The sequence below is a fragment of the Scardinius erythrophthalmus genome (genome assembly GCF_964197995.2).
Source record: "Scardinius erythrophthalmus genome assembly, chromosome: 8".
NCBI lineage: Eukaryota > Metazoa > Chordata > Actinopteri > Cypriniformes > Leuciscidae > Scardinius > Scardinius erythrophthalmus.
This window is the reverse complement of record NC_138228.1, coordinates 40,154,817-40,291,110: the sequence shown is the minus strand read 5'-3', so window position 1 is coordinate 40,291,110 and position 136,294 is coordinate 40,154,817. Positions and strand designations below refer to the sequence as shown.

The following is a 136,294-nucleotide window of genomic DNA, read 5'->3' as shown; positions in this document are numbered from 1 at the left end:
TAATACGCATTAGTTTGATCGAAGTATTGTGTGCATGAACATGCTGGTTTCACCAGCTAGACAAGCACTAACAAGCATAAACCAGCCTGGACCAGCATGGAATCCATGCTGTTTAATGCTGGATTTTTCAGCAAGTTACAAAACTGGCTTTCCTAAACGGCTATCTTCAGTACGAAAGGGCAAGATCCAGAATATTCTGTTGCCAGAGATTCTGTTTTCATGGAATACTGACAAGACTCAGCAATGGACAAAAATCTGCCAAAGAAAATAAAACTTACAAATAAAAGTTCCCTGCTTTGGGCCTCTTGTTTGTTCTAACATCAGTCACCAATCCAAACAGATCATAGGTCCTGCCAATCAGAAGGCACTATGGGGCGGACAGCCAATGGTATGTGACAGTCGTTGAAGAGGCAACAACACAGCTGCACTTCACACCCCGTCCTCAAATTCCAGATCTGAGCATTGCTAGGATACCACAGCAAGAACCCTCACAGACCCAGACAACTAATACATAAATACCCAGCTAACATATATATAAATATGTTCTAAGAATGTTTTTCTAGCGTTCCCATTAAGTAAAAAAAAAAAAAGAAAAAAGAACCGTAGATGTTTAAAACGTCCAGTTTTAAAAAAAAATTAATCCTTTTTCTTGGTTATGCAAACATTAAGAGAACGTACCATTTTGCAAACATTATAGGTCCCAAGCTCTGACGGCCGCTGAGTCTGGTCTACCGGCGACGCCAGGCATCATGGGCTACGCCAGAGTCCTCACCCATCATGCCTGCCACCAGATCCTTCTCGGGGCGGATGAGACTAGTATCCAGTGTGGTGGATCCACCACTGGTTGTCGGCGCGTGCAGCCAGCATCCCAAGACCTACGCTCTCAAGCCCGACGACCTCTACACTCTCAAGCCCACCGGCCTCATCGCCCTCAAGCCTGCCAATCTCAGCACTGTCTGACCCGGAGGTTGATCCATTGTCCACAGTGCTCTCTGTGACAGCAACAATCATTTTGTGTGTTTGGGCTGCACACACCTTTACGGGTTCCCCCGAGGCGGCAACATATGGGGAGACCGCTTCTGAACTCTCTGTATCCCCTGACGGCTCTACTATGGCCACAGAGGCTGACACTGAACTCCCTGCCTGCCCTGTTATGACCATGGTGATCTTCCTAGTAATCTCTGCCTGCCCCATTATGGCAACGGAGGCCATTACTGATTTCCCAGCCTGTTTCGTCTCAGCCAGAGTGGCTGTTCCAAGTTCTCCTGTCGCATCTGCTACACTGTGGTGGTCTCCAGTTCCACCTGATCTTCCCTGGTGGACTTCTGCTCCGCCATGGTGGTCACCAGCCCTGTCTGCCCTGCTGTGGTGGTCTTCTGCTCCGCCATGGGGATCATCAGTCCTGTCTACTCTGTTGAGGTGGTCTTCTGCTCCGCTGTGGGAATCTTCAGTCCCGTCTGCACTGCTGTGGGGGTCATCTCCTCCGTCATGGGGATCTTTAGTCCCATCTGCTCTGCTATGGTGGTAATCTTTCAGATGTGGTGGTCACTACCAGCGATCCCTGGCTGCCCACTCGGCCTGCTCCTGCTTGTTATCTTAAGCTTGTTTGCCCCTGTGTATATATAGCCATTTTGTTTAACTTGTTCTCTGTCAGCTGTTGAATGTGATGGCCCCTTTTTTACGTTTGCTTTTGTTCCTTGTTCTCCGTGTTGCTTATTGTTTGTAAACTTGTTTCTTTATTAAAAAACCCTGCACTTAGATACATGCCTCAGCCTGTTTTCTCTAGACATTACAGGTACATTTACACAACAGAGAGTACTCAAAACAGAAAAGTTTTTCCTGCGTTTTTTACAAATAAATATGACTACATTGTCAAAATGACCCCCGTTACACAGATCTGCGAAAACAATTAAAAATGCTGTTATGAATGCCACAGCAGTAGTTGGCAATGTCACTTTGTAAAGAAACACTACGTGCCTATAGATTGAACATGTAATAGGCATGCACATTACTTCACCGTTTTCACAAAATTTGAGTTTCTGTAGTTTACACAGAACTATTGGTTTTAAATCTTGCACTTTGAAACCCATTTTCAAAAGTTTATTTTCAGTCCCCCAAAACGATGTTGTCATGTAAATGAATGGCCAAAATGCATATGTTTTAAGTTAAAAATGGTATAGCGTAAATGGCCACTAAGACGTTTAAGGGAAAAACGTTCCAAGAATGTTTTTGTGCTAATGTTTTGAGAATATTAGTAAATTCCAGAATTGAAAGAACAGAGGCATCTTTGAAAGAACATTCTGTTAACATTACTGGAACTTTTTTCCCCCATAATGTAAAAAAAAGAACCTTGCCAGAACGTTATTCCAAAGTTCTGAGAACATGCCCTTTTGGCTGAGTACAATCCCAATGACTTTACCTGGGCTAGCAGGCTCTAGTCTGCCAGCCTCGACTCAAAGCTGAGAAAATACATAATGCAATTCTTGCAATTAAAGACAATTTAATTGAGTTTTATGGTGCGACAGTAAAATATGTGACAAGAATGATTTTTGACATCAATGAAACATTGACAGCCAATCAGAAATCAATTGACCTTAAAAAGCTTGAGCATCATGTGTTTTTGTGCGGGCACTAAAATATAGTTATTGTTATAGTTATCTATCTTTATGGTTATTGGTCTTTGTTTGAATAGGCCTTTAATGTTTGAGTTGGTTTTATAAGTCTGTAATGAATGATCTATCAAATTGCGGTAAAAGCAAACACTAAAAAAAAGCAAAAGCAAAAACTATCATTAAAGCACAAACACATAACACCTTAATTTGTATCCAGATATCTCTGTGTGTTGGACACAAAGCAGGTCACTGGGTCTGGTCTCTTAAGCAATCACCCAGTTACAATTAATCTCCAGGTTACGGCTCAGCAATCTCAGGAATGCAGTGTTTAAAAACACGCTTCAATTCACACATGCATGCACTAGAAGGAAACGCAAAGTGCCTTCACACATGGTTGTTCAAACTGATGACGCATAACCGATATTTAAAAGTTGACTCATGACTTTTTTAACCCTGTAAAACCTGACATATAAAAGAATAAGTAAATAAATAATATTAATAAAAATGTTGAAGAAAAGTGGAACGGATTATTAAACAAAGTGATTTTTTTTTTTTATGTGCATGTGTTTTTTGAGTATAACACTTGATACGGCTTTTATGGCTTACATGGTATGTATGATATAACCTAGTGAAGTTCATACTCACTTCATACAAAAGATCACTTTAATTTTATTCAGAGCCCCAAACTAAGCAGACAAATGCAAATAGGTGCAGTTGCTGATATTTATATGGCCAAAAAGTAAGATTATGATAGCTTGTATTGTAAATCAGTCAGATCTTTATAACAATCAGACTACTTAAAATGCATATAAATATCAGTTTTCACTCTTTATCTCACAATAATATGTCTTAGTAAGATTATATTAAAATGCTTAGTTTTACGATCAAAGCTGAGTAGTTTTTTATTGTGGAGAGCAAAACAAATGCAATGCAATACAATGATTACTAAGAGCTGTACAAAATAAATGTTCCTCAAAAGCCTAATGTATATTTGATACTCACATTTTAACATGATTTTTCTAAAAAGAAAAAAAGAAAAAGGGTAATCAAGTAAGTTTCTTCAGTCTGGTAAGTGTGCATCTTGAAATAGTACAAACAGCTAAGTTTAATAGTACAATGAAAAAAAAAATGTAGTAGTGCAGAAGTTGTAACTTAGCACCACTTTACGTCACAACTACTAAGTTGCAACTTACACAAAGATTGTGCAACCGGCCCCTAAAAAACACCCACAAGTCACAACACCCTAAATGCCACCTAACATCTCTCCAGCAAGTTAGTAACCACTCAGCAAAGCCAAAGGAAGAACACAATTAACTCTGAGAATGTAGAAAGGCAGAGCATGTTACGTTAAGGACCATGGATTGCTTGGGAGTTTGACCTTTATAAAGATCACTAACTAAATGTAACCAGTCTTTTCGTTGGGGGAGAGAGATTGAACGAGTCTAACATTGAGTCTTTTGTATTTCTGCCCTCCTCCTCCTCTACTGCGTGATCACAGCCCCCAAATGAAGACTCTCAGGCTACCAAGAGTAGATAGAAGTACATCCTTATGACCATCCCTATACCTTTTTGCTTGGTCTCTTTCCATCCCGCCCTTCTCTCCACAGTCACACACACCAGTCTGTTCATAACAAGGTTTGTGTATGCTGTCCCAGACAGGGTGGGAGTGGGTTTCCCTCCAGGCTCACAGTCAAAGAGAGGCTTTGTGTGGCAGGGATGAGGGTGGGAGCAAAGTGCCCATTCATACATTCCTTCACCATCACAATCAAAACAATGCAGCCCGCCAAATAGACGTCCTTGAAATTACACCCCTCAAGGTCAGATATTTGGAGCAGAACTGTAGCCGAGGTCGTCCAAACTGTTAATGTTGCACCCAATAAATCCATAAAACATCTTACCTTTGGGGATTTAAGACAAGTTGGAGGTTATTCTACCTTTTATTCTAACTCATATGTTACCCAAAATCAAAAGGAAAAACAAAAAATTGTATTTTGCATAAAGAAAAATATAATAAAGTTTTAGGACCATTTCTTTTCTTTTTTTAAACACACAAGCATAAATTAAAGGCAATACAACATGTACTACATTGAAATGATGTAAAAACAAATTACAATAACTGGCTCACAGTCCTGTAATGAGAATGAGTTGAATTAGGATAATGAAAATAATGTCACAAAAAAAAAAAAAAAAAAAGTATCCTAAATGGGTGTTCTAATCAGGATTTTTGGAGCCAATCACCGATCACTGAAAGTCACGTAGTGACGTGAGCTGAGCTAAGCTGAGGGAAAATAAGCCATTACAGTTCAGCGCCCCACTTCTTTCATTCTGGTCGTTGTATTATCAATTCTCATTGTCAAGTGCAGCTTTCCAGGAGCAGGGAATTTTCTTCCTCTCAAGCATTGACGATTTTTGCACTGGATTGAATTCAGACTGGATTTCCTCATTACAATTCTTGGCGAGTTCTCACACGGTGCAACTTGCTTCACAGTTCTATCCAGGGGTTGTTGCCCATGTTTGTTTAGATATTGTGGCATCTGACCATAATTCGTAGTTGCTCATTTTGTACTTCACGGCTACGTGCTGTTGAATTACGAGCCATTCGGTGGCTGATTGTGTGTTTCTTCCCACCATGATGGCATGATCACTCGTTTTGGACCTGTTTTCATCATGACTTAACGGTAAGTTTGTTTATGGTGTTAATGTATACAGTTACCTCACGGTTCTATCCGGAGGTGTGTCACAGCGCTGTTGACTAGTTTTTTGAGGTAGTTTTGTGTTCTTTGTTGCTGTTTGCATTGTATTTTGCCTTTGCTATGCTAGACTGTCCTAGCCGTGGGAGTTTGTTGAATTATTTGAATTGGAGACTGAATTCTCTATTTTCTCTGTTCCTCACAGTTCATCCAGAGGTACAAGGATTTATTGTAATTTTGCTAATCACTCCTCGTAGTTGTATCCAGAGGTTTTCTAAGAATTACAGTTAAAAATGACTAATCACTCCAATTCTACTCTCTTTCCACTGAATTGCAAGCTCTATCCTCCTAATGAGCTTCTTCCTGACGATGAGCATGATCTCTGCCCATCAAGCCTGGGTGTTCAGCATCTGAAGGAAGCACGCACTTTGCGGCAGAGAGCTCAAAAGAGCTGTGCCTCAGCAGCTGCTAGTTCTCCTCAGGCTAAGAAGAAATCTAGTTTTAGTGGTAGTCATTTGGCTGAGCAACTGTTGTCAAAGAAAGTTGCTTGCCTTTCTTATGGCGGAGATGAAACATCTCTTACGAAATCTCCCAACCAGCAGACCCAGTTCCTACTGCTGCTGTGGCTTCCACTAATGATGCTCACTCACATAGTCTAGTGAAGATCCTACCTTTTCACCTTATACTCCTCATGGCCCCCACCTAGGTGTCCAGGTCTGCATGTGCTTCCGACACAAATTTCCAGGATCATCTTCCCACTGAATATTCTGAGCAAAAGAACAAGCCAGTGGGATCTACAGTGGCTGGTGGTTCTGGTGAGGGTTCACTTCATTCTATGGGACTGTTCAACCCCTGGTGGATTACACATTGGAATTCCTTCGGATTTTGAGTGCCCTCAAAGGACCAGATATGGCCAAAAGGCATTCCAAAAATGCTCACACTCTGGCTTTAATGGCAGAACCTACATTTATTGGAGTGCAGATTGTACCTGAAGTCGATCAGCTGGTTGCTGCACTGGTGATGTTACCAGACGAAGCACTGCAGGGGAACATCCAATGCCCTAGTTCTCAGTGTGGTCGCACAGATTCCTTTCTGAAAAAAGTGTAAGAGTCAGCTGCCTATATCACTGAGAACACTGTATGCCAACTCATTTTGGCTGCTTCCAACTATTTGGAGTCTGTAGAGGTGGATCCCTCTTTCCCATGGTTTTTGCAGACAGCCTTACTGGCTATGGGGCAAGTGACACAAGAACTGGGCTCTCTCACGGCAACACACTTGATTGCTCCCCGACAGGTATGATTACGGGCCAGATAGCGGGAGGATTGTAAAAGACCTTGAGAGATCTACTCATCATTACGGACATCTTTTTGGTCACAATGTATTTGAAGTGTTAGAAAGACACATGAAGCTGAATGCGACCACTCAGCAGCTAACACAGGTGCAGTGTACCAACCCTCTACAATGCAAGTAAATCACTAGAATACGCGACCAAATTTCCCACTAGGCGACTGAAAGATGTCTTTAATTACCCAATGGCTAGACAATTTTCCAATTTCACTCACCTGTGATTGAGTTAGATGCAAAGAATAAGTTTTGCGCAGATATAATTTCAATGCCTGCTCAGTCCACTTTACGCACCGTCGCTTAGCCAAGAGCACCCTCTGTCGCTTTCTCTCACATAAACTCAACGTGAAACTCAACGTGAGAGAGATAGGCTACACATGCCGTGTAAAGATAATTTATGCACTAGATCTAAATGGTCTTTTTTACTTATTGGACTGTGGATGCAGTTAGATGCAAAAAAAAGTGGAAATTCCAGTCTGAGCAGAAAAAACTTGTTATATTTCCAAGCGCAAAGAGAATTAAAGAGTCCAGTTCCATGCAGACAGAAGACAGTGAATGTGCCGACAAACCCCAGCCAAGCATGTCAAATATGGTGGAAAAGATTGTGCATTCTGAATCAAAAAGTGTCATGGAAAGCGAAAGTTCCAGACTCAGTGGCTGTCGGACTTTGATTAGCTTTCGTATGATGAGAAGGAAGATGGGATGATAAGCAAATACTGCAGTACAAAACCTAGCTTCGCAAGTAAAACATACTTTGTATCAGGGTCGCGCAGTTTCAAACGTTAAAATCTCACAGCGCACTCAAACAGCAAACGAGATGCAGCTTGCCATAATAGTGTGATGGCTTGAAGCAAAGACCCTGAGGAATCTGCGATCGCAAAAGGGTTTCAAACTCAAAATAAAAATAACAGTGCAGAGAGAGGTGAGTTTTCTGTGAAAATGAATACAGCATATTATATCGCAAAGGAAGAATTGAGTTTCACACAGATAAAGCCACTAATTCTGCTACAGAAAAAAACAGGCCTGGACATTTCCCCAATGTATGATAATGATGTCTGTTGGGCTGAAATTGCTGCAGATTTACAGGATATAAAGACAAATAAAGAGTCCAACTAAATATCTTTTCTATCACAGAAGAATCTGTTGGATCAGATCAATCATAACTGATATCTATGTAAGGTATATCCATGATGGGTAGGGCTGTCACTTTACGTTTGAAAATCGATTGCACAATCGATCGGACCAACCAACACAAGTTTCGAAAACGAAAATAGGGAATCTATTTTAACGGTCTTTTCTCGGAACGCGTCCATCATGATACGCCCGCTGCGAACGCGCGTCACACAGCAACTCTGACAAACACACATTATACTTCTGTATACTGTTTCTATTTTTAATACAAAAATGTGAATTCTGCCGGTATTCAGACAGTCTCATGCATACAGATACAGATTCGGGCTACGGTCAACAATCGCCTACGTAGGAAAACATTTGTTTGACATTTCTAACCGTAAACACAGGCATGTTGAAGACTGCAGTAATGTTTTTCATTGATGTTATGGCAGTCCACTCTGGTTATTGCTTTTCGAGAATGTTGCACTCCTGTTTGTCATTGTGCACGAAACTTCACGCCAATAAATCAACAGGAATATTGCTGACTTGTGCGCGTCTCAAGCGCCCTCTTTACGTTCGTCCTAATGCCTGTTAGTTGTCCGTGGATTTGCCCATATTTGGCGTTTAAAATGGAAACGTCTTTAGACATGGAAAATCGATTTTACAGTCGATTCAATGAACACTTATGTCTCAAAAATCAAACAGGATTTTTTCACAAAAGTGACAGCCCTAATGATGGGTTGCCAGTATATCATCTTGTCTCTGTCACAGAACTGTCACATGCTCATGCTGATTGTGTGACTGACTGCATTCAATCCTTAATGTCAAGATTTGGATTAGACAACTGGAAGCCAAAGCTTGTTGGATTCTGTGCTGATGGTGCAAATGTGAACATGGGCCAAACCACTGGTGTTGTTGCAAAACTGAGAGTGAACAATCCGAAACTGATAGACATCACTGTATAGCTCGCTCACAGGCTGGAGCTGGGACTTATTGAGGTTTTGAAAGAGGTGAGTTTAGCGAGATGTGTAAATGATACCTTGCACTTGATTTGGAAAACCTATCATTTCAGCCCAAAGAGCAACAGATAACTTAAGATAGTGTGTGAAGAACTTGAATCTATGTTCTACAAACCAAAGCCAGTGAAAGGAACAGGTTGGGTGCCTCATATAGACAGGGCACTGAAGGTCTTCCTGAAAGGAGAAGATGATCTTGTGAGCCAAGCTGGGCAGTATGCAGCTGTTGCCATTCACATGGAGAATTTGGCCCAAACCAGTCACAATGCTGACATTGCTGTTGGAGGAGAAAAGGTTGTCAAAACCATGACGGATCTGCAGTTTGTTGCATTTTGGAATTTCCTAACTGATGTGCTGGAGAAGATAGCAACATTAAGTCAGACACTACAGAAGGCAGACCTCATCCTACCAAGTGCTGTTGCTGCAGTTGAGAGCTGCTTGACCGGTCTTGACTACATGAAAACCTACCTGGAAACTTTCATCATACAGTGTCTGGAAAAGCAAACTCCTGGTGCGCATACCACAACTTTTCAGGGAATTGACTTGAGAGGAGAAAGAGAAAGTCTCATGGACAATCTGTGACAACAGATGGAGCATGTATGTTCAGCCTGTGAGTAACACCTTCATGCTAAATTTGATAACCTGCTTGGAGTTAACAAAGATTAAAATGCACAAGCTGTGATGCCAGCATTTGCAGTGTTCAACCATGACAAGTGGCCTGATGACAGAAAACAACTTGAACTATTAAACGGCAAAAAGAAGCTGAAGGTCTTCACTGAGAGAAGCTTGTTCAATCTGGATGCCAACTTGAAGAAATCCCTGGGGAATAAAGATGCTTGAAAGGGCAAGTGTCTAATGATCTTCATGGTAAGTCCCACCTGGACCTGTACCAGACATTGCTGCTGAAGCAACCCTACAGGGAGGAGATGCAAAACATTCTTCATATTGTTCAGATTCTTTTTGTTCTGCAAATCAGCTCTACCAACTGCAAAAGAGCCTTCAGTGCCCAAAATAATATAAAATCAGAAGTCTGCAGAGATTACTTCCTCTGCGCTCCACGCCTTTCAGACCATATCATTACAACAGAAGGCCCAGAGCTTCAGCAGTATGATTCATCATCAGCTGTGGAGAAGTGGCTGAAGTCAAGTGGCAAGAGAAAGCCATTTACTAAGAAATGGTAGATTAAATCCATATGCAACCATAAAGAATAATTCAGACAGATAAAGTACATTTTGTTGAATTTTTTGGGGTAACACTTTAGATAAGGGTCCAATTCTCACTGTTAACTAACTATTAACAATGACTTTCAAGCTGCACTTGATGTTGTGACTTTTATTTTGATGGTGCGGAAGACCTTTATTTTGATGGCGCTCAGAACGCCAGAGGAATGAGCACACATCGCTCACATTCTCCGTGTTCATGAGTTTACGATCTATCTAACAGTCCTGTCTAATACGTTAGTAGATAGAAACGGTTACATAGAAAGTAGACAGTAATGAAAAGTTCTTAACGTATGCCATGTCGTGTGGTTGATGTCGCTAGCTGAGCAGAAATACATAGGCTAATCATGTTTAGCTTGGTCCCCTCAAAGTTGCATTGGATTTTCTCCTCAGCGTTAAGTTTAAGAGGCTCATCTATCACTGTTTTCCACGTTCGTTAGTGGTGGAATGGATCACAAAATTCACAGTTCGGATCATTTACGGTTTTTGAGCCACGGATCGAATCATTTTTCGGATCAGCAAAAAAAATAAAAAAATAAATAAATAATACAATAAAAAATAATATATATATACATACACACACTCACCTAAAGGATTATTAGGAACACCATACTAATACTGTGTTTGACCCCCTTTCGCCTTCAGAACTGCCCTTAATTCTACGTGGCATTGATTCAACAAGGTGCTGAAAGCATTCTTTAGAAATGTTGGCCCATATTGATAGGATAGCATCTTGCAGTTGATGGAGATTTGTGGGATGCACATCCAGGGCACGAAGCTCCCGTTCCACCACATCCCAAAGATGCTCTCTTGGGTTGAGATCTAGTGACTATGGGGGCCATTTTAGTACAGTGAACTCATTGTCATGTTCAAGAAACCAATTTGAAATGATTCGAGCTTTGTGACATGGTGCATTATCCTGCTGGAAGTAGCCATCAGAGGATGGGTATATGGTGGTCATAAAGGACATGGTCAGAAACAATGCTCAGGTAGGCCGTGGCATTTAAACGATGCCCAATTGGCACTAAGGGGCCTAAAGTGTGCCAAGAAAACATCCCCCACACCATTACACCACCACCACCAGCCTGCACAGTGGTAATGATGGATCCATGTTCTCATTCTGTTTACGCCAAATTCTGACTCTACCATCTGAATGTCTCAACAGAAAACAGTCTTCAACTGTCCAATTTTGGTGAGCTTGTGCAAATTGTAGCCTCTTTTTCCTATTTGTAGTGGAGATGAGTGGTACCCGGTGGGGTCTTCTGCTGTTGTAGCCCATCCGCCTCAAGGTTGTGCGTGTTGTGGCTTCACAAATGCTTTGCTACATACCTCGGTTGTAACGAGTGGTTATTTCAGTCAAAGTTGCTCTTCTATCACCTTGAATCAGTCGGCCCATTCTCCTCTGACCTCTAGCATCAACAAGGCATTTTCGCCCACAGGACTGCCGCTGTTACGCCCTATGGCTCAAAGGGACGCAACAAAGACGGGGACACACGCAGAAGTGCCAAAAAATATACGAAATTTATTAACAAAAGAGAACTATACAGAAAAAGAATGAAGTAACATGAGACTGTCAGGAATCAGTGGTGTAAAGTTAAGTGAATGCATGAAGTGTAATGGGCTGTAGTAATGTTGGATGCGAAACGTAAACAGAAAGCAAACAAAACAGAGTCCGAAATGCAGCCGCGCCCCTCCCGCAGTCATCTGTCATAAGGTCCTTTTTAAAGGAAGAGACCGGAAAACAGCAGCAGGTGTCCACAATAAGAACGCCCACCGATAACTCCTTTGGAAGGCGGCACAGGGATGACGCGCATGAGCCGTCACACCCCACCCCTTAAGACAGGGGTCTATCAAGAAACCCTGTAATACACAAAAAAAATTAGCAACAATATCAGTGCACTTTAATTACCCAGAGGAGCACGCGACAGGGCATCAGCAACAACATTTTCAGATCCTCTGACATGTCGAATATCCAGGGAGTAAGCCTGTAAAAACAGAGACCAACGAATAAGCCTTTGATTCGGACAATGGAATGAATTCAGGAACGTCAACGGGTTGTGATCCGTAAAGACCACAACGGGTTGACCCAAACCAACGTAGACCTCAAAATGTTGCAACGCCCAAATCAGAGCCAGAGCTTCCTTTTCCACTACGGAATAATTCAACTGATAGGAATTAAACTTGCGAGAAAAGAAACTGACAGGGTGGATCACACCTTCCTCATCGCCCTGTTGAAGGACAGCCCCTGCACCCACTTGGCTTGCATCCACCTGTAACGAAAAAGGCCTCTCAAAACAAGGAGCAGCCAGAACAGTGGAAGAACACAATAAAGACTTAACATTGTCAAAAGCCAATGCACAATTCGACGACCAAACAAATTTTGCCTTAGCCTTTAAAAGATCAGTGAGTGATGCGACAACGGAAGAAAAATTGCGGCAAAAGGAACGATAATATCCTACTAATCCTAAAAAGCGCATCAGCTCTTTTTTTGTAGTAGGAATAGGATAGTCACAAATAGCCTGAACTTTAGCACTTAAGGGCCGTACCTCCCCGCTACCCACAACTTTGCCAAGATAAGTTATAGTAGCCTGAGCAAAGCTACACTTTGCAAGATTCACTGTCAACTTGGCAGCTGACAAACGCCGTAAGACAGCGCCCAAGCGTTCTAAGTGTGAATCCCAACTGTCGCTAAACACTACAAGGTCATCTAAATACACCGCACACCCTTCAAGGCCCGAAACTACACGATTCATCAGCCGTTGAAAGGTGGCAGGTGCATTTCGTAACCCAAAGCTCATAACACGGTATGAGTAGAGGCCTGATGGAATAACAAATGAGGAAATTTCCTGAGCTCTTTGACTCAAAGGCACCTGCCAATATCCTCTCAGCAGGTCAAGCTTTGTTACAAATTTAGCAGAACCAACTTGATCAATACAATCATCCACTCGTGGGAGTGGGAAACAATCCGGCCTTGTCACACTATTAAGTTTACGAAAGTCGGTGCAAAATCTTACCGCACCATCAGACTTTGCAACCAACAAGCAAGGCGATGCCCAGTCTGAACTCGAAGGAACTGCTATATCATTTTCCAGCATATATTTGATTTCTGCTTCCATTAGCTTTCGTTTCTCTGGTGACACTCGATAATAACGTTGTTTTATAGGTGATGCGTTACCCACATCAATGTCGTGTTCAGCCCAGTCAGTACGCGTTGGCGTGTCCCCAAACAATTCTGGAAAACTCTGTAACAAAGAAATCAAATCTACAGACTGTAACGGTGACAAGTGAACTAGAGTAGCATCAAGTTTTTCCAAAGATTCAGTATTGTTTAATCGCCCATGTAAAACACTATCATCAGGTTCATAACCCTCTTTCTCCCCTGAACAAAAGTTTGAAACCTCAGACGTCGCAAGTAGAACTGAATGAACGGATCCACCATTATTTGACTTAAAACTCTCATAGTACGGTTTTAACAGATTTACATGATATAAGTGAGTAGACTTCCTCCGATGTGGAGTTGCCACTATGTAATTTTCATCGCTCAGTCTACGCTTCACCACAAACGGGCCCTCAAATTTCGCTTCAAAAGGAGAAGACGGCAATAGACGTGACACAAGGACCTGATCTCCTGGCTCAAAAACACGGCGTTCAGTTTTACGATCATACAACAGTTTCATCTTATGCTGTTGCTTTTCCAGCTTAACACTGGCTAACTCTCTTGCTTGTATCAGCCTCTGACGAAATCCATCGACATATGCAAGCAAATTTTTGGGTGAATCTGAACTTTTAACAGGATTTTGCAGTACTGCCAAAAGCCCCCGAACTTTATGACCGAAAACTAAGTCGTTAGGACTAAATCCAGTGCTTTCTTGTACAACTTCACGTGCAGCTAACAATAACCAGGGCAACCCCTCCTCCCAATCTCCATCCAACTGTACACAATAAGCACGAAGGAGAGATTTCAAAGTCTGATGAAATCTCTCCAACGATCCCTGGCTTTGTGGATGAAATGCACTAGCATGATTATGCTTAATTTTTAGCTGTTTTAATACTTGTTGGAAAAGATGGGACGTAAGGTTAGTACCCTGATCACTCTGAATAATTTTAGGAATGCCAAAAATTGACATAAACTGTGACAAAGCCTTTACAATTGAACGTGACGTAATTGTGCGCAAGGGATAGGCAGAAGGAAAGCGTGTAGCCAAGCACATAACGGTAAACAAATACTTGCTTCCTGACTTCGAACATGGTAGAGGACCCACGCAATCCACAACAACATGTTCGAAGGGTTCACAGTTCGCTGGAATCGGATTTAATGGAACCGGTTTTAAGACCTGATTCGGCTTACCAGTAAGTTGACAAGTGTGACACTTTTTAACATAAGCAGAAATATCCCGCTTCAGTCGTGGCCCAAAAAAATAGCGTAGAACCCGATTATAGGTTTTCTTAACCCCAAGGTGACCAGATTTTTCATGAGCAACTTCTAAAACCATAGAGCGAAACTTTGTTGGAACAACTATTTGGACAATAGGATCACCGACAAAATCCTGGCCATGAGGACACCATTTCCTCAGCAAGAGTCCATCCTGAATGAAGTACGCTCTGGCCACATCAGCTGCGTCACTGTCAGAAAGAGCAAGAGTGAATAATTCAGACAATGAAGAATCTGAATGTTGCTCCTTACTCCATTCATCTGTAGAGAACGGAAAAGACAAATCAGACAAGTCAGGTATAGGAAGAGAAATATTTGCCCTTGACACTTGTTTGGTTTCATCGGTCAGGACACACTGAGCATTTTTGACCATAGCCCGAGTTGCAATAGCTACAGGATCTCCCTTTAAAACTTCTTGAGTAACCTCACTCCCAGACAAAACCATAGGAGATGGCGGTACACTAGGCCAGACCTGACCCCCTGCCAATTTGTTACCCAAAATAAGGTGAACCCCCTCAATTGGTAACACAGGGCGCAGTCCTACCGCAACCTCACCAGTCACCAAATCAGAGCTAAGTTTCACCTTATGTAAAGGCACTGATAATGTATTTAATCCCATTCCCCGGACTAACATGCTCTCACCAGTTTCAGATTGCGAGGAAAATGGCAAAGTGGACTCTAAAATGAATGAATCCACAGCTCCAGTGTCCCGCAGGATTTTAATGGGAACTTCCATGGATCCATCCAACAAAGACACTCGCCCTTCTGTAATGAAAGGAGCAAAACTAGACAAGCAATTATTAGAAAGTTTAATATCAGTGTCACCATCACATAAGTGAACAGAATTGGCCATTGCCGCAGGTTTAAATTTACCCGTCTCAACTCGTTTATTTTTACTTTTAAGTATCAAACAATCTGCTTTCCAGTGTCCTTTTCCCCGACAGTAGTTACAAGTTTTGGATTGATCAAATTTGCTTGAAAATGTGTGACCAGACTGTGAAGTGGTATTTGTAAAATGAGCTAAACCCGCTTCCTCCAGGGAGCCGCGCCCCTCCCGTGTCTGCCAAACAGCAGCCGAACTCGACTTATGAGTAAGCACATAGTTATCAGCCAATGATGCCGCTTCTTCAGGAGACTGAAATTTGTGTTCATTAACATACGTTGCAACTTGCTCTGGAACAGAGTTTTTAAACTGTTCAATTATAATCAACTCAAGCAAACCCTCAAATGTTTTAACATCAAGCGATGAACACCAACGCGTAACCTGTCGTCTTAACTCCCGTACAAACTCCAAATGGGTCCGGCCTGGAATCATCTTACACGATCTAAATCGCTGTCGATAAGTTTCAGGCACACACTCATAAACTTTCAACACCGCTGCCTTAACAGTATCATAGTCCTTACACTCATCAATAGTTAAAGCAGAAAAAGCTAATTGTGCCTTACCAACTAACACGCACTGCAACAACAATACACAGTTTGTGTTGGACCAACCTTGCATCTCAGCGACACGTTCAAAAAGAGAAAAAAACACATCTGGATCATGTTCATTGAATTTAGGAACAAGTTTTAAATTTTGATGCAATGGAAAACTTCCAGAAGCACCAAACTCCAGTGAACTATCAGTATTCTCCTTACTTTCCTGTAAAAGTTTGAGCTTTAAATAGTCCAGCTCCATTTTCGCCTTCTCTAACTCAAGTTTACCTTGTTCAGAACGTTGTTTAATTTTCTCATGATCTATTTGCAACAACAACAACTCTTTTTGTTGGTCAAAAGTTAAAACGGACTGTGAAGCAGGTACGTTTTGTGCTTGTACGTCCTGAATTTGCTCCATTGTAGACGACAAAATTCCTTTACTCACCAATTTATTTTCCAACTCAATCTTAATAGTACTTTCTTTAAGTCTCTTGTCACTAATTGTAATTTCATAAAACTCAGCAATTCTTAAAAGCTGCTCTTTCGTGCATTTATCTAATGATTCACGTGAAGGTGATTTAGCAAACTTTTCTACATCCGCCATAAACGCATCACAGAACGCAAGCAACTAATTGTGCAAACAAACACTCAGAATTTCCCCCCTATCTACCTTTCCAAACAATCTAACTTACTAGACCCTAATCTTCATGTAGTTACAGGCGGGGGGAAATTAAGCACACGAACCCAATGGGTGCAATTGCAACTAGTTAAACTAGCGACAAATCACAACACCACGGAAGTGCTCCCGAGACAACCGCTACTACCCGCTTTCACCACAGCACTACAAAAACAACAAAACCGACATGTCTCAAAGGAAACAAGTCGCTTAGCCTAACCGGGAAAAACTCCAAGTAAAAAACAATTTTGCACAACAGTTACTTACCCGTCTGTGACTTCGAACGGCGATCGAATCATTGCGAACTGCACAAATCACTGTCAGGTGGTCCCCAACACAAAACTAAATTGCGCCGTGACGTCAAATTATTCAAATAGGGTTTCCCTCAAAACGTCAGGAGCAAACAACCGTCTCAAACTATGTTTAAACGAATAACCGAAACCAAAAACAAAAACTCGACGAAACAAATGAGTTTATCAAATATTTCCATCATTCGCAAACTATCAAACAAAAAAGGACGAGCCCCCATTTGTTACGCCCTATGGCTCAAAGGGACGCAACAAAGACGGGGACACACGCAGAAGTGCCAAAAAATATACGAAATTTATTAACAAAAGAGAACTATACAGAAAAAGAATGAAGTAACATGAGACTGTCAGGAATCAGTGGTGTAAAGTTAAGTGAATGCATGAAGTGTAATGGGCTGTAGTAATGTTGGATGCGAAACGTAAACAGAAAGCAAACAAAACAGAGTCCGAAATGCAGCCGCGCCCCTCCCGCAGTCATCTGTCATAAGGTCCTTTTTAAAGGAAGAGACCGGAAAACAGCAGCAGGTGTCCACAATAAGAACGCCCACCGATAACTCCTTTGGAAGGCGGCACAGGGATGACGCGCATGAGCCGTCACAGCCGCATACTGGATATTTTTCCCTTTTCACACCATTCTTTGTAAACCCTAGAAATGGTTGTGTGTGAAAATCCCAGTAACTGAGCAGATTGTGAAATACTCAGACCAGCCCGTCTGGCACCAACAACCATGCCACGCTCGAAATAGCTTAAATCACCTTTCTTTCCCATTCTGACATTCTGTTTGGAGTTCAGGAGATTGTCTTGACCAGGACCACACCCCTAAATGCATTGAAGCAACTGCCATGTGATTGGTTGATTAGATAATTGCATTAATGAGAAATTGAACAGGTGTTCTTAATAATCCTTTAGGTGAGTGTGTGTATATATATATATATTAGGGCTGAACGATATATCGTTATCGTATCTATATCGAGATATGAACTTTCAAGATATTACTATCGAAAAAAGCAACGATATCGACGATATAGATTTCCCCTCTCCGCGCTCGCCCTGCATACAACTCTGGCAGTCACAACAAACATCAGTTTTACAAGTGCCCTTGAATGCACTGTCGGTACACGATCGGTTCAACCTACACGATCCGTTTCACGCATGCGCGTAATTACGTACGTTAAATAACAAACGGGTTCTTATGGACGTATTTTGTTATTCTGTGCCGTGATGAAGACAGAAATATTATATCGGTGCCTGTAACAGTTTTATACACTGCTGTCACGTTATTTGAGCTGTTTCTGGATGAAGGCAGACTTATGGACATATTTTGACAGTGAGTCGTGTTGACACGAGTTCAGGGAAAACTTCCTAATGTCAAGTTTAAAATGAATAAGAGCTTAAGGTGCGTGACAAAAACACACGCGCACTTCAGTTAGTGCGATTAAAGTGTTTACATGGCCGCATGCTGCGATTAAAAACGGCGTACGCCGCCTGTTTTACTACAATTATAGTTTATGCAATTATGAGCTTAATCACATTATTAAGTATTGTGTTTACATGAGGTAAACTGGTAAAGTATAATCGCAATATTGCTAAAATCCCATTATACGCATGCGTAGAACGGATCGTGCAGGTGAAACGGATCGTGTACCGACATGCACCGCTAAAGCCAGCGCGCGCACACTACCAGGGACGTGGGAACTATATTGTGAGAGGGGGGGCGGCGTTTCCATGGTGACGCGTCGTTGCTTGTCACGTGACACACCGCAGCAGCAACAGCGCTGAATGAATGATGATCTGCTTTTATGTCATTTTTCCTTTTTTATTCAGAATATTCACAAATGTGTTAGCTATGGCATGACATATCTGATATTCCGATTGTCAAATACATGCAAATGGAAGTATATTGTTGTTTAAACACCTTTATAACGATCGCGTTAGTTGAGCTGTATGCGCGATGGGCGCCGCCGTGTTAGTTTGTGCCGCAGACGCAGTTCAGAGAATCGGATCTGTTGGATTTACAACCTCTATGTTTACAACACGTGAATTCATCCACTTCTCCCGAAATACTTAAAAGTAAGTGGCTGGTGAACTGGGAATAGAATAGAGTAAACATTGAAGTTACTTACACAATGTGTATCTGATATGAATAAAACGTGTCGAATTATAATGGAAAGGATTATTATTACCTCTTCCATAGACATCAGTGTGTATTTTACAAACTCTAATGTATTGTTTTTTTAGTACTTACGTAGTCATATCGTATTGTATCGATATCGAGATATCTGGCATGAAAATCGAGATATGAAATTTTGTCCATATCGTTCAGCCCTAATATATATATATATATATATATATATATATATATATATATATATATATATATATATATATATATATATATATATATATATATATATATATATATAATTATTATTTTTTGTTTTTGCTGATCTGAAAAAATGATCTGATCTATGACTCAAAAACCGTAAATCATCCAAGCTGTGAATTTTAATATTAATATTTAATATTCATTTAATATATACCCTCTTAACGCTTTCGCCTCTTCTTCTGCGTTTAAAATTGTTTAAATGTGTTTGAATGTCCAAATTATAAACTTCCACTCTATGATCATGGTTTCATTTAGCAGTTAATCCGCGAATCACATGCGTGCCGAACCGTGTTTACATGCACACCAATACGCTGATAACTCACAAAAATCTGCTTATTGAAATTTGTCCCTTTGTCCCGGTTTACATGCATGTGAGGGACCAAACCAGTCAAGGGCACAGAATGCAGAATTTCCAAACAAACCCCCAGTCCTTGCAGTAGCACGGCTCTATTTCCTCGCTCCGAAGCATCTGTTTGCACAATAAATGATTGATTCAAGTCAGGATTATGCAACACAGAATCCTCACCCAGGGCAGTCTGGATGTCTTGAAAAGCCATCTTTGCTTTCTCAGACCACTGAAGTCGGTTGGGGCATCTTGAGCCCACCATATCCGTCAAGGTTGCTGCTCTGCCAGAGAAATTGGGGATAAAGCGTTTGTAAAAGCTTGCCATACAAAGGAATGATCTTAACTCTTTTCGTGGTTGAGGTATAGGACACTGTTGAATGACCTGGACCTTCTTTACTTGGGGTCTGACCATCCCTTTACCAATGACGTAGTCCAGATAATTCAACTTCAGTTCCGGCCACAGCCCATTTCAGTGGATTGATGGTGAGGCCAGCTTGTTGAAGTCACTGTAGAACTTCTTGAAGATGTTGTAGGTGCTGTTCCCACATGTCACTGTAGATAACAATGTCATCTAATTAGGCGGCAGTAAAAGACAAACCATGCAATATCTGGTCCATGAGCCTCTGAAAAGTGGCTGGAGCCCCATGAAGGCCAAAAGGAAGTACCCTAAAATGAACCAACAGTTTACTTTCATTACTGGGCAGCTTCACCAGTACCTTCTGACCCGGTTAAAAACTGCGCTCACGAGCAGACTGATCATACCAGGTTTTCTGGCGTATTTGCCAGTAGATGTTTGTGGCACCTCTCTATAGGACGAACAGAAGGTAGGGAAGCAATAGGTCCCAGTCTTTACCTGAGTCACAGACAAACTTGCAAAGCATTTGTTTAAGGGTCTGGTTGAATCTTTCGGTACGCCCATCTATCTGGGGGTGGTAAGGAGTTGTTCTTAGACTCTTGATGCCCAGCCGTTTGTAAACCTGTTTCACCAGGGTAGGCATTAAGTTAGTTCCTTGATCTGTCAAGATCTCACACGGAAACCCAACTCTGGAGAACAATTGCACAAGACAAGTCGCCACATACTTTGCTTTGATGGACTTCAGAGGAAACACTTCTGGTTACCTTGTAGTGTAGTCTGTTATAACAAGCATAAATCTGTTACCTGTGCGACTTCTTTCAAAAGGTCCGACAACATCCATTCCCAGTCTTTCAAAGGGAGTGCCTGTGATTGGAAGAGTTTGGAGACGAACCCGACACGGGCCACATGCAGAGACTTTTTGACATTCTGGACAACTTCTACAATACTGTGTTACCTCTGCCTTCAAGCCAGGCCAATGAAAGTGTCTTCTAATCCTAGCGAGGGTTTTACATTTCCCCAGGTGGCCAGCCCAGGGAATTGAATGGCCCAGGACAAGAATAACTTTTCAGACACACTGTGGCACCACCAGCTATCCCCTGTTGAAGAAGATATCTTTCTTTTGTGACGTCACATTCTCTACATCCTCTGGCTTTGCCCTTTCCAGGTAAGGGACAAGACTAGCATCCTCCTGCTGTAACTGAGCAATGTTAGTAGGCAGCTTAAAGTTTGGGGAAAAATCTGAGAATGAGTCACCTGGCATGTTAGAAGGATTAGGCTATATTACATTTTTTCCAACCTTTTCTGTTGATGGGTTTTCCAGGTTTTTTTTCCTGGGTTTTCCACAACGAATGGATTTCTTGTCACAAGGATTAATCAAGGCAGGTGAAACAAACTGTCTATGCACCAAAGTCTGGTCGCTGCCAGTGTCAACTAGAGCATGGCCTTCTTTACCGTTTACTTCTACAGAGGTCATGTTTTTTTATTTAGTTTAGTTTGCTTAGTTGGTTTGATTACTGTTAAAGGAACACTCCACCGTTTTTTCATATTAAACTATGTTATTCCCTTAACTAAGAAGAGTTGATAAATACCTCTCTCGTCTCAGTGCGTGCAATCAATCGCTCTGGCGCGCAGCGACACTTTGATAGCACTTAGCTTAGCCCAGTTCGTTCATTAGGAACCAAACAGAGATGAAGTTAGAAGCGACCAAACACCTCCACGTTTTCCCTATTTAAATACAGTTACACGAGTAGTTACACGACCAAGTATGGTGACACAAAATAAAACGTGGCGCTTTTCTAAGCGGGTAGCTTGGGAGCACTTCGACTTGGCGCAGTAATATCATCACTCCTGAAAATTCCTCTTCCTCTCCCCCTCTCACTTCTGTCATTAGAATCAACGTGACTTTTTACAGCGCCGAGTACTATACTAAAAAAATACTAAAAAAAAAAAAATAAAAAAAAATAATACTATGGAACAATTTTAGGTTTGAAACCTTTAAATACATTTTATAAATATCAGTAGTTTTAAAGCTGTTGACATAATTGGAAAACTTTTGTCCAGCAATTTGTATATTCTCACATGTCAGGGTGATACAATTGCAAACGTGGATCTTTTATTATGAATTGACAAGGTAATAAGGTTTGTAAATCTCACTCAAACACTGGTGAAAACTGCTAATTTCAAAAATGGGTAGGCTGGTACAGGTGGTACATATACATATGCTTTAATTATTTACATGCTTGAAGGCTACGTGTGTCTTAAAGCAGCTCCGTTCAAAGTAAATGCTGCTCCACATGAACTGTTCTCATTTACATGCGTGGACCCAGCGATCAATTTTGCGTTTAATAGCCGTCCAGACAGCCCTGACGTCTAGGCTAAAACAAGGCAAAATTTGGGCTGTCAGTTAAAATTTAATAGACGGCTAAACCATAGCCCAAGAATAGACTAGTCATCAATTAGATAAAGAAATGAAATGAGTGAAGAAATGAAACCAAACACCTTGTAATCACTGTTTAGTTTGCTTACATGATGGAATATCATACATCTCACAAGTTATTTTGGCACAAACGACATGCAACCAAATTCAAGGTTATTTTGGCTGTAAGTGGATTACTCATAGCCGGACTATATCTGGTCTAAAGTTAACCTAGACGGTGAAATGACAGCTATTGCTTACTGCAGTGCGTTAAACTCCATCTCTGTGAGTTTGGGTTGCTTATAATGTTCATCTGGGAACGCAATGTGTGCCATTTCATCAGATTTGTAAGGTGTATCATTTATAAACCTGTGCCAACACAGGAGAAAACATCAATATCTTTCTAAATATGCAAACTGTTGTTCATTGTGATTTCAAAATAAAAGTTTAAACCCTCGCGAGTTTGCATGTTTTGATGTCCATACATTGCCACATATTCTTGTTCAAGAAATTGTAGCGGCTGTAGCATTTCTATCATAAAGATTAAGTAAACAGTTTAATTAAATGTTGTTTGGCCAATATTAAACAAAGATTGAATCTGCTGTAAAGTGTACCAACACTAGGCCGTTAGTGTCCTCTGCAGGCATCTGTTATAATGCATAATGTAGCCTACATAAGATGATTATGCATATTTTGTATTTTAAAAGTGTTGTTCTATAAACATGATTACTTGCTTTTGATACTTTATTTGAACCAAATATTATTGCCTCATTGTTATTAAAGAAATTTTAAAGGCTTAAGTCTATTTTTAATACCACAAAAAAATACCCAATTACAGCCCTAATTTCTCATTTCCATGCAAACATGAACAGGCACGTGTTGATTTTTTGAGTTTCTCCCTTTCACACATTTTTGTTGCAAAGTGGGTCACACACACTGGCATAAGAGCAATGTTTGCATTCACATTATCTCATTATGCAAATGCTGCAGAAAAGTGTAAGGAAGACATTCGCTGATCTACACAGGAACTCCACAAAAAAGGAGAACATTATAATTTGCTAAATATGCTCATGAAGGCATCAGCATTAACAGCTAGCACAGATTTTGCATTATTTATGGCCTTCAGAACTGCAGCTGCTGTGAACGAGTTTATGACTCACACAGCAACTCATATACTGCACATGAAGTAGATAAAACTCATACACATGATTTGCAATGGCCTTTCTCTCATTCCTTCACACACATCCATAGAGCACTACCATGGCTAAACAGACCATTTCTAACAGATATGGGAAAATGTGGAATTCTGAGCAAACACACACAATGCTACAGTACATGTACGACTCAAGATTCCCTATAGCTTCATAACCTCTGCAGTTACTGATGTCTGTAATTGAGAGGAAAGAGTGCAGCACATATTTACATATTCATCTACAGTAAATTCAGCATGGGCGGTGCCAGGATAGTATTTTGGTAATCGGTATATCAAACTTCTTTACCCCTAAGCGAAGAATGAAAAAGAACTTCGGAGTGAAAATATTGGGACCTTTAAGCAGTTTTACAAGCCTGAACAAAACACATCAGCTCTGTCTAGAGTAGGGTTGCAAAGGGGTGGAAAGTTTCCAGTAAATTTCCATGGGAAGTTAAGCTGGGGAATTTTGGAAATATTCATTACCACGGCAACCGCTTGCGCGTCCACTCTGAAAGTAACTGTACACATAAGAGACGGATAGATATATTATTTAAGGTTATTTCTATTCGTTAGAATATTGATATATGAACTTGTTGTCAAGTAAGCCCCGTTGTGAGCATGTGCGTCTCTCTAAACTTTCAGTGTGCTGCACTGCTCTAGTTGACTTCTGCGCCTTCCCCCCCGAAAATATCACGTTAATTTTGAAAACGTAATTCCTTTTGTGGATCCTCTTGGTCATTCTTCATGTTTCTTTGACAAATATCAGTGTCTCAGTCTCACGCACGCTGCACGTAAGTTAACCACGCCTACTTATTTACATGTCGCGGTATACACAGAATAAAACAATCTGTTACGGTTGACATTTTCTTCTGCGGTAACGATATACCGTCATACCGCCCAGCCCTACTTATGTGGTAAATAAAGTTATGCTAGCTTATTTAGCATCTAACTTATCAGCTTGCTATCTACTAGATGAATACATTTGTATGTGATATTTGCAATTTAAACATTTAATAAATATATTTCCCCATAATATCATCACAACGTACTTCACTTTGTTTAGTCCACAGGCTCAAATGTGTGCCTTCAATAGTCTTGTGCTTTGGGCTTCTGTACATGTGATGGAGGCATGCACAGTGCCAGTAGGGGGTGTGGTCTCAATAGCCATGCAGTAAGCAGTGTGCTATGTGCATGTGATTGAGGAATGGCATGGATATTCAAGTGTATTTGAATGGCATCTGTTTGTTTTAGTCAAGATTATGCTAAAACATACTTTCCTCAACTATATTTAAGTTCCCTATGAAGAGCCAACCCTCAACTTTGAAAATTCCCAGTTTATTCCCGTTTATTCCCACAAATTCCTGTTAATTCCATTAAATTCCCATTAATTCCCATGGAAAGTTTCCATCTTTGAAAATTCCCAGAATTTTGCAACCCTAGTCTAGAGTCATCACTAAAAATTCAAAGGGCCAACAACTACTTATATTTTAGGTGGGCCCCCTCAATGTAGGCTGTAGTGGACCTTATTGGGCCCCCCTCATCAGAAGACCCATGTGTTTTGGCCGTTCATTTACACGACAACAGCGTTTTGGGAGCCTGAAAACGCAAACTTATGAAAACGGGATTCAAAGTGCAAGTTTTTGAAAACTATACCGTTTTCATCCTTGTGTAAACTACAAAAACGTGAATTTGTGAAAACGGTGACATCATGCGCATGCGTATTAGGTGTTCAGTCTATAGGCTCGTTGTGTTTCTTTACAAAGTGACATCACCAACTACAACGTTGCCGTCTGTACGCTAAGTCCACCATTGTTGTGTAAACGAACCCTAAGAGTGAATACCCTAAATTATTAGTTTCAATGGAATACTTGTTTCTGATAGGTCCAATCGCACAATCCAGTGGTCAGATACTATGTCCTAATATTCCCCATCGACCATGGCAATGCTATATATCAGTCTAATGATATCTCATTTCACATGCATGACTTTTCCCCCTAAACAACTCAGTCCTGCGTTCAACTGTAAAGAATAGGTCAAACTCAATGGATTCAGTTCAGAGTTCAGAAAAATCTTGGATGGATCCAATCGCTACCAACACTATACTAAGGTTAAGGTTAGGACTTAATATTTGTTTCTGCATTTGGGGAGCAAAAGTTTTATACAAAAGAAACTGCCGCCATCTTGCATCTCTCAGTTATCGATTCTAGTGAATATTACTTCAGCATTTATTCAGTATTAATATGTAATATTGTAACATTTTTAATAATAGTGTATGTTGTACTGGACCACTTTTTAAGATAAACAGTTAAGTTTATAATTTCTATTTAAATCCATATTTAGTGGTGAGTAGCCACATAATAAGCTTATTTATCATTCTGGGTGAACAATGCAAAATCACGTAGGTTAAAATAGCCATAGAAGCATTTTATGTCTCATGCCTAAAACATAAATGCCAACAGCCTTGTGATGGCTATTTTTGAACTGTCTCCTGGTAATGTTTGGTCTCTATCGCTTAAAGACTTTGAAATAAATGTATAAACTGTATTAAAGATTCTTACATACTGTAGGTTTTGTGGGAGCAACTACAGTGAAGAGAGACAGAAATGGTATCAAAACATGTAAATAAGTTAAGACACATATCTCTGTCAATGTGAAGAGACAACCTTTTAATTACATTAAAGGGGTCATGAACTGAGAATTCCAATTTTCCTTGATCTTTAGACAGTTAAGAGTTCGTATACTATAAAAATACAAAACTTTTCAAAACTCAAAACTTCCTTGTTATTCCAAAAACTGCTTTTATTGAAACCAAGGCCAGAAAACAACAGGATCTCAAAAGTGGAGACTTGTGACGTCACAGGGCAGCGAAAGACCGCCTTTGCAGAAGAATATCAACGCCTCCGTCTACATCACCGCGTCTTTGGCTCCGCCCACTGGAGCATTAGTGAATAGTGACATGAGAACGAGAAAAGATCGACACACAATACCATCGCCTTCCGAACGATCCTAATGCTAGGAAAGTGTTTGTTTGTTTTTTCAACAATGTGAATGTCTCAGCAGTGCATCATTTGTTAGTAGGGGCGTTGCAACCCGTTCTCATCCTAGGGCGTCATATACTGACGCTTTTGACATTTCGTCTTCATCGAACGCACATGGCACCCTTTAGCGTCAATATGAGACGCAGATAGAAATGGGCCAGAAGGCGCCTCCTAGCGGTCTAACCCTAACCCTACACTAGACCTAAACCTACCCATAACCGAACAAAGCTCTGTGCGTCTCATATTGACGCTAAAGGGTGCCATGTGCGTTCGATGTAGACGGAATGTCAAAAGCGTCAATATATGACGCCCAAGGATGAGAATACGTTGGGTGTAACGATACACTTATGTCAAGATTCAATACATACCACGATACTGAACTCACAATACGATATTATTGCGATATCCCAAGACATTGAAAGAAGACTTTTTTTTTTTTTTTTTACTGTTGATTAAAATGCTTTACATTGTCATTGGGGATGTAAATGAACACCAGAATAAAAGTCTACATGATTTTGAAAATACACTGTTACTAATTAGACATTAGGCCACTTTTTACTGGTAACATAAGACATTTGGCATTATCAGGACCCACAAATATTCCCCCATTGCATTATTGTACATTGTTGTACATTATATTCAACATTATATATATAGTAGTTTAATGTAGTACTGACACTAAAACTCTGAGAACTTGAATTTTTTCCTCACACAGAAATTTTATTATGGGTGAATTATACACAATACATATTGTCACTATCCACGATACATACTATTGCATTTTTGTATTGCGATATATTGTGACATGATATATTGTTACACACCTATTTGTTTGTATTCGGTAGCCTACATTTCACTGTGGTTTATTTGGTCAATTTCGTGCCAGTGGATTCTCTGGAAAATGCATTTTTCCAATGTCCCCAGGCTTGCGTATAGGGATGTCCCGATCCGATCCACGGCATCGGTATTGTGCCGATACTGGCCCAAAATGCTAGATCGGATATCGGAGGGGAGAAAAAAAATGTATCCGATACCTATGATCCGATACCCATTAGGGGTGGAACGGTAGGTATTCGCACTGAACGTTCGTTCGGTGCATGGATTTACACAGAGAATACATGGTATAAAAATAAATAAATCTCGCGTGCACATTAATTAATGTAATACGGAACTAACGTTACTGTTAGATACGCGCATATGCGGGTTCTTTAGGGACATCTAATCTGTAGCCCGCCTTAGCTCTGAACGTGCGTCTACATCGCTTCAAACGCTCACTTTATCATTATACGCGCGCGGCGCGTCCTATTCGCTTTGGACGCGCGAATGGATTCAAACTGTTCAAGCATCGAACTAGACGCGATAGACGCAAATTTGACGCTCTATTCGCATTTGGTTTGAACGCAGCAAAATGAACAGGCTGCGATGTCAAGATTGCAATGCTGGAATGTGTGTGTGTGTGTGTGTCAGAGAGAGAGGCACGGGCGCGATCGAACTGTAGAAACACAAAAACATACTCCGTCATTTTCATACAGGAGTCGGACATCATTAAAACTGCAAAAAGTGTTTAGCCTACTTATATTTGTGTAAAACACAACATTGTGCTTTTGTCAGACTGTAAACTCTTGTCAAACTGTAACTGTCACCCAACCAAAATCTCTCTCACACACACACACACACACACACACACACACACACACACACACACACACACACACACACACACACACACACACACACACACACACTCGCTGTTTAAAAGCAAAAATGATCTCATCTTTTGGACATTCATCATTGCATTGGTTTTCATTTCTTGTCCTAAAACAGAGCACTCATCTGTTTATTTTTAAGTTACACATTCTACATTGAATAAAAAAGAAAATCAAATGTGTTTTTAAAAGTAGTATTATTTTAAACAGAAATAAATTATTTATAATTCAGATGAGAATAAAGTTAAAGTTAATTAAAATTTTAAGGAAACAAATATATTGATCTGAAATATAGCAAATTAATTTTAGTTAATTCATTCAGGTTACCAAACATATCTCAAGGTCTTTTGAATAAAGGCTGGCAGTCTTTCATTATCAGCTGTTGTTGTGGACTAGCCTATATACTGGAGAAGTATTTGTTCTCCATTTGAGTGAGATGTTTTTATGTGGCTAATTGAGCAAAGTGCTTCCATTATATTTTATTATTATTAGTATTAGTTCAAGCACAAAATAAAAATATCGGATTGATATCGGTATCGGCAAATAGCCAAAGCTGCGGCATCGGTATCGGTATCGGAAGTGAAAAAGTGGTATCGGGACATCCCTACTTGCGTATCCCATTTTCATGATAAATACAGTACTTAGGCCTACTATACATGATATTTTTCCAAAATAAATTACATTGTTGGGCATATCAGTAATGATTCTCTCTCTCTATATATAGTTTTTATTTTTTTATTATTACATTTATTTTAACAATTATAATAAAGGTTTTTAGTGTGATCCTCCAGTTAATGTTCACTCTGTTATTTTTGACTGCGTTCCCTTCAAATGAAAGTTGGAAAAGTTAAATGGCATCATATCATAAAAAAACCATCTGATCACCTCTTTGGAGGGCAAGTGAGCGAGATCCTCTATTATTTTAACTGTCTATTTTTGACAGATTTTACCTTTCAAATTTGATGTGGTTAACCTCAATACATTAAGGAAAAAAAAAAGTTATATTTAATAGAAAAATCATAAAAAAAAATAAAAAAATAAAAATACAATTTCAAAACCCATGCAATTCTTTTTTTTGATAAACCTATGTTAGCTTATTTTTTCTCAGACATGCTGCAGTGGCTGATTTTAGGTCTGAATGTCCACTCTGTTAGTGTCCATCCTGTTGAATCAGAAGACCTAACAGAGTTGAAGAAGTTCTTCTTTGTTAATGTTTTACATATGGCTTCCAATCAAAATCCAGTTCAAACAAAAGTAATATCTGGTTGTATGTGAGAGATAGGAAATCATCCATCCATCAATTTTATATGTCCACCCTGTTTCTATTTTGTCCACCCTGTTGGGCAATTTGTTTGTTTTTTTACAATAATGTCATGAAAAAAAGCAATAAATAAATACTAATACTAGTCTAATACTTCAGTGACAATGAAAATGTATTGTATGTAGTACTTTTACTTTTTATATATAAAAAAAAGATCATAATATATTTCCTGATAATTTATTAACTGTTATGTTTATAAAGGGACAAGAACTGTCTAAGAAAATGTACACAATGCCCATAAATTAGAATCATAGCTACGTATTTTAAACATTTTAAACTTTTGTTCTTAACAGGGTGGACATTTTTTATCTATCATTCATTAAATTTATTTAATAAATGGTTCACCCGAGCTTGACCAATATTATTTTTCAAATGTTTTACATCACCCATGATTACATTTTTTTTTTTTTTTTTTAATGAGTTTGATTTTCTAAATTGTATATTGTCCAAAATGCACCGAATACCAATGACCCCGTTAGGCTACATATCTCAGCCACTTTAGACATCAACATGTGCACCGCCAAATGTAACGTTAGTGTTAAAGCTATAATAGGCTTATAATCCATATCTGCCAAACAAACAACTTTACTTTGCTGAAATACAGCCTAGTAAGTTAGTACATTGTGATCATTTGCACGTGACTGTGTATTCATAGTGAACGCGACCACCGCAGTTAAACAGACCAACTTTGAACACATCGATATACATTAATTCATTGTATCTTATCTGTGGATTCACTGAAAATAATTTGTAATTAAATCTGTATTGCTAACATAAGGATGCTGTGTTTCTCGCACACCCCTGATCAACTTTTACAGGGGAAAAGCTGATGTCAAAACACATTTCCTCAAGCATCATATGAGCAAAAGCAGGCTCTCAAAATACACTCACTCACCCCTTTTCCGTCCACCAATCCGTGTCTTTGCAGCTGATATGAAACCAAAAATGTGAAATGTTGGATTTCTGAATAATCCAATGCGAGATGCTCGCTGTTTCTACCAACTTCTCCCACAGGACGCAGTTTTATTTCCAGTCATTTGAGAGCTGTAGGTGGCTGTTTCGCCGCCGTGTGGTCAGAGCTGGTGTTACATTTAGCAACAGGTGCATTTCTGACCCCCTGGGGGGCCACAATGGGTGCTAGGGGTCCCAGAGCCGTTAAATAGGACGTTTTTCAACTTCATGTATAATTAAAGAAAATAAATAAATCATATTTGTACTTATATGAATAAATAATAAATTAATACACTATATATATATATATATATATATATATATATATATATATATATATATATATATATGTATATATATATATATATATATATATAGTGTATTTTGATATATTGTATATATATATATATATATATATATATATATATATATAGTGTATATATATATATAGTGTATTTAGTGTATATATATATATATATAAACAAATAAAAAAGTTTGTATAAAAAAATGTAAAAATTTATTTATATAAAAAATAAGTAACTACGTACATAAAAATAACATACATTTGATAAAAATAAATAAGTAAAACATGATTAAATAAATGCAAATAGTAAACTAAAAATGTAAAGTAAAAAGCACAGTAAATGTAAAAATGAATGTATAAATAAATGAATAAATAAATAAATAAATAAATGAATAAATAAATAAATAAATAAATACCTTTCATTAAAATAAATGAAATAAAATATATCTGAAACAAATGCAATGATGTAATGTAATAGAAAATAAATATTTTACAGATTTTTCACACTATTATCTGTATAGGCCTACGTGAAAATATATCTGTATTTAAATTTTAGGATGGGGGTCCGTCGCATAGGAATGATTATTATAGGGGGTCTATGGCATCTGAAACATTGAAACCCCTGCTGTAGGGTTGGCTACTTTGCCACATTCACTCATGAAACTGGTCATTTGTGACCCAAAATTTCACAATTGTTAGTGTTTGCTAACAACTTCTTGAGCACAGAAATCAAAAGATTTGTGGCGCCCTCATGTGACCAACCTCCCAACAGTCACTTTTAGTTGACGTAATTGATATTTGGCATTAACTTGTAGGCTATTTTATTTTTTAATACTTTTTATGTGTCAGTTTACACCTGCTTAATAGAATATTTAAACACAAACTTTGATTGTACTTGGTCCCAAATATCTAGGTTCAGGACTTACGCTAGCAAGAAACTGTAGGTTATTATATAATACAATATTCATCTTGTGTGGGGGACGTTGTTGGTTGTTTGTTTGGTTAATATACACACACTTGTTTTGTAACTACACTTGCATTGCAACAAGGCTTTGAAAGTATTGTCTACTGCAAAGCATCCTTCTAGAATAGACATTCCGGCGCACGTCACTTTGTAAGCGCTGTGACGCTCGAGACCCTGACGTGTTTAAAGCCAGACAAGCAACCTTGTGATCTGGACCCCTTGAATGGAAACCCCATGCTGGACAGGTCTGCAGCACAGATGTCTGCTTTTAATCGTTGAAGGACAAAATTACATTCCCTGACCGGGAACCGAACCCGGGCCGCGGCGGTGAGAGCGCCGAATCCTAACCACTAGACCACCAGGGAAGGTCTTGCAGCACGAGCGCCTCCACTGGACCCGAATTATTGTTCAGTAGTGTTCAGTAACTGCCCTCCAAACTTTAAACTCGGCATGAAATGTTACAATAAAAAAACATAACAGCGTTCAGTTAGCATACTCCCACTGTTGTATATAAATGACGGGATTGCTCACTGTAGTCTAAACATAGCCAGTAAAAGAGTCTAAACTGCCAGCATGAAATGTTCGAGCGGCCATATTGGTGTTTCCAAACAAACGCAAGAGGGCATCACTGACTTACCGCAAAAACCTTGACATGAATCACCCGATTTGCAGCGGATCAGTGGGACAGGATTGCTTTATTTGATGTAAATGAATCATTTCGAATTTTTATTTTTTTTCGAGCAGGATAAGCGATATACGTGAATCGTTAAGACAATAATATCCTCCAGAGACCCAGATTTATTTATTTATTTAGTTTTTTTCTTTCTTCATGTCATCGCATTTTAGAGCATAAGAAACAAATGGTAAAAAAAGCATTTTTGAAAAATGCTATTTTATTCATTTGTTATGCTATGTCCTCTATAGTGGACACCAGGACTCAGTTGTAAAAAAAAAAAAAAAAAAAATGACATGAAAATATATGTATAGGCAAAAACAAAGGGATTTTTTATTTTTATTTTTTTAAACACCAATCAATTTTGGGGTTTCAGGATTTTTTTAACCAAAATTTGTATAAAGATGATTCTCAACTATGTTATGAAAGATATAACAGAATGAACTGATACACCATTTTACTTTATGCAATATGTGGGTAAAATGGCCATAAATTAATATTCCCATTCAATGCAATGCATCTGTACACTGTATCTAATTTGCACATTAATGTTAATTAATGTTCTTGGAGCAACATTTAATGAAAAAAGAAGTGTAATAATTGGAGTAATAATTAGAAACATTTTAATAATATCTAATATTTCATAGGAATATTGATATTTTTTTTTTTCCATATTCACTTGTGTCTCCCAAAATGCCTGGCAAACATGACTTAAGTCCTGATGTCTTATGACATGTATGAAATCAACGTCCTGTTCTGAAATCAACTACAGTGGACAAAGTCTATTCCTGCAGTCCCAGGAGGATAATGCACACTGGTAACTGAACTTAGACAAAAATAGTTTTGAATATACAATAAATATCACAACACATAGTCCCTATTATTATATTGCACTATTGAAAGCGACAGTATAAATGCTTGGAAATAAAGCTTCGCGTCTTTAAAATCGATACGCAGTCAATGTTATTTCTCTGAATAAGTTATGAAGCTTGCGTATTATTTCCTGATGTCTTTTTGCAGACCAACATCAATGTTGGGGAAAGTTACTTTTAAAAGTAATGTTATTCCCTAAAAAAGTAACTAATCGAGATACTTTGAAAGTAATGCATTACGCTACTTTTTCTTACCTGGGCTGAGCTTGCTTGTTTTTTGATAATAACAATAAAAAAAAGGTCCTTTCACACCAAAAGTACAATTGATAAGCCTCAAGCTGAAGGAAATTCACACCTGTACATTAGAGAACGCAGCACAAACAAACCTTTCAGCTGTGCTGCCATTCTGGAATAGGATGCGGGTAAAGAAAGCTCAACACTTATTTCAGCAATAAAAACAAAATAAGTTGTTTTTCTAAAGTCATTTTTGCTTATTACTTTATGGTTTAATTGGATCATCGAAGGTCAGCAGCAAACTTAAGACATTGGTTAATAAATTTATTTGTTGTTCAACATTTACTTATTGCAGGTTTGCGTAATATTTGATTTTGCATTTCACCGTTTTAATTCATTTTGAGGAATAGTGAATCTGTTGTTGTGCAAGTGAGATGAGTAAGTGCATGCTCACATTTAGTCTAGAACTACAATAAGCATCATGTTTACACAGGGCACACAACGCCTCTACACCTCACCAATGGGGACATGCCAGCTGTCAGAATAGATGGGAAAAGAAAGTAACTTAAGTTACTCATTTGAAAAAGTAACTCATATTTTGTTGTAAATTTAAAAGTGAATTACTTGTACATACTCCAACACTCAAGCAACCCACATGGAAACAGATATTCATAGCTCAAGTACAGTCAATGAATTACATTCCTGCCATTTCTATAACCGGCTGAATGGAAATACTTCATGAGGGTCTCTGTTCTTACACTCAAATACCGGTCAGCCACTTATTGTGTTTTTTGTCGATTTTAGTAGTTTATTTTTTTTTTAAATGTATTGTATTTTATAAGGCAAATAAACTTGCATTTGATCCTTGACAATGTTGGACTCATTAAGCAACACAAACTACAGCTTGGTCAGTAAAAGGACAGGCTGAGTCAAACAATTACTTTATTTATGTTCAGGTAAAAACATGAACCTGATGCAGTAAATTATTGCAGATCTTAGAAACCAGCACATGAACAATGAGGACAGGAGAGCGCACAGCAGCGCCTCCTCCTGGCCACAGACTGCAGTGCACACCACGGTTTGTTCCAAGCCAGCAGTGCAAAAATAAACTACAGCAAGAGGAAAAAAAGAAACAATAGAAAATAAAAAAAAAGCAGACAATCCCACCTCAAACCGGGTGTGAAACCTGCATATAAACTTTATTTTATTTAATGAACTTTTTTTTTTTCTTTTTTTCTTTTTGAAATGCAATCTGGCCATGAAACCATAAAATAAGACCAGCCAATTCTTTTAAATGAATTTCTTGTGCTCAGCTACATTATGGGATTAAAGCCCGGCTTCATCAGCCAAGCAACTTCAGCAGGCCCATCATTAAAGACCTCAAGTTCCCAGAAGTCCAGCAGAGGCACACTACTATAACCATATAGGAGTCTATTTACCCAACTCAATGGATACATCTTTTCAACATGGAGCTGACACTATGTGAAATGTCGGCCAGAAAACAATTTCAACTTGGGTTAAAAAAAAACAAAAACAAAAAAAAAACAATAATAATAATAATAATTATAATAATAATAATAATATTATAAAGATACTACACTTCCAACACTACCCGCATTCAACCAACTGGAACTCTTTTACACGTTCAAAAACCCTTTCAAATAAAAAGGAGGGGGAAAGTAACACAAGAGGAAAAAGAGAAATAAATGAAATGGAACCAAAATGCAACAAGACTCCGGGGGTATAGTACAGAACAGAGGGGAAACTGGGCAGGAGAGCACACAGCTATTCTATCAAATGTGTCGAATAAGCAAAATCTGCAAATGTTTGTCTGTACAAATGATCTTTGGAGCTATAGGAACCCTCGGCGGCTTGATGAATGCCCCCTCCCCAACAGGAACACACAGTGAAGATGTCATTCACCAGTAGAGAAAAAAAAAACATCCCTTTATTCTTGATACATCAGACAGCAATGCAAGATTTAAAATGTCACCCAGGTTTTTCTCCTCTTTTTTTCAGATTGAACATCTCTCAACTACTGATATATTTTAATAATCTGCTCTGAAGTGTTTTATTTTTTTAAACATTTCTTTAAAAAATGTTTTTCTTTTCTTTTTTTGAAATCTGATGAGTCGCGTAACACCCTTTCCTCCTGTTTAGGAGTCAAAAGGAAGTCTCTTGTGTTCTATTGTTTAGTTTCTGCAAGCTGCTTTTCTTTAAACAAGTAGGCTGTACATATTTTGCCTCAATGTGGGTGTTTAAAAAAAAAAAGAAATGAAAAAGGGGGAAATGAAATAGGAAGAGCAACTCTAAAGGAAGAAGTCACGATTTGTGTGGTTCTGCAGTGAGTTGATTGAAGGCCATTTTGAGTGTGAGGGTGCAGGAGGTGAGATCAAGACAGATGGAAAGACTGCTGGCCCTCGCGCGCAGCAATCAACAGTTTCTCGCGCATGATCTCGATGCTGGAGTAATCCGGCAGTTTCAGGTAGTTCACACACGTCATCACCGACGGGAGGAAGTCGTCTGGGTTCTCCGTCGACTCGAACGTCTTCCGAACGATGGTGAGGGGAGGGTTCAAACTCCGGAATCCTGAAAGGAAGCAAAGACAGAGGCCGCGTTACCTGGGAACATCTCTCTGAAAGCTGATCCTCCGCTGTTGAGACCACAAAAATCACACCAAACCCCAATGATTGAAACTGTTGCGCACCTCCGACAGGAAGTCTGGGGCTCCCTGTGACAAACTGCAGGAAAAGTCTCTGCTGCTCCGCATCAAAACTGCTCAGCACCTCAAACAGGAACCGCACTGCACGGCTACAGACAAACACAACAAAAGTTCTGTCGTTCATACAGCCAGGGATGTTAATTACAGTTTGTCTGATTATAATGCAAGTTGTGATTACGCATCTACTGGTTTTGTTATTAAGGCTGAAATACACTAACCCCCGGTTTAAGCCTGGTCTCAGACTAAACTGTCAGTGCCTTTGTTTTGTCTCAAGATTCACACCAGTAATGTTAAAAATCTGAATAGATTTTACAACAATGCATCACACACTTAGTAAATGGTAACAGAGGAAAAACTGACACTCGTGCATGACTGAGGATGGCTACAGGCTAGAAGATGCATGACAAGTAAATACAAAACGTGTTCTAAAACCGACTCAAAATATGAAACACTGGATTCTGAAGCTAGAGAGAATCAAAGTCTTTGTCTATCACACTGTGTGATTTCCTGCTGAATTTGTCAGCTCTGACTGGCTCAGACTATGCAACTAGCGGCGTCTCCTCCAGACTGTAAATCTGGGCGAAAGTATTGCAGTCTTTAGTATGAGCATGCCGGTGTGATTATATACCTGTCGTGTGTGTAGCCGTGGTCTGGTCTGCAGCACTCCATTAGTGTCTTCACATCCCAGGACTCTGACTTACTGCCACATAACAACTGATCCAGCTGTAAAGGGAGAGCACACACAAGAAATAAAGCGATGCCCACTGCTATGACTGGAACACTTTTGAAACCTTACAGCTGCCAAGATTAATTTACAAAAGTGTTGTTGATAACATTATATCTAGAACCGTTCCCGTTTCATACGTCTGTCGAGCACACGAATGCAATGACCTCACCATTGCAACATGATTTCTGCACTCTTCCAAATGCTTTCATTATAACTAACACAGCACAAGCATGATGTAAATAAGAGATTTGTGCAGAGTAGACAGCGTTGATTATAATGTGAGTTTTGGTGAGAGCTTGCGCTGCTGAAGTGATCGACACCTCCGGCGATTATAAAGGGAGCATTCTTTGATTGCTTTCTGTATATAATTTAATTTAATCTATTTAAATAACAAGGGATGCACCGATATTGCGATTGTGTACTCATAGTCACCGTTGGTATAATGATACCAACAACTGATACCACGCAGCATGTGTGCAGTGTTTGTGTCCAGACAAAGAAACACTGACGACAGAGTATAATGGGGTGGGAAAGAAGGCTTTCTATGAAGTAAATGATCTAATTAGTGGAATATTAAACAACATAGTAACACGAGCGCACATCCCTTTTTCACAGACATAAGTGGAAAGTTTGTAATTCGGTCGAATGTCAATGGCAAAGAAACTATAACGATAACTGACGGTAGAGAGAGAGAGATAACTTATGTTGAATGCTCTTGATTGCTGATCGTTTACTCAGCACAGGTGACATTTAGATTAAAACTAAATCATACATGCAAGTAAAACATGAACTGTTAACGTGATTTATGTATAGCGAGTGGTTCCCTACATTATTACAGGACATTCCCAGGTCAAGGATTTTCATGAACCGAAGTGCACGCCCTGAAACCCGCATCTCAGTGTTTGCTGCTGTCTCAGACAGAGCACGAATACTGAACTGATTTCTCTTTCAGAGACAAAATAACAAAATTAAGTAAAAATGCCCATCTTGGTGAAATTTACATTAATTAGGCTAGTAGTTTTTATATAATCAAAATTGGAAAAGATAATTATGATATTTCACTGGTATCTAAACATTTGAACCGCTGACCCAATCCTCAGCACTGAGCCCTGCTGGAGCTGCTCTAAATATGCGCTATTCTAGTAAATGAAAGATGATAAAATAGAATGAAATTAACAGAAACTCAGGCTTAATTAAGCATGAAAATAACTGAAGGAAATATAGATTTGCTAAACAAATTAAGCCAACTAATATGATTCATTTTCTTTTGGTTTCTCTACCCAATATTTAAAAAAATTTGAAATGCAATGAAAATACAAGTATCAGTATCGGCAAGTACCAAAGTTGAAAGTATCGGTATCGGACTTGTTCTGGAAAAAGTGGTATTGGTGCTTCCCTATAAATACCAAATGTTTTCTATGTTATTAACAAGAACAGTGTGAAGTTTTGTGTAACCATTTCGTCACTGGCTTGATTTACTTGATTGTAAATGATTTTGGTGACAAATAATGTCTGACTGCACAAGAATCCTTCACAGCAAAACAATCACAGATTAGACATTAGAATCATCATGCTTTCTTAAATATTGCTGCATTACTGTTCGGTCAATATCTAGGTCATTTTGGCAGCTTGGTTTCCTTTGTTTTTGGTTTAAGAGGACATTTTGATGTTTAGACGTTTTAATGTTTTAAATAGTACCTCTTTATATGTCAAAAGATCAGGGAAAATTTTATTTCTCAATTCATGACCCTTTTAAAATAGGTAGGTTAGCACCTTTAGTGCTTGTCTCTTAAAGTGAACTATTGAATGAATAGAAGTGAAAGCACTGACCTCTTCAGGATAAAAGTACTGCAGGTGCTGCAGAGGAAAGACAGACTCAAATCCTTCCCTAAACGACTCAAACTGCCGGGAGACGCCCTCATTGAGAGTCCAGTAGACCACCAACTACAGACAGGTGGAGCAAGAGGCAATGAAGTTAGAGTGGTTCATTCAGACTACACCAATGATGTGACGTGTCATGTTATTCGGTCCCCTACTCTGAGGTATTCCTCCAGGTTGTGAATGGTGACTGGCACGTCTTTGCCCCCTTTTTTCAACTCTATGTTAGGGAATCCAGGCAGAGTGAAGTCCAGCCCCAGATCTTCCACCGAGCAGCCGTTCATGTTGAGACTCTCCAAGGCCTGCTGCAGGGTCTCCCGCGTCTAACAAATACAGACAGATACAATAAACAAAGAACATTGCAGATGTCCGTTAGTTTTTAGAAATGTCATTTGTATGCGTCATCACTGAAGTGTGCGTTTCATGTCTTTGAATGGTTGTGTTTATGTAGAGGTTAGGGGTCAGAGCTCACATGTGATCGGTCCTGCTCTATTCTCTTCTTCTGGCGGATGATGTCCTCCAAGTGCTGGATGGATTTGGCGACACCAGGATCAATGTTAACAAGGTCATGAGAGCTGATGGAGGACTCGTGCCTCAGCATCCACTTATAGAATGGCAAACCTAGAGGCAAGTCCAACTGGAGACAAAAAAAACAAACAAAAAAAACACATCAATTAACAAAATTATACAATATAATATAATATATATAGTATAATTTGTTGTGTCTGGGGTAAAACCAACAAAATTAAATAGTTCATACAGACAGTTGCCACGTTCACACTTTGATTCTGTAAAACTGCCTAAAAGAGCGTTCTGTGTGAATGAGGCGTGTCATAATTTACTAAAACTTTAAAAAATAACAATTTTCATTACGTTATAAACGGAACCTGATATAAAATTATAAATATATTTTATTCCTGCATTTTGTTCTTGTTTTCATTGTTTAACTTGATGAACTAAAACTGAAAACTTTTTGTGCATTTTGGCAGGGCAAGTAGAAGTCTGAACCAGTCTGAATAGGCCAATAGACAAAATTGAGTCCCGATATATTGAATAGCACAGGTAAATGCGGCATTTATTTGAATGGGTTTATGTGAAGATTGTTTTAAATTCACTTAAATTAATAGTTATATATTTTTTTAAAGCCTAAATGTTCAAATTAATAGCTTTTAATTATACTGTAATGTTGAATGCCTGTAATTAATGGCTAAAATTTAGAAGAAATCAATTTCATAGAGACATCAGTAGTAGTATTGGTATCGGTGATACTGGCCTTATTTAAAAAAAAAAAGATGCCATTAAACAAACATTTAAAATATAGGCTACTGTATGTTGTTTCTACATTAATTTGGAGATTAAATGTGAAATAATTACAATTTAAAATATTAAAAACTTTAATGTTGGGTGTGATTAATTACAGAATTTTTTTTTTTAATCAATTGAAAACACTACTAATAAAAATAATATCTCAATTATACTAAAACAAAACTGGCGTTCTGGCCCTGGTGTGCATTCAAGCCAGAAAATTTGTTCCCAGCATCAAGATCTAGTAACGTATCTTTCACACAGAGATTCTGGAAAACGTTCACAATTAGAGTAAACATACCAATCTGAAGTCCATGATCGCTTTAGCCATGAGTTTCCCAAGAAAACGAAACTTCATTTTGATCTTGGCGATGTGAGCTGGTTTGGTAGTTCGTCCAAACGGTACAGCAAACAAACCCCTGGAACTGAACATATACTTGGTACCCTCCTGACTCCCTGCTCCAAGACAGAGTGTGTGTGAGTGTGTATGTGAGAGAGAGAGAGAGAGAGAGAGAGAGAGAGAGAGAGAGAGAGAGAGAGAGAGAGGGAGAGAGAGGGAGAGAGAGAGAGAGAGAGAGAGAGAGAGAGAGAGAGAGAGAGAGAGAGAGAGAGAGAGAGAGAGAGAGTGAGAGTGAGAGTGAGAGTGAGAGAGAGAGAGAGAGAGAGAGAGAGAGAGAGAGAGAGGGGCAGGACAAACAGAGAAAAAACAAACTTAGTGAACAGCAGTAAAATGATATTTGCATTACACTGGAAACAGGGCTCAAATTTATTTTGACAAATATATGACAGTTACCTTTAGGGTTGGAGAGAGAGACTTCCTCTCCTCTCCAAAGACCCAAATCAGCCCTCTGCAACTCCTGAGACACCAGAGCATAGAACTCTTGCGTAGGACCGAGACCTGTTCCCACCTGAGAGACAGAGAGAAGACAGACATAACAGATCAAACAACACTGACAGAAAAGTGGACTCCATGTAGAAACGGACACACTTGTTTTTATAAATCGACTGTTGGCTCTGTTATTTTACAAGCACACTCATGGGTCTGGGTCTTTCAGTAGAGGCAATTATATATAAATGTGATTTGGATTGGTTATGCAAAATCAGATGTGGGTGTTTTTTGTGTGGTTCAGACTAAAACTAAACTAATTACACAAGAACTAAACTGATCACAATAAAACTAGTCAGATATACACATATACATATATATATTTGTATTTGAATTGACAGTGCAAACAAAACCTTTGGGACATGAGACTGATGAATGTTTTAGGGTAGAAACATACACAAGTACATGAGCACAACTGCTGCTAGCTCCACAGGTTTGGTTTGATTTCACAGAAGAATTCTGCATTCTAAATGTATTGGAATGATTTTGATGACAGGTCAGGTACACTGCATTCTGACTGGGTGCCAAAGCGGTATTTGCATAATAATCAGTTTTCGCTTTCGTGTACTACTGTCATGGCAGAGTAGTAGCATGAACAGAACCTTGCTGAACAAGTTAAACTATCAGCTTGTTTATAGCAAGCTACCAGAATAACAACACATCCGCAGAATTTAAAGGCCCTCTTGGCACTAATGTTTGTTACTGTAATACATAGTTCCCACAGGCCAATTAATGTCACGTGACCTCCCCGGAGACGCCATCTTTGAGGGCAAAAGCTGCAGTGTTTACAATGTTTTACCATACTGTCTATGAGTTTTACAAGCAAATTTCGAATATTTCTTTCCATTTATAATGTTACGAAAATCATGAAGAGACAAAACGACAGAGATTATAAAGAGACTCTATTAACACAAGACAGAGAGAGGTACAATGCGAAAATTTCAGTCATAAATGGTGTGGATCCGTATGCGCTAACAAAGGAAGCATTGAGCACTGATTATGCAGCTTTGCCTCAGATACAGTATTATCATGTGTGCCATTATCTGGTATTGGCTAGGAGTTTTAATAAATGTGAGCAATTCCGAGCCTGGAAATATGTGCATGAATATGAATATACACGTATGAAAATAAATAAAACTCGCGTGCAAATTAATTAATGTAATGCGGAACTACTTTATATGCGGGTTCTTTAGGGACATAATCTGAGATTGCCGTGCTGGAATGTGTGTGTGTGAGTGTGTGTGTGTGTGAGAGTGAGAGAGTCGCGGGCGCGATCGAACAGTGGAAACAATGTTGTTTTTGTATGTTTTTAATATCTCGTCATTTTGTTCATACAGGACATAATTCAAACTGCAAAGTGTTAACTTATATTTGTGTAAACTCGCAATAAAAAACAACAAATTCGTGTTTTGAGGGAGTTTCTTTCCTGTTTATCCTCGCCAGCCATAACCTCCGTCGTTGTTCTGACAAAAGCTTAGTCTTCTCACATTCATGAAGTCTAATGACGGGTATACTGTAAAATCCAAATTTAACTGAACCTCCGACACGATTTAAACATCCATTGACCCAGCAGGAGATCACCATTTTCACTTTTTAATCACGAAATTAACTCGCTTCAGCTTCTTCTACTATTGTTCTGCCCACAGAAATGGCGCCGGGTCGGCAAATGCTAAAAAACTAAATTTAACTGAACCTCCGGCACGATTGGAACATCCATTAACCCAGCAGGAGATGACCATTTTTACTTTTTAATCACAAAATTTCCGTTTCAGCTTCTTCTTCTCATGTTCTGCATTGTAAGAATGTTGTGTTCTGCCCTCAGAAATGGCGCCGGGTCGGCAAATGCCCGTATGTTGTGACGTCATGTGGGAACTATGTATAGAGTAATGTAAGAACACACAGAATGTATGTGTACAAACAATATGTATGAAATGGACTGGCCAAGAATTAGTGTCTGTATTTTTAGAAATGATGTTTCTAGCCTAATCGTCAGTCATGCATACCTCATTCTCATACTGAATTTCCAGCATGGCTCTGGAACTCCCGAGATCTTGCATTACTGACTCCGCTTGCTTCAGGAGCTCATCACGGTTTATCGTTCTCTACACAAACAAAACAAAAGAGAAAGAGAAAGTTAGATACTAGTTTGTGAAAACACTACAGCTATGGAACATTTGGAACAATTACAGCATGAAATGCTTAAACAGGAATTTTAAGGCAACCTTCTTCCTGTCAAGGCGTGGAGCGACACGGCTGTCTTGTGAGTCAGACTGGTTAATCTCGGGGTTGGTGTCAAGCAGACGTTGCATGGCACGATCACGGTCAAACGCAGTCACGTAGAAGAGCATCTGCCGTGTGTCAAATGGGAAGAAGAACGGACTAGAGGAGAGAAGATTAGAAGTGTTAACGGTACAGAACAAGAGACTCTGAAAAAAATTAAAAAATAAAGAATTTGCAGTACCATGTCTTGCCGAGCTCAGTGAGCCAGGTCGGGATGTTTCCTGTCATGATGACTAGTGGATCCTGCAACTGTCTGTTGGCCTTTGCGGTCAGTTTACTGTTAATAAATTCACCAGTGGAAATGATCTCCTTACATGCAGCATTCTGGGACAAAGAGAGATAAAAGTATAAGAAGGTAAAACAGTAAACTGATTTTTTTTTAAATATATTTTTTAAGATATTGTAATGCACCTGATGTAATCAATGTAATTACAGCAATTAAACTACTGTAATAATGATTTTATCAAAAGTACTCAATTACAATAAATAATTAAAAATAACAACTGCAATAAATAAAAATAAATGCAATATTTAATTATATCTAAAATAAAAATATATCTAAATAAATAATTTATGAAATGTTATAATGCAAAAAAAGAGATCATAATGGGCAAAAACAAGCTTTATTTTTTTATGCAAAACAATTTTTTTGTAATATATGAGAATCACACTGCTAGAGTGTGTATTGTTACTGTAACTCTGTGCTTTAGTTGTTATGAAGTGTTCTCAAACACCGAGGTACTCACGTTGTACAGGAAGAACCAGTATCTACTGATGGAGTGCAAGACCCTCAGCAGCAGAATCACCTCCATGGAAGGGTCATCAAAAGTGATGCCCTCTGGAGGACCACAAATGAGGTATGACTCTAATGCGTTTGTCACACTAGGACACACACCCTCTGAAAACACACAAAAACTCCATAGTCTGAATAAAGACAAATTCCTGTGCAGTTCCATATTAAATTCCAGCACATTTTGTCGTTTGTAGGTTATTGGTAAACTTCACACATTCTTCCTACCATGCCACAGTTCGTCTTGTTTTTTGGCATTTCGAGGGGAGGTTTTAGTGGGAGCCGTTTGTGCACGACCCCTCTTCCCTCCAACAGCGTCTTTACAGCCCTCCTCATCCTCTCTTACTGGCTTATACCTGTAATATCCACATACACACACACAGATATACATATTTACATACACTTTGAATACAAGAAAGGGCAAAAACAGGGTAACAGACATACCGTTTTTATGGAATTGGCCCAATAAATTACTCAATGTGTAATTTGCGAGAGAATGGCATTCAAATTGTGTACCATATAGTGTGTGTTTTGGTCCAGATGCCAGCACGTCCCAGAGGGTTTGCTTCATCATCTGTGCTCTCTCTCTCCTCCTCGGCCTGTAAGCTGAACTGCCTGACGGCCTGATAAACAGTCATGTTGTATGGCAGCAGGTGCTCTCCTATGTAGAACTGTAGCCTGTGACGTACACTCCCAGAATTCAAGAACTGGGCAGCCTTTGGAAAACAGTTCACAATATTAATTTGGAGAAAGAGAACACTTCACTAGTCTTCTAGGACACTTTCAGTAGTGTACACTATGGCCAAGTTCAAAATGGAATACTATAAGAAAACTATACAGAATAGCCTGCACAATGTTACTTTTTTCTCCAATTTAAAAATAGTAAATGAAAATTGTGTGGAAAAATATTTTCCATGCTCTGCAAAAATGTGCAATTTACAACAAATTTAGTAGGCCATATGATTATTATATACAAAATAACTGCATACTATACTCAGCACACAGACTACAAGGAAGAAATTCATGGAAGAAGAAAAAACTTCCGCACCAAAGATTCATCAATCTCATCATCGGAACCATCATCATCACTGTCTTCATCCTCCTCCCTGATCCTTCCATACCCTGCGGAGACAGCAAAAACCAAACATTTTATCTGAGAACTCAGAAACCAGAGAACTGAGAACATCATGTTCACATTCTTGTGTTTATACCTCTAACCACGAGGTATCTCTCGATGGCCTGTACCAGAGCCAAGGGGTCAATTTTGACCGGCCCACCCTTCCACTGCTTGACATTGGTGCAGTCTGGGTGTCTCTGCAGCTGGCACTTCAGCTGATGGGTGTTAAAGAACTTAAGGGCTTGTGAACCCCTGCAAACACAAAAGAATAACAATTAGCATGAGATAAAAAGATATATATATGAAGAGTTCAGATGCAAAAGCCTCTAAGTGCCATCTGAAATTTTCTTCTAGAATAATTTTTATCAAGCTTGTATATTTAAGTTCAGCAATTTCACGTAAATGGCAATGAAAATTACCTATTAAATGTCAATTAAGTGAAATTACTGCACTTAAATATACAAGTGCTGTCAAAGTTAGCTCAAAATCATATTAACGGCACTAATTTTTTTAATGCGTGATTAACACAGCGCGTATTTTCTGTTTGACCCGTGGCCCAACCCCTAGTTGGAGAAATAGAGATACACAGTGTTGCCAACTTAGCGACACTGCAGACCCCTTTAGCGATTTTTCCCTTCAAAAAAGCGCCCAAACCTTATTTAGTTTCTGAGAATCTACCGGTTTCTCTCTCTCTCTCGGCGTCTCGCGCTGCAGAGAGGAGCAGCGCTTTAATTCAGTTAAACAGATATTATGTTGCTTCTCTAATTTTACATGCAAGTGTAGCCGAAATCACGGCACAGATATTGTCTTTATCTTATGTGTATTTGATTTCATCAGACGACGGCTCGATTATCAGTGTTTTTGTGCAGATTAACATCTTGGAAGTGAGAGCTGGTTATGTCTTAATGGGTCGCATTTCAGTCACCATTTCATATTCATTCCGTTGTTTGACAACAGAAACAGTAAAATATACCAATGAAAACAGTTTTATTGAGGATTTAGCTTCATCAAAATGGGCACAGAGAGACACAAACTAATGTAATAATAATTAATAAATGTACATTTTGCATTTTCAGAAGAGCTGAGTAAATTGCTCAGTGCAAAGAAAGAGAAGTAATGGGAACCTGGTATTTCTTTGTTCTTTCTACATGTGTCTAATAGACATGAACAAGTTCTTTGAAAAACATCTATGACCTTTGAAACATGTCTCGTCTTCATGCTCTACGTTGACTATGGTTTCAATAATAAACATACATTTGCATAAAGCATAAAGCAAGTAAATAAGGTTTGTTATAAGGTTATATATATTTATTTATTTATTTTAAAAAAGTGTACCATTTTAATCTTTTTAAATCAACAGTTTTAAAGCAACTGTTTTTTGCACAAAAGCCAAACTCATTTTTTTGTTACAAATAATTAATTGTATCTGGATTTATTTACAGCAACAAGAACATCAGAGAAGATAAGTCAGGGGCATTACCTGCTTCCATTACCATTCCCACTGGGAAAATCATGCACTTTAACAGGAAACTGTTCCATCTGACTAAGGCAGTTGTTCATCTTGTGCACCAGAGATAGCAGTGGGCCATTCTCTGTTGGGTCCAAACGCCCCAGAGGTTCCTGCCCTGGTATCTGAATCACATAAACAATAAGTCACACTGATTACACCAGTGACAACTATAAAAATAAAACTTTAGCCCAATTAATGTGTCAAATACATTCAGCGCTCAAAGAAAAGTAACACCTTAGCACTGTTAAAAAACCTAGTTGCCTTGCTGTCTCTCCTTATATAATTTTCATTCATACTGAAACAGCCAATGTGTAAATGCATTCAATATTTCTGTAAGCACCATGTGTGTAAATAAATTGTGTCAGCAATGCTTTTTTATGGTAAGCTGTGCCAGCTAGTAGTAATAGCATTGATGGTTTTTGGAGGAAAGGAAGGGAAATCAGCAATGTGAAAGACAGGAAGCTGTATTTGTCTTTTCAAGTGTAACCATCACAGCAGTTGTCAGAGCCTTTAGGGTTGGAGAGACAGACTTCCTCTCCAAAGACCCAAATCAGCCCTCTGCAACTCCTGAGACACTAGACTAGAGCATAGAACTCTTGCGTAGGACTGTCCTATCCAATAAAGACAAAAAAACAAACAAAAAACACACAGCAGTTGGCAGTCTGACTAACCGGGCAGCCGAAGAACACATGCAGGAACCTCTTGATTCTCTCATCTCTACTGACAGTGTCCCGTTCGCTATTTGATGTCAGATACAACAACAGTTGCTTCACAAGCCCACTGTGCTGGATCTCGAAGGAGGACACGTCCGATTCAGATACAATATTGCTTATCTCCTCTAGACACTCTACACCACTGTCAACCTGAAACACACATGAAAACAGTTTTGGAGAATGAATCATTTCCATTGGATGACAAAACCAAACAAACGTGCATTTCTTTCTAAACTGTACACATTAAAAAGTGATAAACAGCATAATAAATAGTTATCACTTGCAAATTGTTTCAGCGGTAATAAAATACATTCAGCAGCATGACAGAACTGGCATATTAACTGCTTTATAATGGCTACAAATGTTAACTATGTGTCTAAGGGTTACCTGCAAGTTCAACTGTTCTGTGGCATTGCAGAGTCTTTGCAGGACATTCAGGGCAGGGTTGCTTCCATCCACGCTTTCAGAATTAAAGTAACGCTCCACAAACTTACTGGCTTGTTCCTTTATCCAAGCCTTTATCTTATCCCTGAAAAGTGAACAAAAACATTTAACTACAGATGCCAAAAGAACTCGTCAAAACTAAACTGTTTAACCAAGAGACCAAAGAACGGCAGTGACAGACTAACTACACGACTTGTGCATTTATCTATGCATTTATTACACGTTTACGGTTATCTGTACTTTTTTTATGCATTACAGTAATTCAATAGTTGATTGCGGTTTTTCACTGAATATTTTATTTAATGTTTTATACAGCTGTTAGATAACCAAGCACTGTTTAGATCACATGCATCTGCCAATTTTTGTTTATAATTTCTTCTGACATGAACAATTGTCTGCAAACTTGAGCAATGATTGTTTAAAAAAAAAAATACTTCAAGGGTATATCCCACATTACACTGTTTGGGGTTAGTAAGATTATTTTTGAAGTGCAAATTTTTGCGATCCTGCATAATTTGTCATTTTTGCCACAAAATAATCACAAAAATTAACAGGTCTCACAAAAACAGAGTAATCTAATTTAGTTATCCCTAAAGTTGCAATGCATTATTTTCACGAGGATAGAAATGTTACGCACATGATGTAAATGAATTAAACAGCGAAAGCGAACTTCTCACCTGCCATCTTATATAAGTTCCAAGGACCGGGAGAAGCAATTAAGAAACATGGATGAATGACAAAATAAAAAGTATGATATGCTTGTTATCACTAAATAGAGTTATTAAAAGTGCAGTATACAACAAAAAAAGAACTCAATTCTGGCTGGCTGTGCATTTCTGTGCATGCGCTTGCCGCCTGCGGAGTACCGAATTGTGTTCTTTTTCTAGGCTTATTGTGCCTGAACGGTCAAATACACACAGTTATGTCAACGTCCATCTGGGTGGTTATCTTTTAAAGGGGTCCTATTATGCCCTTTTACAAAGTCTTGATTTTGTTTTTGGGGTGTACTAGGAATGTTTTCATGCTTGATTGTCAAAAAAAAAAGCTTTTTTTTCTCCACAGATTTTACATTACTACAGCACCTCTCTCCACAGTCTGGCTCAAACATGCCAATTTCGATAACTCATAACTGAGTTCTTCTCTAGTGCAAATATTGAGGATGGCATCAATTTCAAACCAATTCGAGCCAGATTCAGACCCTGACTATGTTAACGAACAAGAGATTTCATGCACAGACTTAGCTAGCATGGATTTCACAGGACATTTGAGTGATATGCTTCTTGTAATTTTCTTATACATTATAGATGTTACCCACCATTTAATCGTGATATTTGTCGGAAAACGAAGGTAATGCAAATACAGTAATTGATCACAAAACCATGGTTTTTGTTTAGAACTACAACGAACGAGCCGTTCGTTGTAGTTCTTGAAAAGAGGATTCTGTTAAATAAAATACCTGTAGACTTTGAGCTTTGTGACCTTGCAGATAATTTTTATGATCAGACGTTGTGTTGCTTGAACGCACGTTGGAGATGAATATTTTGTTAATAAAGTGCTGTGTTATGTTTTTTGCGCAAACAAAGCTCTCACGCCGCTTTATAAAATGTTAAACCACTGGAGTCACATGGCTTACTTTAATAATGTCTTTACTACCTTTCTGTGGCTTGAAAGTGGTAGTTGCGTAGGCAGTCATGGAGGGACAGAAAGCTGTCAAATTTCATCAAAAAGATCTTCATTTGTGTTCTGAAGATGAACGAATGTCTTACAGGTTTGGAATGACATGAAGCTGAGTGACTGATGGCAGAATTTTCATGTTTGGCTGAACTAACCCTTTAAATGAAAATGACATTCAGCTAGTCTGTGTTCTTGAATTCTGTGAATTAAAATTTTTGAAATAAGTTTCTTGTTTTACCATAATGTAGAGAGAGTGTGTTAATATGATAAATAGCTTATAATAAATCAGGAAACTAGATGACGTCAAATAAACCATGCGTATGAGTTCTCTTATCGATGGAAGTGCAATAATTCTGATGAAATATAAAAAAATTATTCTAAAATAATCGTTGCGATTATAATTTTAAGCAAAATAGTTGTCATTATCAGTTTAACCATTATGCAGCATGATGAAAATGTGACTTTTCAGAGACTAAATCTACACTTAAATTCCCACACTTAGTTGACTAAATCTTGAATAAATAAAAACTAAAAAGTAAATTTGACACAGGGCTAAAGCCGGGTGCACACTGTGCGATTTATTATAGTACAATTTATTATAGATGGTTCCTTGTCAGACTGTACGAACATGATCCTCGCTGTAACAGGGTTTCCCCAGGTTTGATCACCCCAAATTTAAGACTTTAAGACCTTTTTAAGACCACTTTAATGAAAATTAAGACCTACATCGCACCCATTTTAATTAAAAATACATTTATTATAAAAAAAAATTCATTGAACAATACACTGCAAAGTGATGTTTTTGGTAAATAAAGAAATACTCCAAGAAATTAGACGTTCTCTGGCATTATGCTAAACCCTGTTCAGGGCCTGAATTTCATTTTGGAAAATGGGGGGGAAATCCCCCCTTAGGTGATTCTTATGGGGGGGGGGGGGGGGATTTGAGGGGGGAGTTTAGACTTCCTTTTTTTTTAATTACATTTATCTCACCTAAATGTATGCTCACTCATTGCATTTTTACAATGGGGTCATTTTGTTCTCAAGAATTTACACAACTCAAGGAAGCTTGATTTCAATCTTTGAATTAAATTGAAAAAAGTAGTACAAATAAATACAATAGAATAAAGATACCAATAAAGAGAAATAAAGAGAAAAGTTTTTGCTTAGGTCTAACACTATTATTCAGAAATACCACAGAGACTGAATAAAGTAATCAAATGTAAAATAACACTGGGTAGTATTTTAGTCCTGACTAAATTAAATACATAGGCTATTAATCCTGATTCCTTAAAATGAAAGCTATGTTTTGTTGTTTTGACAACCAAATTTATGACAGACACGATACGGCTGCTGTCCCTTTAAGAGCTAGTGCACGGATCCTGTTTTCATTATACGGTCACGTGCGATTTATGCTTATTTAAGACATAACCGACTGTGTTTAGAGGATATCACCAAGACCGAAATTGACAGGATTTTCGCATGTTTTTGACTGTTAAAGGATATAATCCACGGAAAACAACTTTTGTTACCCGCGAGCTGTTTGTGAGGCGGCTTTACTCTATGTGTGTGTGCAGAGAAAAAAAACATCTCTCAGACAGCGCGCAAGTACCGAAGAGTTTAAAATCGCGTGAATGTTTAAACTGGTAAGACTTAAAAAGACGTGCAAATGGTAAACTTTACTTACTCATGATGCAAGGCTGGCCCGATTATGCAAGTGACAATTCCGTCTATCCCGACTCTCGAAACGCGAGAGTGTATTATCGCCGCCTGCAGCGCGCTTAACGATTGCCTTGTGCAACCCATTTTGAGACACGAGAGATAGAAGACGCAGCGCCGCTGAATCACTCACGCTGTTTGTGAAATTGCGTCTCGCAGACAGTTTTAAAATGACTGATTTGATTTTATAATCTGTGTGGATTAATTTACTAATACAACCTACATGCTAAAGTGAATCAATGTTTGCGGGAATTTCCCGAATTATAAATGGCAGACCTGCGGGAATGATTAAAATTATGCGCAATACCGAGCCGAAATTCGAGCCCTGCCTGTTGAATTTTCACGTCGTTGTTGTTTTTCCCCCCATTTCACCTTGCGTTGCAGTCTGGTTGACTTTGAATAAATAGGCTAGTATAATGAAATTTAAGACCTTCGTTTAAAAAATTAAGACTTGGACAACGGAATTTAAGACTTTTTAAGGCCTTAATTTAGGAACATGACATTTAAGACCTTTTTAAGACTTTTAAGACCCCGCGGCTACCCTGTGTAAGCCATGTCACACTGTAAGATCTCAGTTGTCATTAATGTCAGACTGTACGACAGTCAAGACGCTTTACAAACTGACGCAGGCAAGAAAACTCATCCGGAGTTTTACAATCAATGACAAGTTCGGTGATGTGAGCTGCATTACACCCGGGATTGAAATGGTGACTACAAAGAAATTTAACGTTAATTTTGTTCATGGCTTGTCTTGAAAAACGAAGACAATTTGACAGTTGTTGTAGGAGAAGTCACACTGCAGGACTATGAGTCAAATCTTCTGACACTGCAACGGTCATTAATCGGCTGTCGGTGATCATGTCAAACTAACGATCAAAGACTTCAGATTTTAGCCTAGGATCAGAAATATCCAGAAATATCTGTTATTAATCAGCTCATTCATGACAACCCCCCCCCTCCCTCCCTCCCTCCCTCCAACCACCCCCCACCCCCCCTCCAACCACCCCCCACCCCCCCCCCCCCCCTCCAACCACCCCCCACCCCCCCCAGGATCATTTATTAGGATTTGCAAAATTTGTCTCAGACAGCCAAATCGTGGCCAAAATCAAACAGTGTGCACCCAGCTTAAGACTAAATTAAAAATAGCTAACAAAATGAACACCAGTTGGTGGGCAGCCAATGAAGACCATAGACTGGCATTATGCAAATGTGTTACAAACAAACCTACTAGATATGTTACGGAAGTGAAACTGGCATTACTGACGACTTTTTTCGGCAGTTCATAACCGTTTTTTAGGAGACAAGTTTATTTGTCATGCATGTTGATCTTTAAAACTCTGCAGACCTTTTACATTCACAAACTGCTATCTTACACTCCATTAAAGGTAATATTCAAAGCATAATAGGGGCACTTTAAAGAAATAAAAACTATAAACACCCTAAATTGATCAAAAGCGACAAAGACATTTATAACGTCTGATAGCTTATACATTAATGGTAGCTTATATATTAATGTGTATCACAGGGGTGTAACGGTTCTCGTTTTAAAAAAAAAAAATCAAACCATACCGTTCTCCACCCACGGTTCGGCACACACTTGCAACGCAGTTAATCTTTGTTCAAACTAAACTCAAATTTAAGCCTAACCAATTTAAACATTTAAGAGCCAGAAGACTCGAATGAGAACTCACGAGTGCTGTGAGAAGATTGTGTGTGTGCACTCATCTGTAAAAGAGATTTTTAAATCTCAAAGTTTTATCTGGTTAAATCAAGGACAAATAAATAAATAGAAATAAAATAAAATCAATCTGAAGCGCACAAACCCGTGTCTCAGACAGCATGCAAATATTGACTCTTTCAAGTCTTGCGCTTGAATTATCCTAGCAGACATGGTTGATTAAGTCTAGGCATGTGTATCAGTATGTACTAGAGCTGTGCTTTATATCTTAAAGTGACAGTAGGCTAATATTCCTACTGTCTGTGTTTTTAATGTTAATCAAACAACAAAAAACAAGGAAAACACTCACTGCTCTAGATTGAATAGCTTTTGTAACTTTAATAAGGATTAATCTTTAATTTATACAGTCAAATATGTAATGTTATTTTACAATTTCTGTAAACTGAAAACTAATGTTAGACCTACCTGAAAAACCTGAAAAGCAGTTTATTTTATTTGTATCTTTGCTCTATTGTTTTTATTTGTGCTGTTTCTTTTAGTTAGGTTATTTGTTCTTATTTTCTTTATTTTTATTTGACAGTAGTCCTTTTTTCCCTGAACATAGCACATACCGAATCGTACCGAAACCTCAACCCTAAAACCGTGATATAAACCAAACCATGAATTATAATAGTTTATTTATTAGAAACAATGAGCTGCAAATATCTGTTATCAATCAGCTCATTCACGACACCCCCCACCCACCCCAATCCACAAGCAATCCTGAACAATACAATTAAAAACAATTATAATCAGAACACGAATAAAACCTGTAGCTCTACCTGTTGTTTGAAACAGAGTCCTTAGGCGGCACTCGTGCCAGACCACTGACCCCTGCAGTGCGCGAGGGCTCGGAGTTGGCGCTGTTTGTCTGAGTCCCCAGCTTGCCCCAGGTCTTGGGATTCAAACTGGCCAGGAAAGAGGACTTGGGGGATTGTGTGGTTGTCGGACTCTTAGCTGTGGAGGAGATATTATAATGACCAGATTAAAGTTCATGTGTAATGATGGATGCGTATTGTGTATTGAACATCATTCACAACACTCAAAACAAAACATGATGCCAAAAAATGTGCAAAACCCACAAGGCACTTTAAACTATATGAATGTCACTGCATTAAAGCTACACTACGAAACTTTTGACCGTCTAGCAGTTGAGCATAAAACTTTAAGTTACTTGCAGCGAAACATTGTTTTGGTAATTATGCGAGTTGTCTTCAGCTCTACTATTCTGCATGGATAAATCTTATGGCTTGAGATGCACCAACCGCTGTACCAACGGTTACAGATAATCGCCCTATCAGAGTTAATGTCACTATCAACATCAAAACTCTCCAAATAAGGAAAGATGGATATCCGAAAAATGTCTTAACATGTAAGTAGCTTGTATATCGCGTTTTGACTTGCTGAAATTAATTGTTTTTAAATGATGTTACAAAAGTTGGTAACATTGACATTAGACAATAATTGATAATCATTCAGGCCGACCTGACCGGTGTAAAGTAGTCAGAGTATAAATGCTTATTACAGGCTTACCTTAGTGATTCAGGATAAGACAAAAACACGGTTTGAAAAAAGGCATTCATGATGTACTCGCTCATTATATAAATTTTGTTAATTCTGAACATCAAACAAAAATAAAAAGTTACAAAGGGCCTATTTACACTTGGTCACTTCATGTGTTTTTTCTGATTAGATAGCTATCTGATAGTGAAAATACCATGCTTTCAAGACAGTTTTAAGTCCAATCACTCAAACCACTTCAGGAGGTAGTTTGAGATGCATTCCAAACGAAAATGGATAAGAGTTCATGCACTTGGTTGTTGAAGCCACATTTTACTTCTACCAAAATCTTTACACAAGCCAATTTTACTTCTCCAAGAATGGTGAAAAATAAAAAATGTGAGAGCATGTTATACCGGCTCCTGGGAGCCAGATGCAACATACATCACAGATATAGTGTATCTTTAAATAAAACGTATGCCCCCGGTTTCACACACAAGGCTTAAGTCTAGTCCCAGACTAAAATGCATGTTTGTGCTGTTTAATTGAAAGCAACTTGCACTGACATATCTTAAAATATATAAGATGCACACCAGTAATGTTTTTTTCTAAGGCAAGAAAAAAAAAGCTATTTAAATGTCCTAATTGAATTAAGGTCTAATCCTGTCTTTGAAACCAGGCCCAAGTGTCCAAGTAGATTTTGGGGCCAATGTTTTAACACAAGGAGTGCTACTTACCCTGATTATCCACTTTGTCATCGTCTCTGGGTGGGGAGTACTTTGGACGCCTCGGTCCTCTTTTAGGAAGGCGTTTTCTTTTCAGAACATCACTCAACCTACTAGAGAAAAGAGGGATTTGTTTTTAAACTTTAATGGCAAGACATGTATCACCAGGCCTGCAAACTCTAGATCAGTAAGGGTGCGTGTCAAAGTGGCTCTATACCCTTGCGGACTGAGGTCCAGCGAGTCGTCCATGCTGTGCTGGAAACTGGGGGAGCCCAAGTCGGGTGTGACGTTAGAGGCAGCTGTAGTGGTTGCCGTGGTGATGGTGGTGGTGCAAAGACTAGCTGTGCCGCTGGTGCACGCTTTTGGAGGGCTGGTGAGGAACACCTCGGATTCAGCTAGGTTCTTTACCTGGTGCATCACACCTGAACAGAACAAGAGCAAAAAAAACACCAGTGTTGACAGTAACGTATTACTGTAATACAATTTTTTCCCAGTGATAAACGTTGGAAACAACTTTTTGTAATCCTGTCATAGCTAGCTACTTCATTCTGTGGAGTAACTTCTATAGAGCTTTGGTGTAAAATGTATTTTAAAAACAAAAAAAAAATCAGTACCTTCGCGCCTGAAATAAACACTGAACACATCTGGTAGCTTCTGCATGAGGATTTCAGCCATTTGCAGAGAGCCCACTACAATCTTCAGGTCCTGACTCGAAAGCATGGAAGCTATATGACTACAGACACAAGACACACATTTGCACATATTAGTTCAGAATTAGTCAACCTTCAAACCAAACAAGCACTCTTACAAGCTTCATAATCTTCACCCAAGTGGAAGAACTTTAAATTGAGAAAAGGAAAAAGATGCACACACTATGGCTGGGTGGTGTGACGATAACACGGTGGTAGAGATGTGTTTTGTACTGAGATGTGTTAGAGCTACTGTTTGTAGCTCAAACAGTAGAGCGTTGGCGCTTGCAACGCCAAGGTCATGGGTTTGATTCCCAAGGAAAGCAAGAACTGATGAGAAATTAACTGAGAATTGATGAAATGCAATGTAAGTCGCTTTGGATAAAAGCGCCTGCCAAATGCATAAATGTAAATGTAGTTTTCATACCACAGTAGATGGTACATGTGTGCAACTATCAGTGAGCAGGACTGCTTTACGTTACTTACACATGAGAGTTATAAGAAATGGAAAAATGCTTCCCAAAAAACTTAATACAAGCAAAAATTAGTTTTTAACCCTATAAAGTGTACTTTATCCTATTTGATACGCAAAAGGCCTCTAAATGATCAGCATGATCAAAACTCCTGTTGAACAATCTACTACATGCCTACAGTCATCTGATAGTTTATACTTTTTTTAGCAAGTAAAAGGCCTTTTAGGCCATATTTAGATTACATGGTTAAAATAACTCAAATTTTTGTTTTCCTCCCATGTGGCACAGGTCGGATATGACCCCGCTGCGTGTAGCAGGGAAAAAGCACATGGATTCCGATATTCTCAGTTCTGTTTAATTTTGATACTTTTTTTTATGAACCATATCTTGATTCATATTGTGTGATGTAAAATCACTTGGATCATGATAAGATTTTGGTCCAATTCTCAGACGTGGCACTTCAGTCACTAACTGACCTAGACACCGCATGGTTGCGCAGTACATCTTTAAGCAGGTCTGCATCTGCGAAGTAGATGATCCGGAGGATGGCTCTAAGGCACTTGTGTCTGACGGCAGGCCCGGCTGAGGAGCTGTACACCTCATAAAGGACCCCAAACAGAGTCTTTATGAAGCACTTGGCCAGCTCGGGGTCCTCTTTCATCAGTTGAGCGCGTGCGTCCTCTCGCCGCACCTCCAAGTGCCCTCCTGTGAAGACAGACACTGTTTTACAACATTTCACACTAAATATATCTCACATAATTTAGTAATGAGTCACATTTATGGAAGCAAAGTTTGATTCCATGCTTATCTACAACTCCATTTTAAGTGTGCTTTCAGTTTACCACTGGTCATAATTATTTTACATCAACGGTCGACCGACCAAAAACCAGTCCGGACTTTGCATGGAGTTTGTTGTGATGTGACTATGCTTTGCACAGGAGAAGTGAATTTAAAACACGGCAGAGAAAAGTCACTGTATGCATCAAGTATGCGTTATTACATAGTCATTTAATAATTTAAGAGGTTAGAGGATAAAATTAGCTGTTTTAACACGTTTCATATTTCAAAAAATGGACATATCTTTCATCTTAATTTGCCTTTTTTGTATAAAACATCACTTATGCTTTGTGCAGTTTAAGTATATTTTGGGGGTTGAGGGTGATCTATCGGTTACAATAAACATGAGCGCTCCAAAGAAAATGTGTTGTGAAGTAGATCTTGCTGTAACTTAATCAACTAATATCAACCATGTCAATGTGGAAAAATGCTAACTGGGTTTTTGCTTTTGCATTCATGTGAGAGATCTACAATGCAAATTAAAAATTACATTTAAAAAGTTGATTTTATTTTGTCAATTTTTTCTCTCTCCATTTCTTGTACATTATTCATTCATGCCACATGATAAAAAAATTCTAAAAGCATCAGTGTCAGTAGTATTAGACATGTATTTAATGTAATGACAAAAGATTCTCATGGTTAATTCTTGTTAATGTTCATCACTATTTTACATTAAGTGGAACGTTTTGGTTCATATTGATTTTATTAAAACTATCAGCTATTAATCCGTTTTCAGACATATTTTCCTGTTTTAGTTATTGGTATCGGAAAAAACTGTCAACAACCTCTATTTCAATTTTGCCGCAAATGCGGTTAAACAATCTGTTGTACCTGTGTTGGGGTTGGCCAGAGGGTTGGGTTTCCTCTGAATGGCACGGGCAGTGCCAGTGTCTTCATTTATCTGCTGCATAGAGTTGAAGTCAATGGTGTAGACACGGCCGAGTGTCGACAGACTTATTTCATCTTCTCCATTCTGGTGTGCAGTCTGAAAAAGATCAATCACATGGTGATTCAGAATCATTAACTGGTCTTCTGAAACCCAAGTCTACCCACGAAACTACATCTGCACTGAATGTTGTTAGCTGAACATACCTCAATGATACGGCTGTCAATGCGGTTGTACGGGTGCCACAGGCCTCTGTCATCTCTCCACTGCCAGATGGCGCCCTCTGTAGTCTGGGCACTCCCTTTCTTCAGCATGGCATCAACCGCAAAGATGCCCTCTCTGGGCAGACATGGCATCAGCTCACTACAGCAGAGAGATAAAACAGGGTGATCAAACGCACTCAATACTCTGCTGAATTGCTAGCAAAGATGACAATTTTCATTTTGGGGTGAACTAATCCTTTAAGCTTCATAACTCCTCCAAACGGAGTCTTTTTTACTCCGAGCATGTCAATCAGATGCCACTGGCAGAGCCACACAGATCGAGGAGAGGTTTATGAAAACAGGACATACCAAATAAGTGAGGTGAGTTCATAAAGCTCCTGGGGGCTTCTGGGAACAAGGTCAATCTGTTCTTGACAGCTCCCATTGGATGCTCCACAGAGCAGGAAACGCAGGGTCTCTGCTATATCTATGAACAAGCAAAACACACAGTCATTCAATGTACATTTACATGTGTTCATAAAACAGGCCACATGCCTTCCCATCCAGTGTTGAACTTGGTGGAGAAAAAAAACTGCTCTGAAGTACCACATTCTTTTCTGTGTTGGTGTTCTTGTCTTTTTGGTAACAGGCAGCAGGGCAGGACATGTGTGTGTGAGTGACTTACTCTGTTTCATGAGCTGCACAGCCAGGCATGGGCAATTGGAGCACATGAGAGAGAACATGCGCACTACCATGATGAACATGCCAGAGCTGAGCACGGGCGGAGTGAGAACCAGCAGCTGCTGGATGTTGGTCAGCAGGTCCCGTGACGCCACCTGCTGTAACAGATTCTGGGACAGTGACACAGGGGAGTGGTTAATGAGGTCATCATGAATGCACAAATATATTTATCAATTTAAGTGACGGTCAATTCACAAATAAGTCCTTTTGACTTTGTTTAGTTTGAAGCGATTCACAAATATTTCTAAATCATAACAATTCAATGTATCAAAAATATTTTGATCACTTTTTGCCAGCATGGTCTAGAGCTGCTGTCTGCAAAATTTTGTGAAGATCCGATGAACAGTCTAGTACTTGGAAAAAAAAAATGTTCCAAACAATTGAAAACAGCGGGACAAAATTCACAGATGGATGTGAAATCGAAGATACATTTTGTAGTACTTGAATAAAGGATTTAAAGTATTCTATACAAGGGAATATGTTTTTCTAATTAAATAAAAAACCCACAAGCTGCTCATTTATATGAAATATTTCAACAATCAATTTCATTCTTACGACATAAAAAAATATATATATTATTAAAATTGTTCAGACAGGTTTATTTTAGGTTTATAATATTTGCTGTGCTTGTGTGCGAGTAATGATCTTACCTCCTCATGCTGAAAGTTGTCCACCAGCCTGGCAAAGCAGAGACAAGTGCTTTCGACAGATTTTTTATCCTGTAAAACAAAAGTCATAATAAAAATGCTGATTCATCTGAGGTAGCCAGTGCTGAATTATTGTTACACCCAAAATCTGCCAACAGAGTGTCAACCAGGTGTTAATCACACCAGTAACACCATGGCAAACATAACGCTTACGTCCTTGCGAGTGTTTATGTTTGTGCTACAGATCCAGACATGATGTCTGTTCATCTGCTGTTCTAAATATGAATGAGGTGTCTGCTGTGTCTTTCAGCTCATCACCTGGTGTGTGAGTCTCTGAGTGAGCAGGGGCAGAGAGTCAGCGACAAAGTGAAACTCGTCCGGCGTGATGCTCTGGCAGCAGTTAGCAGCGATGGCTAATGCATTCCTCTGAGCATTGATGCTGAAGAACTCCAAGTAAAGCAAACAGTCAGCCAGACCTCCCTATAAAGAGACATTTTCAAAAAACAGCACAGCCTTAGTCAGTGATGTGTCATTTCCCATAATAAAATAAGATGGGGTCAATAGAACAGATTTAACATTCAAAGCCATTATAAAACAGGCAATGGCTTACATCATAAAGGCTAATTGACCCTTCGCTAAGCCCTGCCCTCCTTAGTTACTGTTGCTACGCCTGACAAGCTTTCGCGCCTGGCACGTCTATTACAGTATGAATGCACCGGTGTCAGACATTCCCAAGGAGATAATTAGTAATTTTTGGCGAACAGGTGAAAAATCTGAGAGCAAGACAAAAGGGACTGCAGTATGCATTCGAGGGATATATCCACGACACAATATACAACCGATTAGAGAACAATTTAATCAAAATTGAAGCTAAAGCCTATAGGTCCCAGCACAAGCAGCAGCCACCTCGTACGCTGACCATTCAAATGGGAAACACACAAATTGAGGAACAGCTATGAGCATTCACAGCAGGGTGAGTGAAATTTGAAAATAATATAATTATAAATCAAACAGCTTATCCATAAATCTTGTGGAATAAACACAAGACATTAGCCTGACCACTTCGCAATAACATTCTCCCGCTTATATTTTTAGCGCGCCAGGCTACTGCTCACACGTCATGGAGCAAATGTAGGTGTTTTTGTTAATCCTGTCATCCTGCAATTTCTCCCCTTGGGTTTTAGGTTTCGGGAAGGGAAAAATGTCCACCCCCTCCCTGTCCAAACTTTTAGGATACCGGGTATAAGATTTGCACAATCCATACCCACAACGCTTCGGCAAGTTTCCCTCGCTCGAAAGCTTGCCAGACCTCCCGCGCCTAGTTACGGTTGCTAAGCCACGATTGGCCTGTGGCGGTTTTCAGGCGTGGCTTAGCGAAGGGTCAATTAGATCAACTGGCTGAAGTGTTTTTTTTTTGGTTATTAAATTTAATTCAATATAATTGGTGTCTTATTGGATGAAATGGTGTTCATTTTGCCAGATATTTTTTTATTTAGTCTTAGCCATGTCAAAAATACTTTTTAGTTGTCAGTCAGCCTTGTCCTGTTTTTGTTTAGTCAAGTTTTAGTCGAATAAATGTCTGGGCATTTTAGTCACTGAAAACTTAGTCACAATATCAGAATGCTGCATAATTAAACAATTATTTTGCTTGAAATTATAAATCACAATGTCTGTTGTAATTTCAGAATTTTTTTTTATTACACTTATATCACCCTTAAGCACAAATCTTGCACGCATAGTTTATTTTACCTCATTTAGTTACATGATTTATCATAGAGAACACATTCTCTACATTAAGATTACTGGTAAAACAAGAAACTTCTCTCAAAAATTAAAACAGCGAAATTCCTAACATTAATTCCAGATTACACTAATGTTTTTCTATTCAAACAACAGCAAAAAAGACTTTATTCACACAGAGGTTGTGTAAGTGCATTTATTCAGGAACCACAATCCAAACAATATAGTCGAGATCCATGTTTGGATTTATTACAGTTCATCACTAAAAAGGTTTGACCGCAGCAAACAGCGCAAGCGCCATGAGAAGAAACACAGACTGGCTGTATGACACTTTCATTTGAGCAAAATATGTTAATGGAAATCGCTAAACTCATGCTTATATTTGTTGTTTTTTTCAGTGCTTCTTCCGCAGTGTAGAGACCGCGTGTGTGCATAGTTGCCAGATTGCAAAGATTAACACAAGGCAGAAAATGCATCCTTTTAAGAGAAAAGCTCTGTCTGGGGTATTTAAAATCTTGACATCTGGCAAGCGCAAGCACGAAAGCTTGTAGACTTGTTAAAAACAGTCTGTAATCTTTTGTCTCCTCTTTTTTTAAACTAAAATGAAGAGAATTTTTAACAACATTTTACCCCAATATTCCATGCTGATATAGTCAGAGTTATCATTTAATGACACTGGTCTCATTTCGTCATTGTCTTGTCTTAGTCATGGAAAAAAGGTCATTGACTAACATTTTGCGTCATAGATTTTGTTAACGAAATTAACACTAGGCTGAAACAGCATTTAAGAAAGAAGAAAGCATCAGTACTCACAGCCTGTAAGATGGCTTTGCTGTGCCTCCGTGACAACATCTCCAGGGCGGTCAAGGCTTGCTCTGCCACATCAATAAACTGAATTACCTGAAGCTGTAAACACAAGGGGAACATTTTTTTGAGACAACAAGCACAAAAGATGCCACTTCTAAACATAACCTTTTCATGACTGTCTAACTTATTCACATGTGAAATGTCACACTCCAATCAAATCGGTGAACACATAATAGGTGTTGCTCTGATATGTGAACATGCACATAGTTGTGACGCCAACAAATTTGAGGGAGGCAAAACGATATTACATGTGTATAAATTTATACTGTTTTTTTGTTTTGCTTTTTTAAAATACGTTTTTCCTTTATATAACCCCTTTAATTATGTTATCTACATAATGGGCAGCCAAGGTTTTAAAGAAACAGTAAGGTGCCATTTACCTTTTCCAGGAAGACAGGGATGGCGTCTACCACCACAGCCGAAGAGCGTGGCAAAGCCTCCATCATGTAGGTGAGGGCGCGAGATGCGTGATTCATCTGCAGAAATGTCACACATGGTGAACAGCTATTACGTTATTCTCAAATTTTAAGAGTCAAAATTGAACAACTGAATATTGAAAATTTAATGGATGAAATGATTGTCAGGTGATAGATTCACTGCAGTTTGCCCTGATAGGCTTGCATAATGTTCTATCTCTGCGTAAACATGTACCCACTTCACAGAAGTTTCTAATACTCACAATATCAAAATTATGCTCCATCTGTAACAGTGTGATCTGCAAAGAGAAGACAAGAGGGGAACAGGACATATGGGTAAGAATAGAAAGGCAAGAGTGGATGCTTGACTCCCAACACAGGAGGTTGGTTATCTCTCTCAGATTATACATTTCAGAAAGCATAAATCTAAGGCCTTTTAAAACCTTTTCTAAGACCTGAACAAATAAAATGAATACCATATGGGCGAGGCAAACATCCTAAATCGTAAAATAACTAAAAACAGAAATAGAATAATAAAAATCTAATTTAAGATTTTAATTTGGCAGTCAACCAATCATAAATTCAAATAGTACGGCCTAGGCCAAATGGAGTTACTTGTCAGAGGTTATTGTAGCTATGTGGGCACTCAGTTTTTACAGTCGTTTAATATATTTGTGCTTGTGTTATAAAAGACGAGGTGTTACGCACAGGCTGTATTGGCTATGACTAAACGGCAAATACCAGACTAAGACACTCTTCTCGCTCCTCAAATACATAAAACATTAGCCTTTACACACATCATGTTTTGATTAAAGAAAACACTGTACTTTTTCAAGGAACCAATTTTTTATTTACCCGTGCACTGCAAACGAGCAGAGACGGTCTCCAAAATGTATGCAGCACTCCAAGTGCCTTGGCCTCGTATGAATTGTGCAAGTTCAACTATCCCACATCCAAAGAGCACCAAGATACGAACTTTATACACCAGTAGCACTTTTTGCATCTTGTACTCTATTTGAGCAGCACTTCATTCAAGATGGAGGCGGGTGGAGCTATTGAGGTTTTGCCGACAGTTTGAAGATCCACTCTAGTTACCAGTTTTAGTCACAAGCTCTCAGTATAAGTTTCAATTCAAGCTCTAGTACAAAGTATATATACAAAACACTTTATTAACTGGTATTTTTTCTGATCAAACCGCTTTCAGAACAATAATTTTACAGAAGGAACACATGAACAGAAACGTTAAAATACTGATTCTGCTTGCAGTGAACCGATTGATTTTTTTTTAAAGCCCTGTTGCAAGTGAAGAAATTATTACACAAAAGTATTGTAATTTCCCTAATGTAATCTAAAGTGAATTAATATACGTCAGGGATGGGCTGGGGGAAGGGAGGGTGGGTTTCGGTTGGCATTCACCCAGACCCCTAGAGGAACAGAGGTCCACCACCAATAGACTCTCACAATCCTGTGAAAATGACTAAGGCTTTTTAAGGACCTGCAGCAACCCAGCAAACACTATCTGGGCATTATCATTTGGCGATTTGAAGAATTTTTTCACTCCAGTCTAACTGGGTGTTCTTGGCCAGAATAAACTACAGTGTGGACCAGGCTTTAGTCCAGGTGATTTTCCTGATGCAGGTATACTCACCAGGGCAGGTACGACGCTCTTGACAGGGAATCCTCCCAGTGTCTCCTCGTTACCCATCACTAGCAGCTGGCACATCTCTATAGCAGCCTGGAGTTGCTGGGATTCGTCACCTGTAGCCTGCAGCCCCTGCAGCAGCTGCTGTGCCTTTGAGCCTGCAAGCGCAGAGGGAGACAGAAGATGGACCCCTTGAGCAGAAGAAATACTTAATCATCCCACAAAAATGTCACAAACATCGGTCAAGGTCACTCACTAGCTCCACTCCCAATGGTCCTATGAAACAGCTGAGACATACGGGGTCCAAAGGGACCAAACAGGTGAGGAGGAAGGCCCCTGGCCTCCAGCAGAGCTGTGGAGAGAGCAAAACATGAAACCTCACACACACAACTAGATGTTTGTGTTTTATTATGCTTTGATCAGTCTTGGACAATGAAACTGCTGAGGTTTGTTAACAAAGGTTTTTATTTTTGTCGATAACGAAGATAAGAAAATTGTGCATCGTAAAGATAATTAAGCGATTTTAAATAAAACAGTTGATTAAACTATGACAAGTAAACAAAAAACACTGCAAGATACTTACAATGCACTAACACAATTTTTTCAAAAACTTTCCTACTAAATACAATGTTGTAAATACTCCAATCACATCTATAATCTAATAATCATCTATTCAGTGTTGAGATTTGTGCAAAACATAACACTAACATAACACTAAGAACTCATTTTATTTCTTATCACTGAACATGTAATTACTTTATCTTCACGAACGGTATTTATAGAAAATTAATGAAATAAAAATAGAGCAAACATGCCTTGCAGTCTTCCCATTTCAGAATCATCTGATTCACTCTCTCCAGAGGTGGTCATGCCAACAGCTCCAGCTACTGAGCTAGATGCTTCACAGCAGAGACAGAATGAGAATTAGAGACCGATGTAGAATCAAACATACGTTATCATGCCTGTGTTACGGTACTGTCAGTGTGTTCTTAACATACTCAACATCACAGTATCACACAATATATAATAAAATCTTAGGGGACTGCTGCTCTCTTACCTGACGCCCCTTGGGGCGTTTCCTCTGTGCGCGCGGCCGATGAATTGGCCCCATCCTGGTTGTTGTCAGAGTCGGCCATTTTCTCCTGTCGGCGAGCTTCGGCTGTCCCGCGCTTGCCCAGGCCTGAGCCTCGCCGACTAGAAAGGTGTAAAAATACAACAGTGAAAGGGAAAGCCCAATATTCTGAATACAGTTTTTATATTAATACATACTACACTAAAACGATGGAAAACAATCAAAAATGCTTTACTTGAATAAAATGTCTGTAATCATATAGTGCAGGGTTTGGCAGTGTTATAAATATAAATATATATAAATGCACAGAGAGAGTTGTAATTGAAATTATTCAACCCTCATTATTACTCAGATTTATTGGCAAAATTTACAGACTTTCAGCTGTTTCAGCTTCTGGCAGTGTTTCTGATGAGCCTTAGCCCATTCCTCATGAACAATTGCCTCCAGTTCAGTAATATTCTTGGGTTTATATATATAACCTAGTAGCAGGGAAAGACAAATCTTTACAAATATAAAGGTTGAAATACACTACATGACCAAACAGACAACTGAGAATCACACAAGTAGAAGTAAAAGGTTACTACATATACCTGATTCATAAAATAAACACTTCAAAAACTGAATTATTCATGTTTTGAGGTGTCAGTTCTGTGTTAAGTGCAGGGCCGTCCTTAGGGCAGTGCAAACGGTGCGATCGCACTGGGCCACGCGACGAACAGACAGAGGGTGACATCACCACCACAATGCAATCACAGCGGACGAGGGAGGGTTCTGCTTACGTTACCTCGCACTGGGCCCTGCCCCATGATTGGGACGGCCCTGATTCAGAGTATTTCATATCAGCTTAGAACAAGCCTCAGCAAATCAAAATCAAGGACCGGAACTATCTGTTTTATAACTGTCGTTTAACATTGTCTTTGAGTTCCCAAACATTCATAAACAAATCTCTTTTGCAAGACAATACACAACATTGCACCAGATTTCTCATGAGGATGAACTGGAAGTTCCAGTAATGTAAGTAACTGAACAGGAACACCCATCTGCAGTTACAACAAAATACATCTGAGGGGATAGAGGGGGCTGATTAATGGTTCTAGTAAATCTAACAAGTAAATGAACAGGATTAATATGGAGGAACCAAATACTCATGTATTGTCATCTCTGTATCAGATCCAGACACAATAGTCCTTGGTCAGGGTAGTGTCATATATAATTGTTTTGGTGGGAATGAAAAGTGTTTTCTTGTTTTTTTTTACTGTGTTCAAGTAGCACATGCATTCTTCACCTGCATGTAAGGAAATAACAGTATTCAGCAGGTGGTAGTAGTCTATACTCATCATTCAAAAAGGGAAAGCAACACTACAACTGTGGATATACAAAATGTTAACAAATCAGAGCTGGATTACCATTTTGAATATGAATCATGTTGACCGCATAGGCCTACTTCATTACAGACTGCCTTGTATTTATGAAAATATTCGCAGATTGGAATGCCCAGATAAGATCATTAAAAATATTTGAACAGCCTTCTGTGAGTGCCCTCTTGACTGTCATCTGCTCACTTTCATTACTTTTGCTTTTTTATTTTATGCTAGTTTACTAAGCTGGACAGCCAATCAGAGTGATCCATCTCAGCAATTGGCTTGATTTATTAGTATGTGCATGTTCTAGTTCAGTAGACTGTTCTGGATTGAAAAGGATGGTGGTTCAGTACCTGGTGCTGGCGCAAGAGCCCGTGGTCTTTTGACGTGTGCTCCTCCGACAGCTGGGGAGCTCTGCTGGGGGAGACTCACTACGCTTCTTAGTGGACTTCCTCAAACCTAGAGACAGAAACATACAGCATTACACTCACAATAATCAGAACGAAGGGGAAAGAGAGCGACAGTTAAAGGATAGCAAGCCGTAAATTCAGACATCCCTCCTGCATATTGATAGCGGCTCCCTGACGCCCGCAAATTATATATGAAATCCCGGAAATTGAGTGGGTGAGAGAGAAGCCCCGTTTCCAACTGGTACTAAGATGCTTTTATGGCAATCTGACCACAAGTGGTCAGCCAAGACACATTACCGTTTACACACGGTACTCAATTGCGTCTTCTGTGACCACTTGCATTCTGATTTCGTTGAGGGCCTCATCTTATTTCGTGACACTAGCTTACATCACTTTCAGCACACAGATACTATTGAACGAACACGTGTTGTTACGCGGCCTACGCAAATGAATATAATATAACATTAATGTAATGTGTATATGTCTATATAAATAAAATATAAAATGTCGGCATTGGAGAGCATGTAAAATGGTATCACTTAGGGCTGGGCGATAAAACGATAACGATATGTCTCGCGATAGACACGTAATCAAAATGCATTCGATAAAACGTTCGATAATTTTTTTTTCTTCGTCGGAAGAAACCAGAGGTTGCAAAGCAAGTTTGGTTGCATGAACAAAGGCACTCACTCTCTGGTAACCTAGCAACGTAGGAAATGACATGCTAACAGCCAGTCTGGTGTTGGATTCTTCAGTAACAGAACCGGCGTGGAGTGATAAGTGGAAAATGAGTGCCGCAGCGAGCGAGGAAACTGTTGATAAAACTTGAAATTTTATAAATCTGACCGTAGTCAGACCAATGTCGTCTGCAAATGATGCAAGACCGTCGTCGGTTTCTCTGTTTATATTTAACATTTTGCACTATTGTTTTACCCTTTATTAAGCATTTCTTACGTATTCTTTAATTTTGCACCTAATGTTAAGAGATAATTGTTAAGTGTTCATTGTGATTTTAGACTTATGTTTAGACTAAATGTTTGAGTGTTTTCCATGGTTGTGTTGACATTTCTGCCTTTATAGCTGAGGGGATTATAATCAGAGGAAGGTTAAGTTTAAAATAAAAATGTTTAAATGTAAAATGTAATGTTTTAAATGTTTTAAATGGGTCATAAAAAATATCAATAATTATCGATAGACCGATATGAAACACTTATATCGTGATACAGTTTTCAGCCGTATTGCCCAGCCCTAGTATCACTCGCCGCTAGCACCTCCTGGAAATGAGTTTTTGCAGGGTGGGATGTCTGTAAATTAAAAGCCAGTCACTGAGAGAAGATCACAGGAGAACATTGCGTTTAATCATACAGAGAACAGTGCTCCATTCCTCAGCAGGCTGCAATGATAAATCAAAGAATGGAATTAATCCTTTATTTACTCCAGAAGATGCTGTATACAACACAGTTTGTGTCCAATTATCATTACTTTAAATTTGCACACGTTTAAACAAAACTTTGCTAAAAAAAGGCTCTTCTGACATGCATGTCTTTTTTGATGTAATAATTGGAAAAAACGGCAATTCTGCTATCAGTAGCTCCAGTGAAATCACTGGTGGCTTTCTCCAGTTCTGAACGTGGCAACTGCGCATGAGCTGAAGCGTTGTTTGAAATACATGTAATGTAGGGCTGGGTACAAATATTTCTCATTTTGCTGTACCAATTCTTAAGAAAATCCAGAGAACCGATCTTTCAGAAAGCCCTTATGGACACTGTTCAGTGCAGCTGTGTGAACACAAATTAACCGCAGTAGACTTGACTGAATAGGAGTGCGTGTTTTTATTCCATTCAAAAGTTACCGATTGATTTTTTTGCACTCCTGACATAAATTATGAAATTACTGTCATGGATCTGAGTTTAATCAAAAACAGTGGTCAAATATCAAAGCTGTAGTCTTAAAGGAACACGCCGACTTTTTGGGACTTATAGTTTGGGATCTATAGTTCCCAGTATGTATACGGTTAGAAGATGGCTGTGTCTCATGTGACCTTGTTATTTGTACACGCTGTGACTATACAAATCACAACATGTAAATAGGAGAATGTCTGCGTTATTTTGTCACTTATTGGGAGCAGTATGCTAGCTGGAGCCGTTTACCTCCAGTCTTTGTGCTAATAGGCTAGCGGTGGGTGCGTCAGACAGAGTTACGGCACGCACGGAGATGAAAAGGGTATGTATGGACTTATCTAACTCTGGGGGATACGGTGAATAAGCTAAAAGTCCCAAAAAGTCAGCGTGTTCCTTTAAATCTTTCTAATGATACAGTTCGTCCAAATCAAGTAAGAGTGTGATGTTTTAACCAGGCATGAAAACAGGTCAGGGGTAAAAAAGGTGAGAAGGATGCGGCATATATATACACCCCCCAGTATTGTACTAATTTCTATACTTGAAAGAGTATATTTCTATACTTCACATTAAAGATGTGATTGGGCTAGCCCAGTGTCAATCAAGAAAAGAACCAATGGGCCGCTGATCTACGTATTTCATCGGGTCTCAGAGAAAAAAAACTATTTACTACTACTATTTATCACGCATTAAAAATGCCCCAAACCAGTCGTATGATAATCTGAAACAAGGACTGGTGAGCCGTTGTCCTGCTTCACTTCACAGATGCTGAGTGAAAGGAGAATTATAGAATGAAAGGATATTCATTTATATGACACTTTATTAATCAGGAGAACAGCTTGTTCAGCGCGTCATACGTCGTCCTTTCAGTTTCGGTTTTCAATCGATCAAGTTTTTTCACGTTCTCTCGATAAACCACCCCTTTCAGTCCGATCGAAATAATTTGTAATAGAGCTGACACTTTGAGTTTTTAACGGGTTATGTTAAAGCCCTACTTGTTATTAATGTTTTTATGAAATATCTCTAGTGAATGCATTATCATATCACCGTATTATTTACCGCCATGCAACTGCGAGCCACAAATTAAAGCTTGGCGAGCCGCATGAGGCTCGCGAGCCGCGCAATGAATAGGCTACTTGTTCCTGCTCGCTCAGCGCTCACGGCGCCCGTGCCCGCTCGCGATATTATCTCGCCCACTTCTATGTCAAAATAAAAAATAATGACATTGGCAACATCGCTGTCTGTATCTGACAGGACAGTTAACATTGTAAGCTAACTTACCTCAGGCTTGCTTTCCGACCTGCGGCTCTTTGTTCGGCAGTGTGTCCAGTTTGTCAGACTCGCGGTGTAAAAGACTTTGAAAACATTTCTGCCCTAACGTTACTCTGACTCGTATTGGCTGTCATGTTTCGGCATTCGGAATGATGATTGTTTTTTAAAGCTGCGAAGTTTATGGTAACTTTATAGGGGATAAATGCTGGCCTCGACCTCGAACACCCCCCCCCCCCCCCCCCTAAAATATTTTCTCATCGGATTTGCACAAATCACGTAGGTGACCCTTTTAGGTTTTAAAACGGCGAATTTCGCCGAAAGGTGAGGAGTTTTCATGCCTGTTTAACGTGCAGTGAATGCTGAACAAAAATAATCTGGGGCCGCCGATGTGGTGCAGGTTAAGGAGTTAATGTGCCGTGACAGATCTCTGTAGCACCTCAGATCAAGCGAAGCAGTTCTGCGAAGTGCATGTGAACAGATCATCTCTTAGCGAGTAGCGTCAGAAGCAGTGGAGTAAAGCCTTTCCACAGAAACCAGCACATTCTGCACATCATCTCATTAGCACCGTATGTAAAATGAGTCACATCGTACCATCTACACTTAACGATAACGTAAGCTCCTCATCAGCCACAGTCATATGCTCTTTCTTGTTAAGCCAGAAACATGTGTGCTGCCTATGCAAGAAGCATCTTAAGGCATAATCCTAAAAGAACTTTTAAATGCCTATTTACACAGACGAATGTCAGTGACAAACATTTTAATTTGAATGAGGGTCTGTTCAGAACGACACAAACATTATTGTGCTGTCAATGCAAAAGATTTGTGTTTTTTTCTTTTTTACAGAGATGTGTTCTAATTAGGTCTGGGTTAAAAAATGTATCTCAATTTTAATTGATTCATATTTTGAAGAACCGATACTGATTCTTAAAGGGGTCATATGATGTGATTGTTTTCCTTTTGTTTTGTGTGTGTTATGTAGCTGTTTGTGCATGTATAAGATCTGCCACGCCTTCCTAAAACGCTTCAAATACACCCCCACAAATCTCAGTGTGTGGGGGCAGAGTTTCATAACACCGCCCAAAGTATACGCAAAGAAACAAGGTGTGACATTTATTCTCTGTATTATTGTTGCCGCCAGCGCCGCCATATCATGGTGATGCTGTGGTTTTCGTTGCGAAAGCCAAAATACTTTGTTTGGCCTTCCAAAAGAGGATACAATTAGAAAAGTGCTTAAGCTTTATTTACGACACTGTTCCAGTGCTATGGTTGGCACAGATGGGCAGACTCCTGAACTCTTTAGGATAAATAAAATAAATATAATGCATAAAATAAAATAGTAGATTTTTAGCAGCTATTGACTTTTTTCGGTATTAAAGATATGTAAAGATATATATATATATATATGGGATATGTACCTGTTTCTACACTTCGCGTGCTTCATACTGTCATTGTGAAGCTTCAATGATTCGTGTTTAAATTGTTTTGACGCAGTTACAAATTTGGACAGTCCTGCAATTGAAGGCCCACAGAATTTACAGTACACACAGTGCATTGCTAACTGGTATTGGTACCTTAACTGGTATTCTTCGAGCCACTGGTGTCGAAATTCATATGTCCGTATCGTTTTTCCCGCGTGTGCTTTTCCTGACGAATCCTTCTCAGCCTCATCCTCACTCATAGGCTCCGTTTGACATGTCGAATCGACATCAAGTGATGGTTCTGTTACACTTGAACTTCCCTTCTAAAAAAAGGAGTCAATTGTCCGCGGGGCTGAAGCCAACTTGATGTGTTGAATGCTCAGAGCACGTTATAAAACGTATTCTTAAAATACACATTTCTGTTTTAATAAATGCTCATAGTAAATCATAGCATATTGCCTAAAACATATAGCCTAGAAATCTAGACGCACCCTAGCGGCAGCAAAATGTATTTCGCAGCCAGGGTAGTCTAGCAACTCTCAATGGCCCTCATTTATCAATCTTGCGTAGAAATGGGCATATATATTGGCATAAGATTATGCTTTCACTCTTCTCATCGCCTGATTTATGAAGCTGTGCGTACCTTTGAAATTCTGGTGTACGCAATACCTGCCCTTGATAAATGCCGCGGCTGAAATCGATCGTCATTAGAATAACACGCCCCTAAATATTCAAGTCTCCGCTTCCCCCACGCCCTCATTTTACGCCATGGACACACGGAAGACGGCAAAGAAGAGAAACTTGGTGAGAAAGAGAAAGCGAAACCAGGAAAGTGGAAAGAAACAAAATTGATTTCTAGATTTTTATTATTAATGACGCTTATTGTTATTTAGAAGAATAATTTCGTTATTATTTGTATTATTATTTAAAATAAGAAGAATGGCATTTTTATTATTTTGTCAGTCTGAATTATTTTTTTGGTCATTGAAAGCCTTTCATTACTAAACCCAGTCCGTGCACACCTGCCGGGCCTAACCCTGGCCTAACCATCGTTTCAAAGAATAGTACAACGGCGAGCGCGTCGAGTATACGCCTCGTCCGTTTGGGGAGGTGCGCGCGCAGTCCGCGGAGACTCGCGCTGCGGAGCCAGGCGAAAGTATAACAAGGCTTGAAACGTCAGGTAAAGCGCACAGGCTCGCAACTTAAGGAATACATATGTCTACAATTCAAATGCTTTGGTAAATTCACACAAATTAAACATTGAAGTCCATGTTGCACAAAAATAAACACTGAAGTTTATAATTACTATGTTGTTGTTTTTTTACAGTGGGTCATAATATATTATATCTTTTAGTTTGTCAGTGCGTTTTGTGGTGTTAGGAATTGTTTTTCTGCGCATTCCCGCACTCAAAACGTGCGTACACCACCTCCTGAGCTGGCGTAGGATTTGAGCGTGCCGTACGCCAACGTCCATATTGATAAATCTCAAAGTCACCGTGGTTTTGGGTGTACGCCAGGTGTATGCTGGAAATTTGGTGTAAGCACTTTTGATAAATGAGGGCCAATAAACCTAAACTCTCAAAAACCCAGATTGGGTCAGGCCAATCACGTTGTGTATAGAGTAGGCAGGGGCGGGCTTAACATACACGACAGAGTTGCGACAGTTACCTGGCTGCTGCTACTTGAAAACAAAGAATGGCGGCTGCTGATGGAGAACAACAGTCTTTCGAATCAGCTTTGGCCGCGACTCTGGAGGACTTGGAGTTAAGTTTTTCTTTGAGAAAAGAGCAAAGAACGGCACTTAAGTCATTCTTAAAAAAAGGAAGATGTGTTCATCGTTTTGCCGGCCAGATATGGCAAAAGTTGAATCTATCAACTAATCTCCGCTGTTGGGAAAACGCTCTGGTTGGTTGAAGCGCTGTCCTATTGCGTGCAGAGGGAATTTGAAAGACAGCCGTTTATCCCGCCCCTCGGATTGAGCCGTGACTATGGTGAGTTTCCAGACCTAACATCTTGATGTAGGTCTGGCTTGCCAGGCTATAAAACATAAGTTAGGTACAAAAATAATCAGTGATACATTTGTGACCCATTATAAATTAGGGTCGCAATGGCATTTCAAAAGGTCGCATATGCAACCATTTTGGTCGCAGTGTAGTTCCCTGTAGAAGATTAAGTTTAATATCATAGATTCAGTCACGGCAGTTTCCTGCGGCGTCGCTATGACGACCAGGTACTATTGTGGAGGTACTATCTGCAATCAAAAACGGAGCGAAAAGCGAGCCGAGCCGAGCCGAGCTGGTACTGGTAATGGAAAAGCGCCATAAGTTTGACAGAACGGATTTGGTAACTATGGGGAAAAATTTATCAAGTTAATTTAATCATAAAATCACTATTCTTTTGCATTAATAAGTGCAGTTACTAATAATATGTTTGTTTATTGGAAATGTAAAAGTAAAGCTTCAATTGAATTAACTGAGCTTGAATTAATATATAGATACAATTAACAACAGTAGCATGCAAAAACCTAATTTTTATAGGGATTTTTTTTATATTTTACTCTTATTAAATGTATCATTGTTCTTCAAGAGCATCACACTGAACTGACCGACAGCTTCAGTGATTAAAAAAAGGAGTGTTTTGCACTCATTTTCTATGTAATTCAGTCACAATTTGAAGAAAGGTTTGTTTTTCTTGAAACTTTGTGACTTCCTACTTTTCCCATATATTAGGGTGTGGAAATGGCTAATAAGTCTAATGAATTTGAATTTATTGAAAGGATAGCCCTTTCAGATTTAACATCTCATTTTTGAGGGTCCCCACATGCCCGCAAAATTGCGGATATACAATAAGTGCTCCTCTGCTGCAATCTACTGGTTATAGTGATAACTTCATGTCTTTTTTAAATAAAAGTGCTTGCTTGCCACAAAGTGTTAACCTTTTAGTTTTACAAATCATCACATTAAAAAATGTAATTAAAATGGGATAATACTGGAGGTTTGAAGTGCTGGAAAAAGTGTGAAGCACTTGAAAGACCTTGAAAAGTGTTTGAATTTCACGCTCAAAAGGTAGTAAGAACCTTGAGATGAATAATGTAAAAAAACAAACAAAAAAAAAAAACATTTGACTATTTCTGCCACAGTACCATGGTTACAGTTAGCTGTACTACATTAAAGCAGCGCTACGCAGTTTTGGCAATTTCTTCACTGTTTTCTCGCTTTTTGCTCATGGGTTTCTCTATAGAGCTCCCCCTACAGCTTCGGAATAGATATTTGACAACACTGTCGTCAAAACTCGTTGGCAACTCTCCCCCCTCCCATCATGTGCATTTGTTTTCAAAGTAGCCGGCGAACGCATGGAGCCATGTCCACTGAGGTATGTATAATACACAGAAGGCTAGCATATAAATGTTTAGATAGTGTGTGTGTGCACTGCAGTGCCGTAAAGCAAATCACTCCGGTCCGCCTACTGGTCCGGTTGGGCCAGTGGTTGAAATTTTTACTCGCCCTGCCAAAATTTTCACTGGCCACAACACACACAAAAAAGTAATAACTAATAAGTAAAATAAAATAGACCTAATTGTTGTTTTTGTAACCTTCAGTACACACACACACTCCATAAAATAATTTTTCATAAAAGTTCGGAAAGGTTGAAGCGAATTACAAGGACATTCGCAGGCTTCATTGCACAGGATATGCGCTGTGAGAAACACGCTTTGCTTGATGGTACGCTTGCAGTGTGTGGTCTCGCCCACTGGTATTTTCCTTACAAATGCTATACGAAGGCATCATTTATGTCGTTTGGAATGCAGTGGGCTTATATATTAAAAATATTAAACTCGCTGACAGAAGTGTGCGTGCAAGTGGTTAAATATACTTGCATCTCAAAATGTTTCATTGACGTGAAATTAATGTAAACACGGTCAGTTAGGTCTTAAGGAATTTAACAGACAGGACAGAAGCATTATATTTCAAAAGAGATCAGTGCATTATTTTAAATATAGCCAATTAAATCTCCCTCTAACTGATGTCAACAGTTACAATAAAACAGTAGTTAAGCTGAGATAGAGAAAAATCACTCACAGCTCTTGAATGGAAAACGTTCAGATCCTTTTAAATACTGAAAGCAATATCTGTTTATTGCTTGTAATGTTTCTTTGTTCCTCTTTATTATTCGACAACTATTGTTTTGAAGCTATGTTAGATTATATATTTAAAATTCTTAACATTCAATCGTTTTAATTCGTTTTTAAACAAATATTTCAACAAGTCGGCTGCCTATTGCCTTGGACGCAGAGCAAAATTACACAATAAAAAGACAATAATATCTTTTATTTGACAGAATCTTGACAGACATGAATCTGTTTGGCCAGATCTGGTGAACACAATTTAGTCTGACGACAATATATTATATCACAGTTTTATTTTTAGTTCAAATAAATCAAAATCAAAGTGAAATCAAGCCATTTCACTATGTGCGAGAAACCAGTGATCATTTAACTGCACATCTGTTGAATTCTATATTAATATGCACTATCGTTGCTTAGCAACCATTAACAACCAAGAGTTATACAAGACCCGAGTGGCACAATGCATCAAAACTAAACTGTTTGAAGCGGTTTAAATTTCAAAAGCTCATCTGATACACAGTATATGTACCGTCATAACACTCAGCCTGCTGGATATAGAAAGAAAAATTAAAGACAAAACCTTTAAAAGACCTCTGACAGTGCTTTCCCTGTAAAATCAGATGAACCCTAACACTGAGGGTCTATTCTGGGCAAAGTTCTGCCCCCTGCCCTTTGGCAGCATGCCCTCCCGTGACTCTTCATTTCTTTCCATAATCAACCCAGCCTGACCTGTCTACACAGGATGACCTCTCTTACTCAAGATAAACACCTCCAACGAGCCTTCACAGAACACTTTACAGCAACCATTAGTGGATAAATCAGGGACAAGACAAACATCTAACCGATTCGCGATCCTAAACATCCAACCAATAGCACAAGCCTAGATATTATCCATGCATGCCAGCGTGCTGACCCACCTCTGGGCATTATGATATTTCAAAGCTCTGCTAGGCTCATCCGCACAGAAAATAACTACTATACCAAAAGCCCTTCCTACCTCAGCATACATCCAGCCGCGACTCTTGTCCATACAATACTGTAAGGCAGCAGGAGGCTGGTATTTTTAGCCCAGGACACTGGCACTGAACTGGACTGAAATCTGAGCCAGCTCCCCCTGCCATGACCAAAGCTTCATCCGCTATTACTGGGGCAAGAAATGATCACCATCACAACGATCACGCCATTACTGAAGACATTGATTTGTGAAGGCTGGGTTGCTCAGGATATTAGCCCTCAGGTCAAGGATCAGATGAAATTACAGTAGAAATACCAGCAATTTACCATGCCTGTGAGGTTGAATCTAATGAAAACGGTCAAGAACACACAAGTTATATATTTCACCCCAAAATCTAAAGAAAAGAAAAAAAAATTAGAAAAAATTGACAAAATGATAATTTGGTTTCCACTACAAGTTTGTTGGGAAGATATGCTAAATTTTTTGGTCTGAAACATTAATTTATCTCTCTATTTTCCTTTTGATTTTGAGCTGAAATATGACCCAGATTCAGAAAAGAATAAAACAAAAGTACTTGAGAATCATATTTAACCTCAAAACATAAACCAAGTATGCTTTGCGGTGTTTAACTTCCAGATTGCCTAGAGTAAATAGAATGTGTTTATGTGTGCTTGTTGGTGGGTCTATGGGAAAGACTAATGACCTCATAGTGTGAGTGCTTAACAGGATAGAAAGCAGTGTAATTAGCATAATGTGTAATATCCTCCAAATATTCTTGGTTGAATTATTCTCATGTCACTCCACATGTCTGTCAACGCCTACAGCGTCCATTGCAGAAGACCTAGATCAGATCTGTCATGGAAAAGCTTGTGTCATTGCCTCACTTCCAGCAGGTGTCTGAATACTGAAGTTCACTTCTAGCGCCATTGCAGCTGGTGTTCTACATGTGCAGCTCTGATGAAACTGAAGCCTATATGTAGAATGTAGGCTGTTCAAGACTGTGCACACACTGACATCTAGATAAAAGAGCCCAGCCCTGATTTTACAGCTACACAAACGCTCAATACACCACCTGATTCAATTAGTGTTGTCAGAAGTCCTGGCACTGATACTGATTTTTTTAAAAATGTAATACCAGCTTTTCTGCAGGACCAATAGTAATAGTAAGCTCAATTCGGCATGCATATAAGCGGCTGCTTTCAAAAGCTCCTGTGCATAATTATGCATGCTCTGTGAAAATGTGTTTTTTAAAGTGTTGAGCATTGTAGTCATTCAAAGCTGCTTTTATTGACAAAGCAATGGACGTGACAAAACAAATCTGATAATGTAAATGCAAATGCAAACTAACAGAGCTGCCACTTGTTTTATGTAATGTGTTCCTTTGTTCAATTTCTTACTAAATGTTTACTTACCTATTTTAAAGCAATGATTGTTTATTTAATTGAAAATATGCTGTTTTAAAGTATTATTTATTTAAATTATTTTTTATTAAAGGCACAGTATGCAAGTTTTGTTGCTAGAGGTCACTTATTCAAAACAATAACAAAGACATAGCTTGATGGCGGCGTAAATGAGCGTGGAATCATGGGAGTTGTTGTCTTCACCTCCAGAGCCGATGGAAAGCAATCCAACGGGACTCAAGTTCATGGATGAGCTAATGCTCTAAAATGCAGTATTATTGTTCTTACAAATAAAGCTCTTTCTGATTTTGCTGTTAGCCACTACAACTACAAATAGTGTTGTTTCTGAGGCATGGTACAAACGTTACTTACAGTAAATAAATAAAAAAACAAGATAAAATAAGACTAATCGTGTTTAGCTATATAAAAATAATTGGTTTTCTGTTGATAAACGTAACCAAACAGTTGGTCACCAGTCTAATAAAATGCATAATATATTAAAGCATCTTTGGGGTTTCCGTAAATCGAGAGGAACACAGATGATGTCAATGACAGGCCGTACGGGTTCGGGTCTATATTTTAAATGATCAGCCGGGTCCGAATCTATTACTTCGGGTCCCGCGTCTGTTTAACATTGTGTGTAATACCCGTGCAATCGTAGTCATCAGATCAGACTCGGAGAAAACCCCGCCGTGATTAGACACTGCTTGTGTTTTTTTGTAACTTGCAATTGGTAAAATTAGGACACTCAAAATAAACTGTGTTAAAAATAATATTTTAGGTTGATCCAGCTAGCGCGCATGTGCAGTCTCAAGCGCGTGTCATGTTTCTATGGCAACCAGTTACCAGAGTTTCAGTGAGGGACCGCCAAACCGCGGTTTGTAATGCATGATCACAGCCAGTCAGGTAACGTTAAAAGGAAGGAAGAGGAGACTAGCACTACGCTACCACAGCTCCTTAAATTAAGACAAAAAGTTGTATTTTTCACAACAGGTTTATTTACTTGTAATAGCAGTTTAAGGTGGAATATGTGACAATCGGGTCCAGTTGGGTCTGTGTCTTCCCGGCGGTTTCGGGTCTAGCTTTGAAATAATAGACGGGTCCGGGTCCGGTTAGGCATTTCTCGGATCTTCACGGGTCCGGGTCCAGTTTTTGAAATAATAGACGGGTCCGGGTCGGTTCGTTGTAGCACATTACGGGTCTCTTTCGGGTTCGGGCACGAATTTTTGGACCTGTGAAGACCTCTACTGTCATGATACCAAAATGTCAGTAGTCTGTGCCAGTCTCAATAAGATCGCCTAGACACACCAACCTTCAGACTATTTAGTCTCCTATTTTGTCAGAACTTGAGAACCCCACACCATGAATTGCCTGAAAGCTTTTTTTTTTTTTTTTTTTTTTAAATCTACATTACACTATATAATGTGTATGTGTGTGCTTGTTGGTGGGTCTATGGGAAAGACTTATGATCTCAGTGTGAGTGCTTAACAGGATCAACTTGTTTTGAACCTGGAAAAGCTCTTTAAAAATACAGAAATAAATGATTGGAAACTCTCTGTATAGCAGTTTGGGCACTCACTTGCTAGTTTGGCCTGCAGTCCGGAGGGCCCAGGCTTGGAGGAGGTCTCAGCCTTGGCCGATCCCGGCAGGGACAGTTTGGGCTTTGGCAGGTTGACTTTGGAATTGAATCGGGACGTCCAGTCAAACTTGGAGGAGCCGGCAGCCTTGTTTTGCTCTTTATCCCGGCTGCTCCTACGGGGGGAAGGGGAGGACGCGGAACGCGACCGCCGCGCTTTGCTCTGGTCCTTGCCCTGCTTTAGCCGGGCACCCTGAGGGGCACAGCTGTTGGCGCCTGTGGCGGCTGAGGAGGAAGAGGAAGAGGAGGATGAGGAAGAGGCACAGGAAGAGGAGGAGTCAGTCACGGTGCTACACCCAGCTTTGGCTGAGGCGGCCGATTTGGACGCCAGCTTGGTGGGTTTGGCTGCCCGGCTGGCCTCGCTGCGGGGTGGCAGGGGGGCTGCCGCGCTGCTCGAGCTGGGGAGGGAGGAGGAGGAAGAGAACGACAACGAAGAGGCGTCTGCCTTCTTGCGCTTTTGAGAGGGGGTGCTCGAGACCCCACTGGGGCCAGGGTAGGACGCGCTCTTCTTGCTCAGGGCTCTGGCAGGAGCCGGCTCGGCTGCTAACCGTCTCTTTTTGGACTTGGTGCTGACAGATGCTGGAGCCTTCTTCGGCTCTGTAACTTCGGGGGAGGTTGCGGGGACCGATGGCCCACTGGCTGAACTTTCCGAAAGGTGGCTGGACACTGCTTTGGGCCGCTTGGCCGGGCTGGGCGAAAAGGTGATGTTGAGATCTGTTGCAGAGCTGCGTTTAAGACCGCGGGTGCTGCTGCCCTCCCGTTTCCCTTGCTGGCCTGAAGTTCCTGCTGCTTCTAAATCTGGATCTGGGATTGAGTGTGAACCCACGGATAGAGAGAGGCTGTTCCTGTAAAAACAAAAACAAAAAGGGGAAGGACTTGAGTACCCAAGAAGAAGCAGTATGCACATGGTGAACTTACGTCACAAAAGACCCACACGCAATAGAGGAGGAAAAAGGGATACCTTCGAGAGGCGTGGCCGCGGGCGGAGCCGACGGCAGAGCTGGGCGGGGCTTTGGAAGCCTTAGAATTAGATCTTCTACTTTCAGGTGGGGAATTTGCTTTTTGGTTTACTTGCTCTTGCTGCAACCTGGAAAGGTTGGGAATTAAACAGCAGAGAGCAGTGTGGGATGGATGGGCAGTAGATGAGGAACACCTCAAATTCAATTTCACAAGCTGACTACTCTTCCAGCCCTACTCTCAGCACTTCCTACACACCCGTCAGCCCAATGGTGAAGACAAACAGCAATCATTACAAGTTTCTAGCTAGACATTTCTCAATTAAGAGCATCAACCTTGTTGAGTTGGGCAGCTAAACTATAAGCCATTTGGCTGAGCCACTGAAAGATATAAAGTTATGAATATAAACTTATTCGAAAGAAGAGACAAAAAGAAACCCCACATGTGTCTGTGTATCAGGCCTAAAAGAGACACACCGTCAGTTATTCCAACACTGCTATTCAGGAAAGGTGCTGTGCTGCTACTGAATCACACAGCACAGTGGAACAAGAAATTCTATTATATTCAAGTTGTGAGTTTGCAGTCTGAATAGAATGTGACTAGAGACAGACTGGGCACCCCTAAATAACCTACATATATTTCTATTGCTGGTATCGCGTAACCAGAATAGTTTGCTTCACGAAAAAATGTATTCGTATGTGCTGGTTCTGTCTTGAGATTGAGTTAAAAATACCATTCAAAAGTTTAGGGTCAGAGCCCAGTAGCAAGAAAGTCCTTAAGTTAAGAAAGCCCTTAGCTATAAGGTTAAGGGTACCCTTAGTGAAACATGGGTTGCGAGAAGTGTTCATTAGTGTTGTCACAATACCAAAATTATGACCTCAATACCGATACTGAATCGAAACCATGGGAAAAAAATTAAAACAGTAGAAGTAATTGAAAATTATGACAGAACTTACAATTCATTGCTTTATTAAAAAAAAAAAAAAAAACTTAACTCGACCAGCACTATTCCTGTCCTGCTTTTTGACCAAATAAAATAATAATAACTAGCCTACATGCCAGTGTGTACGTCCTTAGAGAGATGTTTGCAACATTGACATTATCATCAATCATGTTAACATTTGTTAACCAAAGTCTTATTTCAAGATATGAGTCATTTTAAAAAATGTTAATATAATTTTATTACAATAGATTATTTTATCTTTGTTATTAAAAATAAGCAAAAAAGAAAATGACATAATATGACAAATACTAGAAGAGACAAATAAAATGAACCTACTGTGGGTGAAAAGTCTTCACTCTATAAATTAACTATAGACTGATTTTTAATAAATAGTAGTTTTGTTGTTTGATTAACATTCACACATAATATTTGCTGCAGGTCCGGCCCTTTAAGACCTGCAAGAACACATAAGATTTCTTTTTACAAATGCTTTACGGTCACTTAAGACATACCCGACACGACAGTGTTTACGTGAATGCTCGCCAGGACGTGCATTTTTACATAGAATTTTGACTATTCAAACCTATTAGTCCGCGAAAGAGAACCAAAGTCGTGATCGCATGCTGTGTGAAAGGTCTGAGCTCAGCAGCGCGGGCACGTCCCGGGCTTTATTTTCTCATGCATGCATTCTAGTGTTGCACGGTGTACCGATACCTGAAAAGTATCGCGATACTCGGAAATTAAAAACGTCACGATACCTACATTTATCAGTATCGATACTTTAAAAAAAAAAAAAAAAAAAAAACGCCTCCCTATATGGACGTCTGTGTTTTTTTCCTGACGCATGCAGCAAAGAACTTGCCGCTGTCAGTGTCATGTGACAAAACACTACAGCGAGATGGCTGCATGTGCGAGCACAAGTGGTCCACGTCTCCACGACTCGTTGAAAAAGATGATGCGAGGAGTGACATACGGAAGTACGTTGCCTAACTTGCTCTGTTCTGTTGCACGGTGCACCGATACTTCAAAAGTAAATCGGAAATTAAACACGTCACGATTCCTTAATTTATTAGTATCGATACTTCTAAGAATGACCACGTTCCAGATTTGTAAGGCCGGTGACACACTGGCTGCGTGTCGTGTCCGTTTTTATTTCGGCTCCCATGTTAACTGCCTGCGTGACACACGCGCCTGGGCGCAGCTCGAGACGCGCAGAAAGCGCGTGCATGTTAAAAATAGAACCGACGCCTATTTTTCACGACACGCTGTGTTGGAAGTTTCCAGGCAAAATAGAATAGGAAAAGATGTTTCTATGTCATTTTGACACGAATACATATTAATAAATGACATTTTGATGTTTGGTTCAAACAAGAACAAATAGTTCTGTAGCCTATTTTGCCGTGAACACTGCCGACGTTGTCTTTGCTGCTATATATTTATGTTTAACATGAAGTATAGGCCTTCCACAACTCTCTCCCCACATGTCAAATATATCACCAATGAGGCTCATCATATGTTACCAATATTAAACATTGTTTAATATAATCGCTGTTCATATTTTTATTCAAAGTTCAGAATCAAGATAAAGCTCTTATGTTTCTTATGATAAATGAGATAATGCTGCTAAATTTATAAAAAAAAAAAATTACCTTGAATGGCATTGCTCTAATTTATTTTTTATATTTTGATATTTCATATTTTGTTCAAATGTTTAATATATCTGCTGTTCATATGTTCATTTATTAGTGTGTTATATGATTAGAATGTTGTCCCGGTTTTAAAATAAAGCACAGCAATGATATTTGAGAGTGTTTCTCCCTTTTCAGAAAAAGTATCGAAAAAGTATCGAAATCGCAATACTTGACTTGGTATCGGTATCGAAACAATAATTTTGGTATCGTGACAACACTAATGCATTCTTTGTCAAGCCCTGCGCGTATATTTTACTGTTCTGCTTCTGTTGTTTAGTGAATGTAAACAATGAAAGCAGAGCTCTGCACAAAGGTCCTGACTCCGGCTGTCACACATCGACGCAAATAAAGAAATACTGCTCTTATTATTAGAGTGCTGTCACTCTTAAAGTACCGGTACTAATAAAATTTCATATTGTACCATTATTAATAGCAAGGTATTGCGATACCTTTCTATTACCGGTATATTGTGCAACACTAGTGTTCACTTAAGGAACTTTAAGGTTGTCATTAAGTATTTTCCCTTAATTACTTGAGTTTCCTTAAGTTCAATTCAGACCGCCTTTAATAAACTTCGATATTGTAGTACAGCTGTCTAGTTTAGTAAATGTTAAACTTGTTCAAAAGTCATTGGTCCGTTATGTTCTGTTTATTGTGGGAGATTTTGTAACTATAGCAACTACTTCTCCATTGCCGTGTTTTGCCAGAAACTATCGCGAAATGCTTAGTATAAACACTGAGGTAAGGATGACAGTTAAGACGTTTGTTGCAATTAGGGGTGGGCGATATGGCAAAAATATCATATCACGATTTTTTTCAGGATAATCACGATTAACGATTTTATCACGATTCTTTTTATGTTGGTTTTACTATTTTGTGACTTCGCATTACAGCCAATCTAATGTCCATATTCTAAAAACAAAACCTTAGGTAACAAAAAAATAAATAAATGGCAGACAGGGGCAAAGATAAAAATATTTGTCATTATTTTCTTTGTTATTAAATATTAAGATCACAGATACGCATTACACATACACAACTTAATATACAAATTAAATAGGCTAAACAGTGTTTTATGTTTTCAGCTACAGTAGGTGTATTTAACAGTAGCATTGAAGAAAGTAATTAAATGAACAAATATGAAAATAAAACAAAACAGACTTCACTGTATAAATTAAACATTGATTCTTATTAAAGCTACTATTAAAGTTATCAGTCAAGAGCAGTGAGTGATTTTCTCTTTGCATTTTGTTGTTTTATTAACATTAAAGGGATAGTTCTCCTAAAAATTCTAATTATCATAATTTACTCTCTCAAGTTGTTTTAAACTCGAATAAGTTTCTTTCTTCTGTTGAAAATAAAAGTTATTTGGAAGAATGTGGGTAACCAAACAGTTGATGTACCCCAGTGACTTCACTATATTTTTCTCCTATGGAAGTCAATGGGGACCAGCTACTGTTTGGATAGCAACATTCTTCAAAATATTAATATTAGAAAAATATTATAAAATATTAGAAGGAAATGAATACAGGTTTGGAACAACATTAGTGCGTAAATGATGAGATAATTTTTATTTTTTTTAATTACTATCCCTTTAAGGACAAGCGACAGCGTGTTTACTATTGCTACTGTCTCTTTAAGAGTTGCGCGCGACGCGTCTAATATACACGCATTAGACAAGCAGATTTTCTCTCCATTTTCTCAAGTTTGCTTTCACTTTAGACATAAACGACTTTATGTAAACCTTGTGTGTATTTAACAGTATAAGCACAATAAGACTCGAAAGATAACTAGTCCAGTATCCAGGCGCTGGTAGACAGGCTTTTAGTACATGTGAGCTTCACATGTACGCGCTGAGGAACACACACGTTAGAACAGCGCATCAGCGCGCAAATTAAATGTTTAACCGACAAGGCATTAAAGCACATGCAAATTATGAACTTTTGTGAACTGCAGTGTCCCGTTCCATTGCGTTAACATTTTATGTGAATATACGTCGCGTTGTTCAATATGTTGGGACAGAGGCGCCAGAACAGATGCACGATTCTACGATATTTCTTCAAAAGCAGATCGTGGAGACATTTTAATCGCCCACGATCAAAAATCGTCATATCGCACACCCCTAGTTGCAATGCTCTTAAAGAAATCCCTTTCCTCAGGGATTTTTTTTTCCCATATAAGGGGTACCTTTAAGTAAAACCACTTATGAGGTTTCATGCAACCGGTCCCAGAAAAAGTGACAGTAAAGACATTTAGAACATTATATTATAAAAAATATTAAGTAGAACAACTGTTTTCAACATTAATAAGACATGTTTGAGCAGCAAATCAGCATATTAGAATGGTGTATGAAGGATTACGCAACACTAAAAGACTGAAGAGTAAGAGTAATTCAGCTTTGCCATCACAGGAATAAATTACATTTCAAATATACTAAAACAGTTATTTTAAATTGTAAGAATATTCCACAATATTACTTTTTTATTATTGTTTTTTTAATCAAATAAATGTAGCCTTGGTGAGCACAAGAGATCCCAAACTTTTGAACAGTAGTGTTAAATTAGCTCAATTACTGGCTGGATGTTTATATGACAGTGTAGTTAATGATACACAAACACACCCAAGATTTTTTTGTAATTACATTTCTTAGCAACAATCACACTAGAAAAAAAGAAAATGCTAAGGAAAAATGTAATTAAAACCATTAAGGAACCATTAAAGATGCATACAGTAATGTTTTATATAGCACTGGTTAACATGGTTGTCACACTGGACTTAATACATATTTGAGATTGAAAGATAGTGATGCATCACATAGAGGGAACAATTTAAGTTACTGTTTCCAATTTTTTTTTAAATCTGACATTATTAATTTATGAACCAAGTGAAAGTGTCCAAAAAAAAAGAGCCTTAAGACAAAAAGAATAGCATTGGAAAGGTTGTGTGACCTCAACATGGCACCTGCTGCACACATTCTGTAGGAAAAACTGCTCTAGATACAGACAGGTAGATAAAGGTACACGTACAGACCAAACCTTAGTCTGCAAAACAGTTTTACATACAGATTGCCTATTGCACACTCACCTTCCTGCAAGTGTGTGGTCTATTGGCTGGGCCGCGGCTGTGTTCCTCTGTGAACGGCGCAGTGACCCCCCTGGATTGGAATTAGGCCGGTTGGACATTGGCACCTCTCTCCTGAAGGGACATACCCTTTCTAGACACTACCATTCACTGGTAGAGAGGTAAAAAGAGAGAAAAAAGGAAGGTTAGTTGAGCTATGCTATAAACAAAAATTTATTACATTTCCAAAAGATCAACCAAAAGATCAATTCATCTCTACACTATCTGGTCAAAACAACCAGGACCAGATGCATCTCCCATTCCATTTATTCAAAGCCAATAGACTTTCAAATCACAGATATGTACCACAGCACATCCATGGCACCATCACTTGTCACAGATCAATAACCTTACTCGCATCTCATATTAACATACATCACAGCACCAAAGCACAAATGATCCATGAATACAGCAAGAACGTGACAGAGGGGTAAGCAGGAGCGAGATAATCAATAGGACAAAAGCTTTATATGGAGACGCTGAAGGAGAAAAGGACAAATGCTCAGGAAAACCAAACACTAATATAAATTACTTCTACACTGACCGACCAATCAAACCTGCATTTGGTGTCCATTTCCTTAGTAATGCTTGGCATCATCAAGCTTGAGGCAATTTTAAAGACGACAGCATGTTGGCCTGCATCATAACACGCAGTGAGATAAGACACATCCTGAGCATAGACAGAGAATAGCTGCAGGGGGCCTTGGTGTCCCTCCTCAGTTCAGTGGTAATGAACAACACTAACCATCAATCACTACGACACCGCAGAGACACACAATCCCACCACACCTTTATCCTGCGTGTATGCGAGATGGCGTCCTACAGCACCATCACTTAAGTGGGGTGCATGATTATAAGAGATAATCTAAATGAAAGACTATGACAAATGGCGTCATTGGACTCTAATGGGAATGAAAGCTCAAGGCTAGATCAACTCATGAAGTCACTTCACTTCTAAGACAAACAACAGACCCAAAATCATGCATGAAGAATGTTTAGATCCAATTCGAGCTTCAGATGTGTTGAAACATTTTAACTTGTGTGTCTAGACAGTGTGTCATGAATTCTAATCAAAACGATGTGCTTGAGGTTTATTAATGATTTGTTCAACTTTACCCGTAACACCAAATTCCAGAGACTGTTACAAAAAATGTAAGAAATATTTATAGTGTTTAATAGTTCCATAGAAGCTCATACATATTCCCCATCATTTGTTATATGTGACCCTGGATCACAAAACCGGTCCACAAGTAGCATGGGTATATTTGTGGCAAAAGCCAACAATACATTGTATGGGTCAAAATTATAGATTTTTCTTTTATGCCAAAAAACATTAGGATATTAAGTAAAGATCATGTTCCCTGAAGATATTTTGTAAATCTCCTAACGCAAATATATAAAACATTTATTTTTGTGAGTGAATGCAGCGCAATGACGAACATAAATGGACAACTTTAAAGGTGATTTTCTCAATGTTTTGATTCTTTTACACCCTCAGATTCCAGATTTTCAAATAGTTGCATCTCGGCCAAATATTGTCCTATCCTAAAAGACCATCACCACACATCAATGGAAAGCTTATTTATTCAGAGAAAAATGACCCATGTGACTGGTTTTGTGGTCAAGGGTCACATATCTCCGTCACTATTCATACATCCCACCAAACTTAAGCAACGACTATGCTGTTCCAAATCCAACTTGGGTTAGTGGGTTGATGAAAAGCTGATAATTAATTATATCATAAACAGAGATGTATAGTAACGAAGTAGAACTACTTCACTACTGTACTTAAGTACTAAAAGGCTGTATCTGTACTTTTCTAGAGTATTATTTTTTTTCTCCTACTTCCACTTTTACTTAAGTCCATATTTTCGGCGAGTGTAATACTTTTACTCCGATACTTTTTTTATGTGCTGCATCGTTACTCGTTACAATTATAAAAATGTTACGAATCATTCCAAACCCACATTATCACTGCCAGAGCGGTAGATGGCTCTGTCACCAGGTTTGATGAAGCTAGCCCAGCGAATCAAACGATCAAGAAGACCGCGCGTGCTCCCGTTCTGCCTTTCGCTCTGCTGCCTGCCTCCAGTGAGAACACTTGAGCTTTGTTCAGTTGTTTCGAGATGGAAGAACCAGAACTTCGAGTGATCGTGGCGGTGAGGGTGAGGGTGAGGGTGAGGAAGGAGACCACTCCTGGCCCTACTAGCCATGTTTTCATTTGTCGGAGTGAAAGACAATTCAAATAGATTGAAGTGCGTAACTGTTAACTGTCATGAGGACGCCGATGAACTGAATCGTTCCTTGTGTAAATAGTTTAAAGTTAGGCTACTATTATGTGTAATGTTATTACCTTGACAAACTATACATCATTAAAATGATATAAGACTCAAGTTTCAGTATTTGAGCACTATTTTATTCTGAGAAACTTATAGGGACAGTTATGTTTTAATTTATGTCAGTTATATATCAGGAAAAAATAGTCGATACCTTTAATATGAATTATGAGCGTCAGCCGCACCCATGCAGAAAAAAAAAAAAAAAAAAAAACTCATGTGCGGTCGTCATGAAAGCGCTTGACCAAACAACGTCCCTCAGGGCTTTTAGCTCAAAAATTTGCAGATTTTGATAGATTGATAGATTTCATAGGTTTACGTTAGATTTCTATAGAGAGGAATAATATTTATTTAAATTATTATAACCAAAATGGGCCGATGTAATCATTATGAGCGCTGGATACTCTGATGTAGCCTACTGTGTTTTCAGTCCATACTGGCAGCCAGAGGGCGCCCTATGCACATTAGACCATATATGGAACACATGAAGAAGAGCCATTCCAGGAACTCCCTGACATAAACAAAGCTTCAAGAGATCGCTGTTACATGCTGGTAAATACACAATAAGCTGTAGAGAAAAAAGGCACAAGCAGGGAAGAGAAGAGAGGGATGCTTTAGAGGGGGGAGGGACATATTTGATCTGTTTTTGTTTACAAAGAGTTAAGCTCAGTGTGTTAAGGTGTTCTTGAACATTCATGTCCTTGTACTGCTGCTTCAGCCAAATTAATTGTGTCCTAAACATTTGAAATAATATAAACAATATGATGTTCAAACTTTTGACTCTTTTCTTTAATAACTTCATAACACAATACTTGTACTTTTACTTTCAGTACTTTAGTAATTTTTTAAATAAACTACTTGCAATACTTAAGTACAAAAAATGTTGAATACTTTAGTACTTCTACTTAAGTATTTTGCTTAAAGAGCACTTCAACTTCTACTCAAGTCACTTTTTTGATAGAGCACTTGTACTTTTACTCAAGTCTGGGTCTCTAGTACTTTATACATCTCTGATCATAAAACAAAAACACATAAAAAATAGGGTTGCACAATTAATCAAAACCGCAATATGATTTTATTTTGTCTGATGCTCTGCTTGTTCAAGAGAAAAGTGCTGCACCGTGTTCAATTACATGCGATCAGTTCATGACCCAGTGTTTTCAGTGGCTCTGATCACAGTAAACACTGCTGCACATTGTGGCTGCAAAAAAAAAAAAAAAAAAAACACTCCTTTGTGCACTAGGCCAAATCGCGATTTCGGTTTAATTCTGATTAATCGTGCAGCTCTACTCCACATAAACACCATCTCTGCATGTCGCTAATGTGCATTTGGGAAAGCAACATATAGTAGGATTCATTAGAACTTCGCACATTTGCATAATTTCCAACATTTCTGTAGACTTTTTACCAGATTTATAAGAGAAAAGTTTATTGAACTGTAGTCAAATAAACACATTGACTCATCATCAAATCAAAATTGTCCTATTTACTTGTTTAGTGCACATCACTAGTCTTGTGGTGAACATTTAATCCATGCAAGTTAATCAGAAAAAATAGCTTGTCGTGGTAATCTTTAATCAAAATCTGAAAATGTGTTTGTTCCTTCTCTGATGTCAGTTTTACGGCTTAGATTGAATATCCTTATCCACTCCCCTCCAACCGTCAGTCTGCTATGAGTGAGGAATGGAGAGGAGGTGCGCTAAAGTAAAACCCCGCCCTCTGATCAATATTCTGTTTTACTTGGAAATTCGTCAACACTGAAGTAAAGTCGGTTGCAACTTTAGGTTCACGGGGACTATAAATGTCTCCCAGCATTTTTCTAAAATTTCTTTCGTTTGTGAATGTAAATGTTCTGCAAAGTTCTAAAGTCGTTATTGTTTCTCAAAAGAATCAACTCCGAACCACCTAAACAAGTCGTCTGTAATTCGAATCGCACTGTGTGACGGTTCTACGTCACTAGAAAAGACATTTGCATAATGCCAGCCTACAACCTGACCTGCCCAGAAACGTCATTTTACTGATGACTGCTTCTCAAATCTCAGAGTTCAATGCGGAATTCGCAAAACGCTTGCTCAGTACCCAGTTTATATGGACCAACTTGCTCTTCAGAATCACAACCTGTAAGTATGATTAATTATTGATGAATAGGCTATATTTTCTACAGGGTGATCAAAATACTTAGTTTTGTGTTTTATATTGTGTAAGTTTTCGGTTAACTTATTACTGCCTTACTGAAATACTTACTGCAAAGCAGCTATGGGCTGACGATTACCTAAAACTGTGTCTATTAATGCAGATTGTCTGTTGTTCTTACTACTTTGAGTAAAGATAAAGGACGTAGCAAAATTTGTTTTGCAAACTTTAATATTACATCAGTCTTTCACGTTAGAGCTTGGCTAACGTATGCGCTGTTATTGATACAGTTCCCGCATGTGCACAGCAATAAATTAGAAATATACACATCAGTTTGTTGATGAACATATGTGAAGGTGAGGAATTACAGTTGCAACATCTCAATGTACCTCAAACTAAGTAGCATATCACTGAGAAACATCCTGCTCAAGTCGTCCTTGCGATGGAGGTTTCTAGAGTTGTTCCGATTCCGATACCAGTATCGGAAATGCCGCCGATACCAATCAAAATGCTGGGATCGGTATCGGCGAGTACTTGTACCCATGTACCGATCCGATACCATTTTCTTAAAGGTCCCATGACATGAAATTTTCACTTTCTGAGGTTTTTTAACATTAATATGAGTTCCCCTAGCCTGTATATGGTCCCCAAGTTTCTAGAAATTTCAATCGGTGTAAATCGAGCTTTTGCTATCTTTCTCTGCCTTTGAGAAAATGGAAGCTCAATCGCGCTGATCTTGAATCTCCTCCTTGTGACGTTATAAGGAGGAATGTTACCTCCCCTGTCTCTGCTTTGCCCGCCCAGAGAATATTTCTCGCCCATGAGAAAATGAGCTAGGAAGGAAGTAGGAACGCGCGCGCGCGATTTTAGTTTGTCCACGAGAGATATCATGGCTTTTGAGCGAGCGAAGCATAACAATTGCTCAATAATTGGATGTACAAATGAACACGAAAGGGTCAATACAGAGCTGGGCTTGCTGAACGTCTGAAACTAAAGTCTGGATCACTCTCTTTGGCTCAGCTACACACCTCGGAACAGTAAGTCAACTAATGATATATAAGTGTGTTGCTTTACTGTTTATGTTTGCCTAGACTGTTACAAGTAGAATGTGGCTGTCACATTAGCTATGCAGCTATGCAGTTTATGTGTGTGAATACACACACTGTAACGCGAGTGTTGTACACTTTGTTATTTGGATAACCGTTTTCCTGTTGGTTATACGGCGCGCGCGATATCCGCATTTCAAGATCGCAGAGCTTGATGATGTAATTGTAATAAGATAAATTACAGATGTTACAGATCTCTCATGAAAAGGCAACAGTAGGTTAGCGTTAGCTACATGATAATAACTGTAAACCATCCGAATAAAGTACCGTATCCAGACATAATATTTTAAACTAACCATTCGGAAATGTCCTGCTGGAGCCGCTGAGTTGCAACTTCTTCATCCGTTGCTTCTCCATCCGGATCAGATTCTGGGTCAAACTGAAATGCTTGAACGACTGCGTGTCTCCGTGCCATTGCAATATATCCAATGTAAACATGCATGGTCTACCGTTGCCGCAGATGGTCAAGGCCACACCCACCCTCCACCTTGCGCCGCCTTTCTCCTCCTTATTAGTATTTAAAGCTACAGACACCGAAACGGCCTGTCTGAAGGAAGCTCATTCTGGGACTGGCTTATAGTGGCTATAATTCTGCACTGAGACTGAATTTTTGAAAAGAGATTTCAGATACAGTACTAGGGACCACTAAGGCCTATATTAAAGCCTACAAAAAATAGCATGTCATGGGACCTTTAAACAATAACATTACCTAGTTAAGCACGCTAGCTTTGCTTAACGCGGCAAATCGGAGATCAATTCTTCTTCGCTGCTCTAAACAGTGGTTGCGTGTGGCAACGCAGGAAGTTGTGCTGTTGCCACAAGCAACCAGTGTTTAGAGCAGCGAAGAAGAAATGAAAACGTGCACTGGCAGTATGTCCTCTGTTTGGCAGTATTTCAGACTGGACCAACCAGCCATTAAAACGGCGACATGTCTCATATGCCATACTGTAATAATTGCGAGGGGTGGCACAAGAAGAAGCAACTTCAACACAAGTAACTTAATAAAGCATTTGAAGACGCGTCACCCCGCAGAACACGACGGTTACATAAACGCAAGGACAGAGAAGGATGAGCCGCGCCAGAATCAACAATCTCTGGAAGCTTCATTCAAACCAAGAGAAAAGTTTTCAAAAGACAGCCAACGAGCGATACATTTATCCAACAAAATTATCGCGTTTATTATTCTGGATAACCAGCCGCTGTTCAGTCATCGAAAACAATGGATTTCGCCGCTTAATTTAACATTTGGAGCCCCGGTACAGTTTGACTGGACGCAAATACATATCTGAAACAGCGTTCCCTATTCCAGATAGTGCATAAACACATTTCATGCAAACTAAAAGATGTGAAAACAAACAGCTTTACTACTGACATCTTTAGTTGAGGTTTATTTATACTCAAGTCTCTTATTTCACTACATTGTGGCTGCACTTATTTAAAGGACTAACGTTAGATTGAGTACAAGTTACTGTTGTACTTTTTTTCTTTCTTTTTTTTAACCTATGTATTTGAAAAATGAAATGCCGTTCATTTAACACAATTGTTTCTGGACTTAAAGTTATAAAGATATTATTTTTCTTATATTATTCATAGAGTTATATAACTAAATAAAACTAAAATACCCTTTTCAGTTTATAGGATTAGATGTGTGGCTGCATTTGAAGTTCTTTTTCAAATAAATTATATATTGCTGTGAAATGTATGTCAGATAATAAAAATACTCTAGTTCACTGTATGTATTTGTTCATGTTTTATTAAGGGATTAGTCTGAAGCACACCATAAAATAATTATATCAATTCATACAGGGCTAGTAATTGCAGCTGTATAGATACACACCCAGGTATCGGATCAGTACTCGGTATCGGCCGATACCCTGAGTCCAGGTATCGGAATCGGTATCGGGGAGGGAAAAAGGGTATCGGAACATCTCTAGAGGTTTCGGTTGAATAACTAGGCCAATTCTTCCAGTTTTTCTTCATTGGACTCGCGCTCAGATTGATATGGTAAAATCGACGTCATCTTTATGGTCTCTAAAATGTGTACAATCGCAGGAGGACTGAGGAAGCCTCCAGAGCTGAAGTTCAGTTAAGGTAATGGGCGTTTTGCTTCTGACAAGCGCTGTAAGCGGTAGACCAATCCTAACAGACTGAGCCATCCGGCCAATCAGAGCAGAGTAGGCTCGCGGAAAGGAGGGACTTAGAGACTGATTCACCCGATGAGTCGTTTGCAAATCATTGAAAAATGTGGTGATGTGCAATGTATATTATGAGAAAATGAACCTTTGCTTTTTTACCTTTGATGCATGGAGACCACCAAAACAAAATTAGGAAACTTTAAAATAGCATAATAGGGACACTTTAACTTTTATAAAAGCATATAGTCTATTTCTGTTGGCAGCAGAGAGTGGCCTCATTATCAGCTTTTCCACTGTCGAGCAAGTGCAAGCCAGGGCTAACAACGTGCCAGGCAGGGGCAATAGCCTCAGATCTCGGATTTAAAAAGATCTATAAATTTTTCACGAAATGATGCGATCTGAGGAAGTCTGACTTTGAGCGGTCTCTCCCGTCTCTATCCTTTCAGTCAGAACACAGGAGGTGAGATTTACAGGAGAATATGATTTAACCGGAGTACATATATACACACACAATTAAAATCATACATGATTAACTTAAGTTCTTCAAGCAGTCTGGTATTTTCCATAAATGTGTATATTTAACGCAGTGGTTAACATAAGTAGCCTTTAAATTTGCTATTATGAAAACATGGGAAATGAGTAGCTCTCCTGACTCAGATAAACTCCGCCTTTGTTCATGACCACTCCTCAAGCCCCAGCTGGCCCGTTTTGGACCAAGGTATTCCGCGGGCCAAAACCCCCTGGCCTTTGGCCCAGAGGAAGCCCAGATTAGGCCCCGATCAAGACCCGGAAGTGACAGTGGAAACACGACTGGCCCTGGCACGCACTAGCTTCCATTCCAACATGACTTTTGTTCTTTTTTTCTGGATGTTGCAGCAGCAGCAATTTAAGAGACGTTTTCAGCATTTCAGAGATTAAATGCTTATTAATTCGAACTTAGCCCCGCCCACAACATTTTTAGGTCGGGAAGTTCGGTCTGGACTTGATCTGTTGTGGAGCAATAATGCTCGAACCAGAGCTGTTCGGACCAATCAATTGTCATGGCGGGCTTTATACGATGATGAACAGATGATCAACAGTAACAACCATCCACGTCACCAAAGAGCGCTTGGGTTGAATTCGTTTACAACAAAGATGACTGCCGCTGGAGAATTGAGATTTCACGAGTTCACACTTACAAATAAGTCAGATCGAATAAATACATATTTGGCGTGCTGTCCGAGGAGAGGCTCCGGGATCGGTATTCGGCCCGAACCCAAACTACTCCCCCCGTATTCCAGGCTGTGGAAGAACAAGCCAAGAGTGAGTGCAGGGATGCTGAAAACTGTCAAGGAATGTTGGGTGAGTTGACAGAGTAAATAAATATATGCTTCCTCTCATGCAGATAGGGTACACATGGTAATTGTTTGATGACAAGTTGATTGGATTGATTATTTGAACGTGCTCCTCCCGAACTTTGTTTATGAAACGTGTAGATTCCGCCATCGCGTCTGCTATAGAAGATAACGACAGCGCATTAATTTTAAAAGAGGAACAGAGAGCCGCGATCAAGGCATTTGTCGCTCGGAAAGATGAATGAAGAACATACGTCACACTTACTCCGTTGCTCTGATTGGTTGTAGGTCTATCCAATTGAGTGCAGAGGCATTTTCTTTCCTGGTTCGGTTGAAACACGCTAGACTAGAATCTGGGTATGACGACGTCAGGCTAATATATGACAATATGCTGAGTAGAATTTTTTTGGCCAAGTTGTCCATCCAATACTATAGATAATTTTAAAATAAAACACTAAGAAAAGCTTGTCTGTCTCATAACTGCAACGTGTTTTTAAAGTGCCCCTATTATGCTACATTAAAGGTTCCTAATATTAATTTTATTTTTGAGGTCTCCTACAATAGGTTTAATGCATCCAAGGTCAAAAAACACTTTCATTTTCTCATAACATACATTGCAGCATCACCTCTTTTCTCAGTGTCTGAAAGGGCTTGATCAAGGATCCACTCTCTCTAAACCCCTCCTTTCCGAGAGACTATTCTGCTCTGTATGGTCAGATGGCCCAGTCTGTTGTAATTGGTCTACTGCTTACAGCACGTGTTGGAAACGAAACAGAATCAATTCTTTCTTTTAGGAGACAATATATGTATTTGCCATGCACTTTGATCTTTAGAACTTTTAAATTCACAAACAGCTATATTACACCCTGCATGAAATGTAATCTTCGAAAAAGCATAATGGGGCACTTTAAATTATTCAAATATTTTCTTAATCTTGCTTAATATTTACTTAAACTCAATATTTTATGTCAAAGAGGTTAAGCTGTTGATGACTGAGGAGTAAGCAGCAATTGATTGATATTTACTTTGTACAGTTAGGGCCTAATGATTAGCACTAGCACCTTACATTGTTTTTTTTATTTGTTTTTTTTTATTACCGTGTAAGTATAGGTGTATATAAATGTATGTATGGTTGAGTACATAGGTTTTTTTTTTGTTTTGTTTTATGTTTAAGTGGAATATAGGTCTGGGGAGGGAGGGGAGAGGGAGGCGGGGTGTTGTTCATTTAAGTTCATAAAAAAGAAAAAGACATTGTATTCCAGTATGCACTTTATGTCTGTCTCTTGCACTTGATAAAAGTTATAAAAAATAAAAAAAAGAGGTTAAGCTGACAAAAAAGTTTGGGAATCCCCAACCTCAATGAGTATTACAGACACATCTGTCACTGGGGTGTAAGCAGTTCGTATGAAAAAGTACGATTGAGATTGTACAAATTCATAAATTAGCCACCAATTCGCCAAAACTTAAAATACTGCCATGAGATGACAACCACTTTGTCATGGCAGCTGCCCTCTCCGGATCAACGGCAGCACAAACGCAGATTTGAGAGCTGTAGTGTGATGATCGTACTTTCAAAGGTTAACCACAGAACTCCTAAAATCTTTGGTTTAAAAACAGTTTCACATCGCAAGTGTCAGCGGAGCAAGACGGCCGGGCCGACCCTCTCATTCATTAACATAGGCAACAAAAAATACGTGCTGTTCACACTCCACTGACGCTTGCAATGTGAAACAGGCGTAATAGACAGTGGAATCGTTGTCATTAAGAATTAGATTGTGTGGTATTTGAATCGAGTTTGCGATCTTTTAACGGCTAATAGTGTAGCTCTAATAGGAACTGTTATTATAAATCATAATTCACAACCCATCTATAGCAACACCCTAAGAACATGCTAGAACATAAAACCAATCAATTTCACCACACAAAGGCTATATAATGCTGGCTAAGTTTTGCAAATGAAAACCATGAGCCATAAAATTTCAAAATGAGACTCCACATCAGAGTAATGGTGTTACTTTTAATCAAAAGTTATTTAAAACATAGCTTCATTTGAAGCCCCCAACAATTTTATATGGTGGAATGTGTTGAAATTAGTCTATTTACAAATGATGAGTTTGAACGAACTCAATAAAACATCAAAACATCATATTTTTCTAGGGTTGTCAAATCAAAACTTAAACTGTTATGCATACAAACCACCAGAAAAGCTGGCAAGCTGCTTGTATGATAAAGGTGCTGATATGCAAAGCGAAATCTGTTTCTAACCTTTATCTGAGGACACAGTTTAAAAATGTACACACTGTTCATTATGCATAACTGGTGTAAGAAAATGAAAGTGTAATTCTCAGAAGCAATGCTAAGAAACAGTTATTCAAAACGCTGTCAAAATTCTAATACAATAATAAAAAATAAAAAAAATACTCAAGCAATGGGGTATATAATTTTGTGAATGACGGGTGTTTTATACACCAGAAACCCTGCTGAGCTTTGAGCGGAAATCTGTGGGTGTTGATTTTGACAAGTGCTGCTACGAAAATCTTTTACAAGCTATACATAACCGGATATTTTCATGATTGACATTCAAATGGAATTAAATGATCACTTTTAGCAGAAGCACACCAACATCTACAATATGAAATGTTTGGAGGAAAAGTGAGAATTTACTGAGGGCTGGAACTAATGATTATTTTTCCAAACATTTAATCAAACGTTAAATCTAACGGTCTAATCAAATGGTTAACAAAATGAAAGTGGAATGAAACCACGTTAATCGTTTAATGCTGCGTGGACCGTTTACCAGCTCGGAGCAATAATAGTGCAGCACAAGCTTAGAACAGGTTTACACGCGGGCGACCTCAAGACACCATTACTTCACTGTGCTAGGAGATCCAGTAAGTGTTCAAAGCATTTGAATTCACCACAGAATCGCTGCGAGAACTAATGGGAAGTATCAAAATTCAGCACAGAATTCTCTGTTATAAAATACAGGTATCAGATCAAACAACACTGACATGGAAACCAGGAGAAACGTTGTGCCATGAACAAACAAGTTTTAAAAGGTTTTTTGAATCCACAAATCATCAGCATTAACCATAGATTTAATGTAGTAACGCTAGGGCTGCACGATTTGGGGAAAATGTCATATTGCGATAATTGAGGTCAATATTGCAATTACGATTGCGATATGCGACATAATAAACAAATGGTTTCATGAGTCAACTTGCTTGGTTCTCAAGGAAAATAAATGCACACACAGATTAGTGATAATCAGCCTAAAGAAAAAAGTTCTTTAGTCAAGAGCAGTGAGTGTTTTTCTCTGTTCCCTTTGTTCTTTGATTAACTTTAGCGACAGATTTATTTTTTTTTATTGCATTTTAACTAGAACAAAACATAATTGACAAGAGTACATATAACCATACATGTCAGGGGTAAAGAAAATTAATAATAATAATAATAGTGGCTACTGTGTACTGTCCCTTTAAGACCAGCCGCTGTCAGAGACGCGGATCTCACACGCGCCTCATTCTTTCACGAGTCATCACAACTCTTCATGTTCATCATAAGACTACTCTTATGTTATGAAGACACTCGACAAAAAGACATTTTGGCATAATTGTGTGTGTTATTGTTCGTTCAAGCTCGAAAGAGAACTGTTGCTGTTTTGTGCGCACGCACGATATTAGCGCGAGTCTTTCTGTCTGTCACAGTCAGGACATTACAGGCAGCGCGTTCATTTTGGCATACGTGTGTTCGTTCTACCGCGAAAGAGAACTTGATACTGGCGCGCGTCTAACTGTGTGTGTGTGTGTCAGGAGGACATTCACAGGTGGCTCGTTCTTTTATGTCTTATCGCGCATGAATGGTTTAAAAGCATTTGCATTAATAAGTGCGTTAACAGCACTAATTTGTTTATTTAATATAAAATCGCAGCATTTTGCGTCATATAATCGCGTAGGCTTGACATCGCGATTGCGATACGATTAATCGTGCAGCACTAAGTAACGCTAATTGTAACTGTGGTATTGTGGCAGAAATAGTCTTTATTTTTTTTACATTATTCATCTCAGGGTTCATACAATCTTTTTAAAGTGAAATTCAAGCACTTTTCGAGGGCTTTCCAAGTGCTACACACTTTTTCCAGCACTTCAAAGTAGGGCTGCACGTTTTCAAGTTTTTCATTAACCGTTAACCCAGGCCCTTAGCGGTTAATACTCTGTTAACCATAGTGTGCGCGCCGCAACCCCGAGATAGGCGTAATTTGCGGGTGGGACATGTCCCCACCACTATTTTCTAAGGTCGATATTGTCCCCACCACTTTTGAATAATCTCGCGGCACGAATACCAATACAAATAAACAAAACATCTCCAGTTAACTAGCAGAGCATTCATTTCGTTCGTTTTTTTTTTAGGCGATCTGCACTGAAATGTTTTGTTTCTTAAATCAAGTGATCAAAGTGCTCGTTGCCGCTGCGATCGAGAAGGGTCTTGTAAAACGTGCTGAGGTATTATTCATTCGTGGCCATGAAACAATTCACCTGAATATTCACCAATTCACACAAAAAAAGGAATAAAAAGCTATACGAGAATAGTCGGCCTTCACTGAAGAGCTATCTTCACAGGTAAGAAAAAGAGTTTAATAATTATTATTAATTCGTGGCCACGAAATAATTCACCTGAATATTCACCAATTCACAAAAAATAGGTCTTTAGCATTCACTAATAGTATCAAACTGTTTTTGGCCACGTTGTAATTCGTTAAATCAAAATGAGGGAGGGAATTAGTTCAACGTGTCCACGATTTATTAAAACGAGGGAACAAATAAGTCGTCGTAACAACTAATTATTTAGATCAGTGGACAGGGCGCATAAGAACAAACAGAGAGAGAGCCCCGGCAGCGCGCACGCGCGCGCACTCTCACCGCCTTCAAACAACACGAGCGCTGTATTGCTCTCTCTCCCTCGCGCATATCAACACAATAGTAAAAGATCGGAAGACCGATTGTGTTTTATAGATTAGTAGTTTGTTCATACAAAGTGTTTGATTAGCAAGTACATGTTTAGGAAATGCATAATATTATGAATTTTTAATGTTATTTTAAATCTGATGATTTGTACAACTAAAAGTTTAGAAATTTAGGAAAACTAAAACTGCGTCAAACAAACACTTATCTAAAAAAAAAAAAAGACAACCTTTCTCTGTCTTGTGCTCGAATGTTTAAATTGGCAAGGCATAAAAGAGTTTAGTTTAAACAGATAGCAAGCAATGTGTGCTGTTCAGGTCTCTCCTGTGCTTGCGCATTTTCAACCCCTAGGTGATGACAGCGTAAATGACTGGTCATATAGAGCATACGGCACTCGCATTGAACAAAGTTTAGGGGAAGCCAGAATGCGTATCTATCGACAGAAACATACATTAGCCTAAATCCTTCAGTCTTTTTTTTTAACATATAGATTCGTATGTGTCGTCAGATTTTAGATGAGCCACGGTGCAAGTGAGTGTCGAACCGTGGTAGACTGATAATATGCAAAAAATTGTATCACGAAAATTTTGCCCTATTGCGCAGCCCTACTGATTAGAGGTTCATATGAGACTATTGAAGAACTTTTGTGGTATAAAATAAAAGCCTACATTGCAACACTTGTCTAGTGTAGGAAGTTGTAAGATGGGGGGCAGGGATTTACACTCTTAGCCTGGACACATTTTACTAAGGGCAAATGTCATTTTAAAAATGGTCCAGCCACTAAAAATGGATCCTTGCAGGAGAGAGAAATTTAAGTGGAAGTTAAGGCAATTAAAAAGTTCTCCTTTTTCATTTCCAGAAGTGGTGAGGAATGAGACATACAAATGGACAAGTGCATACAGATACGCAAGCACAAACATTTCTTAAAGAAAATTTAGTGGTAGTCCAATTCTGTTGAACAATTTTCAAAGTGCCAATGCACACAATTGATCACAATCACACATTCTTGTCTTGTTTCTTAAAAACTCTACAAACTAAGCTCACACTGCAAGACAGGCATAATAACCTAAATAAACATTCCAGTTGTCTAATTTAGGAATGTAGAGAGAAATGGCTGCCAAAGTTTGCTGTCAAACTGTCAATTAACTTGCTGAAGGTATCATGTAATCACTGCAGTGCAATCAAAGGCAATATTTTACAAGCAATAGGCCCAGAGACTCAGACGTAACAAACTTAACTTCCCCCAAGGACTTTACTGTTTATTCTATTATTACACAATCACGTTGAAGAACAGAGTACCGGTAACAGACCACGGGTAACAAAAAATGATGTAATGATCACCAATAAATTAAGTAATCATTCCATCCATCTTGTGTGGTACACGTCACGATTACCATTTTTTTGGTTTCCTGTATCATTTTAGAATTTTACCGGCCTGTGTTACATCTGATGGTAGTTTCATCAACCCTGTACAATGAGAGAAAATCCCTCGTATATGCGCAACAAAAAAATGGGTCTCATTCACTAATAACTGAATGGATTATTTCTTATTTGTACGCACAGGAGACCTTCACAGGAAAAACCTCCGCCTAATTCACAAACACATTTGTACGCACATGAATTTGTTCTTAACCTTGTTCAGATGTTAGTGAATTTGGAGTATTCTAAATGAGCAGCCGCATACACGGTTATTCATTTGCATATAATACGCACAAACCATCTCCATATAAAAGCTTTCCACACACTTTCCTTTCAGCCTTTCGTCACTCTCGTCAAACTTGCCGCTGTCTGCAGACGCGCCTGATCCTCGAGCAATGCCAAGTGTGCCATTCTCCCCAGTTCTCACAATAAACACCTTTTATACAGACCCAGATTACAGACCTCACATTAGCCAGCTGTGCATATGCGTATAACTGCGTTATTCAGAGACACCTCACAGCTTTTTTTGTATTTGTAATTGTATTTAATCATTTTTGTATATAATTTTATATATGAATTAGTACAATTAACGCAACATATTTCAATGGAATTATAGTCATGTTAGGATGAAATATAACTTCTTAACATGATTATAAGGCCGTACAGAGTAAATGCTTTTATCGTACGGGTGGTTTCAGCTTTTTTCGGAATAAATTTTATCATGAAATTTTGGCTGAATCGTGATTTTTTTCTTAAAATCATTCATTCGCACAGAGCGCCCTCTGTCACATGTGCATGTGAGAGAAAGAGAGATGCCACATAAGGAGAACGGGCTCTGTCCTGATCGGGCCAGTGCTGCATCAACATGAAAATTTCGAATTTGCACGTTTTTAAGCCTTGCCAATTTTAATCATTCAGGCGCAAGAAGACGTGAAAAATCAATTAGGCACTCACACGCTGTGTGAAGTATTGTGCGCACACATTGGACTTGCACGCACAGCAAGCCGCATCTGACAGCATGTAAATACTGAATAGCGTTCTCTTGGACAATTTCACGCAAAATGATATCAAAATGCCCGTCTTGGTGAGGATCCTAGTAAACAGTCGGTAATGTCTTAAGTGAATGTAAACAGTCGAGAAAGACAACGCATGTGTATCAGTATATTGGATCCATGCATTATGTCTTAAAGTAACAGCAGTCAAAAACAAAGACTATCACTGAAAATACTAAAAAATCTATCACTGCTCTTGACTGAATAACATTTGTAACTTTAACAAAGATTAATCTAGATTGCGTTTATACAGTGAAGACTGCAGTGTTAATTTACATTTCAAGACTTTATTCAATTTCTGTAAGTAAACTGTATATAACTACTGTTAGATCTACCTGAAAAACTACTTGCTTGTAGTTTGATTATTGGTTCTTTTTACAGACTGTCTTTAATAATGTTTGAAAATAATTATATTTTTTATTTACATAGAATTAACTCATTTGCATTGTTTTTCGCATTCCATGTAAAAAGTCAGGCGAGTAAAATAGAAAAATCTGTGTCTCCCTAGAGGGTTGTTTATTATTTTTCCAAAAAAGGGGAAAACTGTCTGAACAAGCTGTTGCTATTCAAAAACACTAATTGTATCTAAATATTCAGTGGTCTTAAATACGACTCTCCCTACAATTTTGCTTGCTTGACACTACCGCTGGGAGGAGAAACTAATGGTTTTAATTACTTCACCCCAGTTATAACTGACACGAGATCAGCTCAAGTAAACTAAAAATGGTCCTGAAGCCTGCCGAGAGACAGTATAAAGCAGCAAGAGGAACCCTGCCATACAGGAGATACTGTCCTGTCCTTCAATGTGTCCACAATGAATAAATACTTTGACTTTTCATTTAGACTTTTCCTATTTATCCATTAGGAATTGATTGGATCATGAAAATGGTTTCGGAGGTGATTAGATTAGAAAGGGTTTGAAAAATAAGTCAAAAAGGAAATTTGTTTCAGAGGTGGAGCAGGACATCACATTCTAATGAAAGATAAACACTTTTTCTTTTAAATAATGCACTCTGATGAATCATTCACAGTTTCCTTACACAAAACCAGGAACTGTATAAAGGAAATGAGGTCAATTTTGATTTTATGTTGACTTTAACTGGGTGCTCATTTTGAATATATTAAAAATGGTTATTACCTATAGTGTACACTGCTTTCTTTAGTCAATGGGAAGACCATTAAAACTCAGGCAGAACCATCCTTTCTTCACAGCAAGCTTGTTCATCTTCATACTGAACGACTTAAATGTTATCTACATACAACAAATCTAAATGCTACACTTAAAACAAAAAATCTGAATAATGTAAGAAACACCCTCCCCTTCCCAAGCCATATATTCTGGATGTCAAGAAACTTAACTGTCAAACCAAGATTGTCAACTTCCTGTTTAACCCCAATCTTCACCACACCTGTCCCACACTGGACTCATCTTGTTAGCGTGAAGGTAACGGCAAGCGCTATGCGAACTTACCGGCCGCGTGCAAATGCCTCAACCAGCAGCCTAGGGCGACAAGAACGTGGACAATAATGGGTGAAGGAAGGAGGGGGAGGGGGGGAGAGTAAAAAAAAGTTGATTTTAGTCAAATGTGTTATTCCATTAAATGATGACAACGTAAAATTAGAGATGAATTAAATTACAACTGCAGACTAAGGTGGCAGCCATTTTGTTCAGTAATATAATCAAAACTTGATGTCAAATGTCATTCTTTGATATGCAAGACATTTTAGAAACACTAAAACTGCCTGTAATATAAGGATGAGAAATACTGAATGAATAGGCTATACTTAATCACACTCTATATAACCCCTATATGACTTTAGATGAGATTATAAAATGAGGCTCTAACCACATTCAGCTACACTGACGGGGATAGAAGAACACATTTTAACTTAAACTAAGTATGTTTCATGCATTACAACCATAATTGTGCCTCTCCTACTCACTCAAATGAAAAAGGTACAAATTATGTTCACTAATTAGGCATTGTACAAACATCCCACAGATTAAGTATGCTGCTTTTCTATATATATATATATATATATATATATATATATATATATATATATATATATATATGAGGATAATAGATAATTGTGTTGTTTACCGTTCCACTCAAGTGTGCGTCATTAATATAAACAGAGTATACCAATTTCTTTAATAAAATAATATTCACATACAAACGAAATTAAGGTCCGAAAAGAGATCGTGACGCATAAAAACGGTGTCTAGGTCGTCAGCTCGCGAAGTTTTTAAAGACAGCCGTTAACATTCAAATATGATGGATTTGACAGAAAATATGATTATGTTTTGTTCAAACGAGCCTAAAGGCCTTCCTTCTCACAACGACACCACCATTAAAGCTACTTCAGCAACGTCCACGACATTCAAACCACTAAACGTCAAATATACAACACAAACATTTACAGAACCGAACATGAAAAGCGCTAATTTCGACCATAACGCCAAACAATTAACAAACAGCTCAAACATACCCTGAGACTTCTAACGTTACTTCCCTAAAGAGAGGGTGAACTGTTGTCGACGATTAGCAGTTGGATTGCTTCATACGACCATAAAAACGAAACAAACCCATCGCTAGATCCGATCAAGCGCAGTTTGCTGACTGGGAATTGTGCTGCTGTGTGTATTTGGACTGTTGACATGAAAATACGACATGATTATGAAGGCCGTTCTCAGCACAGGCCTGAGCCGATCCTTTTGTTTATTTTGCCCAGTCCATGAAACAAACTCCAATCAGCCTAGACCAGCGCACTGCCCTTACACAACCAAATCACACACAATTTCACCACACAAAAACAAACACGAGCTTAGTTAGTTATAAATAAACTAAATACAGCATGATAAGTTGATTTTCGCACTCCAGGGCCTTACACACCGGTCTCGCGTTTTGTGGCCCTGCAGAGGCGCTTGTGCGAATTCAAAACATCTACGGTGGTTCTGTAAAAATGCTTGGACATCCAAACCTACGTTGCCACGGTTGTTGTAAAACACCACGGTGAATAACACACGACGGGGAGAGATTTTAAGTGAAGTTAACGAAGTCCAGGTGATAATCACGATCAGCTAATGCTAGCCCTCACGCTAGCCATGCTAAGTTGAATAAAACACTCAAAACCATCAGCGTATCTAGCCACTCGCAAATGAACACATTTTTGAGACTGACAAACAGCTTGAACTAGTTTTAAGCGTTGGATAAGAAAAGAGCACGGTTTTGTGTTAAGCTGTCTTTGGTGCTAACTGTTAGCACGGCTAACCGATGCTAATCTGCTGAAGGGACGAAGCGTGACAAGCGATTAACAACAAATAACAGGCATTAATTACATCACCACAAAAAATCATAGTATAATGTGAACATTCAATACAATAGCACTAAAAAGAGGAAGACTGTACCGTTGCTGTCAGTATTTGGCCTACATATAGCAAAGCTAAAGAGCAAAGCCGGTCTCCTGTCGACGTGTATGCGGGCAAGATCAGGTCAAAGTGACTGAAGACGTAAACAAACTACCATCACCAGATACACTAATCAACATTCACCTGAACACGACTGGATACAACAGACAAATCAACACTTGTGATGCATCGAAACTTCCTCATTTAAATTAGACGTTTTGTGACATTACTAACAAATAACGGAGAAATAGAGAGAAACTTGAAATCATTTCTCGTTACCTTCTAACGTTAGTTCGTGGGCCAGAATGTTATTTATCTTAACAGATCTCTAAACTGGCCCATCCCTTAAAAAAAAACTAATAAAATCCCCAGAAAATGAGTCGTCATATACATTGTGCTACTCAGATGCAGGTCTCATCTTTATGGTTATAATGTCCCGAATATTTCTTTCAAAGGGGATGTAAACGAGTCTCAATTCGCTCGCGATATCTCTCCAAAGTTATTAAAAAAGATTCGAGTGGCTTATTGTCTATACCATAATACCAATGCCAAAAAGTGAATATATAACACTGATACATAGACAGAAACAAACAAGGGAAACATGAAAAGGGCTCGAGGGATGACAACTGGAAACCATTTTTTTCTTTCGTCTGGCTTTTCTCACTCAAATTACACGGCTGCTGATTCACACGAAGGGCTCCGATGCGCATAGGACGAAAGACGATCCCCGGACATTGAAGTTACATATACACGTGTATATTTTTGGTGTTATTGTAATTACCTATTTGTTCCAGTGTTGTAGTAGCTGTTAGACACAGTGCAGCAGCAGCAGCTTTACCTTCATCAGCTGAGCGACCTGCGAACTGCCGCATCACATCCGCTCCCACAGCGTTCCGTGCTTCCGCAACGCACTACTTCCAACACTAAAGAACAACGATTATGCCAGCAACCGGCGCGCCGAAGCCTTATCAACCACCGCAACTACGAGAATAACGTTCATTGGAGCTATTGCGACTGGGTTGTGTCACCATTAACCCCGCGCTTTATGAGTGTTTCACTAGTGCATCAGAAACGTACGTCAAGATTTCAGAATATCAATCCGCCGGGTCGTGACCCCTCCAACACCACCATCTTAAAAAACCGTTCACCCTTACATCATTTTGTGTTAACTATTTTTTAAATGATTTTAGACATATGTGTTTCTGTCAAGGCAGATGTGAATATGTAAAATAATAATAATAATAATAAAAAAAACATTTCTGTAGAAAAAGTATCGGTTTTTTGTATACCAGTTGTCATGGTAACAGATAAGCGTCCAAATATGGCATCTCTGCTGGATGAAATTCTGTTTGAAACTGCTGGACAAGGTCCACCTCCCTCTAAAGACTACTACCAGTTTTGTATCACACAAAAAGAGGTATTTAACAGTAGCCTACACAAAATGATAATTCAATTGAGATTACGAAGGGACAAATATTTAAATGTGGTGGTGAATTTTTGCATTAGGTTACCTGAATAGCAAAAACAGCATATTGTCTGCCATGTCTGAAAAGCAAAATTGATTATGCTGTTAAAGTCAGCATGAAACAGAAGTTGCAATTGTCTTTTCTTCCCTATATTGTGATGTACATATCAGAGCAAAACGGCTTCTCGAAAAAGAAAAATGTAGGGCGGGACTTGATTTTGTCCATCGGGAATTGATTGTGGTTTGATATTGGTCAATCTCATGTGAGTGACAGGTTGTCCCGCCCTCGTGCCAGTGGTGACGTCATCAGAGAAGAGATGTCTCTGCAAGAGGGAGGAGAAATTATTGTGATTAAAGATAACAAGGGCACATGGATTTTAAAAAATAAAAATCTGCACGGATGAATCATTTATAATCATTATGTCAATATTCCATAAAAATAAGAATGTAAATTCTTTAACTTTAACTAATATCAGTCATACTAAGATAACAAAACAAAACAAAAGATAAATGTTTATATAGTCATATTAAGCGTTTCATAACTCTTTATTACCAACAGCTTATATGGAGGTGGTGGAAGATTTCAGTCCGAACTGAATTCAGAGGGACAGCACCTGGAGAGATAAAAATGTTCCACCATGACTTTTTGAATGATTCAAAGTTGCAGGGTACCGATCCAGTCTGAGTTATTTTCCAGCTTTACATTTAAATATGTGATCCAACTTGCAATCATGATTTGTGAATGCTATTCCTGATTTTAGAGCGGTTAGCTGTGGTGTTTGGCACCAGGATTCTGGAGTACACTTTGGCTTTGTGTCAAGGGCATTTTGACTACCTGGAACGCTTACCTGACCGACTGCTCCTTAAAATCCTTTCCTTCATGTCCATTCAGGACATTGGCTGTCTCAGCCAAACCTCGAACAGGTTTAAGAAGGTTAGAACAATACTCTGTCCCTTTCTCTGTTTTTTTTTTTTTTTTTTTTTGCTAAATGAAGGTTTCATGTCTATCAAATAATATTTTACATTGTAAAAATGTTGAATCTGTTTTATTATTACTGATCATTGCTAAAGAAAACATCACTATTACTCATAACCCCTAACACTAAGAAGCCTATTAAAGGGATAGTTCACCCGAAATTGAAAATTCTGTCATTAATTACTCCCTCATGTTATTCCAAACCCATAAGACTTTCGTTTATCTATAGAACACAAATTAAACTTTTTTTGATGAAATCCGAGAGCTTTCTGTCCCTCCGTTGACAGCTAAGCAACTGACACTTTGACGCTTCAAAAAGTTCATAAAGAGATCGTAAAACTAATCCATATGAATTGAGCGTTTTAGTCCAATTTTTCTGAAGAAACTCAATCGCTTTACATGATGAACAGATTTAATTTAGGCTTTTATTCACATATAAACATTGATCAGTGAACATAAACAGAAGCTCAACTGAACCTGCTTGACATTCGAGAACAATCCTCATTGGTTCTTGCAGAAGCTCAAACATGCTGCGTAACATGAGAATGAATCTCATTGGTTCTTGAGGAAGCTTAAACGTGCTGCTTAAAGGGATGGTCTGGATTAAAATTAACCTAGGGTCCTTTGCACCATGACCTCGAGCCAAACACCCCCAGAAGCCTTTTTTCCCTTGGTCGAACATTATTAAATTTAGAACTAATTAAGATATATCTCTAAATAAACTCTAACTTTAATAATGTTCGACCAAGGGAAAAAAGGCTTCTGGGGGTGTTTGGCTCGAGGTCATGGTGCAAAGGACCCTAGGTTGATTTTACTCCGAACCATCCTTTTAACATGAGAATGAATCTCATTGGTTCTTGAGGAAGCTCAAACGTGCTTCGTAACTTGAGAATGAATCTCATTGGTTCTTGCAGAAGCTCAAACATGCTACGAAACATGAGAATGAATCTCATTGGTTCTTGAGGAAGCTTAAACGTGCTGCGTAACATGAGAATGAATCTCATTGGTTCTTGAGGAAGCTTAAACGTGCTGCGTATCTTGAGAATGAATCTCATTGGTTCTTGGGGAAGCTCAAACGTGCTGCGTATCATGAGAATGAATCTCATTGGTTCTTGGGGAAGCTTAAACGTGCTGCGTATCATGAGAATGAATCTCATTGGTTCTTGAGGAAGCTTAAACGTGCTGCGTAACTTGAGAATGAATCTCATTGGTTCTTGAGGAAGCTCACAAGTGCTGCGTAACATGAGAATGAATCTCATTGGTTCTTGCAGAAGCTCAAACATGCTGCGTATCATGAGAATGAATCTCATTGGTTCTTGCAGAAGCTCAAACATGCTTCGTAACTTGAGAATGAATATCATTGGTTCTTGCAGAAGCTCAAACATGCTGCGAAACATGAGAATGAATCTCATTGGTTCTTGAGGAAGCTTAAACGTGCTGCGTATCATGAGAATGAATCTCATTGGTTCTTGAGGAAGCTTAAACGTGCTGCGTATCTTGAGAATGAATCTCATTGGTTCTTGGGGAAGCTCAAACGTGCTGCGTATCATGAGAATGAATCTCATTGGTTCTTGGGGAAGCTTAAACGTGCTGCGTATCATGAGAATGAATCTCATTGGTTCTTGAGGAAGCTTAAACGTGCTGCGTAACTTGAGAATGAATCTCATTGGTTCTTGGGGAAGCTCAAATGTGCTTCGTAACTTGAGAATGAATCTCATTGGTTCTTGAGGAAGCTTAAACGTGCTGCGTAACATGAGAATGAATCTCATTGGTTCTTGGGGAAGCTCACAAGTGCTGCGTAACATGAGAATGAATCTCATTGGTTCTTGGGGAAGCTCAAACGTGCTTCGTAACTTGAGAATGAATCTCATTGGTTCTTGCAGAAGCTCAAACATGCTGCGTAACATGAGAATGAATCTCATTGGTTCTTGCAGAAGCTCAAACATGCTGCGAAACATGAGAATGAATCTCATTGGTTCTTGGGGAAGCTCAAACGTGCTTCGTAACTTGAGAATGAATCTCATTGGTTCTTGCAGAAGCTCAAACGTGTTGCTTAACACAAGAATGAATCTCATTGGTTCTTGAGGAAGCTCAAAAGTGATGCGTAACGTGAAAGAATCTCATTGGTTCTTGGGGAAGCTCAAAAGTGATGCGTAACATAAGAAAGAATCTCATTGGTTCTTGCAGAAGCTCAATAGTGCTGCGTAACATGAGAATGAATCTCATTGGTTCTTGGGGAAGCTCAAACGTGTTGCTTAACACAAGAATGAATCTCATTGGTTCTTGAGGAAGCTTAAACGTGCTGCGTAACATGAGAATGAATCTCATTGGTTCTTGGGGAAGCTCAAAAGTGATGCGTAACATAAGAAAGAATCTCATTGGTTCTTGCAGAAGCTCAAAAGTGCTGCGTAACATGAGAATGATCCTCATTGGTTCTTGCACATCAAGTGAACATGCTTGAGCTTCATATACCACCACTGATGTGTGAGTTGATGGATTATATGTGAATAAAAGCCTAAATTCAAACTATTCATCATATAAAGCAATTGTGTTGCTTTAGAAAATTAGGTCTAAAACACTCAATTCATATGGATTAGTTTTACAATCTCTTTATGAACTTTTTGAAGCGTCAAAGTATCAGTTGTGTAGCTGTCAACTAATTTAATCTAAAAATAGCTTAATTTGTGTGAAGATGAACAAAAGTCTTACAGGTTTAGAACGACTTAAGGGTGAGTAATTAATGACAAAATATTTTGGGTATAGTATAAATATTATACTAACCCTTTAAACTTTGTGCTACAGAAATTATAGAGTGTGTGATATGTGTTTTTATGTAAATGTACATGTGTGTTCAGATATGTAACTCAGAGGAGATCTGGAAGCAGACTGTCATGGCTCATTGTGATATGATTTCTGAAGACATGGAAATGCTGGCGAAAGCCATGGGTTGGAAGAACATCTTCTTTAAGTTTTATTACAAACAAGAACATGGCAACATGGCCTGTCCTGCAGAGGCAGAAGATAAAGCCAATACTGCATCTCCATGAGCTATTAAATACAACTCTCAATCTACAAGACAATTAAAATGATCTCAAAGTGTGCATTAATTTACTACTTCTGTATTTTAATGCTTGCAGTTATTGATTAAAGACAAGTTTATGACACATTCAAATGAAATCCTATGCTGAGTGCCAAAATATTAAAGCATTACTTTGAAATTATTAATGTATGCAATACATAGTTATATATTTTTTATTAGTAATTCGTGTAATTCGTAAATCGTCTTCTTTTTTTTCTTTTGTTTTTTTTAGAACATGATCGAATTATTCACCCAGTATAACAGCACGTCTCTGATTGACTATTTGGCTCTTTTCATTAACTGCAGTGTGGAAAGTGACCAGCAGATGGCGCGCGTTAATAAAGTGCCTGCATGTGCAAAACCAATGCAACATACTTTCACTGTAGATGGTCGAAATAAATCACTCAATTTTATCAATTCCTTGCTTTAATTCCTTAATTTAATTCCTCAAGTGGTTTTGAAACGGAAAGTCTTGAGTATTTCTTTTTTATTTAGATTGCCTAGTTAAGGAATGTTTTTTATTTAGTTTTAAAAATAAGCTATACAACATTCAAAGGCAGTTAATTTTGTGTAGACACATATGGGGCGCCGTTTGTAAAGCGGCTCACGCTGAAAATAACAGCAACATTTTGTCACATTTAGCTTCAAACAATGTTTAAAAAACTGGTATGAGTTTTTGACGGTCACTTTTTACCACATTTACAACAATATTTGTCAACTTAGAGATATTTTAAATAGTTAAATCTAAATATTAAATGTTACACCTAAATGTTAAATATTAAATCTAAATGCTAAATCTAAATGTTAAATCTAAATCTAAATGTTAAATCTAAATGTTAAATGTTAAATCTAAATCTAAATGTTAAATCTAAATATTAAATCTAAATCTAAATGTTAAATCTAAATGTTAAATCTAAATATTAAATCTAAATCTAAATGTTAAATCTAAATGTTAAATGTTAAATCTAAATCTAAATGTTAAATCTAAATATTAAATCTAAATCTAAATGTTAAATCTAAATGTTAAATCTAAATCTAAATGTTAAATCTAAATCTAAATGTTAAATCTAAATGTTAAATCTAAATCTAAATCTAAATGTTGAATCTAAATCTAAATGTTGAATCTAAATGTTTTGGGTGAAACTAAATATTTAACTAATATGCAAATTCAAAATGCCGGAAGTGCCAAAATAAAAGCGCGAGGTGGTCAGTGTGTGTTTATAGCATGGTTTATAGTGTCAAATAACGAATAAAAACCATCTCATAATAATAACTATAATATAACGATAATAACTTCCTAAAATAATAAACACGTTTGGAGAAACTGTAGAGTCTCGTGATGACAGAGCGATGACATGACATTCAGTCAAAGTGAGCCCCCTCGTGGCTGGCTATTATGGCTACAGGTCATAAGTCCCGCACTTTTCATAAAAGTGACACTAGCCTACTCTTCAAATACAGTTTCTCCAAACGTGTTTATTATTTTAGGTAGTTATTATCACGATAATCTATGTCCAAGAGTCCATTTCCTCGGATGAGATGGTTTTTATTCGTTATTTGACACTATAAACCATGCTATAAACACACACTGACCACCTCGAGCTTTTATTTTGGCACTTCCTGTTACCGGCATTTTGAATTTGCATATTAGTTAAATATTTAGTTTCACCCCAAACATTTAGATTCAACATTTAGATTTAGATTTAACATTTAGATTTAGATTCAACATTTAGATTTAACATTTAGATTTAACATTTAGATTTAGATTCAACATTTAGATTTAGATTTAGATTTAACATTTAGATTTAACATTTAGATTTAGATTTAACATTTAGATTTAACATTTAGATTTAGATTTAATATTTAGATTTAACATTTAGATTTAGATTTAACATTTAACATTTAGATTTAACATTTAGATTTAGATTTAATATTTAGATTTAACATTTAGATTTATATTTATATTTAACATTTAGATTTAGATTTAACATTTAGATTTAGATTTAGATTTAGCATTTAGATTTAGATTTAGCATTTAGATTTAACATTTAATATTTAGATTTAACTATTTAAAATATCTCTAAGTTGACAAATATTGTTGTAAATGTGGTAAAAAGTGACCGTCAAAAATTCATACCAGTTTTTTAAACATTGTTTGAAGCTAAATGTGACAAAATGTTGCTGTTATTTTCAGCGTGAGCCGCTTTACAAACGGCGCCCCATAGACACATACAGCTAAATAAAAATAAAATTCACTGAACTCACATTGTCCCTGAGACGTAGACACACCATATGGGGTAATTTGTCACAATAGAAGCTGGTGTTTATTAACATTGATTTGAGAAAATTAAAATATATTTGTAAAAATATTTGTATTGAAATATAATAGGCTATATCATTTAATGGCTTTTCAGCACTGCGAAAACCATATGAAACATAAAGGCCTGGTTTCACAAACAGGGCTTAAATTAAGCCAGAATTTGGCCTTAGTTTAAATAGGTTTTATAAATGTGCCTTAAAAATGACTGGTGTGCATCTTGAGACAAAATAATGGCACTGAGATGTTTTAGGATATGTCATTGCAAGTTGCTTTCAGTTAAAACTGTTCAAACATGCATTTCAGTCTGCGACTAGGTTTAAGCCTTGTCTGTGAAACCGTTTTTTTTTTTTTTTTTTAATCTTTCTGCAGCTTGAATTCATAGCTTGAATCACTCAGCCAGTAAGTGGTGGCACGTGACTGTCTTACTGAGTGATTTGATGAACAATTCTCTTCAACCATTCAAAAACGAAACAGCATCTCGGAGTCGCAGCGGTTGTTGTAAGTTACTTAATAATAATATCTTATTTATCGAACTATGTTTAAAAGTAATCATATTCACAGTAGTGCTGTAGTAGGCTACTGAATATTTGCAGGGCTATGTTTACAGCCAAATCTGTCGTGTTGATTAAAGTTACCACTCATTATCGTGTGATAAATTGCAACACGTGACAGATTTTCCATTTGCCTTTTCGGTTAAAATTTCTGGTAAAATCTTCATTATATAGCCTCTTCTCTGTCAATGATATTTATTTATTTATTTGATCACTTACCCAGCAGTTATATATAGCCTATATATGATAGCCTACTGGGAATCTAAGACCGTTTTGGACGGAGTGTCTGAGAGTGTTTGAAACCACCAGCATACAAAACTAGTGACACTCATTTGGCAACTAGAGTCAAAACTAGTAAATTACATAAAACCCTTGTTTTGCTGGTTGTCTTTTTAGTAACACTTCAGTTTACAGTGCCCTTGTCACACTTAGAGCTGCCAACTCTGAATCATTCAGCGTGAGACTCACGCAAATGGCCCTTTCCACACGCTCTCAGGCCACTCACTCACACAGAGAAAAACTGCAAACCAAAGAGGACACCGACAGACAAGACAGAGCGGGTTACTATTGATATGAAACAAATTCTCAGCTCTCAGATTCTGTCAATTTTATTACCAAATTCAAACAATAAATAGGCTACCGTTTTGGCGCTTTTAAATGTGACAGATCGAGCGTTCAAGCGGCACGTGAACCGATCATCTATCTTATTTACTAGCCTACTAGTTCATAGTAAATAAACACGAATGAATAATAGGTAGGCCTATGTTGAAAGATTCAGTACAACTTACTGAAATGTATATGCCTCATACATAATATCGACCTATCAGTGTTTTTCAACCGTGGAAAGAGGTCAATAAAATAGCTGGAGGTTACATTTACCTCAGGGAAGCCATTACATGAGCACGTAAGTTGGCTAGAAAAACGTGTATTTTATAATGTATTTAGTATTGGTATAAATGAGCCATTTGCTAAATATGTGCCCTATATTACATATTTAAGTTGTTGTTGTAGGCTAGGCTACTAATAAAAACCGCATTAGGCCTAGCCTATAATTATACCAGCTGACAGGGGTCTCTGTAGCCTATGTTTACAGCATTAAGTGAGATTTTATTTCTTCAGAAAAATTAACTGTACCTACTATGTATTGAAATTTAATCAAGATCGGAATACAACCACAATAATTAAATTGAAATTGTAAAATTTGTATCAAGCAATAATAAAAGCATTAGCCTATAACAATTATTGCACCATGCTGTCACTGAACTTAATACAATTATGTTTAGTTAGGCTACCAAATGTTTTGACAATCACAATAGCCTACACTTATTGTTTGTGATTCAAGTTTTTTTTCTTTTTTCGTGTCTAATTATTTACTCATGTGGCAAGTAGCCGTGACTTGAAGGCAAGTCTTGAAGCTGATTTTTGCTGATGAAACTGCAAACTATCTTCAGATAAACTTTTTTTAAATTTATTATAATTCTGACTCTTGTCTTAAATGAATCATTTCTGGTTTCTGGGAAATCCCCTCTCAGTTAATGGGGTTTACGTAGCCTACCTCTGCTTCGCGTCGGGGTCCTCATCACCCCGTCGGGGGTTATTTTGAGAGAACAACCGGCTGGATGTACATTATCCTTTACTTGACCCTATTATGGGTCGTATTGTCACACTACTGTATATAGGGTAATTGTCACAAAAAAAATATGCTGATTGCCACTGATTTGAGAAGAATGGCCTAGTTTTCAACCATCTATAAAGAACCCTCAGAGAGAAACAGGAGACATTTTATGACAGGTAAGAAAACTACATTTTTACATATTCTGAAGTAAGTGTAAGTGGTTCTGCCTGTGCAAAACCTAATATTAAAGTTGCTGTAGATCTGATGGCAGCAGATCTGAATGCAAACTTCAGGTCAAATTTAAGAAAGGGACAGGGTTTATTTGGATTAAATGATTAGACAAGTTTGGTCACCAGAAAAGAGAAGTTTCATTACAAGATCTAATTATATATATATATATATATATAAAAAAAAACATGTATATACATCACAGTAGGGAAGAAAAGACTATTGCAACTTCCATTGCCTTTATAACCTTTTTGGATCTTCCAAGTTTTGATAACCTTGACTTTTAATGTGGGGACAGAAACCTTTCAGGTTTCATTAAAAATATCTTCATTCGTGGTTCAAAGATTAACCAAAGTCCTTTGGGTTTGGGTATGTAAATGGTGACAGATTTTCATTTTTGGGTGAACTATCACTGTAAAGTTAAAGATTTGTTTAAATAATTTTACTGTAGTAATACTGATACTTGCCTTAGCAAACACCACTCATAACAGATTACTAAATGATAGTAACTGAATTAAATTAATATTTTGTGCTCGTCCTGACAGAATGATAAATAGTATCCACTATCCAGAGCTTGTAACCGTTTCAAAACCGTTTGAGAGGAAGTCTAGCTTTCCCTCTTTTTTTTTCCGTTGCTTCTCCCTCCCTTTTCCAACCCCTCCCTCTCATCTCTCTCTCTCTTTCTCTCTAGGGCCAGGACAGCAGCTTGATGACGCAGCATTGACAGAGGCCTGTGGAACGATTGCTGGGCTGAGAGAATAACAGAGAGGCGCTGCTTTGGCCGGCCTTGACATTCAGACACACACACACACACACACACACACACACACACACAAAACGGCACAAAGGAAGTACTGCTGAGAGAGAAAGCAGCTGATCTGGCCCTGAGGAGAAACTGTGTTGCCGAGTCTCTATCCGTCGCTCTCCTCACAACCATGGCAGAACAAACTGATCTCACCCTGGGCCAGACTGTTTACATCTACAGCTGCTCAAATATGGAAGAGGAGGAGGAATAGATCAGGTATATATCAGCCCCGCTCACTCAGAACTCTCTCTTTCGCTGTCTTACTCACTCTACTAACACACTGAGAGATTGTCCATTAATGCTGACTAAAAAGAGGCTTTAAAATGTACGCTGTGCTTTCCACTTTGGGCCAGACCATTGAGTGTCCACGAGCGAGATTAGTGTGTGTTTGTGTGTGCAAGCTTGCTTTGAGCATATACTCTGTGGGAATCCATCCAGACAGTCGTTTGAGTGCGTTTCTCTTGATTGCATTCCAATAAAGGCGGGCCTTACTGTAATAGTGACATAATAATCTTGTAAACGGCATAAAACTAAATGTTTCCTGCACTATAACATGATTATTTATATAACTGTGGAATTTTTTAATAGTGACAAGATGAAATACTGTAAAATAATAATAAAAAACATGCATACTAAAAATTGCAGGACTGGGGATTCTGCATGATGACCACCAGGGGGCACAACACTGTAGTTCCTCGCACAGGCACACATTTAACTGTACCAACAGGGACCAGAGGAAAGACGATCTCGATTATGAGGAGCGGAATGAACAAACGTCAGGTTGGTAAAGGGATTTTAATCTTACTGCGTCATTTAAAGAGTTAGAATTTAATGAGTCACTTGATAGCAGGAAATGTAGAACTGTAACCTGCCCTCTTGCTTTTGTTCCAGCAAGACAACAAAATTATTGTGGTTATACGTATGTGATGTTCTTGTTTGATTTTCATTTGTCTGTCTTTGATGTATTCACATTTGAGCTGAATAGCTCCCTGCTACCATTTTGTTTCATGAGCGGCAAAGTTTCCATCTATAATTCATTACGAAACACAATAGCCCACATATTGACCTAGGCCTCATCTTGATAGTCAGAGCGATTTGTATTAGCGTTCTGTTTGTTTTCTTTCGCTTTTTCATGTTATACTTCAGGCCATTTTAGCCTTGAGTGGAAGATTGATGCAATGAGCTCACTTTGGACCGTGGTTTTACATAGCATAGAGTAGGCCTCACTTTGACAGGCCTCAGATGTATTAGCATCTTTGATAATTTCAGGGCCACAGCCTGCTAGACGTATTATATAGTGACAAAGAACAAAAGTACTTCAGCTATGTAGCACTTGTTTGCTAACGGTTCACTGCTTACTTGTTATGACTCAGTGATGACTAAACTCCTTACACCTCAGGGTTATTTAGAAGTGGTATCGCATTGCAGAAGAATTCATTGCAACCTTTTTTTTCCCCAGAGGGTAATCGCTTGTACAATGTAATAGTCTCAAACTTTCAGTTTTTGTTAGGGGTTAGGGTAATAGCAGCTGAAACTGGAATAGAAATGTTATAATTTATGGTCCACTCCACTCTTATCTCTAAAATTCTCAACCTTTGATCAAGAAGACACCCACACATCTTTTAGTTTGTAAGTTTATTACAATTAAGTAAGATTAAAATACATATTACAGATATAAATTGTAAAAATATTGTAATACATTTCATTATTTTACACATAACCATAAACTTGTACACAAAAACAAAGTACAATAATGTAACAATTGAATATAGCAAAAGCAACATTATATTAATATATTGATATTAATGATATAAATAATATATGTTGTATTTAAACACTCTAAGAAAAGTTTGTGAAAATGCATCCCAATATACTGTTAATGGGAAGGAATTTTCTGTATTGATTTCTCACTGGTGTTTTACATATATTTTTAATTACACTTTGCATTATTTTTTGTTTTTGGGTCCGTAAACTTAATGGAAAAGGTACTGGTAATTTTCTGCCAAAATATTATTCGTTTTTCTTACAGTGTATTAATTGTTTATTATATAATATTATTTATTTTTATTATATATATATATATATATATATATATATATATATATATATATATATATATATATATATATATATATATATATATATATATATATATATATATATATTAACATGGAGGGTTTTTAAATTCCAGGGGACCCACTCTTTTTAACAAATGAATTTCTATTCTCTTTCCAGATAAAGATTTTTTACATATAATTTTACAATCCTTGCAATTAATATATTTACATAATTAGATATAATTATTGATATTACTTGTACATAGATATATTAACTTTTTAAGTCCAATATGACAAAAAAAAATTATTTGTAATGTTTATCCCATTTGGATCCAGTTATTAGTTCCAAAGCAGTTACGCTCACTGCAATATAGCATGCAAAATGTAGATTCAGTATAGGTGCAGTTTTAATCTAAATTATTCAACCCTCATTGCAAATCAGGTTTATTGGCAAAATTTACAGACTTTCAGCTGTTTGCAATGAACAAATCAAACAAAAGTAATTGAAATAGCTCAACACAACAAATATGCCTAGTGGTTTCCCCTAATTCAATTGAAAATGCAACTTTTAATGACTTCTGCTGTCTCAAAATTATTCAACCCCCTGAATAGAATCAGCACAAATATGCAAAACAGGTGTTGTCTCAAGCACACCTGATGCAACTAAGGGCTTCATTAGTTGCACCATGTGTGCTTGAGCTAGAACACCTAAAATATATGAACTGGCTAGGTTTGTTGAGTGTCACGTTTGACTGCATGTTAGTAATATGGCTAAGTCAAAATAATGGTCCAAAAAGAGAAGATATCATCACCCTTCACAAACAAGAGAAAAAAAAAAAAATTACTAAAGGTTCCTAGAGACACCGTTGGAAGCATAGTTTGCATGTTCAAAGTTAAAGGAACAGTGGTTACAAGACCTGGACGGGGTAAAAAAAATAAAAAAAATGAAGCTATCAACGGCTGCAACCAGATTTCTGAGAAGGCAGGTTCAGAAAAACCCTCAAGTGTCTGCAAAAGACCCGCAGCAAGACTTGGTGGCAACAGGCACTGAGCTTTCAGCTTGCACAGAAAGGCGTGTACTAAACGCATGCCAGAACTCCCAAGACGTACAAAAGCACAAGAAATGTCGGCTCCAATTTGCTCAAAATCATATAAATAAGCCACAGAATATTTGGGATTCTGTTCTGTGGAGCGATGAAACTAAAGTGGATCTGTATGTCTGGAACAAGAATGAAGCATATGCTGAAAAGAACACTATGTCTACAGTTAAGCATGTTGGGGGCTCGGTGATGCTCTGGGGCTGCTTTGCATCCTCTGCCACTGGACACCTGGACCGTGTCGAAGGCAAGATGGATTCATTGAAGTATCATTGGATTTATCAGGAAATCCTACGAGAAAACATCATGCCGTCAGTGAGGAAGCTGAAGCTTGGGCGTCATTGGACCTTCCAACAGGACAATGATCCCAAGCATACCTCAAATTTCACCAAGGCTTGGTTGCAGAAGAAATCCTGGAAAATTCTGCAGTGGCCATCAGTCAACAAGTGGGATTTGAAGAAGGTGGTTGCAGCACGCAAACCCAAGAATATTACTGAACTGGAGGCCATTGCTCATGGGAAGTGGGCTAAGATTTCTCAGAAATGCTGCCAGAAGCTGGTGTCTGGTTATACATCTCGTTTGCAGCAGGTCATAACAGCAAAAGGGTGTTCTACTAAGTACTAAAGATGTTTGGTATGAAGGGTTGAATAATTTTGAGACTGCAGAAGTCATTAAAAGTTCATTTTCAGTTGAAACCACTTGAAACATTTTTTGAATTGAGATATTTTAATTATTTTGATTTGTTCATTGGAAACAGCTGAAAGTCTGTAAATTTTGCCAATAAAACTGATTTGCAATGGGGGTTGAATCATTTCAATTACAACTGTACTTCAATTATCTTGTAGCCGAAATTGATAAATATCCATGACTTTAATTATAAGTATTTTCCAGGACTGTGGGAACACTGATATCATGTATGAAATTTGTTTAGACATAATACGGCAATCCAAAAATGGGATATTCCTAATTATGTATAAGCAGACAGTGAGAGGTTGTGGAGAGATCCATGATCAGTCTAGCTTCTGATTCTTATTTCACCATCAGTGGTTCACTTATAAAACAACCTAAGAGCTGAACACAGGCCAGGCCACTAGTGAATGCAGCCTTTGTTACTGGAGCTTGTCTTCCTGGCACCCAGGTAATCAGCACTCAGCCTTGTTTCCAGAAATAACCGCTGGTATCTGGGCATTAGGTTCACATGATGCACTGCGAGCCGAAGGAGGCGGTCTTCCGCAAGCTTTAAAGAGACACTTCACCGACTTTAAAAGAAGTTCTGGTACATTTAACTCAGATGTAAGCAAGAGCTTATTTGACTGATAACTAAATAAATATAGCATAAATATAGTGGAATAAGCCCTTCTTCATGATGCCATCTACAGATGCCACCCACTTCTGGGAATTTTTGTTCTCATTTAAACATTAAAAAAGTCTTTAGAAATGTAACCCTAAGAAAAATAGAATTCCTCCATATTTTTAGGTCACTAATGAAAGTAAGTTTCATCAGGTTTTGGTTCAGCTGAAGTGCTGCTGTCATTACAGCAAAAGAGGGAATAATAAATACTAAGACATATGAAACATGTTCAATTTAACTTACACTTTACACAAAATAGAAGCTTTTTCACCAGTGGTCTCAGAGCTCAGATTACAAGGAATTGTATTTATGTTCAATGTCCATTATAATTGAATTATGGACATTAAATAGTTGAAGTGTGTATAATCTCCTGTTTAATAGAATTTGGCAACATTTAAAATTCTGTTTGATAACTGGGTAGAATAACCACTAGTAGTGCATTCAATATTTTTGTAAAAAAAAAAAAAAGTTTTTTAATATATTAGTGTGATTAGAATATGTTGGAAAATAAGGAGAAGCTTTAGAGAAAATAAATATTGTACGAGAAAAAAAAAAAGCATAAAAAATATTCAAAGAATTATGTTACGTGTGCAGTATTTATTTGCAGTCTTCACCCTGAATAAAGACATACCCAGTTTGGGCTATAAAATTTAATAACCTGCAGATGGAATTTGAAGTTGCTCCTCCTATTTTTCCCTGTCCATTTGCTCCCATTCTCTCCCTCCCATCTCCTCCCTCTCTCGTGTTCTCTGCAGAACAGCCGCATCCCTTTGCATCAATCAGCAGCCATGTTGAAGGTGATCCCACAGTCCCCACCACCTTTCCACTTTCTACCGAGCTGTCGTTCTCTCTTCAGAGCTCTTGCGCACTCACTCACTCACTCTCTGTCCACGGCGGTTTTTCAACCTTTCGCTGAAACCCCTCTCTAGTTGCCTGCCATGTTCCTTCGTCCTCACCTTGTCTCAAATCACCATTTCTGCTTACTCACGCGCTCTCTCATCCTCTCTTTCTCCTCGGCTGCTCGCCCTCCTTCTGTTTGATTTCAGAAATGAGCGTTTGAGAAGCAGACTGTGCCGTCTCTCTCTCTTGCTCATTCTTTCTCTTTCTCTCACACCCACCCACCACCTCCACAAAGATGCACATATAAAAATATTGCAGCACTGATAGCGGTACAGCTTAGCCACAACAGCAAACAGCCACGTTCAGATGTGCAGAAACACATTCTGGACCAGAGAAAAGCATGTTTCATAAGGTGGGCGAGGGACAGGCAGAGAACACAAACGTGTGTGTCTGTGCATCAAAAAGCATCGTTGTTCATGATCTTTTTTTGGAGGGGTGGGGGCAGCGAGGCTCGTCTAAAATAGCAGCAACCAGACCGCCGTTATTTATTCTACGTGATGGAAAATGTCAGACTCTGCCTCGTGCCAGGTGTCATTTTTGTTTTGACACCGGTGGTTGCATTGTTGCATCCTCCTCACATGCACGGCATGCGAGTGCTTCTCACACATTAACGTGTGCTGATCCGTTTTTTCCGCGCTCTCTCGTTCCGGCTGCCCTTTTGCAGTGGTTAATGAAGTTGCAGTCCTTGCTAGCACGCTGCATCTCTTATCCGCTGCTAATAATGCACAGACAGCAGTGGAGCTGCCCTGCCCGACTATTTATAAACTCCACAGTGGGCGAATAGACCCTGGTGGCCAGCTAGCGAGCGTACGGAAGGAACGAGACCTATAGCAGGGTGCAGTGGAGCAGACTGATGCCCCCTGCCACCTCTGGACTGGGTGTCTCATGCAGAGAGGGCACTGGGACTAGGGTGAACGAAAAAGAGAGAGAGTGTGAGAGTGAGAGAGAGAGAGAGAGAGAGAGCGAGCAGGATAGACTTATAGGAGAGACTGCGATCGCAGCAGAGAGCAGCAAGCGACGAGTTGAATCTAAAAAAAAAAAGCTGTAACACTTTCGCCTGCAAACGAAACCTCTTTTTCCAGCCATCAGTGGATCGCAGGAACTGTAGAGGAAGGCGTGAGCGATGTTTTCCGCTCTCCATCCACTGAAGCGCTTTCTCTGATTAACTGAAATAAAGGTACGTTCAGCATGCTTTTCCCCTCCAGTTTCAAACAGACATAGTCGAGCGCTTTTTTACAGAGCAGCGCATGAAGACTTGTGTGGTTTTATCTGTAAGAATGAAAGCTAATGTTTTCGCTCTTAATGTGACTGGACATTTCATACTCATAGGCAAATGTTTCTCTTATTTTGTACAGAACGGTTTGAGGGAAGGTGGGGGATTTTTATTTTTCCGCCATTTCGCTTATCCGGTATGGTAAGTCACGTTAAGGGTGTGGCAGGTGATACATCCACGGACAACAAATGTATTTTACACCTATATAAAATGCCTGAATGTTGAAGAAACCTTTAACGGCCCAAGCAACAAATAGCGAGCCTAAATGTTTTGTTTTTTAATGTAAAAGGGCCCTTCAACTCAAATTCGCATTGGCATCCAGCTCTTCGAGCCTAGGGGATGTGATTTTGACTGCGTACTAGTCCACTGAACTCACACACCAATGCAGATAATGGTGATCCCAGGCCATTGTCCGCAGCTAAATGCTACCGGGGCTTCCCAACATGGCGCAGTATGTAAGAATGAACCGTTTTTCTCTGGACAGAAAGCACAACTGCCTGCTCAGCCGCCATTCATACAAATCCCAATAAGTGCTGCGCCACAGCATGTTGCCGTGACAACGGAGGCCTGTCAGACAGGGAGCAGGCGGATGTTTTCCCAGCGATTAAGAGAGGTCTGTCTCTCCCGCTCAGTGCAATCACAAACAGTCCAGATCAAAATAGATCCTCAGCAGCAGCATAGCAATAAAAGCTGGCATGACGTTACATCCAGACTGTGTTGTTTAATGCAGAGTAAAGGTACAGGCTGAGTAATACTGCTGTGTCATGTTTTTGATGATCAGAGGCAGATATGTCTTCTTTGTGGTTCTGTTATTTCCTTTCTCTTTATGAGTAAAACATAATGCATCAGGGCGACCACAAAACAGCCTGAGGAAATGATCTTCTAAACTAGTTTGTCTGTTCAGAAACTGAGCTCTGACCATGGCTTTGCTTGTCAGCCATTTTAATATGTAATATTAATGTCTCAGAATTTAGATTCTAAAATCCAAAATTGTTAGTCCAAACAAGATCGACCTCTACAGTCTAATAGAACATTTACAGGCAGCCATTTTACTTTATACCAAGATGCTTTTTGTCGTGGTTTCAAAATGGCTGCTCTGTTGAAAGAAAAAAACCTCTCAACAGAGGCACGCAAAACTTTACTTTCTCGCCAGAATCATGTACATTACTGAAAAAAGAACGCATGCACATTGCAGAGCATCTAGTACGATGCACGTACTAGAACATGGTCAGTTTACTACAAGTGCTCCAATGGAAACTAATCTACTAACAATGGCAAAGCGTAATCTTTTTTTACTTGATGGGGAACATACGGAAAATGCAAAGTTAGCAGTGACTGTCATCTGTGCAAGTGTCTAAAAAGCAATTCTGCAATTTGGCAAATAAAAAGGTCATTTGACGCCCAAGTGTTTCATTTTAGGCTCCCACGCAAGTAAATGCCTAAAAACTACATTACAGGCATTCATTTAAAGAACAATGTGATTTAGACATTCCATCACTGTCACATAGACAAAACTAGGGCCTCGTACACAAAAAGAGTAAGAAAGGAGAAAACAGTGCAAATTAGAGACAAAAGACGTAAACAATCCATATGAAAAACTGTATTCACTTTGAGCTTAGTGCCTCCAAACAATATGTTGTGCTTTGCTAGTACATTGGCCATGAGTGTTGCTGCATCTGACATATTTCCACTTTGCAGTGGCAGGGTGCTCTTCCTCGTGGGGAGCAGCTGAACTGGAAATAGATAGTGAGAAGCAGAAATAGGTCAGTTTGCTAGGATGGATATTCAAAAGCTTTTGTGCTCCTCTACCAGCAGTGAGATGGAGAATCTGACCTTTGTTCATTTCCTCATTGTGCCGCTATGTAGTTTAGCCAACTAATGAGTCAAACGAGTGTCATGCACTGGGTCGTTGACAGAAAATGAAGGACAAAAAATAAATAAATTAGCCAAATCTTCAGAACTTTTTCAGACACATGCATTAAAGACAAATACATTAAAGTCAATGAAAATGAATCACTTAGGTACAGTGATAAATTAATGCTTGTATTTATTTGTAGTAATTTTTCATATTTATTGTTTATGTACACTATAGCACACTGTTTAGCTCTTTTACTGTAATTTACTTGAAGTGCTTGTGTTGTGCCACATACTTCTATATCTGCCAGGGCCGTCTGATCTCTGTAGATTACATTTTAATGCCGTATTTGCCACCTTTCCCTGTTACATCTGGTTGCAGCTGTCCCTTTTGCACTCTTCACATTTCATCTTCCCACTCTCTGACAGCTGGCATATAAATAAGTAAATAATTAATTAAATAAAATGCATTTTCTCATATTATACAATATTAAAACGGTTTTTCCTGAAATATTATGAAAATTGAAGTTTAAATAAAAACTCCAAGGTAGGCTACTGCTTATAAATCATTATGTACAAACACTGTCAATACAAGACACATCTCTGTTATTATTCTTAGGGATTTTGTATTGTTTTTTTAATGTCTTGTTTTTGCTTATCCATGACTTCCATTTTGAACTCATCTTGTTCTTGCGAGTCTTTAGTCTCTGTCAAATGTATGACCTAATTGTGTTCAGCTGTGTTTTGCTCCCTCATTAGTTCTTGTGTGTTCTGCATATTGCTCCTGTGTTTGCCTGGTCTGCTGTTGCCTTCAAGTGCACTTGGTAAGATCGTACGTCTGAGTAAGGAAATCATAATTATGGCATGTTATGTATTCAAGTCTGCAGACAGCCAAAAAGTACAAGATGTTATTATAGGTAGAAGATTTTGTAGGTATATATATATTTTTTGGTATATTTATTTCAAAATATAATAGCTCGAAGCTATCTTGTGTATCTTGTGTGTATATATATGTATATTAGTTGTTTCATAATTTTTTCAAGTCAAAACAGATCACGTTATGTATTGTTTTTAGATTTTTGTTTTCTGTATTCTTTGCTTTAAATGTATCCTCCACCCCAAAATAAAAATGGTCAACATTTACTCATCCTTGTGTTGTTCAAAACCTGTTTGACTTAATTTCATGTGTAGAACAAAAAAGAAGATATTTTTGAGAAATGTGAGAAGTGTTTTTTTCTCCATATACTGGAAGTCAGTGGTCTCCAATGTTGTTTGGTTCCTAACGTTTTCATCATCTTTTGTGTTCAGCAGAAAAAAAAGTCGTACAGGTTTGCAACAGGTTTGGGTAAATGAAGACAACTTTTCATTTATGAGTAGAGTATCGGAAAGAGCAATCTGTTCAGGAACATACAGAAACGTGAAGGTGAAATAACACTAATAAACAATCACAATATAAGCCTTTAGGATCTGGCCTATCAGGTGGCAAAAGTCTTCTCATTACAGCAGTAAGGGCCAAGTTAAGCCTCCCCAAGGCTAAAGCAACCTTATCTGTCTTATTAATAAGAATTTGGTCACATAGATGAGCGCTCTATGAAGGTTAAGCAGCGTCAGCATAAACTTTAATAATCATGAGTTAGGCCAGGTAAACTTATCTCCTAGTGCCCCTGGGATCATTTTCATTGAGAGAACCATACGTGGCAATATGTTACCAAAGAGCCATTGTCAATAAAAGCACAGCAGACATGCCACTGACAAACAGTCCATTAGTTTAATTTAGCTTCACCTGTTCCCGTGCCCCCTAATGCTTGGAGTTCTGGGTTACAGTTGATGTTTCCCATTTGTATAATGCGGCCCTGCCAGCAATTCATTAATTATAACTTTATTTTGAGTAATATATTTTACTTTATGGAAGTGCCGGTTAGAGGACAGCACTTTCCAAGCCATGGATTCTTTCTCACTTCCTCCAGCAGATAATGGGATAGTGTGGCTTTCAACACATGCATTAATGCAAAGAGCAATGATGAGCAATAAGTCACCATTCTTATCCTTCATTAATCCAGTGAACTAAGCTGTCCTAAAATTAAATGCCAAATGGAGATGGAAGTGCATAGGTCAGTGGCAAAATATTTATTTAAATAATAAATAATACTTTTTTTTTTAAGGATTGTAACCTATTTATGCAAATTGTTGCAGTCCTTCATGTGCATTTCTTTGTTTTTCTGTGCAATTACTTCTGTTTTATGTTCTATGTATGTTGCACAAAGTCTGCTTCTGTATTCTGTAATCTTGAGCACAAAAATATGGTAGAATAAAGACTGTTATGGCAGTGTGCAAACATCCTCAATAATAAATATCTACTAGCTTTCACCTCATTTCCCCACATCAAAACAACATCATATGTCTTTGCACTTGTGGTCATTATGAATATTTGGTATAAGAACTGAATATATTACAGTTTTGGTTATAAGGTAACTGCATCTGCTTACCACTGTACATTATGAACTAGCTTCACTTGATTACTGTCTAAGAGACATGCTAGTGGCATTGAGTTTATGAGTTGAGTCATGCTGCCATCTAGTGGTTTGATGTGATTAGATTACAAATCTAATCTTATAATAGACAACAAATAATTACACTTCTCATTATGTGGTTTAAAATGTCTCCTTTCTGCTTTTTTTTAAGTAATGGTTAAATGTCACGTTAAACCAATACACAAACATTTATATTTGTTTAACATTTTAAGAGATGGTTCACCTCCCCAAAAAAATATGATGTCACCATTTACTCACCCACATGTTATTCCCAGCCTGTAGGTATTTCCTTCTTCTGTGGAACACAAAGGAGTTTCTTCTTTTGTGGTCTGCCAAAGAAAAAAATCATAGGTCAAAGTCATAGGTTCGGAACAACAAGAAAATGAATTTTCATTTTTGAGAGCAGTCATTCAGCCTAGGCTAAATTTAGTGGCTTGATCAGTGATGATCTGTGAACAGTGACTTGTTCATTAAGTACGTTGAATACCTCATCCAGTTATTTTTCCTTTCCCCACCCCCAGTAAAAACAAAGGTCATATGCTGTTATCTCAAAGTAGCCATAATTTTCACAGATTTAAAAGATTGTTTTTTGTGTGTGTTTTTTTTTTTTTTTTTTTACTTTCTGTCTCTTCTCTGCAGATGACTGTGGTCAACCCCAGCACTCTTGGTCTGGTGGACAATTCCCACCCCCAAACTGTCCTCAGTCATCTTAGTGAACAGCGTTCTCAAGGCCTATTCTGTGATGTAATAATCGTTGTGGAGGATGTCAAATTCCGCGCTCACCGCAACATACTGGCTGCCACAAGTGGATATTTTCGTAATGCTTTCAAAACGCCTGATGTCTACACATCCAGCCAGGTGCTGGAGTTAACAGACCTAAAATCTGAGGTCTTTGCTAGCATTCTAAACTTCATCTACAATGCCAGAGTGGAGTCAAGTAGTACAGAGGACAGCAGGTCTCTGGTGGCAGCTGGAAAGCGTTTAGGAATTCCCTTTCTGGAGAAATTGCTTGACTTTGAAAGGCAGAGCTCTGGTCTCTTGCAAGGTAAAGCCTCTGCAAGCTGCGGAAGATCAAACAGCCAGTCAAAGTTGGCAGACACATGCACACTGAAAAAAGAGACACTCAAGCCTGAGGAGTTAGACTGCTCCAAGGGCCCAAGGATCACCAATGCTTTCTCCATTACTGAGGTTGGGGCAGTAAACAACCCATTCTCTACACTGGATCACCGTAACAAAGTTATTGAGGAAGGGCATTCTCCTTCCAGCTCCCAAGATACAAGCATATCACCCACAGAGAGTGAGCCTGCCCATGCTCTAACAGAGCACTCGTATGCAGTGAGCCAGGGGCAAGAGTCTAAAGAGGTTAGCCAGGGGAACGATAACGGAACAATCATGCCTGCCGTTCCTCCAGCTAAGCCTGTGGTTAACAATAGACTTGGACCTATAAAGAAGCGTCGTATACATGGTAACGGTATTCCGTCTCTCTCAATTGAGCCAGGTGCAACTATGCCCACTATTACTGGCACATCTGCAGTGGAAAATGCTACTGTTGCACCATTATCCTCCTCCCAGTTATCCTCAGATGCAGCACCAGTGATACATTCCAGCCTTGATCTCTTGCCACCACTTGACGTTACACCCTCTCAGGATGCAGAGCCACCCTGCCTCAGTCCTCAGAATACACCCAGTGTCCCCGCCTTCTGCTGCCAGCAATGCCCTGAAACCTTTAATGACTCTACGCTTCTCAACATCCACATGCAAATACACAAAAGATTTGTCAGTCATTTGTTTTGCAAGTACTGCCATAAAAAGTTTATGCATCTGAAAAGACTGCGCAATCATGAGCAGGTTTGTGTGAAATCTCTAAAAGGTCCATCTGAGTTAGAGACAAATAATAAAGACTCTTTGAGAGTCCCAGTCTCTAATGGTACACCTAATGAAAATACAACGCAACTCTCTTCCCCTCCACTAGATCTCCATATCCCTTTAAGTTTAGACCCCACATTGACTAGTCCCCCTGAGCTGTCTCAGGATCAAGTTAATGGGACCTTAAAAACAAGTAGCACTTCAAGGACATATAAATGTTCTGTATGCAAACGGGCTTATGTGACCATTTCCAGCCTAAAAAGACATGAGAATGTACACTCATGGCATAGAGCCTACCCTTGTCACTACTGCAACAAAGTTTTCGCTCTGGCTGAGTACCGCACAAAGCACGAGATTTGGCATACTGGGGAACGCCGGTACCAGTGCATCTTCTGCTTGGAGACCTTCTTGACTTATTACATCCTCAAGAATCACCAGAAGTCCTTTCATGGCATCGATCCACAGTTGGCTGTCAATAAAAAATCAGCAAATGGTGGATTCAAGGGTAGTGTCTACCCCATAAAGCTCTACAGGCTTCTCCCAATGAAGTTTAGAAAGAAACGTTATAAGTCATACAGTCAGACATACTCTGAAGGGTTCGAGGGCAATGATGATTCCTACAGTGAACCACTGGACAGCTGTTCCCCCCACACACTTTTTGACTGTGCAGTACCTACAACTAATTCAGATGCTGTTAATGGTCAGTCATTATTTTCAATGCCAGTGACATTCATGGCCACTCCAAAAATGATGGCATCAGAAACTCCTCGCATCAGCTTTGAGAAACCGTGTGACCAAAACATAGGATTTCCTTTGTCATCTGAGATGGACCATCCTTCAAAACACCTCTCCACTGATTTCAAGAAACAGTCTGGATTTGATGGCAAAGGGACACCGCTCTTCAGCCACAGATTTACAGATTCTTCACAAGTGATAGAGAAAAACAAAGGGACCCCTCTCATTAAAAATGGAGGCGACAGAGATTCGTCAACAGAGAAAAACACAGAAAACAGCACAGACATACTTCCATTCCTCAACATACCACCTGTCTGCTCCTTCGAAGGGTTGAGCAGGCTGAGTGAACTGTCAGCAGCAGCACAAACCATTGAGGACATGGCTAATCAGCTGCTACAAGCAAGACCCGAGAGCATAATACCGGATCAGCCACCTAGTGGAAAGACAGAAACGTACATTGCTAAGCCTGCATGTCCAGGCCCATCCGTTGACAACCAAGTCCTTCCCCTCTGCCAAATAACAGTGAAGATTGGCAACGAGGCAATTGTTCGACGAAAAATAAAAGGCTCAAAGCTATTTCCAAAAAAGAGGAAAAGGAAAAGCTGGAGACAAGAGGGCATAGGTCAAAATAGCCCTGCAGAGGAGAGTATTGGAAGTCCAAGTCTGCGACTGAGAACAGAAGTCACAACATCAGTCACAAAAAATGAGTCATATGATGACCCAAATGATCCTGAAACTGACAAACTATGGCGACCCTATTACTCATATAAACCTAAAAAGAGGGGTAAGAAACTGAAACGCAAACGAACAAGGATGAAACATGTGAGATGCTACACGAGACCATTGTCACCTGAAGCCAACGAAGACTTCAGAGAGACACCGTTCTGTCCAGATGAGAGGATCTCAGCAGACAACTATGGGGTCAGGAGGGAGCCAAGGCTTAGCAGCCAAAAGGAAGCTTTCTCCTGCCACAGCTGTGAGAGCTCTTTCTCTAGCCAGACCTCCCTCAGCATGCACATCATCAGCTGCCATCAGCCACGCTGCAGAATATGTGGTAAACAAAGTCCCCCTGAATCCAGCACAGCTGGGCCCACTGCAGAGGATAGTAGTGACTTTATCTGCAAGAGCTGCACTGAGGATGGCTCCTGTTTCAGCTCGGATGTGGCATCCCACAGTCTGAGCATGGAAAAACGTTACAGATGTTCTTACTGCCCACAGCGGTTCCTTTACCTTGCCACTAAGAAAAGTCACGAGAAAAAACACCTAGAAAAGTCAGATAGAGGACACAATTGCAGATATTGCTCAAAGGTATGCAAATCAGCAGTGCTGTTGAGTGTGCACGAGAGCAAGCACTTCAAGTCAGAAGTTGGCGAAGATCCAGACAGGACATGTAAAATATCCAGTTCCTTTTCTAATGAGCGCAAAGGACAGATCAAACCTGAGCCTTGGGAAAGCATGTATACCTGCTCAGAGATCAAGCCAAAGATGGGGGAACCTATGGACATAGATTCTGAGGGGAATTACCCTACAATCACCAGTGTCTACAAGAAAACGTCTTTGTCATTTCCTTATGTAGCAGATGGCAGGTCTTTCACTCCCCTTCCTTCAGAGATAAAGAGGAAGAAGTCCAAGAAAAAAAGCATTTTGGAACGTTCTAAAGGATTTGGATTTGAGGGGCACACACAGGACTCTGTGACATGGGGCCAACAGGACTGACCTGCCAACACAGGTACAACCAAGTAAAGTGCTGACTCAGTCCAATCTGTCAGCCAAGAATGCCTGTAACCAAAGGAACTTCCCAACAGCCTACAGTTGCTCATGTCAGAGAGGCATTTCTGTAAAGAGGAACCTCGTTTTCACACCCACGACAGGAAGGAAATGCATCTCCTGCTGATGTCACATAGAATGATGACGTAAGTGACAAGGCAGGCCTTACAACGTTTGAAAAATGGGGGAAAAAACGCACAAGAAAGTATGAGGAGGTTAGGGTAGTGACTGTCTTCAAGAGAACTTGTGATGTAAATATAGAGTATTTTTGGTCGTTCACATTAAATACTATTGGTAGTTTTCCACGTTTTTTTATGAGAAAAAAAGTGGTTTTATTTTTATACGTTTTTATTGGTCTAAGACAGGTGGATCTTCACTATTTCATTGCTCATTGTGTTATATTCTATGCATTAAGTAAAGTGAACAGCTAGCGGCACCTTACAGTAAAGATAACTGCGAGTGATTGTACTTTTATTGTAACATAACACCATTACCACCATATTTCAGTCTATTTGTTGCACACAAATGCATTAATAACTCTGCTGATAAATGCTAAAAATTCTTTTCCTGAATATACCAAAAGTTTTACCTTTCATTTATAAAATTGTGTTTAATTTTGTGGAATACTTACAACAAATAATTAAATAAAAAAAATAACACATAACACAAATCATGTTAAGTGGCCTATAACTCAATATCTTGTTAAAATTGTTGTAAAGTTGGACAATGTAATAATCTTAGCTACAGTAATGAAATTTAATAAATGTTTTATCACATTATCCCCTGGTTTCACAAACCAGGCTTAAGCCTGGCCTCAGACTAAAATGCATACTCTCTTACACAGACATATCTTAAAATATTGTTTTATCTCAAGATGCACACCAGTAATGTTTTTTTTTCTCGGGCACATTTATAAAAGCTACTTAAATGTCCTAATTGAACTATGGCCTAATCCTGGCTTACTCTAAGCCCTGTCTGTGAAACCAGGCCTACATTTAGCAAATGAAAACGAGGCTGTGGGATAGACGAACAGTGCATGCATAATAGGATGTATTCAGAGTTTTTTTTTTTAATTAACCATTTGTACAAACATGTGACAATACTATCTTGAGAGGTTTTTTTTGACAATTGGAAATATTTTGGAGAGATTCATGTTTTGTTCGCTGAATATTAAATGTGCACTATGCAGGATTTTTAGTTACTGTTTGCCTCTCCACGGACATCATATCAGTTGCACACGCATTCCAACTGACTCAAGAAACTGGGAACGGGCAGATGAACGATGAGCTATTTGTTTATCATGCATTAATAGCATTTTTTGTGTATATAAGAAGTTACGCCAATAGTTTGGTGACTGGCTGTAATTTGTGAGCTATCTTCAGTCTAGCTTGCTAATAAACAACAATTACGTTTCGTAAAAACATAATTACAATGTAATTAAGCCAATAACAACATTAGCGAATTGTTTTTGGGTCGAGACAGGAGAACTTAGAGGAGCTTCCCAAGACAGACTACAATGTCCCGCCCTCACCTGTGCTGTACGTCATCATTTGCTGGAGCTATGTTACCGGCAAAGTGTGAAATCCCGGTATTGTATAGAATGCCTGATGGTTTTTGGCAAAAATACATTACCTAATTCTATACATTACCTAGGCATTCTATAGAATGCTGGATTACACACTTTGCCAGTAACATATGCATGCACTGGCCAAAGGTGCAGCTCAGAAACGTCCACAGGAATTCAAAAAAAAGAAAATACAGGCACAGGACAGTGTCTCTGTAGACCACCACACACTTCTAGTAGTCTATACTTTTTCTTCTTCAAAAATCCTGCATAGTGCACCTTTAAATAAAAGGGTACCCAATAGTTTAACACATTAAACAGCCTTATAGCCTTGTTTTCAATTGTGGCGCATTAAAGTGGCATTTACCCTTGACTAAGGTCTATTGTAATGTTGGCTGAGTTTCCTGCCAGTAATAAAATATCAAATGTCAGTTTTGTACAATTGGAACATATTTCATCACATTTCCTAATGTCATATCTTTAGAATCCATTATACAAATAAACTAAAAAAAAACATGGAGAGGTTGACAGAGAGAGAGAGAGAGAGAGAGAGAGAGAGAGAGAGAGAGAGAGAAAATGAGTGAAACAGAACCCAGAGCTCCTCTTCCTCCTGAAACTGCAGACTTGTTAGTGGGAACTCTGTTTATTCATTCAGATTGTCTCTCTCACTCTGTCTTTGGCCTTCCATACTGACCCATCTGAGAAGCTCATTCCCATTTCTCTGTCAGTCCTCCACACAATGCAGCATTCAGTGTCCCGTCTGGGCCCACGTGACTCCAGTGGCAGATGTTCTGAACTCTCCGCCACCGGCTCCACTCTTGGAGATATGCTGAGATCTGGTAGCAGGTTTGTGCCCAAGACAGAAAGCCTATCAGTAAAATATATGTGAAGGTTTTCATTCATTCCAGGTCATTGGGGAATGTCTGGTATTTTATTCATCTATACCAGAACGTTGTTTTACATTTTTCAAAAACTCAACCAGACAGCCTATCAGCTATTTTGCATGCCTAATCCATAAAAAAAAAAAAAAGCCTGCCAGTCTACTCAAATATTGGGCTGTCTCCTATCTAACCGACATAAACATGTTACAAAGGACTTTTATTTTGTTTTCAACACAATACTTTTACAATAGCACAAGCCCTAATACATCCAACTGACAAGTCATTGATAAAGGTGCAACACATCATAAATGTGCATTTAATGTATATATATATATATATATATATATATATATATATATATATATATTGTATTATATTTTATATATAAAAACAAATTTTTCTTGAATATGTACATGCAAATGTGTGCATTTATATATAAAAAATTATTATACACAGTACACACACTACTAATATATATATATATATATATATATATATATATACACACACACACACACACATGCAAATATTTATTAAATATATACATGCATATGTATTTTTGTGCTCCTTTGGTGACTGGCTACGTTTAAATGGTGTAGCCTAAAAGATGATTTTCACATTTACAGATTTGTAATGTCTGATCTTGTCTGATTGTCAAGATCAGACAAGAAAGATGTCTAATTTTCAGCATTATCAGCCTGTGAAATGGGTCCATAGTTAATGGCAATAATATAATAATATTAGAATATAATTATTTATGTATGACATATTTTTATATTATTATTACACCCAGTCAAGTAAA

The 136,294-nt window shown here is 38.7% G+C and overlaps 3 protein-coding genes across 10 annotated transcripts; 2 read left to right on the top strand and 1 right to left on the bottom strand.

Moving 5' to 3' along the window:
• Positions 1-35,505: 35,505 nt before the first annotated feature.
• trip12 (thyroid hormone receptor interactor 12) lies at positions 35,506-107,518 on the bottom strand. 6 transcript variants are annotated; one of them, XM_081372248.1, is made up of 42 exons: positions 107,359-107,518; positions 86,654-86,800; positions 80,940-81,065; positions 79,922-80,823; positions 67,217-67,322; positions 65,488-65,624; positions 65,246-65,329; positions 64,687-64,782; positions 64,437-64,588; positions 63,052-63,087; positions 62,753-62,848; positions 62,319-62,411; positions 60,084-60,245; positions 59,769-59,837; positions 59,063-59,228; positions 58,747-58,864; positions 58,381-58,537; positions 58,120-58,273; positions 56,928-57,156; positions 55,904-56,022; positions 55,507-55,711; positions 55,302-55,402; positions 53,847-54,021; positions 47,901-48,042; positions 47,472-47,663; positions 46,771-46,922; positions 45,385-45,542; positions 45,222-45,295; positions 44,690-44,889; positions 44,402-44,529; positions 44,130-44,281; positions 43,565-43,707; positions 43,326-43,482; positions 43,107-43,205; positions 41,011-41,125; positions 40,519-40,676; positions 39,385-39,549; positions 39,071-39,235; positions 38,865-38,978; positions 36,936-37,030; positions 36,293-36,396; positions 35,506-36,174 (listed from the first exon to the last, which is right to left on the bottom strand). In XM_081372248.1, exons 2-42 carry the CDS (start codon positions 86,749-86,751, stop codon positions 35,978-35,980), a joined length of 6,291 nt encoding a protein of 2,096 aa, XP_081228374.1. In that variant the 5' UTR covers positions 86,752-86,800; positions 107,359-107,518; the 3' UTR covers positions 35,506-35,977. The 6 variants fall into 6 exon arrangements, with proteins under 6 accessions (XP_081228374.1, XP_081228375.1, XP_081228376.1 ...); XM_081372249.1 differs by having other exon boundaries at positions 40,519-40,673; XM_081372250.1 differs by having other exon boundaries at positions 55,302-55,399.
• Positions 107,519-107,898: 380 nt separating this feature from the next.
• On the top strand, positions 107,899-112,065 carry fbxo36a (F-box protein 36a; the record flags this gene model as incomplete). The annotated part of the gene is made up of 4 exons (XM_081371891.1): positions 107,899-107,994; positions 108,602-108,710; positions 108,804-108,976; positions 111,874-112,065. 4 exons carry the CDS (start codon positions 107,899-107,901, stop codon positions 112,063-112,065), a joined length of 570 nt encoding a protein of 189 aa, XP_081228017.1.
• Positions 112,066-117,494: 5,429 nt separating this feature from the next.
• zbtb38 (zinc finger and BTB domain containing 38) lies at positions 117,495-135,101 on the top strand. 3 transcript variants are annotated; one of them, XM_081372865.1, is made up of 3 exons: positions 117,495-117,832; positions 118,262-118,396; positions 129,319-135,101. In XM_081372865.1, the coding sequence occupies exons 2-3, from the start codon at positions 118,277-118,279 to the stop codon at positions 132,994-132,996; spliced, it is 3,798 nt and encodes a 1,265-aa protein (XP_081228991.1). In that variant the 5' UTR covers positions 117,495-117,832; positions 118,262-118,276; the 3' UTR covers positions 132,997-135,101. The 3 variants fall into 3 exon arrangements, with proteins under 3 accessions (XP_081228991.1, XP_081228993.1, XP_081228992.1); XM_081372866.1 differs by lacking the exons at positions 117,495-117,832; positions 118,262-118,396 and adding exons at positions 123,982-124,198; positions 124,377-124,435; XM_081372867.1 differs by lacking the exons at positions 117,495-117,832; positions 118,262-118,396 and adding an exon at positions 123,804-124,198.
• The last annotated feature ends 1,193 nt before the right edge of the window (positions 135,102-136,294 follow it).

Bases quoted from the DNA above. Each gene is read 5' to 3' on its own strand.
- trip12 (XM_081372248.1), bottom strand. From the start codon at position 86,751: ATGTCCAACCGGCCTAATTCCAATCCAGGGGGGTCACTGCGCCGTTCA. The intron at 60,246-62,318 runs GTGAGTACTGAT...GTCTCTTTATAG, and splicing joins GCAAAGCCATCTTACAGGCT to GGAGGTCTGGCTGACTGTTT. The intron at 43,708-44,129 runs GTGAGTACCTCG...TCTTTGTCCCAG, and splicing joins ACTGGTTCTTCCTGTACAAC to AATGCTGCATGTAAGGAGAT.
- zbtb38 (XM_081372865.1), top strand. From the start codon at position 118,277: ATGATGACCACCAGGGGGCACAACACTGTAGTTCCTCGCACAGGCACA. The intron at 118,397-129,318 runs GTTGGTAAAGGG...TCTTCTCTGCAG, and splicing joins GCGGAATGAACAAACGTCAG to ATGACTGTGGTCAACCCCAG.